The following is a 138,359-nucleotide window of genomic DNA, read 5'->3' as shown; positions in this document are numbered from 1 at the left end:
ACACCATCCCCACAGACACAGCGGCCAGGGAAGCAGAAGAACAGCACATCAAGAAGGCCCTGAGTAAATGTGGTTATCCCAGCTGGACTTTTGTCAAAGCGGGAAAAACACCTAAAGAAAGCTCCAGCCGATCCAGGAGAGAAGGACAACCGCTGCCCGAGCGAAAACCTGCAGTGATCCCGTACGTGTCAGGAGTATCGGAGCAGTTGAGACACATTTTTTCTAAACACTGGGTCTCTGTGGCTTTTAAACCCCAAAACACGCTGCGCCAAAAACTGGTCCACCCCAAGGATCGGGTCCCCCGACACAAACAGAGTAACATAGTGTACGCTGTTAAGTGCCAGGCGGATTGCCAGGATTTATACATCGGGGAAACCAAACAACCTCTGGCGAAGCGAATAGCACAACACAGAAGAGCTACCTCGTCAGGCCAGGACTCTGCAGTCTATTTACACCTACAGGCCAGTGGACACTCTTTCAATGATGAGGATGTACACATCCTGGACAGGGAGGCCATTTACGTGAAAAGGGAAAGACCAACTCTGAATCGAGGAGGGGGCCTAAGGGTACATCTTTCACCATCTTACAATGCTGTGATTGCAGCCATTCCCCAACTCTCTGTGTGTTAGAGATCAGTGGGTTTTGGTCAGTGGTTGTTGATCAGTGGTCATGAGAATTTGCATAATTATGATTAAGGAACTGACATTGTGCAAATGTACTGTTTATAAGACTGGGGAAACCTGCAGTCAGCTAAGACTGAAGAAGTCACTTGGATGAGTGACGAAACGTTTCTCCCACAAAACGCTACGTCCAGATGAACAGAATCAGCTTTTTGGCCATTTTAAATGAATTCTACCAATTTTGCTATGAAGAGTGATCAGATATCCAGCCAAAATAAGGCTAGTTCATGGCTACCAAAAGCATCTGGTCAAGGTGCAACTTGCTAAGGGACATTGAACCAAATATTAATTGGGGTGTATGTATATATTTGAACTGGTATACATTAAAGAAACTAGTTTCATACTTGTGCATTCAATTCTTGTTTTTTAAAATTAAAAATGTGTGCTGTTCAGTCATTCAACCCCAGAAAGAGAAAAGTTCAAATAAATCATTAAAAGCCCCAAATTACCATGACATATACGCACATGATGAGTGTATGCAAACTAAAGATTAATATAGCTACTTTAAAATAAATGGTCCTTAATTCAGTCTTTTAAATACCAAACCATAGTTTAACACAGGCAGGAGGCTTAACTTAAATGTTTTTGTAAAGAGGATGCTCTTATTCAAGTGTCACAACCTTGGGGGTGTTTGCAGACGAGCAGAAAAAGAGCTGAATTAGGTTATGTCAGGCAAATTTCATGCTAATAGCTCCGGTGACATTTTGCGTTATTATTGCTTATGAAAATGGAAAATTACAAATATGCTACTCAAGTTTCCATCTCAGTGCACCTTCTCATGCTTTAATATCAAAAGGTTAATAGACAATATGTAAATGACTCCAGAAGAAAAGGGGAACCCCTCATTTATATTCTTCAAAGTTCTCAGTGAAACTGAAATCCATATGTGGGTGATGGGTGTATTCATCACGGTGTTGGAGAATATGTGACTTGTGTAGCCAAACAAGTATAAGACAAAAACTTACTTGCGTTGTTAATAGTCTTATACAAGCCTCTCCTTGCAAACGAATGCAAATAAAATGGGGATTTTGCACTATGTGATAAAAGAGAGATAAAAAATGACCTTTTTAAGTTGAACTGCCATCTTTGTTGTTGTGGCAGTCTCTGCTCTCTGCCTCTTAACGAGGACTGAATAGAGTGTGGTGAGCTTGACCTCTGAGCAGGGCCATTTCAAGTTCAGCACAAATATCAGCTGAGAACAAGACATCTAACTCCCGCTAGTTCTTTAGGTCTTACACGACAGTTTACTTTCCCCTCTTACTTTTAACTTTGTGTGCCCTGAAAGCCTCGGTAAACAAAGAACACAGTCTGGAGTAATGTCAGTGAACCAAGCCCATCCTGAAAGGAAAATATTCAGATTTACAAATCAAAACTAAGAATGATCAAAAGGCACTTAATACGTAAAGTTAAACTCCTTATAGCATCATAAATAGAACGTCAACAATTCAAGCAGTTGAGATCTACATCTGTGAATGAATAGAATTCATCATTACCCCCACCACAGCCACAAGAGATGCTGGGTGTAGCTACTTGCTACCTAAATTCCTGTCTTTTGTGCCTTATATACACTATATGGACAAAGGTATTGGGCCACACCTCTTAATCTTTGAATCGAGGTGTTTGCAGTCCTATTGCACCGGTGTACAGAACCAAGCACCCAGACATCCAGTCTGCCTTTACAAACATTAGTGAAAGAATGGGTCATTCTGCAGAGACACTGTTGCCACAGCTCTGTTTGTGAAATTTCTTCCCTCCTAGATATCAGCTGTATGGTGGTATTATTACCACAGCCAAAGAGGTTATGTTCTTGGTAGTGCTTGCGTGCTTACATATGTGTCCTTCTGTCTGTAAGCACGACAGTTCAGAACAGAAATTCTGATAAATCTTTTTAGGGATGTAGACTTGACGTCCACTGACGTCGCCAACGTCAACTTAATTATTTATTGGTGAAAAAACTGTGATTTTTACAAGTGTGATGTGTATTACCAACATATAGAACGTACCATATAAATATTTTAAAGTATTATGTCACATTTGACCTCTCCTTTAAAGTCAATACTTTGCTATAAAGGTAAAAGTGATAATAATAAAGAGCTGTTTAAAACTATGTTGTTTTTTTGTTTTTGCTATTGTTTGGGCTGAGAATACAGGCATATAGGGAATGGTATATGAGGTTTCTAAATATCACATTACTTTTGACCTCTGATTTATTCTTCAAGGTCAGATAAGTTTTAAATTTTTTAATCTTTAAAATGTCTCTAAATTCTACTGCCTTTGTCTGCATAAGCAAAATTTGGGAAACGACACTGTGGGTTCTAAATATCAAGTAATAGTTTGCATCCAAATGTGTCACATTTTACCTCTGATCTCACTTTTATATTTCACATCTGTGTTTCTTTCAAAGTGAGCTCAAAATGCTGTATTGCCTTAAAGAATTAGAAAGAAAGATGAGCTGCCTTAGTGGAAATTTGTGTTCTCGATTCATGTTGTTCAAGTGGAAGTGTTTAGGAAAACCCAGTATTACGCAAAATGTTTAATACGCACACCGGTCCACTGTGTCCATTTCACGCTTTGCCGCTCCAAAACATGAAATGGGCATGCATGCACAAGCTGCATTACCAGCAGGGGGAGATAATTTATATAAAGCCAAGAAGTTGGTAGTGAGCAAAAAACATACAAAGTGCATTCCAGGGTCCTTAATTGTCTAAATAATTAAGCGAGGTGGCTAACACGAGTTAATGATGTCTGTTTAAACGCTTTCCAATGATTGTTTTCATGTTGGCTTCAAATAAAATATCTCCCTCTGCTGTTACTGCAGCGTACTGCACCTTTTCCATCCTCTTTTCACACTTGGGAGAGGCAAAGAGTACAATGGACACTGTGGACTGTAATGTCTATTACACAGTATCGGGTTTTTAAAGAACCATACCAAGTTGCATACTGCATAAAAGTCTGACTCAGTAATTGCAGAGCACAAAACTTCCTCTGCCGTTAACATCAGTACAGAAACTGTGACCCAGGAGCTTCATGGTATGGGTTTCCATGGCCAAGCATCTCCTGTAGCTCTAATGTGTAGGTGGCCCAGTGCTTTTGTCCACTGGGCCACCAATACATTACAGAAAATACAAAGGGTGTCAGCTCACCTGTTATCTTTACAGCTTCTCCCTGTTTTCCTCCAACAGAAGCAATGGTGGGTCATCAGAGACGTGCCTGAACCTGAGAGGTGGAAGGTATAAAGCCTGGTTCTTCAATTCCTTCTCTCTGGGATGCTTTGTCATGCTGCTTTGTTAGGTTATTTTGTCTCTTGTACCCTTGTTCAGCATCATCCATTCACAGCATATACCGCTGACACCCAACACTGTCATGTGAAACTACATGTTTAGTTATATAAACTGGTTGGCAAATTGGACTGTGCGGATTTGTTATTTGCCAGCCTGAGCCAAGCTGGTAACAATAAACAGAATATTTTCCACTGCAGAAAAATATGTTAATGCTGAAAATTTATACAGCTGATTTGTGTTTGAACATTTACGATGCTGCATGATACAAATAACCAAGAATCATCTCTGCAGAGTCAGAGCTCTGTAGCTTTTTTTATCAGCTTTTTTAGGAAATTGTAAAAGTTTAGAAGAGTTTAATGAAGTTTAAATTGTGCAGAAAGTTACCAGAACTTCTTTATTAAGGATTTAAACACACCCAATATTTTGAATTATGAGATTTTTCAAATGAGAATGAGAAAGTAAATATAGATCACGCTGTTACTAGGTGATAACGGAGCAGCCATTACCAGTGATGCACACACAGTGTAGATGGATGGTTCATAAAGCAACCAATCTTCAGCAGTATGTGAACTTGTTATGTCACTATCTGGCTAATTTGATGATGTATTGCTTGTCAGGTAAAAGCTTATATTAAGTGTGACAGATATGCTAAGCTCTGATAGTAGTCCTACAAGTGTAAACACAGTCACACCACCAGAATGATGACATTATTACAAATACACTACGCCCCAATCTCCTTAATGCAAAATACTGCAGGACCTTTAAATTAAGCCACTATGCTGTAACACAGGTAAACTGCTTGTAGCCACAGATATGCTACGAAGCACGGAGCAAACATGCATCAATGAAGACTGTGATTTGACACACGCACACACACGTGATAACCATAGGCAATAACATGGGGTGCATCAGCGACACCTTTATGCACGCATGAACTGAGATCTGTTTAATGTTTGTGGGCATTTAACTCGATATTTCGCTGTTATCTCCAGAAACTGATGTTGGAGTGCAGATTTATGGCCCTGTCAGGTGGTTTCATTCACAACTAATCTGACATGATGGATTTTAAACTACTGTGGCTGTGAAATTAGCATGAGTACAGCAGGTTAACCATACATGAATATTCCAGAAAGCATAAAACCAGAAAACATAATATGCAAAACGGCAGTGGACACGTTTCAAAAAGTACACATTCACAGGTAAACCACACTGATTTCCTGCAAACCTTTACGAGTACATGTTAACGACAAAGTGTCACATTTGTAACATCTCTGAGTGATTCAGAATCAGGATTGCTAAACATTAATATAAGAGCCCACGTCTAATTGTTATTCACCATCAATCTCCTTTCTTTTTCATGTCACCGCATAGATGGCTTGCACAGGTGACTCGTTTTCCTTCCTGCCAAGGTCAATCATTACCACCTTGGAGAGATAATTTATTAATAGCAGATTGCCCTTTGTGCCTCCATTTTTTCAGGTGATGAATGCTTCAAACCTCGTTCAACCTTTGTCAGAAAGAGTGAAACGATAAAGCTGCTAACCAAAACTAGATTCAGTCGAGGAATATTTTACAGGTTCATCATCCATGTGTTCGGCCTCACTAGCTGTTACATCACCGGTGTCCTTCTCTCTACAGGCATATATGTGGCAGATTAGTAATGGAAATAGAAAAAAAGGGTGTGTGTAATTAATGTATTTGCTTCCACAATGCAGTCGTAGCATGTTAATCACAGATGCGTGCTGCTCTGCAACTGGTTTAGCAACTGTACCTACGGTACATGTATCATGCAAAAAAGCTTTTTAAACATCAACAACCAATTGCAAGATAGATTTATGCGATGCATTATGAATCCACTCTACTCTGCATCATTCTGTCCCTCCATTCAGCACTACAGTATGTGGCTTTGTGCTACACTGCACAATGACACAGCAAAAATGTTTAAGGTAATGTGTATGTGAAAAATGCTGCAGGAATCCTGACTTTAGGGGGGAACCACTCATACACGCACATACATGATGGCATTGTAGGTACCAGACTTCTGTAACCTGCTGTTTATCTCTACTTGAGGCTAGCTGCATGGCAGTACATTTGAGCGTCCAATCTGCACTCAGAGGGCACCCAGAGGGCTTTGGGTTGTCAGTTCATCAGGTACATGAGGGCTTCTCACAAACATTATGAGCCCCTTATTCACATACACACACACAGATCAACTTTGTCTGAGGGAAACAGCCACAGGTCACAAAGTTATGGAGTCAAATACAGAGTTAGCAGAGCAAAGCAAAAATCATAAAAAATGGTAATTAAATAAGAATTAAATAGAATTAATTACCATAGTCTAATAGAGTTTAAATAGAAAAAGTAAACCAACTCCAACATTAGCCCATTACTGTATATCTTCTCCATTCTGAATGGCAGGTGGTCATTAAGTTCCTTGGCCAGTAAGAAAGTGTAAAAGTCTCAAACCTAAAACAGAACGAAAATGTTTTGGAATTGTCCTTTTGAAGTTACGCGACACGTCCCACAGCGCTGTGCCATTCCCACGAATCGCATTTTGAGCCTTTGCAGTCTCTTGCACTCAGCCGCTTTTCAGGTGAAGTCAGTTAAGTCTTTGGGGGTTTAGAGCTTAGGCCTTTGGATGGAGACTGGAATTGGGCCTAGTATAACACACTGAAATCTCCAACTTATCTGTCTGCTGTCAGTTCTCATTACGCTCGGTGCCAGTGCCAAGTTTTTGAAATCTTTGCTAGATATTTCTGGCTCCGCTGCATCAATTTTTATACTTTGCATGTATGCTTTGTTAAATTTTTTCACTGGTCTGACAATTGGAAGAATTGTTTCATGCAGACAAGAAAACCAAAAGCTCAACTTGTACTTTGTACTTGATTGCATAACCCCCATTGTGTGCAATTAAATTCCTCTGCACAGTACAAATATACTGTATGCCACAAAGAAAAGCTCATATATGATATATAGCATGCATAGTCGAGCATATCTTACCTTTTCTGCAAAGATCTTTTTCATTAAATGCAGATTGTCTATAATATAATACCTGTGTAAGGCATATATTTGTGTTTTGTCATGCATAATATCCACACTGCACTCAGTTTTGTTTAGAATGTTGCATAATTTGTGTTCAGATGGATGTTTGTCTGATGAAGATCTTGTAGGTTGAAACATTAAAAAACTCCCTTTGGGGACAACATTTTCCTCTGTCCTGCACCCGAACAAGCACGAAAATGTTTCTTATTTTTGTGGCAAAGCTCAACCCAAAGCTCAGCCCTGGTAAAGAGTGTTTCTCAGTTCATTTTATTCAATTTGTTCGTCGTCTTATCCTTAGCTGACCAAAATTTTGAGACTTTTTGTATTTATTATGTGTTTTATAGTCAAATAGTTTCAATAAAAGCATTTATTGTAGAACTGAATAAAGAATATTTATTATTACAACATTAGTTCGTGTTGCTGAAATCTCTGCATGGAGTTAAGACCTCTGATTCCCTTTAGGAAACATAAATAATGTGAAAGTCACAACCACAAGCAAAGTCTTTAAATATATAGATTACAGATATTACATTGTGTCAGTCTTGAACGCACCTGCGTCTGCCTTAGAAAATTGTATAAAATTCTCTGAATGACTTCCTGTTCAAGTGCAATCCTCTGTCAAGTGTTATGGGTCATGTTAAAATTCATATATGGAAAGCCAAAAGATGTCAGCGCGTGTGCTTCCATATGTCCTGACAACATGAGTGCCCCTTTCTGCATACGTGAAGTACACTAGAATAGCATCACTTGCGCTCGCTGTCATGACTTATTGAACTATGAAAGCAAAGACTTGTTCTCCTGCAGGAAGGCGGCAGAGGAAGGGCAGGGAGATGGTGAGGAGATCAAACAGCAGCGAGCTGCAGCGCAACCTTAAAACATGAGGAGGAAGTGATGCGAAACGACACCCTCTTGTCCACATTGATCCGCGCTGTTTAATGCTTTCCCACATCTCCGAGTGCCTCGAGAGGTTGTTGGATTTCAATTTTGATGTCATCATAATGTTTTCTGGCCGTGACTCTAATCTCTCATTAGATTTCAAGGTAACACCTCACAACAGGGAGAAAACTGCAAGTCATCTGCCACAATATAAACATGGCAAAACACAAATGAAAGGACCAGCATGGCTCATCTTTACTAAGAACTGCATTAAAGCTCTTACTCAAAGACAAATATTTGAAAGCCTTTATTACACAGCGCCTCTGAATGAGAACAAATACTAGAGCAACAAACTTTGTTTTCATTTTATGCTGGCAGATCTTCAGCATTTTTTATGTAGCTCTGCAAGCCAGATTCTACAATTCAGATCACTCTATGCGGCCATAAGATGGGGAAACCATGTGACACACGAACAGGACATACTGAAGAAACAGACTGAATGTGGCAGAAAACAGGCCCACCCATGCACAGTTAAACAAGATTAAGTTTGTTCAGCAGAATTGAATTTATTATGAGTGATCATCAGCTTTGCTGCATTAATATCAGCTGCAGATGAAGCTTTTCTTAAAGCCCCAGAAGGAAAGCAGACTTCTCACTCTTCCTTTCAACTGCATGGGTGTGCCTTTCTAAACAAAGATAACCACAGCATCGAGCGGCCCAAGACTATGATCAAAATATAAACCTATGGTTATTTTCAGCATACATAGACATATAACTGAACCGGCAACCTTGCTTTCAGGTATTCACATAATCCCAAAAAAAATTATCCAGGGTCATTTATCCAAAAGGTATTTATGAATTCAAAATCATGTCTGTTGCTCCTGATTTCTGCTGCTTATTCACATTAATGGGTCAGGCATCATGAGAGTAAGTGCTATGCACTGCATTAACATACTTTACCAGCCAAATAGGAATCCACACAGAATAATCCATCACTTAACTGATATGTGAAAGGTTAAAGTGAAGCAGTGTCAAAAAAATTAGAAGTTTCCCACCACCACCCTCAATGTGCAAAATGCCTATCTTCACAAATGATTTCTCTTTGTATTAAATACTAAATCAGGTCTTTTGTAAATAAAAACAAGCTTCTTTTTTTTTATTTTACTTTTTTCTAAATTGGCATTTCTCCTCATCATGGCTTCATTGAATTAGAATTTTTTTTAATGTATTTAGATAATGGAAATATTTTTTACAACTATGCCTTTTATGTAGAACAATTTCTCACCACTTTTTCTTTTTTTGTTCAATAAAACTGGCATTTTTTTTTCATCTCCATCCCGATTCAAATGAAAAAAGTCCCATTTTCACATCCTCATAATGCCTGTGAGTCACAGAGAGCTTATTATTTGAAGGATTCTTGTTTCAGAAGTTCATATAAGAAAATAGACACATAAACAAAAGTTGTCAGTAACCGGAGGTGCTGCAGCTCACAGCCTGCAACATCTGAAGCGCGTGAGTTTGTGAAAAGCTTTTTTGAAGTCCTCGTTTGACATGGTGTATATGATCGGGTTGATGAGGGAATTGAGATATCCCAGCCAGGTGAAAAAGTCAAATAACTCGGGGTTAAAACATGTGTCACATGTTGCCACCAGCAACGTGTAGATGAAAAACGGAAGCCAGCAAATAATATAAGCGCCGAGGATTATCCCCAGAGTCTTCGTCGCTTTTCGTTCTCTTGCTGCTGAAATTCTCTTTTTCTCCAAAACCGCATCGGACAACGTCACTTTCACCTGGTTCTCGCTCGTTGAAGACCCGGTGTCGCTGGACGGAGCGTCGTGTCTCCCGCACTGCAGAGAGCTAGTGGACGCCGCGGACCCAGGGGAGTTGGAGACCAGGTGAGCCGATGTTAGTCTCTTCCCAACCTTCTTCGGGGACTGCTTCAGGATCCTTTTCCGAGCCTCCACGTATATCCGTCCGTAGAGGACAATGAGGAGCAAGGTTGGGATGTAGAAAGCCCCAAAAGTGGAGTAAATGGTGTAGAAAATGTGATCTGTGTTGACGCTACAGCTTGTTAATTCATCCGCTTTCACCTGTCTCCAGAAGAGAGGCGGGAGGGAGATGGAGATGGCGATGACCCAGGCTGTGGCCACCATCCCTGCCGCTCTTCCCGTTGTGCGCTTTTTAGAGTACTCCACTGCGTCAGTGATGGCCCAGTACCTATCCAAAGCGATTACGCACAGATGGAGGATGGACGCAGTGCAACACGTTATGTCCGAGGAGAGCCAGATGTCGCAAACTATTTGTCCGAGCGTCCAAGTGTGGATCACGGTGTACAGGACGCAGATGGGCATCACTAGGATAGACACCAGCAGGTCAGTGACGGCCAGAGAGGCGATCAGAAAGTTTGCGGGAGTTTGCAGCTTCTTCGACTGGGAAATCGTTGCGATGACAAAGGCATTGGATAAAGTGGTGGCGAGTGTGATAATCGAGAGAATCACAGCCAAGCTGATCTGATAGGCGAGACTCTCTGCGCTCTCATCCACAATGGATGAATTTGTAGTAAAACTGTCGTTTGTGGTGTTGACCGGCTGAGTTGGCTCGACTTGACCCGAGAGCTCCATAACTTTTAGTCACTTTTATCATATTTTATTTGCACCCTCTGATGTCTGGCATTGAATGAGCTTTCTCTCGTCGTTAGCGTTGCCTCATCCGTGCCATGCGTTCAGAGTAGTGGCACAGTGGAAACAGAAAAACTCACTCTTTTCTTCTTCATTTTTTCATCTTACATCAGATTTTAATGCGCAGATGTCGAAATATGGAGGCAAGTATCCATTCATCGCAGAAATGAAAACTTCTCCGGGTTTTAGCCATGAAAAGAAAACTTCCTAACTGTGGAAGCACGCAACAAATAAAAAGTATTGTGCATAAATGTTGAGCAGTGCGCCCTGATAACCCAACATCTGGGAGGATGTCACAAATAATCCACATGTAGGGCAGAGGTTCTCGAGAGCTATGCCTTTGCAGGCCCCTTGTGGTTGAATGCTGAGCCAACCCCGAGTCTCGATTTTATACAGACTCTGACATCAAACAAGCGCCACCGATCACAGCTCTCTCTCTCTCTCTCTCTGAAGAGTAGACTGCCTTCTGGGTCATAGTGCCCAGTGTTTCCCATTTGCCACATACCCTTCCAGATATATATATATATATATATATATATATATATATATATATATATATATATATATATATATATATATATATATATATATATATATATAAAGAAACATCTTGGATTACAAAAGACAAAATGTGCTGTTGTCACCACACCAACTTTTAACATCCAACTTTGTAAAGCATACAACTATAGGTAATTAATGAACCATTAGAAGTATGAATAAATCTTAAGTCATTAGTATTGAATGTTAATAATTCAATGCGCCAAGTCAGTTAGTGTGCAAAATGCTCTCATTTAACCAACCATATTGGAGTTTTATGCACTGGTTACATTTGAAGTTGTCCATCTTTGTTTAGGGACACAACTTCTAAAACAACTTTGATCAAACATGATATTGATGTAGATGATCCAAAATCCAATTCAACAAAGATTTAAAGTAAGTCCGATTCTTACCCATGGCCTCGCCTTGGAGACCATATTGACCAAGCTGGTGCACCGCAGTATAAGAGGAAGTCTGATCTATTAAAGGAGCACTGCCAAGTCCCATTAAGTCCTTATAGACTGTAAGCATACCATCATTGGATTTGGTGCCAAATGCACTGGCTACATTTCAGTGACTTTTAAATATGGTTATTAATGAGCTGCAACGTTGTGCTGATTTTTTGGATGACGTGCTGGTATATAGTAGTGCCTAGAAAGATCATCTTTACCACATTTGTGTTTTGTGTTTTTACGAATAGCTAAATCTTGCAAAATAACATAACATGTCATCTCTTGGTAAGGTTGTGAGCCAAAGTCATGCGAGACCTGTTGATGCCAAGGTGTTAGCCATCAAGTAGTTCCCTGTTTCTACCACTATAAAGGAGCTTGTAGTTTGTTATTAGCATTATTTTTCCAACAAGGTTTTGACCATGGCATCATCTTTTGACTGATTTGCTAAAAGCCAGCAAAAAGAGCAAAATTGACTTTGTCTACTTTACAGCCAGCTTCTGTTAGCATCAAATCACTGTTGTGCTGTGCTTCTGTTTTGTTTGCACCCCACTTGGATGGACCATTTAAACTGCATGTGGATGAGGCACTCATCCAAGCTGACAAACAAGACCTTGAATGTCCAGTTACAGCTTTCCCCCCCCAAGAAGTTCCATTTTTACCAGCTGAATTATTCAACCACAGAACATTTTTTTAATTATTATTTTATTCAGCCTCTGAGCATCCTGATTTTGCTTCTCAATCAAATAGCTTCAAAAACCATGTTTTTAAAGTGCTGTATAAATAAAGGTATCTGCACACTGTTTTCTAGTATTTACGAGGACTTGTGACATCAAGTATTTACGCTGATTTTTCACATTGTGGCGATGCTAATTTTCAATTCATGGATGCAAGATGAAGGGTGAAGAGTTCACACACATTAAGCACTTCCTCTTTTGACACTTCTGATGTGTGAAAGTAGCTGTCATTGATATTGGCACAGAGTCACTGCTGCATGTGAGGCTGTGAACTTCATGCTCACATTTAGAGCATCATATCAGAGCTTTTCAGTCAGGTCTGGAAATACATAAACTGTACTTTAACACACACACACACACACACACACACACACACACACGCACGCACACACACACACACACACACACACACACACACACACACACACACACACACACACACACACACACACACACAAGAGCACTGTTAAGTTTCCAAACTGAGAAACTACAATAACTCAAAGCAATGACTCTGCTGTTATATATTCCTTTCTCATCTCAAACTGATGTCACATTCACCCTTCTACACTATTATACATTTTCCTCATCAGAAACTTTTAATTGAAATTGACTTAAGTTCTGCTGGCTGGGTTTCCGATTCACATTAGACCACCTTCGTCTGCAGTTCTCAGGTGGTTTTGTTAGGAGAAGTTCTGGGCCAATATTGTAGTGCAAATAAAGCTTGTGGCATTTTCTTTTTACTACTTTTCCCTAAAACTCATAGACGACGTAACACAACTGATCATGTCTCAGATATTAAAGTGGCATTTTTATGTGAATTAAGTTTAGCAATTAAACCTCTAAACAATATTTAAGTACTTATTTATTTAATATAATAAGGAGGTATTTCATGTGCTAAAATTTCCATTTCTGCTTACTAAGATTGTATGATTGCCTAGAAAGTGACTCATCAGTCACTTTATAAAATAAAAAGTTCAGCTGCAAGATAACACAAATATCTAACCAATCACGTGGCAGCATCTCAGTGCATTTAGGCATGGAGAAATGAGACGACCTGCTGAAGTTCAAGCTGAGCAATAGAATAGGAAAGGGCAGTGAGTTAACTGATTAAGCGACTAAATGATTAGGTGCGGCATGATTATTTGTGCCAGTCTAGCTGATCTACTGGGATTTTCCCACACAGTCTGCCCTAAGGTTTACAGAGAATGGTCCAAAAAAGAAAAAATGTCTAGTGGGCAGCAGTTCTCTGGAGGAAATGGTTTGTTAATGCCTGAGGTCAGAGGAGACTGGTCAGACTGCTTCAAGCTGATAGGAAGTTAACAGTGACTTAAATACCCACTCCATACAATAAGGTATGCTTAATGGCATCTCTGAACACTCGTCATGTCAGTCTCTGAAGTGGGTGGATTACAACAGCAGAAAACCAAAAGAGCAAAATCTCTTAGGAATGTTTCCAACACCTTGAAGAATGTATCTGATGAAGAATTAAAGCAGTTAGGAAGGAAAGAGCTGACCGTTTAAGACATGAGCAAAAACAAGTCTAAAGTCTTTGGCCAACGTCATAACATGCATGTAGTGCAAGCCTGGCTCTGCCTGGGGCTTGAATCAAAGATGTTCTTGCTGAGACACAACAGATCATGTATATGAGATGACTGTATAACATTCTAGTTTTGCCGTTGTGTGTGTATTTAAACTCACAAAATGTATTTTTGCACCAGCGCTCATAGGTCAGTAGGTTGTTCCACTGCACCACACGTGTAGCAAGCTGAGAGAACAAAACAAAAAGCATCTCCACTTAGTGGCTGCGTTACCTAGTTACAGCATTAAGCAGTAAATGCAAATGCTAATGCGGCGCAAGCAATAAATCACTAGCCATTAACCTTGTTAAATATGCAGATTTACCTCCCATCAGAATAAACTATTTCTACAGGGGTAAACACAAATTTTTTTAAGCTTGAGTAATCAATGCAAATACATCGAGTGTCCTGAAAAATACCAAAACAAGAAGTTTTCCACCATCCTTGAAGGTGTGCAAAAATGTAAATAAAAAATAATCTTTTCAATGTCATAAAAAAGGGTCAAGAACGAGCAAAAGCATTTGTGTCAGACACCTGAGCTACATTTAGAGTTTCATATACCGTGACGGTGTCATGAGGTGGAGATAAAGTGTGTATTTGTCTGAATTTACAGGAATTTTAACAACTGATGTATGACGGGGAAAAAAAATAATTATTTATTTTTTGTTGTTGTAATAAAATCTTAATGAGCTTGTAGCAATGTGAGTTTAGTTCTGGGGAGACTGAACATTACCTATCGCTGTTTTTTTTTACTCCTAAGGCATGCAAACACACCTCTGACACCTTTTCAAACCAAATTCGCAATTTGCATTATTGTGATCCTGATAATTGCTTTTAGTGTTCATTTTTTTTTTTATTCAGGGAGAGCTGACTGCATCTGTTAGAGAAAGCCTTTATTTAATTTGCAACAGCGTTGTGATTTCTGGTGTCTAACACTTGAATTCCCCTACAGTACAAGCACTGACAAGCAGCAGGCATTCCTCTGTGTTTGAGCTCTGTATAGAGTAATCTCAGGCAGCACTCAGTCCAAAACAGACCCTCCTGTGAGTTCATGATTGTACCCCTTCACTGACCATGACTGACTGGCACTGCTAATGCACAGGAACTGGACACAACCCAGCCAGTGTTGTCACTGTTTACACAAAACATGCAGTCTCGTTTTTGCTTTTTTGTGTTTTTCACATACTCACTTTTACCCAAAAATGTGGAGAACTATGTTACCACCAGCTGAGGTGAGGTTGGATCAACCCTCTGGTGAGACTGCAAGCTCTGACTGTGAGATTTATGTAAGGACACTTGGAAATGCTCTATTAAATAAGCAGGTGCACTCAAACCTTGTATTTGAACAATGTTACCAGAATCATAAAGCGGTGTATTGTTTGTTTCCTGGTTGATTTTTCTGTGTTAAAAGCCTCCCTGTGGCCCACTTTGACTGCAGCAGCAGTAGCAGCATGGGGGGATTTCTATGACTCTGTTTGTGTTATCTCCTCTCATCTCTAAACGCATGGTAGCACAGCACATCAGAAAGCCACCTATAAGCTCACAATGGAACTGAAAGTCCTATTTTTAGTCAGTTGATAAAGTATCCACTGTGCGTTAAAGCTGATCATTATAGAACATGCATGTGGTATACTGTAAGTTCTACTTTTCTTAAATATATATAGACAGAGATACTGAGAGGAGTGAGAGTTCAAAAAGGTAGAGTTTTCTGGGCAGGAAATCAATCAAAGCAGGGAAACAAACCTGATGGAATGAGCAGGAACCAGGAGAAATGGGCAGAATCAAAAATCATTAGGAGGCTTAGAGGTATAACCAAACCAGGGTGCACACTGTGCCATTGTAGGTTGGTCCAGACCAGTGTGGAGAACAAACACATCAAAGAACCAAGCCAATATCTTTGGTAATGGCTCCAAAATTGTGGATAGGCTTAAAGTTACCCAGTTTAACCTGGAACAAACTTCCAACTTTTTCAGAAATTCAGGAAATAACTGCTGCTGTGTCACACAGTGTGTCCCACAGCCAACAATAACAGGAATATAGCTTGAAATGTTGCCAGTTTATAATCATTGCTATCCATCTGATGGCCTTTAGATAGAATGCGGGTTCAGGGCTCCTCTTATCCACACACAACAACAAGACAACACAAGGGAATACAGTCGGAGATCGGCAGCGTTGGGAGAATAACACTGAAAAAATTACACAACACTGGGAAAAGTACAAGAGGAAAAAAAAGAGACCTCTTCACACGCTGGGCAACCTATGGGAGGACAGCATGAGAACAGGAAACAAAAAAAACTCCTCTGCACAGAGAGCACATTAATGTCCACATCACAACATCAGAGCACATGACAAGCCACAGGGGATGGATAGGGGGGTGGGGGGTGATTCGAAGGAACACAGCAGTCGTCCTGCACCATGCTACCATTTCAGCGCGGCACGCAGACCCGCTGCCTTCCCCCGCAGGAACAAGCATCGAAGGCGTTTGGAAGGGAGGGGGATGAGTGCGTGCTTATCAGTGTAAATGTGTGTGTGTGCGTGTCCATAGTTCAGCTGAGACAGTGTCCTTCGCTGTATCAGGCTAAGTAAACAGTCCTCCAGCCGATCCAGGTGTCCTTCATGGGATGGCAAGAATAGTCATCACACAGTCGTTATCAGGGAGTTGTTTTGGTGGGCTCCAGCCTTGGGCCTGAGCAGCTGGCGCCGTGGTGTCCAAATGTAGAATATTGTTGATTTCTCCTTTATGCGAGCAGCGAATTTAGCACTCTGACACTGGGGCCTCGATTTCCCGTTGGAGCGCTGCGAGCCTCCCCATGATGGTATCAAGCTTCTGTTCCGTGGTGTTGTCATTCTTTTGGTTCTGAGACCCCACAGCTGCAGTGAGCCGTTCTGCGATGTTATCCAACTTTCGCTCAAGGGTGTTATTGTGAGCAGGCCCCTCTCTGATGTATCCCATCATACGCTCAATGGTGTTAGTTTGAGTCTTCACGGCAGCTGTAAGCGTCTCCAAGGTGTTAACCATGCTGCGTTCGGTGTGGGAGGCCGCGCCTCGTCCCATCGCTTCAATTCCAGCGGTCAGCTTAGGGGGGGTTTGAACAGCCGGTTCCGCTCTCTTATTTCTCCGATAAGTCAGGGCCAAGCTCTGTTTCTGTTACATTGACTGACGTGCCTATTGTGGTATGAAGGAGGGGGAGTTTTATCAGATTTTTCAAGGATGTGTTGATTTTAAGCAGTTAGAGAGTGGGTACATTCTCTTAATATACCAACATTTGTTTCCCCACTGTTAACCTATTGCAATTTAATTCAATTTCACTTCAGTTTTATCTATATAGTGACAGATCCCATCATAGATCGTAGTTGCCTTAAGGTGTGTTATATTGTGAGGTAAACATCATACAATAATGCAGAAAAACCCTAACAATCAAATTATCACCTAAAAGTAGGCACTTGGCAAGAGCAGGAAGGAAAAACTCCCTTTTAACAGGAAGAAACCTCCAGCAGAACCAGACTCAGGAAGGGGCGGGGCCATCTGCCACAACCAATTGCAGGTGAGGGGAGGGAGACACAACAAAAGACTGAAATTGTCTTTTAAATGAGAAACATTTTCTTCCACTTATCCAATCCAGAGGGCTAGAGCTTATCCCAGCTGTTGTTGGGCAAAAGGTGAAGTACTCCCTGGACAGATAGCCAAATATTTACTTAATTGTTATTTCCTGGAGTGGGCCAGGATACTGACTACATCCTTTAGGTCATGGTGGTGAAGCCCACTGAGGCTGTGATGCCAGGAGCCCTGCTGGAGCGGGGCTGCAGAATTGTTTCCATGGCTGTTTATCTTTAAGATGGAGAAACCTAGTTATTTATTTAGTTATTTTTCTCCAGTTTAACTCTTTACCTTAGCTTGAGTTTGCCTTTAGTTTGACCAACTAATATTCACTGTAACTATGCTGAACAAAACTCCAGCTGTTAAGAAAAAGGGGAATAAAAGAGAGTTTGACTGTTGAACTGTTTAAAAGCTTTTTATTCCTCAGCCATCCTTAACAGACAAAAACCCAAATGAAATTAGCTGGTGGTTAAATGTGTGACACAAAATGTCTATACCAACAGAGATTTAAAAGAAAATCTAGTTGAGTTATTGCAGCAGGAGTGTAGTCTGTGTGATGTCCTTCATGACTGTGTCAAGGAGATGCAACATGGATACAAATAATGAAAGAATTACAGCTGTGCAGGGACTCGGTAGATTGTATCATCGTCTACATTCATCAAACCTGGTGTCATACCCAAGTTTATTATGTTCATTCAGTAAAGTGCTGCTTGCAATGAACTTGCAGTCACACAAACACCTTTACAGCTGAATGTTTCTCTTAGAAAGATGACCTTGCACAAAGAGAGACAGAGAAAGCCAGCAACACAGTTTTTGACTTTCGGCTGGTGACTGTGGCTCCATCCACACATACATGGGTATTTTTTAAGCCAGATTTTCTGCTTTAGCATTGCGTAAGTATTCTAAAGGCCTCACATAATAAATTTTTTGAAACAATATATGAGAGAAGTTTTTTTTTTTCATGGGTTTACCTCAGTTTAACTGATTGAACGGTGATACATCCTGACTAGCCAGTTTAAAAATCAACCTCCTGCTGACTAGTACATTTAAGAGAGAATAGCCTTTTTATTGTCATTGTACATGTACAATGAAATTATGGGAGTATGGAATCAGCTATTTTAAAAAAAAAAGTCATCTCAAGTCACCAACTTTATCAAACTAACATTTTCTAGTTGGTAGGTACTTTTTGGGTTTGTTTTGTTCTCACTGAAAACAGCTTCCTTCCTCATTTCCTTTCAGAAATGAGTGATCCAACACATACACCCAGAAATGCAAAACAATGGTGTGAAAGACTAAACTGCTCTGAATGGTTGGGGAGGAAAACACAGATTAGTGCAGATTACAGATTAGGAAAACACAGATTAGTGCTTTAATTGAAATGCTGCAAAAGTAATTGAGAGCAGGCTGTTCTGTCGACCTGCTAAAGACACTTAATTTCACTCTTACATAGTTGCACTTTCTCCATCAAGTCCATCAAGAGCACTTTTTGAGGCAACCGTTTAGTTATTGTGGTCAATTCTTTTTATTCGTGATTAATGACAGCTGTAGCAGCCGAGGCCAAATGGGGCAAACCCAAACCAGGGCAGATCCCTTGTTGTCGTGAGTGTCAACCCTCCCTCTCCACCTACCCAAAATTACTGCTGTGGGGAACTGCTCCTTCTTATCCAAGTGTTTATGACATGAGACACAAGAGAAGTGACCAAGCTGAGCAGCTAGGTCAGCCACGTTTGGAAACTGGAGCCTTAAATAATCCCCAACTGCTGAAGTAAATATACATAGCTCATACAAAGAAGAGCTATTGTATTAAGACCTGATATGCACCGAAGTGCTACATGAATAATACTGAAGTAACCTGAAATCTATTTCCATAAGATAGTTCATCATAAAATGCATATTTTTATACATTTGTACAAACAAAAAATACTTATTTTTCTTATTCTTAGAGATTATGTAACAGATTTATTTGTTATATTGGAATCACATTAGAGTTTCTACTACTCCAAAGCATCTATATATACAGCACAATATGATCTTATGGATTGAGTCTGCATCATAAATTAGAGAAAAAACAATTAAATATTGCAGAAATAATAATATAATAAAATGATGTGTGCAAGAGTGAAATCTGATGACTTCTTTCACTGCTTTGTATGATCTGAAGGCTGGACTGGAGTACAATGAGAAACTCAAATATAGGACACATGTTGAGCGGCAGAGTGCGTCCCACTGCAGCGTGCTCCAGTCGGGTCTGATGGGATATGGTGCCTTCTGCTCTGCCAATCGGCTCTCGAAGGTCTCCATCTAAAAATGTATTGGGAGAGGTACTATTTACAACTGGAGGTTCGCTAAGCTCAAACTTTCCAAATCCGATGATCATATGAAGGCGTGATCGCCACCATGTAGGGGATTGTGCCACTTTTTAGAGGGATGTGTCCCATTTTTTAGGAGACCCTCGCTGTGCAGATTCTGTAGGTCGCTGAAGTGAAGCATTTCAGCATGCGACTGAGGCAAAAGAGGAAAGAACGTCAGCTCTAAATACACTGTGTAAATCACTTTTTTTATTCCCTTGGAGGAAAATATGACAGGAAAAGAGCTAAGTGGTGATGATAACTGTTGACTGCTAAGGCTGGTGTTACTGTGGTCAGACTCATTTTAGCTGAAGTGGAAGCAGACAAATCCATTTAAAAACTGAATGTCTAGATAGGGAATTCACTTTGACCAGTAACTGGTTTTATCAGCCCTTTTAAAAGCTGGAACCAGTCCATACTTTTAGCAGGAAAGGTAAGATGCATTTAGAAGTGGTAAAGATTCTGCAGTAAGATGCAGAATAGTATGCACAATGCACATCGTTCTCTTTCATGCCACTACAGTGTCACAGATGGCCTCATTTTAAAATGAAAGGAGGGCTAGCTTGGGAGACAGACTGCAAACATTTTTAAGGGCATGCCGCTCAGAGATATGTGGAGAAGAATAAGACCTTATAATGTAAGTATGTGAGGTGAGATTTACTGGATTTACTGCCTCCTGGAGGTATAGGCTGTCTGATTTTGAGTGTGTATGTTTGCTTACACGCTCTATGTGTGAGGCTTGTGTGGTGAAAGAGACGTGGGGTGACAGCATGAAGAGGTGAGCAGCCTAATCCTCTGTGGGCAGACAAGTGCTAATAGCACACATCAGTGCTGGTGCGGGTGAAGCCTCGGGGAGTGTTAAAACGAGAGGTTATTGAGCAGGACAGACACAGGGTTCATGTTTGGAACAAGCATGGCTAAAATTGCATCAGCTTATCAGCAGTATCTAAAAATCAAGGCTTGGAGAAACGTGCTAGAAATGCAGGATATGTGAACTGGAGCTACACATTTCAGGAACAATGTGCATGAGACTGCATGAACAAAACACTTCTCTGCTCATTTCCAGTGAAGACTCACTTTCATCAAAGAGTATTTGCCCACTCTGAGCTCCAGATCCTGAAAGTTTGCTCGTCATTAAAAAATAAATGATAATTACAAAAAAATGTTATCAGCGATAGATAGATAGATAGATAGATAGATAGATAGATAGATAGATAGATAGATAGATAGATAGATAGATAGATAGATAGATAGATAGATAGATAGATAGATAGATAGATAGATAGATAGATAGATAGAGTCACGGTGCTCGTTCGTTCTAACTCATCACTTTTAAATGTTTTTGTCCTTATTTGTCCACTAAGGGGAGCTGGTGGGTGAAGGGCATGTAAGAAATCTGATTTCTTTCACTGCTTTGTATGATCTGAAGGCTGGACTGGAGTACAATGAGAAACTTAAATATAGGACACATGTTGAGCGACATTCAATGGTCAGAATATACAGTTTGCAGTTTGCATAATGTAAGAAGTCATTCACTGCTGGAAAACACTTTAAACAATAGAGTGTGGTTAGTTATGTCATGTTGTGTTATGTGATGTACAAAAGTACAGGATAAAAAACATACTGAAGTCAGTACTACAGAACACAAGAGTAATGTTGTACATGTACAACATTACTCTTGTGTGTACTGGAATGACAGCATGCAGCTTGTGTCTTTGCATAGATGCTGTATGTGACAGCCTGACCCAGTCAAGGATAATGTTAAAAAAACAAGATAATATAGATTTAAAAGTTGATAACTTGACATTGTTTCACCTGGACAGACACACACACACTGCAAACTTTCTAAGCTGTTGTGTTCTGCTAATCAGTACTCAAGTCTAATAAAACGACAAAAGACAAAACGACAGTTTATAAAACTTACAGAACGCTTTCTCTCACTAATTTTCTATGTCGGAATTTCCTGGACTTTTTCCTCCCTCTGTACTAAGCCGACGCCTCCTTCAATGTGCTATACATTCTTGGTCACAAATGCGGTTTTTACGCACGGAGACATCATGGGTTTGCGCGCTCTCTTGACCTCGCTCTGCCTCGTTTTAAACTGCTGGAGCGGAGCGTCGACCTTCGAGCTGACAATACTCCACACCAATGACAACCATGCACGAATCGAGGAGACCGGCAAGGACTCGGGAAAGTGTCGAGCAGAGCGTCCCTGCTTCGCTGGTGTGGCCAGGAGGTTCACGAAAGTGACCGAGATCAGAAAAAAAGAGACGAACGTGGTGTTTCTGGATGCTGGAGACCAATTCCAAGGGACTGTCTGGTTCAACTACTATAATGGCGCTGAAGCCGCACACTTTATGAACAAACTTGGTTATGATGTTATGGCAAGTATTCTTTTAATTTCTATGTTGTTTGGAAACTTTTTGTGTGTTAAAGTGGTTCAAGTTTGTATTTTTCGAAGATAAGTTTCTTTAAAAAGTCAATTATGTGTTCATTTTTAAATTTTAGTAAATCATTATATTTAATGAGTTAATAAAGTAGTTGAAGTTCTTTTTTTTTTCACATAGGCTTTTGGAAATCACGAGTTTGACAATGGAGTGGAGGGTCTCATTCAACCCTTTCTCCAGAATATAAATTTCTCTGTGGTCAGTGCAAATATTAAACCCGACCAAACCCTGGCAGAGCTTCATAAATACTACAGTCCCTACAAAGTTATCAGTGTGGGCTCAGAGAAAGTAGCTGTGGTTGGCTATACCTCAGCAGAGACGCCATTCTTATCCAGGCCAGGTAAATCTGTTCCAATGATGTCCCGCCCAATGCCCATGCTTTGTTTTTCCAGTTCGTGGATGAAGCTGGATCACAATCAGGATAATATCACTCAAATAAAACTCTCTTTCTTTATAAAGCGTCGCTGATTGTTGGTGTTTTCAGCTACATTACCAGATGTCTTGCCTTGTAATAACAACTTTCAAATTGTTATCCAGTATTTAGACGTTTTATTCACCAGTGTTTTGAAATGTGCACTGCTTGCTTGCACCCATCCGTCCCCTATTTCCTGTGCGTGTTAGGCAAACATCTCAAGTTCAAAGATGAGGTGGAGTCACTTCAAGCTCAAGTAAATAAGCTGGAAAGTCTGGGCTATAATAAAATCATTGCCCTGGGACACTCTGGTTTTGTTGTGGATCAAGACATAGCGAGACGCGTGAGAGGGGTGGATGTTGTTGTTGGAGGGCATACCAACACGTTCCTCTACACAGGTATCTCTATCCTGTTCTATTGTTATTTATTATAGTGTTTATCCAGCTGTCTCCAGACACAAAAACTGCATTTCACACATGCAACAAACCAATTTAAAGGAATGGCATGCTTCTAACCTCACTATAACAGAAAGAAAGAACCACTTAGGCTACAAACCACAACATTTTCTTTCTCTGCAGGAACGCCCCCATCTTCCGAAGTGCCAGCTGGCCCATATCCTTTTATAGTAAAATCCAACCATGGAAGAGACGTGCCAGTGGTCCAGGCTTACGCCTTTGGGAAATATCTTGGACACTTAAAAGTGACTTTTGATGATGCTGGCAATGTCATCAAAGCCGTTGGAAATCCCATCCTAATGGACAGCAGCATACCTCAAGGTAGACTAAAATATCAGATTACACTGTACACATGTTACTGTTTGAAAAGTCGAAACCATTCACTGAACCAAATAAGATTTTATCATGTTAAAATTTCTCAGTGTTCCTGGAAGTGTATTAAGGATTTGGGAAATGAGGCAAAAGTTTTATCTCTGTGAACACAAAAGAAATTGGATATAATCAGAAGCGGCAATGAGACTAAATTACTCTGAAAGAGAGAGAAAACTTTTTTAAAAGCTGGGTAAGCTCTTTAGTAAGCATTCCTGCTCCTGACGCAGAACATGAACTTTAGTGATCATTTCTTATCTCATATTTGTTTACATTACCAGGTAACTTGTTATTACTGGATTTTGATGCACACACCCATCCTTGAGTGGTGGAAAATGTTTGCACATACTTACAGCAAAGTGGGGCAAAATTGCATTGTCCAAGACTCATCACAATATCAACAAATCTTCAGTGTTAAATTCCTTTGCTGACAGTTGAACATCCAGTGGTACATAGAGGTAAAAACTGCTTTAGCTCATTTGTCTCAGTATGAAAAGAATAACAAAAACACAACACAGGACTCAGGCTCTCCCATCACATCCATTTTCTAGTAAAAGTTTACATGTGCTCACACAAATAAGAACTTTAACATTACTTACCTTTTTGAAAGATACTTCTTGTTGTTTAATGAAGTGTATTATACTCATTAAATTAAACTAGTTAGCACCTTATATCTTATATAATCTATGAATATATGTTGCAGCCACTTTCTTGGGTACAACTGCTCACTAACACAAATATCTAATCATCCAATGACTTGTTTTGCTTTTGTTTTGTTTTTTTGTCTGTCCTGTTTGGTTCTTCAGCCGTCAGAATTGATGTCTGAAGGCCAACAAAGATACCCAATGGATTTACTTTACCAAGTGGATCATGACTTGCCGTATTGGTCCATTTGATCGACTTTTGTTGTTATTATTTATTTTATTTTATTTTCAGCTGTTACAAACAGGACAGACATACCTAGGGGATAGGAAAGGGAGAAAGAAAGATGAAGGAGAAGAAAAACAGGGGAAGAGAGACAGTGAGAAAGGTCACTTAAAAAGAAATGCAAATCTGTGCATTTTGACATGTAGACATGGTTAAGATGACCTGCTGAAGTTCTAAGTGAGCACCAGAGTGAAAAAGAAATGTGATTTAAGTGACGTTGAATGTGGGTTGGTTGGCACATGGACTCGGCTGACTATTATAGAAAATGCTGATGTATTGGGATTTTCCCACCTAAGCTTCCTTTCCCGTACAGCAAGGCTTACAGAGACAGAAACAGTAACAATCACCACTTGTTACAACCAAGATCTGCAGGACATGTTGAACCTTGAAGCAGATGGCTACAGCAGCAATATGTCATTCAATATGACATTGTAACTATGATTTGCAATCTCATATTGAAAAAGTGGAGTTGTTCCTTGCTTTACAAATGCAATGTTACCATATTTGTGTAAATTCTTCATTAGAGCTCCAGGATTATCTATTTGCTCTCAGGGATTTACTCAAAATCCAATAATCTAGATTTTTTTTCTCCAACAGTCACGATCTGTGTTTTTTTTCTTCTTCTTTGTTTTGTTTTGTTTCAGATGCGGAGATCCTTGCTGATGTTAATAAGTGGAAAACAGACTTGGCTCAATACTCGACTAAGTATGTGGGCCAAACCTTAGTCTACCTCAACGGGTCATTTGAAGAGTGCCGATTTCGGGAGTGTAACCTGGGAAACCTAATCTGTGATGCCATGGTAAAAGTTACAGGCATTTTTCACTTAGTTAACATGAGTTAAGTGTGAATTAGTGGTTATAAAAGGACTGCGTGATTTTTAAGGAAGGTGATTGATCATAACAGATATTTATGATGATAAAAGGTGACGACAAACAGCCAGAAGCAAAGAGAATTTCTCTGTCATATAATACGTCTCTTTTGCATTTACAGGTGTATCACAATATGAGGCATTCAACTGGGGAGCAGTGGAATCATGTAAGCTTGTGTATGCTGAATAGTGGGGGCATACGGACAGCGATAGACGAACGCTACAGAAATGGTAGATTTTTTTTTTCCTTTGTGCAGAATTGCCGAGTTCTTAATTCACCTTGAAGTGTTTTGTAATCTGCTCTTATTTACCTTTATATGTTGTTCTTTTAGGCTCCATAACAATGGAGGAGATCCTCACCGTGTTACCATTTGGAGGAACCTGTGACTTGGTCCAAATAAAAGGCTCAACAATAAAAAAGGCATTTGAACACTCTGTTCACAGATATGGAAGAAAGACTGGAGAATTTCTTCAGGTCTCAGGTCTGTGCTCCTCTGCTAACATAGAATAGTTTAATAATCTTTTATAACAAAGGGTTAGAAATACATATCTAACATGTGCTTACAAAAGTTGCACTGAAAGCATTGCTCAGCTGCAGGTGTGCCTAGTTTTGTAACAGGACATTAAATAGCATGTTATATGAATCAGTTCCTAAAGTAACCGTAATGCACATGTGTATTTAGTGCAGTGTGAAAACAATAATCAGTGGCTTTATGAGGTAGTTGAGGTAGTGTTTGTTGTCTCATCTTAGTAGACAACCCACTGTCTCCAGCCTTACACTAAACATAAAATGCTGTTGATGTTCTCCCAAAAGTATTTTAATTTGTGTTTTACTAATTCTAAGTAAACAGGACTGTGGTGGGGCGTGGTTCGTGGTGCGGCTGCGGGGTGAGGCTGAGCTCAGTCAGCTCATCACGCCTCCCCTGCATGAAAGAAGAATGAACTGGGTCCTGACGTTGTTGTTGTTGTTGTTGTTGTTGTTGTTGTTGTTGTTTTGTACGTGTGGCTGGAAAGCTGCAGCCGAGAGTTGTAGAGAACAACAAGTGGTAAAAAAGAGAGTGAAACGTGTGAAGAATGTGGTCGAGTTTGTCATTGCATCGCATGCCACAAGGACACACTAGTCTCTTTATATAAATGTAAACACTATGCCATTTTTCCCTTAAATTTCCAGGCATTCATGTGAAGTACGACCTCTCCAAGCCAGTGAACCAGCGTGTAGCATCGCTGTCATTGCTCTGCACAGAGTGCCGCGTGCCCAAGTATGAACCATTAGACCCACAGAAGACATACACCGTGGTCATGCCTTCATACATGGTGGGTGGAGGCGATAACTTTACAATGATTAAGAGGGAGTTACTGAAACATAATTCAGGTGGGTGGCAGACTCTTGTTCTAAATTTATAAGCAGTTTACCTCAGGCACTTAAAAGGACCTTTACTGCATCCAGCACCAGCATCCTCTTAGTCAAAAATCACACTGACCTCATTAAAAAATGACATTTTCAATTCAAAAGGTCAAAGGTCAACCTCACACTAACATCCCTAACATCATAATCAACTCGTAGCAAAGTACCTGGCAGCTGTGAGATCCCTCTACAGTTCCCCTTTCCTTGTTTTGCATAAAGCACAAGTTTTTCTATTTTGGAAAATGAATTACATCTTTTTGTCACGAAACCTTCGTTACTCATCTTGGTTACCGGATACACGTCTTTGGCAAATCGAATGCAAACGTGTTAAGTTTCAGTGCACCTTTGTGAGCTGGATGGATACGCTTACACGCCCTATGGGCTCGCTTTAATGTTCGATGTTGGAAAAGTCACGTTAGCAACTGTTCTGTTGTTTTTCCCTCGCCTTTGTGCATCCATCAAACTGCAGATAATGGTATTTCCACGCAATTGACATAACCGCACTCTGCATTGGAGGAGCGTGCATTTTAAATATCACTTTTGTGTAACTGTGGGAAGCAAAGATTGCAATTGAGTTTAAAACTGATGCACGAATAATGATTATTTGTGCATATTTGTGCATCACATTTGTTTTGAGACTATCACTTGTGATACTAAATTTGGGTACTGATTTTTTATATCCTCTTCGCTGCCAGACTGAATACTTGTGTGTTTGAAGCATCCAAGTTTAGACTTCTTCTTTGAAGGTGTTTCTGCTGCTGTGGTCCACTCCATACTCACACTCCCTTTAGAAATACATATAATCTAAATATATAAATAGAACAAAACAGAGGTGTGGACTCGAGTCACATGACTTGGACTCGAGTCATTAATTTTATGACTTTAGACTTGACTTGAAAAAATGTTCTAAGACTTGTGACTTGACTTGGACTTTTACACCAATGACTTGGGACTTGAATTGGACTTGAACCGGTTTACTTGAAAAGACTTGATATTTTACCCCAAATATAAAATTTAACATGCATATTATATAGAGATTGAAAATGTGACGTCATTCACGGGTAGAACCGCAAAGGATTCTGGGAACTCGTGGCAAGCGGTACTAGCGCACGCAGGCTTTCAATTAAAATCAGTTATACAGCGATAAAAAGAAACACAAAAATGTCAAGAAGCCGTTGTATTATTAACTGCAATAGCCGGTCGCATGACAGCCACGGGAAGCCGACGGGTAAAGAGATCGGTTGTTATCGGATTATGTCGTTGAAGAGAAATTGTTCAAGCCATGTTTCCGAAGTAACAAAGACGCGACGGATGGCCTGGATCGCAGCCATTCAAAGATCAAATATAACGTCCCAGAACACTCCAGCTCACAGGTTAGTCTGCTCCAAGCATTTACACGAAGGTCAGTCTGCTGTTGTAGTTAATACGTCATTTTCATAACATAATTAGTGATATAGGTTACAAGCAAGTCTGGCGCTGAACAGAAATTGTCGCGCTATGCTCCTTTATTTATTGTGCATAAATAGTGAATTGTCCTGACACAATATTGTGTTTCGCTTCTGTTATTATGGTACATTGACAAAAACATATACTTTTATTCACAGGATAAAACAGGTTTTTTGTATCACTAATTGCCCAGTACGATTACAGCATACAATATTATTGTCACTGCTACATTTCTGTGATGCTACCAGAAATTATTTCCACTACTAATTAATTACCGTTGAGCTCAAAGGTCCTATTAATAAACGGTTAAGGAATGTGTATTTATGACGACAATTTGTGAGACTGGTAAACTTATGATACATACGATGGTCTTTCGTTCTACACGGTGCATTTCAAGGTCCTGTATCCATCCGGCGGTAAGCTGTACCTGGGCTTGTTGCAGTGACCTGAAGTTACTAAACTTCATGAGTGTATGCACTCACTCCAAGAACCGTATGATTATAAATATGCATATAAATATGCTACGATGAGATAGCTGACTTCATCTAACTAGCAAATGTTGTCCAGGCTACGTTGGTGATGCAGTTTTTTTTAATGTGTATGATATTTTTGTCATGCGATTTTAAAGCTGGTCCTACAACCGCATCCAAGAATAACATGCAGCTTATCTCAGAACTGTCGGTGAAAATTATTCTTGGAGCTAGGTTTAATTGAGCTGCATTTTAAAGAGGTGCAATTTCACAATTTGTGTATATTTTCTAAGTTCACTATTTTGTCATGTGTTGAGAAAAACACAGATTTTAAAATTACATGGTCTAATATTTACATTTAGCATATAACTTGAAGGAAAAAATGTCCATCCCGGTTTTCCCTCCAAGGCACGAGCGATAAGCAGAGTTCTGTCCTTTCCTTATAAGATTCCTAATTATTCAAAGTAACACTCAGATATGCCATTCAGCGTGTTAGTACGAGCTCAGGAGCAGCTTGGGAGAACAGGAAAACAGAGACTGCTTTAGGTTGCCTTCCCAATCGACTCAAAGGTTTATTTAGTACATAACAGCTTATATAGAGGAAAAAAAGGTTCGTGTGTCAGCAAGTTCTCAGTTCAAACCGGTACAGACCAAATAAGGAAACGTCTTCCTGCCTTGTGAGCAAAGAAGTATCCTGTGTGTAGTTTATCAGTTCAGCTACAATTTATGATCATCCCAGCAAAATACACTCCTAGACATAGAATACAGAGTTCTTTCATTAGTGAATTCTGAAACAAACCACCTGGCCTTTAACGAGCCTTTTCCAGGAGATAAAGAAAAAGGGAGGATGGGAGTAAGGAAGTGGTCTCGTCTCTGTGGTGTTTTCGACCTTGGGGTACCAGCCTGTGAGTCTTACACATTAATTCTTGGGTCACAGAGAAAGAGAAAAACAACTATTAAATGGGCCTTATTGAGTAACTCTTTTCTGTATAATATCACAATAAAACAATATCCTGTAAATGCTACCATGGTATCAAAATATCACAACAGTTCTCTCCTTTTATCATGAAATGATAACATAGTATAAAGACAGAATGTAATAACATAATATAAAGACAAATCATAACTGTAACTGGTCCTTCGAGCAAGCTTAATATCAAAAATTCCGAGCGCGTATACATGGTATCACACAACAGACAATAATCATCAAAAACATGCTGCAACGGTTACAAAGGCTACAATTAGTTCCCTCCATTTTCCAAACGTGTCCTGTAGCCACTTATCTAGCCACTGACCGTGGCCTGTATTGGCAATTAGTTCTATCTTCAATGCTTCAAGTCTATTCATAGCTTGTGTGAATGAACCGTTAGGAGCGGTATTATTGGGAATGAAAGTACAGCATACATCAACGGTTACTAGACCACAGGTACCGGTCCAATTAACAGGTAAAGCTAATCTAAGGGTATTATTGCACATCCAATAAGCATGTGGGATTGGTGTAGTTAGGCGCGTGACCATGTGTGATTTAACTAACTCCCCCCAGTCAGTATCATTTAAGACACCCTCTGGGGGAACAATGATCGAGTCTCTGCTCGAACTTGAACTGTGTGTGTGTTCCTCCAGATATGATAAAACTTCAGCCACAGAGACAGCTAGCCATGTCTCATTACAGCGTGCACCTGGGGAGTCAGAGAAAAATGTATAGTTATCCTTTGTATAATCTATGTGTGTGTCTGGGCCAGTTAACTTTAGTCTGCGCAGACATATCATACTAGTATTAAAATGGAGAGGGATCTGTCCTAAGGGCAGTGAGGGTTTTAACCTATTCTTAGGGCGTTTCATTGGGGCACAGGTCCCTGCGGTGTCATTAGATAACTTCAATAATTCGCCTAATGGAGTCTCAGGGTTAGTTGGTGTGTGTGTGTGTCTAAGTAGGCAGTCGAGAGGGCTCAGAGTCAACTGTAAAGTGTCTTTAAGGAGAGCATTATCTCCGCCGATTTCCTCTAGTCCCTCAGTGAGGGGGAAACCGGATATGGGGTATCCTACTATTACCTGTTCTGGATTAGCCTTTGAACAGACATAACAGTTACTGTTTCCTAAATCACGAGCGGCTGTTCTGGCATTTTCATACCAGGAGTTGACTCCTGTTCTAGAGGGCGCATAAGATGGTTTATTAGTGGCGTCTATGTTGCTATTTACTGATTTTAGGGAACGTGAGGAGTGCATTAAGTAGGTGTCTTGCAAAATAGAGCATGAGGTATAGTCAGCAAAATATGACCTGCAGAAATGTGAACATGGTTGCAGTCTACAATACAAAATAGCAAAGAGAAATCCTAAGGTTAATGCGATAGATATGATAAATAACCTAAATATATAAGAAAAACAGTTCTTCAGTCGTCTCCTGGCCTGGTCCCAGGTTCGAGAGACACAGAATAAGCGTCGTGTGATGACAATGGGCATTTCATTTTCTCCATTATCAGGATGGAATGAGTCTAGCTTTATCAGGTTAGACATCATGTGGTACTTCCGGCTTTCTGTTCCTGCTGGATGTTTGAGTACCTTGTTGTTGTTCTTTCAGACGTTGTGTGTTAATCAGTGATTGCGTGTGTGTATGTACATTGGATCCGGGCGCTGGCTCGCCGGAGATGTCGTCTACCCGTGTGTTTATTTGCTCTGGTTCCGGGCGTTGGCCCGCCGGAGATGTCATCTGCTTGATCCGACGCCTGAGATGGTCCGATTGGGCTGGTCTTAACCCTGCTGGCATGAATCCACTGAGGTTGTCCGTCTGTGAGGATGCTGGTTCTTCGTCACTGCCAGTACAGTCTGGGGCTGGAACACGCGCGGCCTCCCAGAGTGTCCTTGGTTTTAGTGGCTTCACCAACACGCATCTCCTGGTCTCCACTTGTGGGTTGGATCTGTGGAGGGGAGAGGCTGGGAGAGACAAACTTTCTGATAGTTATTATTCAGTTTTTCTACCAGGTTGTGAACATCAGTGGACAATGCAATATACATCACCTTCTACTAGCGGTGCCCCTCTGGAAGCTGACCATGGTGTTGGAAATAATCTTATTTCAAATGGAGATAATTTGGTTACTGCAGATGGAGTCATTCTAATCTCACAGAGGACTTGAGGAAGTAATTTGACCCAGGTCATTAAAGTTTTAGCACACTTTTGAATTACTTCTAATGTGAATGAAGATCCTCTATCACTGTTAATCTGGTGAGGTATTCCGAATCTGGGTATTATTTCATTGCTCAACTTTTGATAGACTACTTCTGCAGTTTCTTTTGAGGTTGGATAAGCTTCTACTCATTTACTAAATTGATCCACTATTACCAGTAAGTACTTGATGCTTCCTTGCGCTGGCATATGTGTAAAATCAATTTGTAATGTATGAAATGGAAAATCTGGTTGTGGTAAATGCTGATGTTTTGCTTTTGATTTTCCTACATTAGTTCGTGCACATGTTAGACAGGTTGCTAATATGCTTTTTACTGCATGTGATGTTTTCTCAATTACAAATCTTGATTTTATTGCCCCTATTACCCCTCTTTGTCCGACATGACTCACACAGTGAAAATGTCGGGCAAGGACTGGCATCAGGGAATATGGGAGGGCAATCAAACCCTTAAGATTTTGTATAAGCCATCTCTGTCATCTAAGGTACAGTCATTATTCTCCCAATAGGTGTAATCACATGCAGAGGCTTGCTCTTGTATAAATTTTAAATCAACATTTGTTTCTAAATAGTCTGGGAGTGTAACAAGTGGCAGCTGTAGGGGCACAGATAATACTTCCTGCGGCGGTGGGAGCTGTGATGCAGCTGCAGCCTTGGCTGTCACGTCTGCTAAGGCATTACCTGTTGCTTCGTCTGTGTCAGCTGTACTGTGTCCTTTCGTTTTTACAACTGCAACGGCCGATGGTAGCTGTATAGCCTGAAAAAGTCTTTGAACAAAATCAGAATTTAGCAATTTATCTTCCATCAGCAGATCTAAATCCTCTCTGTCTCCACAATGTGCCAAAGTCATGCACAACGCCAAATGCATAGCGGCTGTCTGCGTAAATTGTCACATGCTTATCCAAATGGAGCTCACAGGCGCGTATTAAAGCCATGAGCTCTGCTTTTTGTGCTGAGTGAAATGGTAATGAGTGAGCCTCTAGTATGATGTCAGGCAATGTCACCACTGAATAGCCACAAAGAAATGAGTTGTCATTCGGCCTTGAACAGGACCCGTCCACATAAACCGTGGCTGAGTCTGGGATAGGTGTTTGCTCTAAATCTGGACGTGGTGCTGTGGATTCCTGTATACGTGTCATGCAGTCATGATCGTCAAGCCTGTCTGAGCCATCCTGTCGGTCAGAAGAACACAGCATAGGATCAATAAATGTGCTGGCGAATTGGGTGTGCTGCTCGCTTTTATAGTGAGGTTTGCATATGTTGTGTAGTTATGTTTGCTAGAATGGTCGTGACCTGGTGATTGGTGTGTAGAATAGTGTCATGTGAGAGTGTAAGCTTCTCGCAGTCCCTTATCATGATAGAGCAAGCTGCTACTGCCCTCAGGCAGGCCGGCATTCCCTGAACAATTCAGGCAGCACCTTTGAGTGGCGGAGGTCAGCACTCCCTGTAATGCATTGAAAGAGGCAGTCATTTCTGTGGACCACAGTATTCGAGGAGGCTTGTCTTTTTTACAACAGTCACGCAGAATGTGGTCATGAAAAGAACAGTCTGGTATCCACTGTCTGCAATAGTTCACCATGCCCAGGAAGGACAACATTTCCTTCTGTGTAGTGGGACGAGGGACGGAGGTCACAGCTTTGACCCTGTCTGCAGTCATGGAACGTTTTCCGTGAGACAGTGTGAATCCCAAATATTGAACAGAAGTCTGACGGTACTGCATTTTCTTTGCTGATGCTTTGTGGCCAGTCTTTTGGAGGTGCTGGAGAAGCATGTGTGTAGCAGTTTGACATAGTTTTTCACTTTCAGCACAGAGGAGGAGGTCATCCAGTACAGCCCTGGAGGAGTGAAGCACCATTGAGAAAGCAGCAGAGCTGTCTATCATGCCTTGGGGCAAACGAGTCCAAGTGTACTGCTTATTTCTGTGTGTGAATGCAAATAACGGCTGTGTGTCTTCATGCACAGGTACTGAGAAAAAGGAGCGGAGCATAAATCCACCACGGTAAAATGTGTATGCAATGCATGTCAATATGCTGTGAACATCTGAAACGAGAGGTGGCAGAGGAATGTTGACTGCATTAATTTGCCTTAAGTCTTGTATGAAACGCCATACGCCAGGTTTGTTAGGCTTTGGCACAGGATTGACAGGAGTATTATATGGAGATACTGTAGGCTTTATTACTCCTGTAGTCTCTAAATCTCCTATGATGACATCTAGAGCTGCGGCTTTTTCCGTGGAAATGGGACATTGCTTGACATATACTGGCTTGTTGTATTTAAGGTATAAAGTCAATATAAGGTAGGTTACATCTATGTGTCGACATATTTCGTAACCTATGTCTGAGTTATGTGACAAAATCACTGTTTGACCTTAGAGAAACAAAAGTGTGGCTCCCAGTCATGGGATTACCTGGTAGTGGCGTCTGTACACGTTTTTTTGGCACAGTGTGTGACATAGAGTACCGGACAAAAAGGATGTTGAGTTCATTCTCTGCTGAGGGTCCAGCTGACACAGAGGATGTTCCTTCTCCATCATGTCGGTACATAGGGCAGAGAAAACATAAGCTGTTATCAGTGTCAGCAAACATTTCACCCTTTATGTTAAATGAAATACACAAATTCATTTTTGCTCTGGGTGTCTGCGGCTGCTGGAAAACTGAGCTAAATTTGCACCTCTAGCTTGTCCAACAGTGCATAAAGCGTTTTATGAATACTAGGATAGATTCATCAGGCTTCTGTTTACACATAGTTACTGCATTTAAGTCAATTTTGTCTCTGGACATTGTGAGCAGGAATTTCTTTAGATTCTTAAAGAAATCGGTGATTTTGTCATTATTTACCCACAAAAACTCTGCAGTTGTGGATGCTTTATCATGCTTTGGGTCTAATTCACCTATCTCTCTTATGAGTTGTGACTCGGTTACTCCAGGAATGCATTGACACAATATGTACCTGTAATCCGGACCACCCAAATGGTGATATCTGGTACTTCTCTGTAGTGCAGAGACAAAGGCTGTAGGATTTTTAAGAGGATCGGGAAGCTCTTTAATAGTTGTCACTAATTCTGAGATTTTAGGGGGCTGAATACAACACTGATCTCCTATTATCATAAAGGGGTAAGTGTCATTGACGTCACTAGATTTTGGGTCTGTTTGTTTACTACCGCGAGTGTTGGCGTAAGGACCTTTGTCATCCTGGCTTTGTTTTTCCTTTTTTCCTTTTAGATAAGACTTTATTAAAGTTCGGGTAACAGGTATTTCTTTAGCTACCTCTAAACCTCTAGCTACGATATCGTGGCGTTTCATGTGGGTGTCTATCGTGGACACTGCCTGATGCAAAAGTTTTTCTTCATAGTCGTCTAAATTGTTTTTCACAAGTTCCTCACATTCTTCTTTCAAAAGTTTTTCTCTCTTTTTTATGTTCTGCTAATTCTTCCTTGCGGCGTATATATTGTTTTTCCTGATCCTGTTTAAAGAGATGGCTAAGATCCGTTGCATATGATTCAGGTTTTTCGTCGCTTTCTTTTGAGCTGGTTGGATCAGAATGCTGACATTGTTTGCGTGCAGCTGCTACAGCGACTATTAATTCGGTCTCATCGTAAGGGTGTGGGGCTGTAGGCTGAACGGCTGAACATGCAAGACTAGCTTTTCCTGCGGTAGGTTTATGTTCTTTGCTAGAGCCTGCACTAGTTTTATTTGATGTTAAAGCATCTACACCTGGTTCCGGTCCCTTTTTCCATAGTGGTAACATTTGATGTATCACGTCGCGGCATTCTGTCATATATTTTCTACAGGACTTTTTAAGCAGACTACTTTTCTTATCACAAATGATATTCAACATTTCTACTGACCTGTTTTCTGGCGATAATCGTTCGGGATAGGGCTCCGAAAAGAAATTAGAATGCATTGTACTTACAGTCCGTAAGTTGTAAACAAAGTCAGTCACATAAGCACTTCCGCATGTTCTGGATACGTAATCATGGAAGTCTTCGCCGATTCGTGGACGTGGGTTACACGTAACCGGAAATGGGAGTTGTACTGAGCCGTTATTTGAGACTTTATTTTGTATTTTATTAATTTTTTGGTTTTACAGGTACTTTAGATTTTTTATCGGACCTGTCTGTGGTCTTTGAATAATTCTGACCCATGTTCAGTGACTTCCAGAGGGGTTTACACGCTAGGAGGATTTAGGTTAGTATTTTCGCTGCGGCACAGCTGAGGTCACTTTAAATTTATTGCTAGCAATTTTTTGTTTGGGTGAGCAACTCTCACTTAGCGAGCAACTTCTCGCTTAACAACAGGCAACTTCCTGTGTCACTTTTTGGTGAGCAACTTCTCACTTAACGAGCAACTTCTCGCAAAACAACAGGCAACTTCCTGTGTCTTTCTGAGCGGGTCCACCAACACCACACAAGGGTTAATTTACTTTATTCGGGGACTGAGGAAGTCGTCAGTGTATCTCTCTGGATCACTAAGTGAAACTTCGTCAGCATATCCCGTTTTTTTATGGATCGATCACTGAGAGAGGTATAATACGGTCTTTATATAAATATGAAAGACGCATATTTACCTTCTGTCAGTCCATCCCACTTCTGACACCAAATTGAAGGAAAAAATGTCCATCCCGGTTTTCCCTCCAAGGCACGAGCGATAAGCAGAGTTCTGTCCTTTCCTTATAAGATTCCTAATTATTCAAAGTAACACTCAGATATGCCATTCAGCGTGTTAGTACGAGCTCGGGAGCAGCTTGGGAGAACAGGAAAACAGAGACTGCTTTAGGTTGCCTTCCCAATCGACTCAAAGGTTTATTTAGTACATAACAGCTTATATAGAGGAAAAAAAGGTTCGTGTGTCAGCAAGTTCTCAGTTCAAACCGGTACAGACCAAATAAGGAAACGTCTTCCTGCCTTGTGAGCAAAGAAGTATCCTGTGTGTAGTTTATCAGTTCAGCTACAATTTATGATCATCCCAGCAAAATACACTCCTAGACATAGAATACAGAGTTCTTTCATTAGTGAATTCTGAAACAAACCACCTGGCCTTTAACGAGCCTTTTCCAGGAGATAAAGAAAAAGGGAGGATGGGAGTAAGGAAGTGGTCTCGTCTCTGTGGTGTTTTCGACCTTGGGGTACCAGCCTGTGAGTCTTACACATTAATTCTTGGGTCACAGAGAAAGAGAAAAACAACTATTAAATGGGCCTTATTGAGTAACTCTTTTCTGTATAATATCACAATAAAACAATATCCTGTAAATGCTACCATGGTATCAAAATATCACAACATAACTGCAACATTATTTTTTCATTATTTTTTTTTAAAGACTTGAAAGGACTTGAAATTCAAAGTTTCAGACTTGTGACTTGACTCGGACTTTTACACCAGTGACTTGAGACTCGACTCTGACTTGCCTGACATTACTTGAGACTTGACTTGAGACTTGAGGATAAAGACTTGAGACTTACTTGAGACTTGCAAAACAATGACTTGGTCCCACCTCTGGAACAAAAGAGCTCATTTAGCAATCACTCCAAGACTTGGCAGACTGTTATAAAGGTTTGCAAACTTTAATGTTTCATAGTCATTTGTCCCTTGCTTTTTTTCTCCCTGGTGGAATGCAACCTGAGTCATGACCATTAATGTTTTTTTAAATAAAACATCACAGGAAGGAGCTAGACAGTGCTTTTCATGAATTAACTGGATTGTCTAAAGTGAAATTCTAACATCCTGTCCATGTTAAAATGGATGAATTCATCTGATAATGCCTAAAGTGAGAAACATTTTACGAGCGGACACTGAGAATTAACTGTGGCGCACTTGTCTGTGAAACGCATGGAAATGGGGAAAAACAACATATGGACCACACATGGAAACGCAGCCATATAACATCTGCTCTCAAGAGTTTATTCTGTGACTCAAAGTCCTGCAGTTGTTTTTAAACTTGACAACACACGTTGCAGTAAAATATCTCTGTAGTGGTATAGTGGAAAAGTTTTTGTTATCCTCAAGGCCGCACTAAAGAAGAAAAGAATAGCAGGATGTGGCTTGTGACATTTTCATTTCCAGCATTGCTTTAAGGGTTTTTGGCACTCTGGCACAGTTTATCGAAATGCTGAAACAACCATTGGACAGTTTTGCCGTAGCGCTTTGTATTAACACTTATGATTCTAAGCCTGAAAAGCTGATGATCTGCTGAGGGACATAGAAATCCATTGTTTTTGAGGATGGTTGAAGAACTCATATTAACTGTGGCAAACTTTCACACAGAGGTTGGATTTTTTTTGTTTTGTTTTTTAACTTTTTTTCCCACCCATTATTCAGAGACAGAAATGAACAACAAATCAAAGCCTGCTGTACCTGTAAACTCTTTAGTTCTCGATCTTTACTCTTGGGATTCTCTCCAGCAGGGATGTTTAAATCGTTTAAATATGTTTCTGCAGTTTTCTTTAAATTTTACAAAAATCACTCTTGAAATCGAGAATCGAGCATCATGAAGATGTTATTTATGTATTTTAATGATGTAATATTGATTCATTTAATGCCACTTTGAGATTTTTAAAAAAAAAAAATTTGCCTTTTCTTGCAGGTGACTTGGACATTACCGTTTTTTCCAAGTACATCTCTGACATGAAGCGCGTGTTCCCTGCAGTAGAAGGCCGCATCACTTTCAGGAACTCTGCTGTCATTGCTTCATACAGTATTGGCTTGTTGCTGCTGAGTCTGTGTCTGTCTGTGACACTTTGATTGGCTTTTTACACTCTGGTAAACTGTGATAAATTGAAAAGCTCCAGGACTTGGTTAACTGTCTTTTCAGCTCGCTGCCCTCAAAGCTAACTAGAAGACAACAGGATTACAGGTTCAGCCTCGGGGTAGCCAGCATCCAGGTTGAAACTTATTATAACCCACAACGATTCAGCAACCCCCCAAAAAAGCATGAGCGACAGTCTTGTTTACTCAAACCGACACACAAATGTACCAAAAGAAACAACCTAAATATAAAAAGCAAAGTTATATTGAATGATAGAGCTTACTGATTGAAAGACGAGGGAGTGTATGAAGCTTGGTCAATTTTCTGAATGAGATTATTTTACAAAATAACAGTGGATAGTAAAAAGCACACAAAGCAACAACTATTCCAAATGATTTTCTTTAATTACCATTATTCAAATGCCTGAAAAACTGTGGTCAGGCAGAATGCACGTCATCTTTAAAAAGAATGATGTTTTCATCGGGTTACAAACATGAATGCATTACTGTGTAGAAACTGTGAGGACTTGTAAACAAGCCAGTGATTTGTTGTCATGAGGACCTGTTTGATCTGCATATATGCAAATCTGAAAGATTCATCTGCACTGAGTTCATGAATTTGTCAGTACATCTAAAATTCATATTTACAAAAGTGCTTTTAAAATTCTAAGGATTTTTTTCCTACTTTTATTTTTACACATTGAAAATACCAAAAGAAAATCTATTATTCATTGTGCATTCTGTTCATCTTGTAGTCATTCCAACATAAACTTAACTTTAGTGGGCAAATGATTGTGCTCTTTAATGAAATATTAGTATAGTGATATGTATTTGCTTGCTATGATAACTCCTTTATTAGCAGTCAGCTATTAAGCTTGTAATATTTTACATTTCTCTCAATCAAATGCCATCTTCAAACTGACTGATTAGACATAAACCCAGCCTCAGGTTAGTGCATTCCTAGTGTTCTTCTTAAGCCCAGATAAATGAGTTGGGTTACATCATGATGGGTATCCCATCTAAAAACTGTGCCAATTTAAATCCACTGTTTGGACCACTTGGAAAATGCAGCTGACAGTGCCTTTGCCTTCCCTCCTTATATTCCTTTCCACAAGTCTTGTCTCCCTATTCCTCCTGTCTGTCCTTTGTGATTATCTACCCACCCCGGTGCCTGCTTATCCCCTATCTGTTGGTCTGCTGCTCATTATTCATACTTCTGGTTTCCCTCAAGTGTAGGTTTTGGATTTTGTGTACTATGGATTTTTCCTTAGCCCAATAAAGGCTTTCCTTTTGCTGTTTATTTCCCTGCCTTGGTCATTTGTGTCCTCTCCACCTCCACCACACCTGACAAAACTGTTAAATCACTGTCTTTTACTGTTAGCTTCTACTGCTAATAATAATACAAAGAAGAAATTGTCAGTTAAATTCTGACTTTTTATTTAGTATATACTTCATGTATGTATTTATTTTACAAATTAATGACAGATGCACCAGGGGAAACCATCTGCCTTTCCTCCTGTTGTGGGAGCAGGTATCCAGATACAGTTACTGTACATGTCAGTTATGAAGGTCTATGCGTTGGATTTAGTCTAGTGTCAGATGAGCTCGGGCATGCCAAGCATGTTGGCTCATGTTTATTTTACATCCATGGAGCCATCACAGACGTCTCCTTCTGCACCTGCTGAGAACACAAGAATGCAGGGTTAACTCAGAAGCAGATGTGTGTTGCTGTGGTTTGGTGTTTGATTTAAAGAAAATGTGAAAAAGCTTTGATTGTGTACAATCACATTTCCATAAAGTTGGGACACTGGGAAGAATAAAAATGGAATGCAGTCACATAAAGCACACCTAATTAAATATAGAAGAACAATTTAAAAAACATAAAGTGTTTATTATGGCTTCTTCTTTGCCTGATAACATGTGATTTCTGGAAGTGTTCCTGAGCACATGCTGTGATTTGCATGACAGATTCTTTCCTGTTTTTAAAGCATTGCCACCTGAGGGTCCAAAGATACTATATTGATTTTCAGCATTGTCCCTTGCACACAGAGATTTTTCCCAATTCCCTGATCTGTTGATGATATTATGTACTGTAGATGATGAGATATTTAAACCCTTCAAAGTTTTATATTGAGGAACATGATTCTGATATTATTCAACAATTTGTAGGGGCAATGTTTTGCAGACTGGTGAAATTCCGTCTTCTAAATGCTCTTTTTATGCCCAATGGTCTTGCCAAATAACCTCATTAGTTGCTAAATTTTCCTCCAGCTGTTCCTTTCTAGTACCTCTTACGTTTCAAGCCTTTTGTTGCCCTCTAACCTCTGCTCTAACCTAAATGCATCCAATTAAACCATTTGATATATATATATATTCAAAAGCAGAAGAACAGAAATAAATCCAGATATGGGGATAGGGGTAAAACAAATTCAACATCAGAATTATGCTCATAATTTTTGAGATTTTGGTGCGAATCTTCACTCCAATTGCAGAAGCATTACTGTACGACTATCCAGGTAAAGGACTTTGGCATACTTATTAACGAGTGATATGTGTGTATTTCTCCACTAAAAATGCAGTTATTTAATCTTGTATTCATTTAACATTGAACATCATCATGCAGTCTCATTCATTCACTTATGCAACGATTAACAATGATATTGCTGATAGTTATTGACTGCATGTTTTTTCATTTTTCTGTTCATTTTTTGGTATTTGGGGTTTTTTGGGTGTCAGGATATATTCACTCTCCATTCTGCGGAGGATAAGAGCCTATAGATGGGTGGGTGAACAAAAATTAATATGTGTTTACCTTGTTTAGCTCTGGAAAAAGTTCCTGAATGACGATGTCCAGCAGCACATATGTCAGCTGAGGAAGGCAAAGCAAAAAAGGTAGGAACAAGATGAGAAGCATTAAGGTCAGTCGTGTTTAAATAAAGATGGAAACACAACCAATATGCAGAACGGCAGAGGAAACTGTGTTTCAGCAAACTGCATGTTACATTGCGTACCTATTATAAGGTGCGAATGTTACATTCAGAGGTACCCCAAGTCAATTTCATTCATATACCCATCTGTCATATACTAGCACAGCTTTTTTTTCATGTCCTATCACGTTTCCTATCAGCGAAGTGCAAACATTCTGAGAAAGCACCGAGTGTGTCCTCGCTGTTTGCGCGTGTCTGTCCTTGTACCTGTTTGTTGAGCACTGGCTGCTGTAGTCCATCAAAGAGGAGACGCACTCCTTCATACTTGGCCTCTTCTCCGATACATTTCCCCAGAAAGTCTGAAGATAAATCAAGGACAAGCCCCCAGGCGGCAATTTAAAACTCACCACTTGTCTTGTAGGTTTAGATGCCGACTACAAGTGGTCCATAAATTACAAAAGGCGACTTGGAAGAACTAAATAAATACCTGGAATATAGCTCATCATCTCCTCGAACGTCTTCTTTGCTCTCCTCTGCTTGTCTTGGGCGGGGCGAGGCGGGCTGCTTTCACAGAAAACTGAGTCTATGAGGGCAAAGATTCACTGCATGATTTCACCTCTGTTAGATTGTATTGTTTATTGTCATTTATGCTTAGAAATATTTAACCATATATGCTTAGAGGTGTATAATCGATTGTGTAGTGATAGGATGTGTGATCCTTAATAGTCTGCAAAGGCTTTTTGTGCATTCCAGAGTGTTCTGGCATTCACACCCACATTCTGGGAGCATGGGAGAGGGCATACCTGCTCTTATTGTTTTATGGCAGGATAAACGTATCTATATCTGTTTTAGTCTACGTGCCTTTTGTTTAGATGAACTGCTGGACTTCCAGACCAGCCGGTTTAGGGAAGTCATTTATGGGGTCACACTCTGACCCCCCCCCCCCCCCCCACACACACACACACACACACACACACACACAACGCACAGGCAAGGTACTCTTTGTATGTAGACGTCATATGTTAATGAACCTATGTATATTCATGTAACCTCAATAAAAGAGCAGTGTTACGGGAGAGCGGACGAGAGCAACTGGGGTCAAGCGAAGGAACGGCGTTTGTCCGGTTCTCTCCCGTGCACGAGAAACATGAAGAACTTTGCCTACTCGTGTCTTGCTTTGCTGTGTAATTACATTGTCTTCAATGTTCCAGCGAATAGGTTTAAGCTACAAACCTATCAACCTCACTTAGTTTGTTTGTTTAAAGTTCGAGATTCTCACAAACACGCAGACTCTCTTCGGTTCCTTGGCCGTGTACCTCTAAGCAGGGTGATGAGCGAGACTAGCCGGTGCTCCTGGACCACTTGGTTGAGTTTGTACTGAAGATAATAATCTGTGTAGGCCTCCAGTGTGTTCTTGAACAGGATCCTGCCACCCATTAGCAGGTGGTGCAACCAATCAGGGACACGAAAGACGACTCTGCCTAAAAGTCAAGAAGAAGAGAGAGAGCACTGATCACCTACATGACCTATCTTTTTAATATACACCAGTCAGGTACAGCATTATGACCATCTGTCTGATATTGTGTTGCTCGCAGCACTTAAACAATCAAAGCATAGACGCTCGTACCAACAAGTCCTATAAGCTGCGAGGTGAAGCCTCCATGGACTGGAGCACATCCCACAGATGCTCAACTGGACTTACATCTGGGGAATTTAGAGGCCAATTCATCACCTCAAACTTCTATACTATACATTTTTCACAGCCGTCAGGGAATACAGTTTCCACACATGTCAAAGTAATATCCACAGCAATGGCAGGACCCAAGGTCTCTCAGCAGAACACTGCCCAAAGCACCACACTGCTTCTGCGAGTTTATACTTGCCTTCTTGCCATAGTGCATCCTGGTGTCCGGTGTTCCCCAGAGAAGCTTCACACATACACGTGATGTGACAGAAAATGTAATTCGTCAGACCACGCCGTCTTCTTCTTACTCCATGGTCCAGTTCTGATCCTCACATGCCCATTGTTGGCACTTTCAGCACTGTACAGGGGTCAGCATGGGCTCCCTGACTGGTCTGCAGCTATGCAGATGCATACACAACAAACTGCAATACTCTGCGTGTTCTTACACATTTCTATCACAACCAGCAGTAACTGTTTCTGCAATTCCAGCTACAGTAGTTCATCTTTGCTCCCCATCAATGAGCCATGACCCTGTTGCTGACTCACTACTGTTCCTTCCTTCACTGCTTTTGATAAGTATTGAGCGATTCAGACCAGGAACACACCACGAGCTGCAGTTTTGGAGATGCTCCGACCCAGCTGTCTAGCCATCACATTCTGGCCCTTGTCAAACTTTCTCAAATCCTTACGCTTGCCCATTTTTCCTGCTTCTAACACATCGACTTCCAGGACAAAATGTTCACTCACTGTAATTGACGTCACCTGTCAGTGGTCATCGTTATGCCCTATCAGTGTAAACTGTGTGTTTTACAATCTCTCTTTCCTCATCCCCTATTTGCCGACCTTATGGTTTCTCATTTGGTGTAAACTTAACACTGTGGACATTTTTCAATTATTTGACCTAATATTTCTTTTTTAGCAGCATGCACTTTCAGCCATATGTTTCATGGTTCTAGCGTCTGTCAGCTACACAGACCAAGATGGATGAAAGAATAAGACAAGCGGTGGAAATGGGCTTCCTCTGAAGGAAGCGAGGAGAGATAAGAAGAGGAGCTCAGTCATTCAAGAGGGAGTCAGAGTAGAGACGCTGCTTCTCTGCATCAAATGGAAGTAGTTGAGGTGGATATTGTGTCTCTCAGCTGGTTTGGAAATGTCCCTGTGCCTTCAGGGAGACGCCGAGAGAGGGTATCTCTGCTGTGGCACAACCCAGAAGTGGTTTCACAGCAGATCCACAAATGGCACATGTGGAGTATTTCACTTTAGTATTTTACCTCGCAAAACAAGTCCTTTCTGAAACACTTTCCAATAACATTTCAACCCGGTACAAATCTATCCACATCCTATGTTTAAGCATGGAAAGGAAACATCATAAATTGTGTCTGCAGAACAGACTGCAAAAAAACCCCCAAACCTCTACTTACCAACATACATCAAGTAGTCATAGACCCCTTCAATGGTGATCATTTCCATGAAGTAGTTCTGATTGTGTCTCTTCTCTGTCATCTCTGATCGGTTGGCATTGTTTTTGAAGAGGTCATTGAAGAGCTGGGGGTGAGACACTTGCGTCAGATTTTAAGACTGAAGCTCTTTCAAACACCCACTGTCTCTATCTGAGAGCATTTCCAGTTATGAGTGACTCACAAAACTCTGGCAAAGTAAATATGTAACGTCCCTATTCTTTTAGGAATATATTCAGATTTTATGTTAAGTTAAGTGGACGTGTTTGTTTAAGCACCACTTGCAAAAAGCTGTTATGATCTCATCAGTTCAGCCACTGGCAAGTTCTCAGATTAAATGCCCGAGGCCTTTCTTGGCAATGTCAGACCTCATTTAAATTTTGTGAAGTGCTACTTCACAAAATTTGTTGCAAAAATAGCACATGTGCTGATGTTTTATTCTATTGTGTCTGTAATACTAGAATCACCATTGGCTGATTTTAATCCCATTAAACTTCCTTTTAATTCAAGACAGAGGAATCTAATAAACACTAGAGGAAACAAAATATCAGCATAAACAGTTCCATCAATAGTCGATAAAAATCACTGTCTTTGCTTTAAAAACTTTATTTAGGGGATTATTTAATCCCCTGCTCAATTTGTAAGTTTGCTACAGGGGTAAGAAGTTGCTTGTAGTTGGCACCAGGTTTGCACACATCTCAGGAGGGACTTTGGCCCACTCATCTTTACAGAAATTCTAAATCCTTCACTTTTATTGGCTGCTGCTTGGCAACTCAAAGCTTCAGCTCCCTCTATGGATTTTCTATAAGACTAAAGTCTACAGACCAGCTAAGCCACTCCATGACCCTAATGTGCTTCTTTCTTTAGCTGCTCTTTTGGCGCCTTGCTGGTATGTCTTGGGTCACTGTGTTGCTAGAAGATGACGACGACCCATCTTCAGTGTTCAGGTTGCGGGAAGCAGGTTCTTGTCCAAGCGTGGCCATGTTCATTGGACTCTCAGTGCGGTGAAGACATCCTGTACCCTTAGCAGGAAAACAGCCCCAAAGTATAATGTTTACACTCCATGCTTGACTGTGGGAAATATGGTGGAGGCTTTAGGTCATACTCAGCATTTCTCTTCCTCCAAACACAGTTGATGCCAAAGAGCTTGATTTTGGTTTTATCTTCCAACAGCACTTTCTCCCAACACTCTTCTGAATCATTTTAATGTTCACTGGAAACTTAAGACAGGCTTGTAACTTCTTGAGTGGGGGGACCTTGCAAGAACTACAAGATTTCAATCCATTACGGCGTAGTGTGCTACCAATGTTGTTTTTGTTGACTGTGGTCCCTACTGCCTTCATTAACAAGCTCCTCCCATGTAGGTTGGGACTGATCTACCACCACTCTCATGATCCTCACATCATGAGGCAAGATCTTTCATGGAGCTCCAGACCGAGGGTGATTGATGGTCTTTTTATTTTTATTCTGAACAATCGCACCGGCAGTTGCCACTTCCTTCCACCAAGCTTCCTGCTGATGGTCTTGTAGCTCATTTCAGCCTTATGCAAGTTGACAATCTTGTCCTTGACATCCTTTGACAGCCTTTTTATGTCTTGCCCATTGTGATGGAAATCCATTCGGTTGGCATTTGTGCTTTATATACATAAGTTGAGATCAGAAGTCTCGACAATTGATTTTAATCTGTGTGCCACAAGAGCAGGCAGCCAATCTCTGGGAGGCAAAATTCTGTTTAGGTTGTAGGGGATCAAATACTTTCTCCACTCAACGACATGCAAATCAGTTCATAACTGTTATGCACTATGTTTTTTTCTGGATTTTTGATCAATTTTCTGTCTCGCTCCATTAAAAAGAAATTACCGTAATAATTAGAGACTGATTTGTTTCTTTGTAAGTGAGCAAACTCACCAATTCAGCAGAGGCTCTAATAATCTAATTATTTCCCCACTGTATATCTGTAAAGCTCAGCTGCCTTGTGGACTTTTGATCAGACAGTTGTAACAGGAACAATTAATTGCAACTGAGCCTTAGGGAGGACTCTACCAGTACTCAGGATTCTCCTCAGGCTACTCTTTTAAACAATGCAGACAGTCAAAAAGCTATAAAGCCTCACTTGCCAACCTTTTTGTCATTCTCTGAGGTGGGACTCAGGATAGTGAGCTCAGGTCGGCTGGGTTTGGGTTTGGGAGATTCACAGGAATTGAAGAAGGACTGGATGAAAGGTTCCAGGTGCTGCCCTTTCTGCCATAAAAAAAGCACACGTGCAAAATGTATATTGGGTAGTTATGGTTTCAAAAACACAAAGCTGACATTTAAAAACATCTGTATTGTGAAAGATGAGACACAAAGCACATCCTACATATTGTGTCCCAGAATAAATGCATTTCTCACCTCTTTTATCAGTTTGCTGGGGACCGACTTAATGATTTTACCTGTGAAAAATAAAAAACCTTATCTCAGTGATGTATGCTTCTGTCACGTTGTGCCTCTTTTCCAGACACATCTCTTCTCATCCAACCCAAGGTCAGCCTGATCAAACATTTCCACAGGCTGTTTAAACATCATCTATTTTGCACATTTGTTTAAACAAAGCGTCTGTCACATTCTCTGCAGCCAGGTCAGAGAGAATGTGCCTCATACTGTACCGAGGTTCACGTCAGGTAACATCTTGTCCAGGAACTGAGACTCCATGCTATGAGGAGACAGGAAGTCGGCCAGTAGCTGGCTGTTGCTCAGCTCTGGGTGCTGCAGGAGTTTCTGCAAAGTAAACAGATAATGAAAACACAGATTTGTTCTGTAGCTGAAAATCAATCACAGGACTGCAGATTTATTGTGTATGATCAAATGTAAGCAGATACAAGTGCTTTACTCGTTTTTAGAACAAAGCAGACTGTGGATTTTCAAGGGCTTTATGTGGGTTTTTCTTCTTATAAAGCCTCCCAACCAAGTTTGGATTAGTGCTTACTACTTTCCACAGAACATTGCAACTTTTTAAATTAATTCCCAAGCTTTCAAAGCAGCCTCTTGGTGTGCCTTGAAAAAACTTATTTCAAGGTAAGTAATCCATCACAGTGAACACTTTTACTGCTTTTTGTGTTGTCTCTTGTGATTCTGTACTGATGGTCCTCCAGGTGGGGACCATTTAAAAATCTTTCCTTGCCGAGTTTTGTCATTTTTCTCTATAAATGTTCAACAGTTAAGACTCAAATTTTATTCCTTGAAGTGTTTAAGGACCTTGGCAGCAACTGCAGAGACTGAATTGTGTTTTATTCAGTTTTTTCCTCTGTGTTTTTGAAAAGCTGCTCTTAGAATCACCAAATGAAGCAACGACAAAGATATTTTTCTCTCTTTACAAGAAGTGACTCAACCACTGACTAAGACTGATTAAGATGACTTTAAATGTTTCTTTTTTTCTGAAACCTAATTTGAAGTATTCTTGATAAACGCATACGCACAGAAAACTACACCCAAAAACCTTTCAACAATGTGTGTGTGTGTGCGTACGTATTTCAAGCTAATTTGTTCGTAACCTTCTCACCAACCGCCTCCCCTCAAAGTCATTTTCTTAGTTTTTATTATTTAGTTATTTGAAGACGTTTTCACAGTACAAACCATGATTCAGCAACTTTTAGAATCACCTCTAGCAGCAATAAGTTGAAGCAAACATTTTCTGTATTTTTTTTTTATTTATTTGAGGTTCGTTTTAAAATTACACTTGATGCCCCCAGGTTATATTCATCAATTTTACTATATTTACTCCAAACATCTTATATTAGGAGAATATTCTTTTAATTAATACTAGAAAGTCATCAGGTTCCAATATATATTTTGCAGAAAATGCATAAACTAAATGCATAGTGCTAAATGTCAGGTTTTGCTATTAAAATTAACAATAGGATGCACATTTTTGTATATTATGTTTATGATTATTAGGGTTGGGTACATGTAGACATAAATATATACATACACTACAATCATCATAGTACGATTATATAAAGAAATTATATAGCAAAATGTTAAAAGTGTAGCTACACAGTAATTACTTAAAGCATGAAACTTTTAAAAGTGATTATTGTAGCTGATCAAAACCTGTTATATTGCCTAGGTACAGTATATATTACACCTATCTAAATGCTACCTCATTAAAAAAGCATTTGCATTTCAACATCAGAGATGGTCACACTTGCATGATCCTTTCATCAAGTGCATTTGATTGGACTATTATTAGCATCATAATTTCTATAGAAGCAGTAAGGCTGTACTCAATGTTTCACAGCACTTCATGGAGTCCTTTGAAAACTTTCTTTTTCACATGACTGAGTATCGTGCCTAGTGCAATTCAGAAGAAAAGGCCAAGAGAAGCGCAGATATCTACCTGAAGATATTCCTGAAATTCCTCCCTCTTCGATGTCAGAAATTCGTAATTCTTGGGACCAATTATTCTCTTTGAGGGCAGCTGCGCATCTGGAAATGAGCCTGCAAATGGTGTAAGATTTCACAAAGACAAGTGTTAAAAATGTGTCTCTCTTTAACTGGAACATAACAGCCGTGTAGTTTCCAAGTCCCCAAATAAGGCAACAGGCCCATTCAATGTTCTTCGCTTCTAAAATGTAAGTTTACTTGGAAGTAATAATCTGGGATTTTTCTGTGGAGTCGACGACGTCATTTTCATGGGAAAATTCCTTCCTGATGGCCTTGAATGAAAAACAGAGCAGTGCACAGGTGCTCTAAATTAGCATTATGTAGAAAACCTACCATGAAACTCGGTGAGCTTTGACTCTAGGACATAGAACTCCAAATATCTCCTGTACACAGACCAGTGCTCAGTCTCATGTCCGACTGCAGAGAGTAAAACAACAAGGTTTAATTAATGACCCCAAACCAAAACAGCTCGTCACACTAGTTAATGGTTACCTAATAGTATTACAGATTATTTACAAGTACGCTTTAATGAAGGTCCGCACAGCCTCACCTGCCTTCCGGTCATTGCGCTCTACATCAATACAAAACACTGGAATGCGCTCCCTCTTTATGTCGTCATCGTAGAAATCAATGTACGGGATTGTGATGTTCCAGGCTGAGAGGTTTCGCGGGGTGCTCGGGGTGGAGGCCGCCTCCATAGGGGGGTCATCTTCCAGCACCATCATGGCTTCCTCCACCTTGAATAGAAGGAAGTGAGAGTGGTTGAGGTCAAGGCTTTGCAGAGTACACGATAGATGAACAACACGACCACTTTTATGCTGCAAAACACACAAAGGTAGAGGCCTGACTTTGTGTATGTTTTTTTTTTTTACCTTAACCATATAATCTACTCCTATCAAAATTACTATTAAATTGAACAGCAAATGCGAAGATCAGGGACAACTAAACAAAAAAAAGGTGACTGAGACCTGACCACAAGTAAGGGAAGTGCAACGTATACACAGGATATCCCTTTACAATAAATGCCGAACAAGGAATTAACAGAGTGAAGACAGTAAAGTGCTGTAACAGACTGTGTTTGAAGTCACATCAATATAAATTTACAAAAGCTCTTAAACTAGCGGATTTTCATTCATCTGACACTCTTTTTTTTAAATTTCTTTCATTTAAGGTGGATATTTAGTCATTTTCGCAGGTCATCTTTGTGGTTTCACAGGGAAACTCTTGCTCTTTAAAATCAACACTATCTACTGTAAAACAGGCAAATTCATGGACTCCACCTCAGAAAACGCCAGAACCCAAACGTTGGATTTAAATATTGGAAAAATAGACAGATATTTTATTATGCCTGAAGAGATCAGCAAAAAACAAGCCTTGTCAAACTCGGCAGAGTCTGCAAATTGCACTGAAAACCTTGAAGATTTGCCCATAAGGTAGAATTAATAGACTCTGTGGCTTTGTTTTCTTTACTCACCAGCACCCCCATGTGGGAATCACTTCAGGAGACCCTCAATATGACTTGAAGACTCTGTTTGCAGTTACTTCTAATAAATTTGACACGCTGCTTTAAATTTGACATGCAGTTTAACCCTAAAAAGCAACTATCACCACGTGAGCATTATTTTATACACTATCATCATCTTATAATGAATGTTTAGGACACTTTTAGATGTGCCTTACCATATCATCCTCCCCCTCTACCAGCCCATAGGATGGCAGCATGGCTCCTTCCATCGTTGTGCTCTTGAACACTCCTTTGATCTTACTGCCAATGCGGCTAATCCCAAAGGACTCGCCCCTCTTAGACGTACTCCTGCAGTTCAAACAAGGAGGCTATTAAACACGGAGCAAAGGAGGAGATGCGCTTGGCTTCAGCAAAGCGCATGCAGCTTCAGAGAGGTGACAGAGCAGGGACTGTAGGGAAGAAGAAGCAGCTTACTGTATCTGTATCATGGGAGGTAAAAGCTAATCTAGCCAAACCAATGAGAACGTTTAACTTCACAGTCAACAATAATCAACACAATAAAATGCCTGCGTTATTGGTAAAGCGCTGCAGAGCCACAAAAAACACACACACACACACACACACACACAACAAAGCACTGAGCAGTGATGAACAGATGTGAAGCTTGGAGGGGATATTTTCAGGGTGTAAAAAATGCTGATGATGATCAGTTACCTGACAACCGATAAAAAGCACACAACATCACAGTTGCTCTGTGTGAGTGCCGGTTTGCTCACGTAAAATAAAAATCACCACATGACGCACAGAGATACGCCTACTACACAAGAAGCCGAGCACAGAAAAAGTGGCTGCGGTGTCAAAAACAAGACTGGAGGAAACAAAACGACAAATTAAAACAGGATCCCGTGCATAGACCCCACCATGCAGGCGTCCGGCTGGGACTGGGGTCACATGGGTGTGAAACTGGATAGCATGACATCACACTGAGCGACCTGTGACAGACAGATGGACCCTGACTTACTTGGGTGATGAGTGGCGGTGGGATAGCGAGCCATATGGGAAGTTTGTGAACGTGGACTGGGCATGGAGGGAGTTACAAGATGCAGGTGAAGAGCTGCCAGAGGCGGTGAACAGTGAGGACGGGGACTCGGGGCTCCAGTCCCAGGAGCTATAAGCAGAACAGGGTCACATCCCCACGGGCAAGAGGAGGGAGCGGATCGTGGATCATACCAGGGCAGGCAGTATGGTGGTCACAGAATCAGAGTGGACATACGGTCACAGACACAGGCACGATGGTGGAAATACACAGATGGGCGTAATGGGCAGACAAACGGGCAGAGGTGGAGAAGGTTTCTTAATCGCAGGTATGGAGGAAGGTTAGCCTCGAAACTGGTCACATGTGATTGTGGGCTGCGAAAGCAATTATATGCTATCCCAGCTATCATTTTGAGTGGCGTAATTTATGCTGCTTTGGAAACTGCCTTTATAACAAGTTTGCTTTCAGGTGTTGGAAATGAAACAGAAAATGAGTTTTCCTTCATTTTAATTCTCTCATTTTGGATATAATGCTTTTATTAGCTTTATCTGCTCATAGGCTTACTGGTGACACATGCTATGATTAGCTCATAAAGGTCAGTTTACTCAGTGTTCTCTCTTTTTGCAGCTACAGCACACTCACCAAATAAAACATGTATTTAGGGGTGAAATGAGATGAGTGCTAAAAGATTATATATCATTATCGCAGTATCAGCTAGTGCTTATGAAACTGAAGCCCTCCTTGACGGCTCGGGCCCAGGCAGGGCACAGTGATTCTGTTAAAAAAAAAAAAGGCAGCACATCTTTAATCTTAAGTATGAAGTGTCTTTTGGAATCTTGCGTGCAGCACTACTCAGCCAGCCACTGTTCTGATCAGCACACTGACGACTTGTACTCACCGAATGTCATCCAAACTGACGCTATTTCTGGAACAATATGCACAAGGAGTTAGTGGCTGGGCCGCGTGGCCACGTACACACCACACCCCGTGATAGAAAACATGACAGTCGATCCATGGCTTCAGCTCAGTTACAGCTATACTGCAGTGGTCTAATATAACTTGCATTACAAGAAAATGGGTTGCTTCTATACAGCTTGGTTACAGTTATGTTTATGTGTGACGCAGCTGGCTCATAGCATATCCAGGGACAGGGATTTATGTACGTTTAATAGGGAAACCAGGAAAACTGGACGTGGAAGAAAACACAGAAATTTACTGTGTGTCTAAAATCTTAGTTAACAGTGAATTTGTGTTTGCGCTGTTTTCTGTTTCTATATTTTCTGAAAGTCCACCTGTGCATCATTATGCTAAACTTTTATGCTGTTACACACAAACATAAAGTGAAACCTACCTGCTCATTTTGGAATTTCTGGCAGGGGACTCGGCCCCTCTGAGAAGCTGCCGAAAGTACTGTGGAAAAAAGGTCACGGGAATCAAACAACACATATGGAAAATCTGGTACAGTATGCAAGCTAAACTCAAGGAACATGCCATATCTATTGACCTCTTAATGCCTAAACAATAATAACCACTGATGCCCAGTTTATTTGGGAGCAAGAACAGGGGTGGCAACTAAGTAGAAAATAACCTCGCATTGTTATCCAGACACTATTCACACAGGGCTATGGCCTGCTCTGAACAATGGCTGAGCTCTGGTCCACCCAGCTGAATTCAATGAAATTGCTTCTGAGGGGTGAAATTCAGCTTGGCAGTTTGGCATAATGCCAGCGCCGGCTCATTGGCCGGTTGCGCGTCTGATATTGATGACAGGGCCGATAGCGGTTGGTAGCTGGGGGGATGGAAAAATGGGTCTGAGTCAACAAATTCCAGTTGAGTTTGAGTTTAAGCATTTTACAGATATAGTTTTGGTACATCTGAGACAATAAAAATACTAAATTTAAGGAATGATCATTCAGTCTCAACTTAAAGACCCATAATTTAGACAGGAAAATGCTTAAATCTGGAAATCAAGCTGGGTGACAATAGGCTTAGTGGTTTCTATTGAGGTGTGGGCGCTAACCTCATCGCTGTGGCAGAACATGGGGGTGAAAACATTCTCCAGAAGAGAGAGGACGTGCTCGTAGGCTTCAAACAAGCACCTCATGGTCTGCAGTTTCACCACCTCCCCATAAGGACCCTCAGCAACTAGGACGTTCAACAAAAACACACAAGCGAGTTAGAATACTACACAGCATGCATACTCATTAAGGCACACCTAGGATGTTTAAGACACTTTAACTTCGATAATGACTCCTGTCACATACTGTTGCGTATTTCTTCCACTATAAAGGGGTCAAAGCGGATTTTGTCAACACTCTCGTCCAAGCAATAGGTCTCGTAGATCTTCTTCACTTCCTTATGGAGCATCATCTTCTCTGAATCCAACAGCTCAGGGCACAGAATCCTGTCGTTGAACTCCTCTGAGAAGTTAAGAGAGTCAGACATCAATACGTCACAGTGATAGGTTAACTCTGCCACCCATGAGTGGTAATTTTTCCTGATAATTTCAGATGGGGTGATGAAAAGCTGTTGACTGACAGAACTGAGTAATTAAGGTAACAACAACGATTAAGAACTACTAACAATTTAGAGAAAAAACTGAATACTTGCCAACTGCGAGACAGAATTGGAGGACATGGACAGCGCCTTCTTGCTTTAGGAAGTTCATAAAGCGAAAGAGAAGGTCTTGCTGTTCTCGAATTTCCTTCAACTCCAGCTTTAGCACCTGATACAAAGGCAGGAAAAAATGGATTAATATACTCTATAAAGCATTGCCTGCTATATTCCTCCTGCTTCTATTAGGCTTACGCTGTCCCATATACCAGCTACACATTGTCACTAGGTTTTTGCTTAATGCCAGATGGCTTTTGTTTCAAAGACGGCTTGCAGTTGAATTTTTGTAGGTTTTTAATGAATTACTTCACTCTCCTAGATGAAAGCAAACACTTACTGAGGGCTTTTTGCTGCGAGTATCAGAGTACTTTTGTAGGAAAGGAACCAGTGTTGAAGTGGGCTCTGTGGCTTCTTCAGGCTGGAGTGAACAAGTCGGGAAAAATTAAATACACGTTTAAAATTCACAGAAGATACACTCACCCTTCATTCTGTTAGGCATGCCTATGCCAGTTCGGAAGAAGAATCAGAACGGAGAAGAAAGGAGATTTAAGTGGATTTCTATGTGGCATGGTTGCTAGTGCTAATACAGGCTGGGCTGAGTATTTCAGAAACTGCTGATCTACTGGGATTTACTCCACACATCCATCTCAAGAAAATGGTCTGAAAAAGAGAAAATATCCCATGAGCAGCAGTTCTCTACATGAAAATGCCTTGTGGACGTCACAGGTCAGAAGACAGTGGCCAGACTTCTGGCTGCTTTGAGCAGACAGGATAGGAGGGCGACAGTAACTCAAATAACCACTCATTATAACCAGGGTATCCAAAACAGCATCTCTGAATGCACAACATGTTGAACACTGAATCAGATGGGCTACAGCAACAGAGGACCACACAAAGATTCACCAAAATTGGACAACAGGAGATTCAAAAGACATTATCTGGTCTGAGTCTGAATTTCTGCTGCGACACTTAAAGGGAAGGGTCAGAATTTAATGTAAAGAGCATGAAAGCATGGATGCATCCTGCCTTATACCAATAACTCAGACAGGTGGTGCTGGTGTAATGGTGTGGGGATATTTTCTTGACACACACTGAGTACTGCTGCTGACCATGTCCATCTTTAATAACCCAGCCAACAAACCTGCTTTATGCCACAAAAATTTGAGTTCAGAAAGCAAAAGATCGACCTGACTTGTTACTAGAAAGGTGAACCAAACAGAGTGACTGGTGAGTGTAAATGACAGCCAGTTACAGTCCAGTATATACTTACAGGTGAGTTGTCAATGAATATCAAAATTAAATGATTCGCTGTGTCCTGAATTTAAAAAAAAACCACACAAAAAAGCAGTCAGTAAGTTTCAAACTCAAGTGTAGCGCTGTAAGTAATGTTTTGATTTGTCTTTTATTTGCATTCTCATAATACTGCACATTAGCACTGGTTAAAGGACTATAAAAGAAATATCCTGTTAGACTGGCAAAGACAAAGACACGTTCAAGGGAAAAAACAGCTTTGGATTTCTATTCTACACTCACAGGATCAGCCAAGTAGTCCATCGAAGGAAGGAAGACAGAACCAGCCAAAACCTCTCTTATCAGGAGTGTAAGAAATCTGAGAGAATGACGAGATACAGAAGCAGGAAGTAAGAGAATGAAGCAATAAAGAATCATGCTGTGCATTCCTGTTGTGACTTAATTGGGTAAATTTATGGTTGCAGTGCATGGGCTTTACTTCCAGAGCAGTCAGTTACCTGCAGTCTGTGGCCTTGGGCGGCAGGATGTAAGGGAACAGTATCTCAGTCAGCTTCCTGAGGTAGAGAAGTTCATCTCTGCGACTGCGAAGAGCCACGTGGAGATCAGGACCATATTCCTCCAGGGCAGCTTGTTGAAGATACTCTATGTTTTTTACTGAAAAGAAACCAAAAAACATTTTTATGATAAAAGAAATAAAAAACAAACTGCTCTGTGTGATTATATCTGCCATACCCTTCTGCCTTGCTTTGCTAATAATTTCAATGTGCTTCATGGAAACTTTAAGGAGCTTTTTTGTGATGAGAGATGCCACATCCACCTAAGAGAGAGAGACAAGTTTATTTAAAAATGATGAAGACCAGTTTAAAAAGTTTTTTGTCTTTATAGAGTCTAAGTTTCACCTTCTGAGTCCGACGAACCAGCACGGCTGCAAAGAAACGCAAGGTCACTCTCAGCTCGTCGACAAACGCCTCGTCGTCTGTGATGTCTCTGAAAGGAAAAAGAAATCTGTCCCCTCACTTCACAGGACACAACACAGTTTGAACTTCGGAGGAAGGATACAAGAAACTCTTACCTATACCAAGGATATACAAAATTTTCCAGAACAAGCTCTAGAATCTAAAATAAAAACAATAGATTTTATTGTGCCATAATTTGATAGATTAATTTAATGTTTATTTAAGAATAATGACGTGTGTAACAAATATGTCTATTACCTCTGAGAGTGAGGCATCCACTTTAGAAGGAATTTTCAGGTCAAGCCATGGCTGATAGTTTTCCAGTAACAGAGTCGGTCTATAAATATGAACGAAATTTTTTTTTAAAAAGGAATGAAATAGAAAAAATTCAGTATCATCAGCAGAGGAAGACAGAAGAATCCAGTCTGGCCACTAGATGGCATTGCTAAATCTCCCATGACCTAATAAGTAGGTAACTTATTGTTGTCAACCCAGTAATGAGGTTTTATATATATATATATGTATAGCATACGTAGTAACACAGTGATATGGACTTGGTCACAGATACTCTGTAAACTACATCAGGCATTAAGCATTTATTATGCTAAATATATAACTGCTGCTGAAATAGTTATAAGGTTTCAATAAAACACAAGTCAGCTTCTGTCCAGTCTACGACCGTTGCACAACAGCATAACCACGTCACTCACCTGTGCCTTTTGCACTTGATTTTTCCACAAACAGCACAGCTGTGGCCCAGCGGAAACAGCTCCTGCTGGTACGACTACAAGATAAAGTCAACAGCAAAGATTATGAACTGCTGCTGCTTTTGTGCCTTTTTATTCATCATCATCAATGTATAAGTAAGCAATGGCATGCTTCCAACAAGTGATAGACATTACATATATTTCTATCAGTTGTGGCACTCAGAGTGTGGAGGCTGTATCCTCCTAATTTGTTCAGTTAAATTCTAACAGACCTTGATTCTTGGTTTAATGGAGACTAAGATGTTAGGCAGCAGAGACTCAGGCCCCAGGGAGCAGTAGAAAGTGACGACTCCAGCCAGGAACGACCAAAACACCATTATAATGTGAATATATCTGTAGTAAAAAGGAGGTGTGAGGTATAAATGAATAAAAACATGGTAAGCTATGAAGTGAAATTGAGTGGGCTGCAGGTTTGCCTATGTAGAGTGAACTAGTTACCTGTTCAAAAGCACAGTGGAGAGAAGCAGGACCAGCAGAAGGAAGCAGAACACTGGATATTGTCGACCAAGCTCTCTGAGCCGGTCCACCTTTACCCTGCGTCTTAATTTCTGCAGATAAGCCCGGATGCATCCCATCTTTGTCTGTCAGCATCCAGCCTACTGCATATTACTGTAAATAAATAAAGGTCGCATTACGAAGTGGCTGCAGGCTACAAATAAATAAGGGCGTGTAGCAGGAAGCAAGAGCTCCTTACTCAAAGTCACAGTATTTTATTTTATTTTTTTTAAATCTATCTATTCCGCTTAACATACGTATCAGGTTGCACTGATTTTAACATATCGACTCAAGCACTTACTGTAAGTGTACGGCGGACGATATGGGCCATTTTTCACTGTAGTTCAGGCGCGACACCATAATGAATTTGCAAAAACAAAATAAATACATAAGCAGGTTGCCTGTGTGCAGGATGAGCGCAGAGAGCAGAGCCGCGCACAGCTGTGAGCCACAGCAGGATTAGTGGCAGTTACACAGCATCATTCGTGCGTGGACCGTCCTAAAACTCTGATAGGTTGCCGTTTTGGTTAATGGCCGCGGTCCTGTCACGGGCATAGCTGTCCATTGAGGAGCAGCAGCAGCGGCGGTGGTTGGTGCCTCGGTTGTCAGCGCTGGAGACGTGTGATGTCACCTCCGCTGCGCTCCCAGCAGCAGTAGCTGCTACTGGCTCCTGTAGTTTAGCTCTGAGGTAACGGACGTGTCCCCCACATATTCCCCTTGAAATGAAACCCACGCCAAGGTGCCCGGATCAAGGAGACGAGTCCCGGAGCGGAGTAGTGCTCACTGGAGCGGCCATTATTTATATTATTGTCACATTTAACGGACTCGAAGCGAAGCACCATTGATTTGTGTGCGTGGTAAACAGCTTACAGTCGTACTTTGATCGAAGAAACTGCACAAGGGAACATGGGAAATTGCGTTTTTTAACGTGGACTTAAATTGGGTTAACCGGCAAATAGCCCTCCTACAGTAGCTCCATCACTCGCGATGACCTACTTTCAGTTAACTGACACAAAGGCGTTTAGAGCTTTTAACATCAGGCTGTAGATTACTGTAATAGTAACTATACTAACGCAGTATTGTTACATTTGACGACTCAATGCAATAAATACTGTTTAATTTATTCAAAGGCACCAATACTGTGCATGTATGCCTGTCCTATGAATCTAATAATATAAGCCTTATAAATCATATACACTATTATACACACACAAAACATACATATATATATAAAGATGAAAAAAGATACATAAACTGTAGCATATTAGATCTTGTCTATTACACACCCCCACTGCGCTCGTCAACCCGTTTAGGAAAATATTTATTCGAAATCTTGCATTTTAACATGAAACTTTAATGCAAATCTTTTTACATGAAATTTAAAATACCAAAATCCAAAATGATCGACTGCCTCCAGTTAATAAAGTCCTTGCACCTCATGAAGGCTTTTGTTTTAATCAAAAGAGTAAGACACAGATAAAAATCAAAAACTTTATTACAAAAATAAGTTACACTCACCTCCATTTTACAGTATAAAACAATTTATTTGCAGGAATGCAAAAAACGTTGTTGGCCACCAACAATAGTTTAAAACTGCTAACATTTTTTTTTCTCAAAAGGTGGTTGTTATGATTTTACTGAGGGAGTTAACTGTATAGAAAACTGGGATTGAAGAGCAGTTTCCTTTATGCTATACCTGGAAGTAGAAATCGTTCACTGCAGTATCCCTTCTACCACTGTGAGACCATGATCCCTCACCAAATCATAGCAGCTAATGTTAGGCACACATGCTCACTGGCTGGGCAATATGGCAAGTCAGTCATCCAATAAGATTAACTCCAGAGATCTTCTACATAGTTGCTGTACTGGGGAGGGATCATTCGAGATTAACACGATCTTATAAGAGGAAGGATTGGATTAGGCTCTTACATTATTCCGATGCTGTCTGAAAATGTGTTGTATTGATATAAAAACAAACCCACTGGAAGAATACAGTGGCACAAAAGGGACACTGCAGGGCTTTATTTTTGTTTTGTTTTTTTTATTGTTTTTTTTTTAATCAAAGGCAGTTGGATGCCCGTGATCTTGAAGCCTTTACAAAAGTAACATTTTCCGAAAAACTATACAACCAGTAACTACATACTCTGAATAAGCAAGGCAGCTAATTCAGTTCAAAATAAGATAAAAGCAGGGCTTGTTCAGACTCATCATATGAGATTGTTTTGCATGCCCGGTGTGACTGTTTGCAGTCTGCAGAGCTGCAGCTAAAATGACTATATTACATTAAGTACATCGTTTTTGCGCTGCAGCTCTTGTGCATATTTTGTATGAAAACAAGCCCTGCTTTCATCGATATAGTTTCCCTATTTACAGTACAGGCCGGGTAGTTTAGTCCTCTGTACTGAGGTAGTCAACCAACCCTTTAAAGACAAGTTCTGAAAAGAACCACTTTCCTGGAATGCCTGACTTATCCATGCCAGGTGGGTACACCCTAAAACCCTGCAAATGTTCTCTTTCAAACATCCAGATCAAACAATTAAGATTAACATGGATATTCCGACAATAAAAATTCCGATTAGCACAAAAATATACAATAGCATCAAGCTCCTTTGAGCCACTTCAAACCTAAGAACTTAAAAAGTGCAATTTCGTCATTAATTTAAAAAAAAAAATTAAAATGGCATGTTCAGGGACAGGGAAGGGGTAGATTGTAAGGGCAATTCATAGGTCCCCGTCTAGGAACAGGGACTCAGCAAAGAGGCTGTGGCAAGTATTCAGACTCCTCCAGTCATTTTATAAGGTGGCAGCTTCAAAACAAAAACAAAAAATGAGCCCTTTTCAGACATGCACTACTCTCCAATAATCTGAACATGGTGGCTTCATTTGCATGAGCACCCAGGTCACTTTTCCATGAAAGTTGCATTGGTAAGCTTACTAGGTTGGACCTAGTAACAAGTCTTTAAACACAGCATAAGGTTGAACTGTACACAGTAACATTAACGGATGGGCACACCCAAGATAGACAGTTCATGTTGACGCTCTAAACCAGGGCTGCCCAATCCCAGTCCTCGAGAGCTACTATCCTGCAGCTTTTAGATGCATCCCTACTCCAACACAGCTGAATCAAATAGTTTGATTACCTCTTCAGCATGCCATCGTGTTTGGCAAAGTCCTGATAACAAGCCATTCATTTGATTCGGGTGTGTGGGAACAAGGATGCATCTAAAAGCTGCATGACGGTAGCTCTCGAGGACCGGGATTGGGCACCCCTGCTCTAAACTGCTCGGCTCACAAAAGAAAGTGTTCAAGAGCAAAACTTGCCCTATGCCCTCTTATCTGTTTGGTTTCCAAATATTAAGACATTTCTTCACGATCCATAAGAGATGCATCTCCTACTCTGCATGGAAAACCTTAACAGCGCAGAGAGCGCAAGCGTTCAAAAACGTGGTTACATTTTGAGTTGATGCTGACAGAATTTGTTGCCATAAAGTAACAATTCTTTTGCATGCATTATCGTAGGCATATCTGAATGATGCCATGATGAATATTAATGTAAAAGTGACCCATGTCTGATTGGCAGAATGACACCACTAAAGAGATTATAGTTATGCATTAACCCATGTCTGAAAAGGGCTAAAGTGAGTTAAAATATAGAGGAGGGGAGATGCTTCTTCTGTAAGGCTGGAATATCATTGGACCTTTTTCTCATGCTTGTTGTTTCGACATCCATTGCAGCTTACGGTGTAACCCCACATATCAAGTCAGTATCCACTGTGACAGGTCAGGACCGCCCTCGGCCCCGTTTCCCTGCTGGACCAATAAGAAAGAAAGATGAAATTAGCACAGGAAACCAATGTTGCACACATTTGCCATAAATCAGACAATTAGAGCAGACATCCGACATTCACACCAGTGGTCTTGCCACTTATGTGGGCATCAGCTGGCCTTAAAAATGCTATGAATGACCCTCTCTGCTGGCAAACAAGCTGACTCAAAGATCCCACCAGAAAACTGGAGCCTTAGAATATGGCCAAGTTCATTTGAAGATAATCGCCCTTAACTTTTCACAACTATAGCTGCTTTCATTTTCTATCCATCAGTCGTTTCATTCACGCCACTGCTCTTAACTTTGTGCTTTAATTTCTGACCCAATGTCAGAATACTTGCTTACAGCAAACCGAGCTTAAATGTATTTTTAAATTTGAAAATAAAAAGCACAAAGTAAAAATGTGGAGGTGGGGTGGGTGGTCACACAGGAAAAAGTCATTAACCTCTGATTGTTCCAAGGCCTCCTCGTTGGGAGAAGCCCACTCGACCCCTTGGGGTGATAGCACCACGGCCCCTGGTCTGATTGGCACCACCACGGACTCCTCTTGCTCCTCTTCCTCTCCCAGATGCTTGGAAGTCCTCATAGCCATAGTACGGGTCATCGTAGCCGCCCCGGTAGTTGTGGTAATTATATCCATAGTAATCGTAATAGTCTTCATATCCATAATAATCAGGCGGATAAGAATAACCTCCTCTACCGCCTCGTCCTCTGCCTCTTGTTGGTGGTGGCATGTGGGGGGGACCGTAATAATAGTAATCATCATACCTGAGAGGGGATACAGAGTTCTCATCAGGAAGCCATCATGCCATATAACATAATTTTAAATTTGACAGTTTTGGCTAAAAAGGTTGTTGGATTAATTACACACAACACAAACCTAGTTGCAATTACAAAGTTCTTGCTTACATTTGTGTTTTAGCGGCTTGTCTCTGGGCTTTACGCTCTTTCCTCTTCTGGTCAGGTGGCTTGGCAAAGACAATTTCAATGTGCTCTCCTTCGAGGTCTTTGCCATTAAGATCAGTCAAAGCCTATGACGTGAAATCGAGACAATAGTGAAATACCATTCATACACAAAAATCCCAACGGGTTAAGTACAAACAGTCTGATTCTGAGACAGTTTCCCCTCATACCTTCACAGCACTTTCTCGTTCCTCAAAGTGTATGAAGGCGTAGTCTTTCAACTTCTTCACTCGCTCCAGCTTGCCGTGTTGGCTAAAGGTCTTTTCAAGTATCTCCTCTGTAACAGTGCTCGCCAAGTTTCTCACAAACAGCACCTTGACCTGGGTAGAGAAGCATGTTTTGTTTATTCCCCATGCAGAAATGCAGTGCAAATCCAAACAAATGCACAAGTCGAAAGAGGTTGTGCGTGCAAATACACTCAAGGTTACATTGCTGAGGACTTTTCGTCCTGTGCCTTACCTTGGCCATGACCTCTGGGTCTGGGTCCTCAATGGGATCAGCCCACTCCACTGTGACCAAATTTCCCCAAACTTTGACCTTGCCACTCATTAGTCGGCGCCGGGCCTGAGCTGCCGTCTTGTGATCTTCATACTCAAGGAAGCAAAAACCTCGATTCTTTTTCTTGTCATCTGGCTGGTGGTACAATATGACATCATTTAGACCCTCTGTAGAGAGAAGAAACAGGAGAGAGAAGTGTAGACAAAGAAGCAGTTAAGTCAAATGTTCTATGGAAAGCATAAACCTAAAGCCATAAATGCTTGATTCAAAACATGAAATGATCAAAATTAGAGAAATAAAATTTGAAAAACGACGTTTTCTGCAGTTTGTGTCCAGTCAGATCTTAGCGGTAAACCATCAGAGTAATGTGAATCACTCAAGTACAGTCATAAGATCATCATTTGGACCAAAAAAAAAAGTTTTAAAAATACCTACTGGACAAGCTACACCTGCAAATGTGCAAGGTGTATCCAATCAAATATACAAGCAAAGCGAAACCCATTCCAAGATGGTTAATGGATGGGAAAGGTTAAAAAACAGTTTGACTCACCTGTTACTTTCGCAAATTCTTCAACAATCTGCTCTTTCGTTTTACTCTTGGGGATGGAGCCAACAAACAGTCTATTATTGGCCACAGAGATGCACACTCCAATGTGTTTTCCTGGTCGAATTTCATTGTTGTTGCACTGCAAAAAGACGCAGGAGTATAAGAGGAAAAAATATATAAATAAAATGAGACAGTCAAGTCTAGTTAGGAGAGCTTATTGCAACTGGTGGTGATGCTTTAAGATAATTAGTCGCCATTGACAAACATGAGGCACATGCATGCTGCATAAATATATTCCTTTATTCTTCATTTGAAAAGTCCCCTTTGTTAAAACAAAGCCATAGAATAACTCATTTTCTGGTCATAATTAGAGTATTACAGTAGACCTACCAATTTGACAGCCTGCTGTGCAGCTTCTTTAGTGCAGAAAGTGACAAAGGCATAGCCTCTGTTCAGGCCACTTAGGGGATCCATCATCAGGCGCAAGTCCCATATGGGCCCAGCTTTCTCAAACAGTGGAACCAGTTCATCCTCAAAAAGATCTCTGGGGATTTTTCCTACAAAAATCTGCCAGGTTGACAGGAAAAGGAGGTGTAGCGCGTGAGATCAAAGTACTCATTTAAGATGCGTGGTACAAAGGGTACTAACATTGTGGTAAATGGTATCCAGTCAGGTCTTAGCGGTAAACTATCAGTGTAACCAAAGTTACTACAGCAGTGAATAGTTTCATCATTTGGACACCATAAAATAAATTACTGCACCTCATACAATTAATCTCAGAACACACTAATATATAAAGGTGCAGCATATTAAATGGCTAAATAAAGGGATAAGTGATTGTTTCATACCTCGGTACCAATGGTGGGTTGTGCCCCTGAATGGGCAGACTCTGGTGGGGGACCACCGTACTTCCTCTGTCCTGTTGTCACATCAAGTGTGTAGCCAGTCCTCTCCAGCAAAGCCTAACAATTAAAAAAAAATAAGGGAAAAAAGAAAAAGAGGTGGAGCAGAGACAGAATTATTGCATTTTTTGGGCCCAAAAAACATTCATTATTCAATAGTGTCGAACGAAGCATGAAATCAGTTTTAGAGTGATTTTTAAATGAACCATCAGTTCTCACTTTGATTTTGGCTTCATCTGGTCCTTTGTTGGTGTCTGACACTTTGGTCCCTTGTTTCTCTCTCTGTCTGTACGTCTTCATCACGCCACAAAGAAAGGCACTTTTGTTCTGAAAGACAAACAATTTAAATGGGATCAAACAGTAACTAAAAAAATTATCAATTTCACTGTCAAATATTAATATATGAAATTTACCCTTCAATATATATGAGCAGGCAGAAGGAACAGGAAGCTTAATGACAATTAAGACCTATAGTGTAGTTGCACATTTCAACATAATACTGTTATTTCATTACACTAGCACTCTGATTGTGGCTTTGCATTGAGGTATTCAAAATTATGTAAATAGCACCAGCAGCAGCACCGCATGCATACCTGAACATGTGAGAGGTCGCTGTCCTTGAATTGCAAAAGGACTTGGAGAGCACCTTCCTCGTTGAATTCTTTCAGAGCCTCAATCGCTCGATCATCTAAATCACTGTGTGACACCAAACCTGCAGGTTGAACGACACACACACACACACACAAATAGTGAGCTACTAATAAGGGGGGAAAAAAATTACAAAAATGATACATAATTGACAAAAGTGCAAGGACCTAAATGAAGTATTTAAACGGGGATTATTTTGTGAAACCAATATAATGAATGAATAATGACTTGTACAATTTGGAGTGAGGAGTGGGACGAGCATAATCTAATAGAGCCGTATTCAGTAGTCGGGCTGTACTTTACTCCTCAACCAGCAAATTTTTGCAGAACTAATCACAACAGATGTGACAGTGCAACTCGATATGCTCATGCCCCTCTATACTGTGGCTGGGAGTTTCTAATGAGCCAGTCTACATTCTCCTTTATGGAGAGGCCGTCACCTGTCCCAGGCAGCCATATACCAGACAGCTGCTGCCATTGTTTCTGCCTCAGTTCCATCTGGCTGAAAAGGCCAGACCAGTACTTTTTCTAGATGTGGCCAACCAAACAAGTCCTAAAATGACCCCCCCCCCAAAAAAAATTTGTCATTACAGTTCATCCCCATTTGATCTTCTACTAAAAATCAACAGTTATTTAAGCTGTAGCTAGTGTCCCATTTAGTCACTGCTCTGCTATAATTTTATGGGATGCAGAGAAACCTCACAGAAATTAATAGCAATACTGAATAGGCTCATCAAAAGACTCCCAGAGAGAGAGAGGGAGAGAATTCATTCGCCCTGACACCAGTGTTCATGCAACCATGTTGGGAATGCAAATGCTGCAATCATTTACACACTCTGGTAATGTGTAATTTAAAATTCTGTAGCACTGCAGTACCCATTTTGGTAGGAAACCACAAAAAGTTGCTTCGGGATCCCAATTCCCCCATTCAAAAATGTGATAAAATGACAATACATGCAAGAAATTGCTAAACATAAAAATTTGCATACTGAATATGCAAGAGTATTCATGGTGCCTTACCTGCTAGGTAAATTTCATCTAGTTTTTCAGCAACTTTCTGTGGTAAACCAGCTTCTAATAAAGTCTGGAAGTGCTCAGAATGGGTAACTGCAGAGGTGTCCATTGGTTCTTCTGGACCATTTCCATTAATATGTTCTGTGGCCATGTCTCCAGAAATCTGTGTAAATGCAATGAGCCAAATTAATCCTGGGTCAAGGGCAACAATTGTGATGTGCTCAAAAGAGTGTGAAGTCTCAGACTTGTCAGGAAAATCATTTGGGGGAAAAATCACTTCACCAATTGTAATGTTTGCTGGAGTGCAACTTTCATACTAATAAAACCCAATTTTAACAAAGGAGATGCTGACATGTGCCGAACCAATTATCATGGTCATGTGCTCCTTCCCAGTCTGGAGACTTTTCACTATCTTGACTTAGCACTCAGCTTGAACTAGAAGCTCAAAAGCCTGATCTAGGCAGTGTGACACTGTGTGCAATACATTGGGTTCAGGACAAGAACATACCAAAGACTTCACCAAAGAATTCACCTCAGCTGCATATTACATATGTATAATAAAAAAAAGAAGGGGGAAAAGGTTTAACTACGAGGTTCGTGGCCATGTGGCAGTATTTTCATTCTGGTTTGTTCTGAGCTAAAAAAAAAAAAAAAAGTTGAGCAAACGGAGCCAAGTTTACGCGCTAACGCCCGAATCTCAGTCTTCTCCTGCCTGCTACGGTCTCTAAATTACATGTTAGCTTACCTTCTCACTACTGACTTCAGCACAGGACAGATAGCTGATACACGTGTTCCATCAGAGAGAGTGAACCCCGGTTTCCGGTGACTGACCAATGAACAACTATGCATACTTTAGCATTTTGTTTATACCTTCAACTATTGTTACACTGAACACAAACACTCCAATAATCGTGTTAATGACCAACCCAAACACTGCCTCTCATTCCTTTGTGTGGATAGATTTTGGGGTACTAACAGCAGCAATCTACCTGCTCACTGGTCACAATGTCTATCCGGCAACGGCAGACTTAGCGAAAACGTGGACGGCAATCTTATGTTTTGGCCTAACATTAACAGAAGCTCATATTGTCCAGTCGATGTGCTATACTGACTGCTAATCAATCTCGTATCGGTAGGCACGTGCTTTCTCCGTGGCAAAAACCTTTCTACTACGCCAAATGCACGAGTGAAACCCATTTACAAATGGATCTTAAATTTTTAACCTATTCACGTTATCGGTTTTATGGAAATGAATTACCCCCGCAGTCTCCCCTCAAACTTCTACCATAATGTTAGGTTTGGGTTAGGTTTAGCGGGGAGGGACCGACTCGCACACGTTGAAGCTAACTAGCGAGCGGGCTAGTTTGCATGGCTAATGTTTCAGCAATCAAGCTAGGGGCATTAATCGGGACAATAACATGAGGCGCTTGTGTGCATTTACTATGAACACAGCTATAGTTATTCTTTAAGTATGCAATACACACATGTGTTAGTAAAGTACTAAGGGATGATCGCCACTTCTTACCAATATAACCGGCCTTTGCCAGCTAAGTGCTGTTAGCATACAATGACAATGAGCATGTCATTTTCGTGATCTGTCAAAATGGGTTAGCCTATGCTAGCATGCTAATTCGAACGGAATTTCAGTGAGGCCATTGTTACAACGTCATTTGTCGATGAGGACTTAGCCAATTGACAAAGCATAGCTTTTTAAATACAATTAGATCCAACGTGGCCTTGGAAGCTAGAGGATTAGCCTGCTAAATGCGTGGTCTGTCAACGTGCCGCCACATAGGAAGAGTCCATTTTCAAAAAGCCGGTCTGGAGAACTCGTTCCCAACCACCACCAGTTTCCACATTGTTTGAAACAGCACCGCACGATTCACACTTTTTTAGCACTCAATTAAGCAACAATAACGTTATCAATTACAAGCATTCGCCCTACCTGCCGCTGGCACACCAACGTGTATGGTGCTGATTATTTAGGAAGATAAATGTGATACTGAAAAAGAGAGAAAAGTGTAAAACTCCCGGCACTGGTCCGGCTTCAGTCATTCACTCTTGATGATGTAAAATGGCTGCCACGTTCACGCCTCGAGTTTTGTCTCGTCGATGGGGTTTCTTGGACATCCCTGCACGGGCTTGCCTTGTATGCATTTTACAGTAGAGCAGCAGGTCATCTGCAGCATCCGTCATAACTCCAAAAGAGCAGTCGTTTCACCGCGTCGGAATCGTTTATTGATGGTGCAAGTGAACAAAAAAACAAAAGGGTGGCACAAACAGACATCAAATTTAAACACGAAAGTAAATCACGAAACAAGGAATTACACAAATTAAACATATGTGTTGTTTTTAGACTACTTAACTAATAATGTACTGTCAACCCAGTGATAATAGCATTAATAATGAGTGTAAAATGACGGTGAAATCTGGTAAGTATGTCCCACTTTTCACCACACTGTGTCAGTCTTCTCGTAGATATAGCACTTGCCCATTTCGTAAACACAATAAAGAGACTGTGTAGGCTAGTTGAGATCCAATGTATATATACCGAAACAATATGACTATATGTTGCAAAAAAACAAAACAAAACTGTGAGTTATGAGGCTGCACTCTTCTTTATCCATGCAAAGTTGCATCGTAATATTTACTGAGCAGTAATGCGCATAAAAGTGACAAACGACATATGTAAAAAGAGGAAAAGTCACAGATCAAAGTTGATAGCCTATATAAACTCGTACTAAAGCCTTTACTAATAAAGCACTACTCTTGCGTGCATTGGTGCTGCAGAAAAATCAAGTTCGGCACTGTTTTACTTATAAATTTGGGATTCTGCTAACAATTTACCATTATGATCCGAAAGGCATTTATTTCAGTGTTGAGCTTTAATATAACTTAAGTAATTGCTGACGCACAGAGCGTTTATGAGGCTGGAACACTTCAAGGTTGAAGAAATAAAAGTTTGTGGCTGCACAAAAAAAAAGCATTTTCTGTCATGGGTTGTGAAGTGAAGGACCCAAATACAGAAATTAAGCCCAAAAATGTGTTTATTGGATTGTAAGTCAAGGCAAAGTCCACATTGGAAAAAAGCGCAGAACTCAAAATCCATGAGAACTTACACGGATAATATAACAAAGTCTTGGACTATCTGTTCAGTACACCTTGGGGAAACACCTCAGGGAATCAGACACAGTTGTAGGCAATTAAGACAAAGCAAGACACACAAAAAAAAAAAACATACCGCCGATAATTACTAAGCACATCTCTGTTCAGAAAAGCGCAGTCTCAGGAACGGCAAAGATACTGCGCAAGACCCTCAAGCTCCCAGGCCTCCGGTAGGACCCGAGGTTGAAGGATACAGACCGCCCGCAGGGACGAGAGAGGGGATACAGTCCTAAAAACCTATAGATAGGCTACCTTAGCATTTTTGCAATATGCGCAGTTTTTATTTCGCATACTGCAATCGATGTACCCCAGAGAAGTCAACAGGTTAGGTTTATGTCCACTTTGAATTTGTGGAATAGTAAAAAGCTCACTACTAATGCCCAAAACAGGTCACAAATGTATGTGACCAAGTGGTCGGCGGGGTTATGAACAAAATAAATAAACTTGACAACGCCACCTAGGGGAATTACACCCCCAGGAAATATATTTAAGAAAAATAAATAAAAGGAATAAAAGAAGACCGCACAGATTCAAGGATGCACACTGAGGCAGGTTGGCTTCCAATATTAAAACAGTTTTATTTATAGAAATAAATAAAATATTATAAATAATATTTTATAAATAAAATATTAAAAGTCAAGATGTAGCGTCATTATTGACAGTGTCCTACAGTAAAAATAAACAATCGTGGAACTTGGACTTACCAGCAGCCGTGGAACCAAAAGAAAATCACACCAAAAGAATCACTGCAGACCACCCAGTGCTGTACAAAAGAAAGTGTGAAAACGACCCACCACCTGAGGTCCCAGGGCCACTGGCTCGTCCTCCTTCACTGAAATAAAACACAGAAAAGTATGTTAAAAGAATAAAAGGACACTGAGCGTCAGGCTCGCTACAAATCATAAAAAGACTAAAACACACTTTAATAACTTTAATAAAAGAAATCACACACACACACACACACACACACACACACACACACACACACACACACACACACACGGGAAAGGCTTATTCCCCACGGGTCAAACTACCACTCGTGCTGGTAATAATTATTCTCAGGCGTAGGCCGGTCTGGCTCCCCACCGGCTGAGACCGGCCACCCAGGCGATTTAGAGTCCCAGCACGACACTCGGGCAGAGAATCACTTCAGCCCGATCACAGAAGTGTGGGTACGAGCAACAGTCCAGGGTAAAATAGAACACCAGGCGAACCCAAAAAAAAGGTAAGCCTACTTAATAAAAACAAGATAAGACAAAACAAGACAAGACAGCAGACTCCACCAAGGAGGAGTTCACAACAGCAACTGAGAAGGCAGTCCACTCTTCCAATTTAGGTTGGACAATTTACCATGGAGAGGTGAGTACAGCAGTGAACCCTGAAACAGATAAGTGTAACCTTAAACTCTTATAGCTATGAATGCTAATAAAAGTAGTTCTAACAGCTTACCCCAGGACCGGAGGCACTATACTCTCATTGGTGGAGATACCACGAACACCTCTCTCCGCAATGGCAGAATTAAACAGACTGCTGCGCTACAACAGGCCGGAAAAGGATATTAACACCAATTCCAGTATTCGGAGGGAATCCAAGGTTAAGCGAGAGCATACCTGTAGCTGTCGTATAATCGGCTCTTGCTGATCAGTCCGTCGCAGTACGCCAGCATTTACTGCTGTATCGTACCAGAAGCTCGGGAGGAATTAATCCAACAAGACATCGGCTTAGCTTTATACAGGCTAGCGCCACCCTGCAATCAATGTGCAGGTGGGTTCCCAATTAACCCGATCACCTGATACAAGGAGCGAGTGCAGTGGAAAGAGAGCGAGGGTGGTAGAGCGAGCGAGAGAGAGAGAGAATGAGAGAAGAAAAACAACGGAAGGCGAGTAGCCCATCTGGCTACATCTACCCCCCTTTTTTTGTATTGGCGCCCCGACAATAACTCAAGGAACCTAACACCATGGCCTGAATATGGCAAGCTGAGCATTAGCAACTGACGCAGATTCAACAGGACGTGGCAAGTGATAAACATTTGAGTGATGACCAGCTGTTGAACGTGCTGTTCTCCGCAAATGTGGCCCACTCACCTCAGACTGTTCAACAGAGCCTGAGGAAGAACCTGGGGGAGCAGAGGTCGAGGGTGCTACAATCACACTGGGAGTAGACCTGAGCTCCACCGATGGAACTCTAGAGGCATCGGGAAGTGACACCACAGGTGCGACAGGGTGTGAGGGTACCTCAGGGACAAGGAGCCACAACTCGTCGTCACTCAGAGAGGTCTGCTCTGAGTCAGCGGGTACAGGTGGGGGTGGAACCGGTGGACCAGGTGTAGGTGGCCCTAGGCTGACCTGTGCCTTTAACATGTCACGATGGACATGTCGAACCTTCTCCAAGTCTCCCACGGGGGCAATGGTATAAACAGCCCCGTTCTCTTGGGGTGCCCTCAACACCTGATAGACCACAGAGCTCCAAAGGTCCTGGATCTTGTGCCGGCCCCGGGTGCTATGATCTCGAAGATACACCAGCTTACCGACCTTTAAAGGAACAGGGTGGACTCTCTGGTCATGCCGTTCCTTACGGCGGTCAGCGGCCAGCGACAACCGTGCCCGAGCTCCCTCAAAAGCCACCATTAACCTGGCTTGGTGCTCGGCCACCCAGTCCTGTACCTCTCCAGGCACTGGGTCCTGAACGCGGCCTAGAAGGAAATCAATAGGCAGCCTAGGATCCCTGCCAAACATCAAGAGAAACGGTGACTCTCCGGTGCCCTGATGTGGCGTGCTATTATAGCAAAAGAGCACATGCGGTAAGCATGCAGCCCAGTCGCGTTTCTGAGATGATGGCAGAGTCCGGAGGAGGTTATGGAGGGTTCGGTTAAACCGTTCGCACTGCCCATTACCCGCTGGGTGGTAAGGGGTTGTACGGGACTTGGCTACCCGATACAATTCGCATAACTGTTGCATCACCAAACTCTCAAAATTTCTACCCTGGTCAGAGTGGAGGCGGCTTGGAACGCCAAACTTAAAAAACCACTCTGTTAACAGGGCCTGGGCCACAGTAGAGGCCCGCTGGTCCCGGGTAGGGACTGCAACAGTGTATTTGCTAAAAACGTCAGTCATAACCAAGACGTTTTCAACTCCACTACGGGAAGGTTCCAACACCGTGAAGTCTATGGCCAGGATTTCATTTGGCCTAGACGCCAACAGGTGACCCATATAACTATGAGGCCCCAACCCTGAGTCCTTTGCGACCTGACAGCGTTCACAACGCTGAACCCATTGCTTGATGTCAGAGGACATCCCGGGCCAATAGCAACGCTGCCTGACCAGTTCAGTGGTGCGCTCAATACCTTGGTGCCCATGGTCCTGGTGCAGCTGCCTCAAGGTCTCAGGCTTCAGAGCCTCTGGGAGAACAAGTTGGAGGGCTTCCTCACCTCCACCTGGACGCAAAATACGGCGATAAAGGATGCCATCCTTCTCCACCAGACGATCCCACTGACGCAGCAGAACCATGACTGGTTTGGGGAGCTGATTCCTTTCCTCCGAAGAGGGCAGGGTGTGCCTCCTCCAGTGTACCAAGAAATCCTTGAGGAGGGGGTCAGCCTCCTGCAAAGCACGAATATCCTCCAGGGAGTGAGATGGAAAGGCCCCAATCTCCAACTGAGTAACGGAGGGCAAAACGGCTGGACACTGAGCCTGCCGAAGTGAAGTCGGGACACAAGTCCCAGGCAACACACCCTCGGCCAAGCTGGAGCTCGTCTCATACTGTCGAGAGAGAGCATCAGCATTCCTATTACTGCGGCCTGAGCGATACTTGATCTCAAAATCGAATGCCGCCAGCTGGGAGGCCCACCTCTGCTCGGTGGCACCCAGCTTAGCTGAAGAGAGGTAACTGAGTGGATTGTTATCGGTGTAAACCACACACTTCTGCCCCAGCAGGTACTCCCGGAACTTCTCGGCCATGGCCCACTTGAGTGCAAGAAACTCCAGCTTCATGGAGCTGTAATTGTCCATATTGCGCTCATGTGGCCGAAGACCTCGACTAGCATAAGCCACTGGCCTAACGACACCTTCTACATCTTGGGAGAGAACTGCACCTAAACCACTGTGGCTGGCGTCAATCTCCAAGATAAATGGGCGCGTAAAGTCAGCATATGCTAGCACAGGTGCAGACACAAGCTTTGCTTTCAGGGCCTCAAAGCTCTCCTCACACTGAGGGGTCCAAATAGCACTCAAACTCTGTCCCGAGCCCTTCTTTGTCTTTGTGCCAGCCGATTTAGCCACCACTTGATGCAGGGGAGCCGCCAATGCGGCAAACCCCTCCACAAAGCGCCGGTAATAGCTGGCGAAACCCAAAAAGGATCGCAACTCTGACACGGAACGAGGACACTGCCATTTGGCTACTGCGTCAACCTTGGCTGGATCGGTCGAGACACCCTCACAGGAGATTACATGGCCCAAGTAGTTAACCTTCTGCTGGAAAAAGGCACACTTTTCTAACTTAGCCTTGAGCCCCTGTTGCTGCAGCCTTGCCATCACCATCTCTAGCCGTTGCAGGTGCTGAGAGACAGACGAGGAGAACACAATGATGTCGTCTAGGTACAGCAGTAATGACTGGCACTGCTGATCCCCGAACATCCTCTGCATTAGGCGCTGAAAGGTACCAGGAGCATTGCACAGCCCGAATGGCATACGATTCCACTCGAACAGGCCAAACGGCGTGCAAAAAGCGGTCTTGGGCTTATCCTGCTCAGAAACTGGCACCTGGTTGTACCCGCTGGCCAGGTCGATGGTAGAAAACCAGCGTGCGCCAGCTAGGGCATCCAGACTTTCCTCGATGCGAGGTAAGGGGAAGGCGTCCTTCCTTGTTTTGCTATTCAGCAAACGATAGTCAACGCACAGCCGGAGGCTTCCATCCTTCTTGCGGACCAACACGATGGGAGAGGCATAAGGGCTGCTACTTTCCCTAATTACCTGGGCCTCCAGTAGCTGGTTGATATGAGCCCTGACAGCCTCATAATCAGAAGGAGGAATTCGCCTGTACCTCTGCCGGACAGGTGCGTCATCGAGTAGCGGTATGTCGTGCGAAATGAGGTTTGTGCAGCCCAAGTCTCCCTCATAAGTGGAGAAAACAGAGCGGTACTTCCGCAAAAGTAACCGTACCTCGTGTTGCTCTGACTCAGCGAGAGCAGACAGGTCAATCGTATCCACCATCTCTTGAGCAGGGCTGCTGGTTGTATGGGAGGAAACGGTAACGGGAAAAGAGTGTTCCTCGCTAACACCGGCAGGGAGGCTAACAACAGTAGCTTTGCTTATCACTCCCAAACGGGTCCGCGGGTGGAGAACAGCTTCCGCTGTCCCTACATTGGTGACTGGGATGTAGGCAACGCCCTTATCCACCTGAACCAAACATGGAGAGGCCAGCAACCCAACTGGCAACCCGGACTCAGAAGGTTCAAAAAGCACCCCATACGGTAAAAAAATACATTTTTCCTGGCCAAAATATATTTCAAATATATGGTAAATATATTTTGTATTTGTGATGCTCCAAAAAAATATATTTTTGAAATTGAAAATATATTTCTTTCAAACCAAAATACATTTCAAAACATATTTTAGGGTGAAGAAAATACATTTCCAACCTTACAGTAGAATGTATATCAAAGTATCCTTTATTTAAAATATATTTAGTGCAATAATGATGATAATGATAACAATACTAAAAGTAACATGTTTTATGCACATCTGCAAAAAACAGTTGGATTCAAACAAAACAGAGTCAAAGGTCTATCACGAATTAGGTTGTTTATTCATTTGCTTACAGTATTTCACATTACACAATATCTCACTATAATGTAGCGTTCATTGACTTTGAAATTATCTGTCAGTGATACAGTAAACAAGATACAACAACTGCTATGTACACTTTAGTTTTTGACAATATATACAATTTAGTACTTAAAGGAACACACTCCACTGTTTTGGAAATAGGCTCATTCTCCATCTCCCTCAGAGTTAAAAATGCAGCGTCTTCTTTCTAGATCCGTACGTTAATAGGGCTCTGGAGCGTGATCTTACGGGATGGGGCGTAGCCAGGATTTTTGGTCAAGGCGCCATATTAGCAGGCCAAACAAATGCTTGCTGTGTGGTCGGTTGTAATGTTAGATTGCACTACCGACAAAGGAATAAGCTTGAAAACAGGCTCTCTTTTCATTGTTTCCTCACCTGGAAACATCATGAGGGAGCTTATGTGTTGGATGTTACCAAAAGAAGGCGTCTAGCCTGGATAGCAGCTGCGAGACGAGCTGATATTCAGTTCTCTACCAGCCACAGATATCTGTTGGTGTGCTCCAGTATTTTCATTCAGGTAAGTTCTAAATAAGTTCATATTATTATTTATAGCCTGTTAATTTTATTTTCAATAGCACAAACTTAGAACAAACATGCAGAACTACCTTCTATTTATAGAGTTGCTAATTATTTGGCATTATTGCAACAAACCAGCCTATGAAATGAATGAAACAAATCCTGACTGGGTTCCAACACTACACATGGGGCACTACGAAATCCCTGCTTCAAACTACATGCTACATACCACCATGCCAATCAGATTACTTCTTCCATGTGAGGGTAAAAAGGTGACCTTCCTGGATAAGATGGCAAAGGTTTGCTGCGTTTTGGTGAACATGTGCCCCAGTGTGGTAGTAAAACCAGGGAAAAATGCTCTTGTTAAATACTTTTAAGTCTTGTGCTGTTTATGTAGTGATAAGTTTTCAAAAGAGACAGTAAATTACAGAATGCTAGTAGTGGGTGATATTATACAAATGCTGTCATGATTTTATGTGAACATTTTGTCATTTGTAAACTATACATAACATTTTTTCTACATTGTAACTGATGTGATGTTCGACAAAGTGCTTTTAATTAAAAATAGGCAAACATTTCTTTGTTTCTTTATTCAACTTTTGAACAGTGGTATTTAGTAAGTACATATTCAGTAAATGCAAAGTATTTACATGGCCCCCTAAATTAAAACATTATGGGTTATTCAGAACAGAACTATGCTTGGAAAAATATTGTCCCATCAGTTGATCCAACTCCTCCACAGTAGCAGGTGGAACTTTTCTTTTTTGAGGATGGCTTCTTTTACCTGTCACAACGAATGGTCTGTTTATGTTTTGATCAAGAACCTTTTTTTTGGGCAGCTGAAGAGGAGAAGTCTATCTTATGGCCAACCTCTGGCTGTATCTTGGTCATATTACCCAGCAAAACCCAGTATGCAGGTTCATCTGTAACAGTCCTTGTGCCACAGATCCTCACTGTTGCTTCTACATTAAACAGAAGAGCAGTGACATGGCTGCAAGTCTCCACGACTCTAGCCATACAGCTGCAGTGGGCGGCTTCAACCTTCCCTGTGATGCTCACAATGACCTGTGGCTGCAATGCTGCAATTCAGTCTTTAAGAGTGCAGGACCTAAAACACACACAGACAAAGTTCATTTAAAGACAAGAACTTTAATAAGCCAAGTCCGACACAAATGTGTTTTATTTACTTTCAAATCCATTTATCATAAATGTAACAAATAAAGTGTTTTTATGTATCCATCTATAGAACGCTGCATGTTATATTCTAAATCTGCATGTTTCTTTTTAGAAACCTATCAGCAAAAAATGAACCTAAAGTATGTAATGCAAGGATGTAATCACTTTCAAGAGGGAGAAAACATAAAGTTCGACTTTAAGTGACAACTATGGACACCTAATATGACAAGCAGATTCTGCAGGTCATTAATCAATGTATAAAACTAAAACAGAATGTATTTTTAGTGACACAGGACACAAACAAGGAAGCAAGATGTGTAATTAGGATTATTTATAATAAATATGAATTAATTAGGGCAATTTCTTTAACCATAAAGAATAACTAAATCCTTCAGGACAATGTCACATCAATGCACTGAACTCACTATGTTATCCCTCTAACAGAGCCTCTACATGTTCTCACTGTAATTTCCCCCTCACGAATGAATTTTTGCTAGCACTAATTTGAATGCTGGGGGGAATCAAACGCATTTTACTCGCAGTACTCAAGCTGACTTACCTTTGCTTGAATGACGGCGTACTCACAACGTGGAGGCTTAAAAATAGCCAAATCTTGTACCCAGTCCTTGGTGAATTGGATGTGCGCCTCCAGAGATTTATAATTGCGAAATTGGTGCGCCGTGTATGCTCTGACTCCACAGACAAGGTATGAGAGTAGATCATGCTAAGTCAATAGCGGTTTGGTCTTCAGGGTTTCTACTCCACGGCTATATTTCATACGGGTCCACATTTCAACAATCAAGTACCGTCTCTTTGCATCTGGACAGAATCTGTCTCTATACCGTCATTTTCTTTTGAGCTACGTTTCAGAATGGTTCGTAGCAATCTTGTTTTGATTCGTGACCTGCCAAGATGGTGCTGCGCTCCCACAATGCATTGCGACATTACGTCAACTCCAAAGCCCTTTGCGTGCAGGAGTGTATGCGCATGCGCATTGCCACGGTGGTTTAAAAAATAAAGATACAATGAAAAGTAATTAATAAAAATTAAATATTTAAACATTCCCACAAATGTGCAATGAACGTGCAAAAACTCTCTTTAGTAGTTGTTACTGTTTTTTTCTTTCTTCTTTTTTTTTTTTTTTGAAAAATAACGACGTCTCTGAGGCGCGAAATCTGACAGCGAGAGGAACGGCCGGATACAGGAGACGGGAAGAAACAAGCCGATTATGTTCGCGTTAATTAAGTGGTTGGAAGATGTAAAATTCTCAATTCTGCCAACTGAACATATACGAGATTTTAATGAGGATAAATAATTAGCCGGCATGGAGGAAACGGACCTTTATTTCGTGGAGTGGCGACAAGAAGCCAAGGCGGGTGGCCAGTCTAAGAAGCCTCCATCATCAAGCTAGCAGGTGCCTTTTCCCATATAATATTACTTTATTCTCGTGTATTTGGAACGGAAGCGTAGAGCTGCCACCCAGGCAAAAGAGAAATATAAGTATATCACGTTATAACGTGAAAAGTTTATCGTTCTAACAATATACTATCATGTTTGAACAACATGTTTGAACAACATTGTACGAAAAATGTACATAATTATCACGTCCGTACAATATTGTGCGAACGTGACAATTATGTATATTATAATAACGTGATATTATATTATACAAACATGAAAAGCATAATGTTAGAACAATAAACATTTCACGTCATAACGTGATACAGCTCTATTTTTCTTTTGCCTGGGTGGCAGCTCCACGCTTCCATAATTTGGTAATCAAAATATGTAACTTAATTAATTATATTGTGACGTACTTTTGCCTTTTCTTATTATTCTGCCTTCTCAATAACTATCAAAGCCTATTCACATTTAATTTGGCTTTCACAGAAATCCTACCTCTCCTTCTGGCTACAGAGTACTTACCAAGGTTAGAAACAAAGAACAGTTATGCTTTATTAATGTTCGCTAATTACAATGTTCCACATTTCCTTGCTTTTTAAGTCATTTTTAGGCTTTTTAGAGTTTTTGTTTTTTATTTTTTTAGCAGTAATGTTTCTGCCTATTTATTTCAGCCCATGAAATCGAATGCAGATCTTCCTAATGTGAGATTTACATAAATGTAAGTAATTTTGTTTGTCATTGTCATTAATGTTGTTGCTGTTGTTGTTTTTGTGCAGTTTGCAATCATATAAACCTAGCAAGCATCAGTCAGCACAGTGACTAACCTAAACAGATTCTTGCTTTATTCACATATATTATATGTAATTATATATACCTGCACATTGTACCTAGGGTTGCAGCCACTTGGCCCCACCCCATTGTTGTGACAGCCCTGATTGTACTTATACACTGCATCTGAACAGGGAACAGTCTGCCACATTAATGTATTTTTAAGTGACTTGTTTGTAATACATGAATTTGTTTTTTACAGATGTCAAAGTCTCAACCTCATGCTGCCCTCCCCCATCCTCCTAAAGTAAGTATTTGTTGTTGTAGTTTTTTATGCGGTGTCTGTGTCACATGCTAATCATAATTATTGAAATAACTGTTTTCTAACAGATTTTCCAAAACACTAGTTATGTTTGTTGTCATTCAGACCAATACTACTGCTTAGACATTGTTTAGTGGTCATGCATGTTTGACAAGCTCGTTATGATACCAAAACAGTAGGCCTATCACAATAATCGATATATCGACTTAACACACAATACATGTACATGACCTCAATAATTGTTGATGATGTAATTTATCCGCCATTATATTTACAAAAATAAAATATAATGATAACAAAACAATAACATTAAATAACATTGTTTTCTATTTGTTAGAAAATTTACTATTTATTCAAGTTTTTAAGGTATCTAATATTTTGATTCCTAATTTCAATGATCTAAATACTTTAAGAATTAGATGTTGGTTTGTCAATTGAAAGTGTGTAGATCTTGCATTATTATGGTATTATATTATGATTATACATTCAAAGACATAAAATGGTCTTAAAATGACAATGACATAACTTGTCGCAATTGTTTATGGGGCAATATACCGACCAACAAAAAGTCGCTATCGTAACAGGCCTTCAAAACAGACGGTTTTATGATTGATAAATTCAAAAAATAAATACATTTAATTTCTCTGAGATTCTCTAATATTCAGTTACAGTTCACAACACAGTTACCCGTACATGCAGTATTATACTGTAAATATAAATCTCTGCATTTAGCATCCCACTAGAAGCGTCACAGTTACTGCCTCTTTTTTTTTTTTTTTTTTACAAATACCTGTACTATCACTAACACATTTACTGTTTTACTTTTAGCCTGTGGATACAAATGCAGATTTTCTTAATGTAAGTTGTGCATTTTAATTACATCATGTTATTTTTATTATTATTTATTTATTTATTTTATTTTACATTCAAATATTTCAAGCTTCTTGGTTAAAGAAGCTTGATTGCTAGTAGGTAAAGAATAGTTCACCTATAATTCATATTCCCAATTAATTTCTCACCTCTGATTGAATGCCTTTGTTTGTTTTCCTTTTGACTATAACAAAACATTTTTGCTGGATATATATGGTGAATTTATATGCATAGATACAGTCGTAGTGCTTGACACATGCAAACAGCAGTAGATGTACTAAAAAGGAAATAATTACAATCATGATGTTGATTGCTGATGTCAGTATATATATTTTAGAGGAATGTTTTGTTTTTCACCCAAAATGAACTATATTGCTTCAGAAGAGATTTATTACCCTACCGGACTCTTATATATTGTTCTGTTTTTTGTTTGTTTTTGTTATTTTCAGGTTCAATGGTGCGTGTTCTTCTAATGGCCGCCTTCCCACTGGAGGTTTTGATCCACAGCAATTTAAAAGGTAATCAGCTTTGAAAGTCAGTTCAAATGGTTAGCTAATAGTACTTTAAAAAGCCTACAACTCTGTCACCAGTTTCTTTACCAAAAATTACCCATAAAAGTATCGCTCAATAGCATATATTGTAGTTCAAATGTTTAGTTGTACAAATATCAAATTTTTGGAAATCTAAAACTAGTCAAACACTCAAATGTTCATGCTTTTTATAGGAGGACAGAGCAAAACGGACATCGGCGCAGAGTGAAGAACTGCCCTTGATAAGGACACTATGACAGCCATATATAGTAAGTGAAGACTTTCTGTGTATCTAAAATTGCATACAGCACAAGTAACTTACTTTGCAACCATTAAAATAGGTTGTAAAGTAAGTTACCAATACAAATAGGTGATAATGCATTGTAGTGGTTGGTCTCAGACAAAGAAGGTCAACAGATTTATGAATGCTGGAAGGTAAGGAGAGACGACCAAAAGGGGTGTTAGCATTACTGTAATGTGAACTGGATAGACTTCCCATCTAGGAAAAAAAAGAGGTAAAATTATGCGTAAAATATATCTGTATTAATATTTGTATCTATATAAACAGAAATATCTGTTTGCTAAATGAAGCCAGCTAACATAAATCACATTTTTATTTTAACTCTGATAAAAGTAATAGAACTGTGACTTTTGTTTGTTACAGTGGCGGTAAGGAAGGGGTTTCCCAGCGTGTCCAGAAGGGCTTTGAGGATTGCCGTGAAAGCTGGGGGAACTGAGACTGCTGGAAAAGGAAAAGAAATTACATTTTAAGTATGCTGACTTATGTTCATACAATCACACACACATATACACATACACACACATATGTGTGTGTGTGTATATATATATATATATATATATATATATATATATATATATATATATATATATATATATATATATATATATATACACACACACACATATATGTATATGTGTGTGTGTTTCTTTTAGAATGTTTGAGTATGTAATGAGAATAAACTTATAAAATGAATATTCCTTGCTTGATTGATATGCTATATGTATGTTTTAAACATCAAATAAAGATTTCTTTCAGATGTTACATGTGAATGTGTTTTCTTAGAAATATATGAAGGGTTAAATTTATATTTTTTTGAATGATTTTAAATAAATTTAAATTGTATTTTGAAATATATTTTATTAATACATTTCAAAATATACAAAAAATGGCCAAAAAATATATGTGCTAAAATACATTTTAAATATATAAATATATTTTAAAATGTATTTTAGCACATATATTTTTTGGCCATTTTTTGTATATTTTGAAATATATTTCAAAATGTATTTTAAAATATATTTTTTTACCGTATGGGACAGCCTGACCTGACAACTGCTGAGAACAAGTAGTGGCCACCAGCTGCATAACACCACCAGGTATCCGCACGGCCCACGGGCCCTGTACCTTAACGGTACCGACAGGGTCCTCTGGGGCTTGGGCTGCAGACTGGTGACACTGATGTAAGGCCTCCAAAACTGGTCTCGGTGCCTGTGACACAGAAGGAGAATTAAACAAGGAGCCACCGAAAGCCCCAAACAGTTCTTGATAACAGCGGCGAATTACGTTCATTCCTAAGATGCCAGGGACAGAGGGCGTAGCCCCAGGAGGGTCCTTCACTATAAGGATTCCACAAGAGGGCATTTCCTTGCCACACAGGAGTACACTGAGCTCCAAATAGCCAATGTAAGGGATGGCAAGCCCATTGGCAGCCCGAAGCTGTAGCCAATGACATGACTGAAGGCGTTCTTGTCCCCAAGGGGCAAAATGTGCCAAAAAGAAACTTTCTGTGATGGTGGAAACCATGGACCCAGTATCCACCAAACAAGGGACAGTTACCCCACTAATAAGCACATCCATCTTTGGACACGATGAAATTAGCCTGCCAATCCTATCTTTCTGTGAGCCAGTGAACTCCCCACCTGAACTGTGACTCTGCAGCACAGATGGCGTTAGTTTTCCGACTGGGTAGCGGGAAGATGATTGCCAACTGCGGCATAAGGAGGGCCTGAATCAGAACCTGCTCTAGGGCGGCGTGAAGCCCGCTCCCCAGTGCACTCCCTAGCAAAGTGTCCTGGCTGCTGACACCGGCGACAAATCACCGAGCCAGCCCGTGAAGGCCGAACACTTCTTCGGGGGTTCTGTAAAGAAGCCACTGTCTCAGTGAGCCGATTTAACTGCTCTTGTTGGCGCTTTAGGAGTTCCTTTAGCTCACGCCACTCGGACTCGGGTGTACCAACAGGAGCGAACCTAGGGCTAGTGTGCACTCCACACTGAAAACCATATGCCGATGGTTGAGAATAGCCACGGTCGCGAACACCGCCTGAAAACCCTTCTCTTTCCCATCTAATTGCTTCCCCGCGCACCTCTAACAAGGTGGCAGTGGGCACACGGCGAACGTATTGTTTAAGCTCTCTGCGGAGACCACTATCAACAACATGTTCTACAAATTGGTCTCGGAGCAGCACCTCTGCGTTACGCATACCATCAGGTGCACTTTGTTTTACTTGCTCCATCAGAGCCATTAGCGCTAAGGAAAACTCCTGCAAAGTCTCTTCCTCCCGTTGTCTCCTCGAAAAGAAAGCCTGCTGCAGAGTGACATAGGACTGCGCATTGCCATACAGTTCCTTTAAAATGGTCAACACCCGAGCAGGATCCCCTCGCTCTAAATTAGGGCGAAATTTGATCTCCTCCCTTGCTTCTCCCTCTAAATGGTCAAAAATAAAGAAAGCTTGATCAGCAACAGACAGGTGCCGGGCACGCATGCATGCTTGAACCTCTTCGACCCATTCAGCTATATTGATGCCTGTTCTACCATTGAACATGGGACATTTACGGTCCCTAGGCACCACCACCAGACGCTCTGTAACGGCGGCCTGGCTACCAACATTTGGTATGCAACCAGCTGGTACGAAAGAGGACGACGCGGCCCCGCCACCAGACTCGAGCACAGCGCCCCCATCCCGGCGCAATTGCTCATTATCTGCCCTTAACTGCGCTACCAAGTCTCTAAGTTGCTGCAATTCTTCCTCCATAATAAATTTTGACCCAAAAAAAAGAGAAAATTAAATCAGCAAGGTGCTAAAATCCTATTACTCTTCCTTCTACCTGGATACTGCTGTCTTGTCTATAATCACACTCTAAAACAAATAGAGCCTTCAAACAGGTGAACTAGACTCGTTGCAAAAAAATAAAACAATTTACAAAACCAAACATCTACCTCAAACGTGCATCCTGTCGACAACGCCAAGTATGTGACCAAGTGGTCGGCGGGGTTATGAACAAAATAAATAAACTTGACAACGCCACCTAGGGGAATTACACCCCCAGGAAATATATTTAAGAAAAATAAATAAAAGGAATAAAAGAAGACCGCACAGATTCAAGGATGCACACTGAGGCAGGTTGGCTTCCAATATTAAAACAGTTTTATTTATAGAAATAAATAAAATATTATAAATAATATTTTATAAATAAAATATTAAAAGTCAAGATGTAGCGTCATTATTGACAGTGTCCTACAGTAAAATAAACAATCGTGGAACTTGGACTTACCAGCAGCCGTGGAACCAAAAGAAAATCACACCAAAAGAATCACTGCAGACCACCCAGTGCTGTACAAAAGAAAGTGTGAAAACGACCCACCACCTGAGGACGAGCCAGTGGCCCTGGGACCTCAGGTGGTGGGTCGTTTTCACGCCACCTAGGTGTAATTCCCCTAGGTGGCGTTGTCAAGTTTATTTATTTTGTTCATAACCCCGCCGACCACTTGGTCACATGTAGTTTAAAGCATAATTCAAAAACTGTTGTTTCAAGAGCTACACACACAAAGAGCTCATTAATAAGTCAGACAAACAAAACTTTTTCTCTTGAATTTCTCCTTGAGCTATAAAAATTTTTTATTTTGGCATTAAAAAAATGTGTAGATGTCTAAAGCCAGCACCACAGAGCTGTAACATCCACCCAAAAACCAGTCATGGGAGAACTGGAGACTATTGCCTATGACAAAAGTTTAAAGGTGGAGTACAACCAGAATAGGTCACAGATCCACAGGCCGAACTATAACAGCAACATAACATTTCTCTATAAAGATAAATATCTTAATGACTCCAAGCACTCTGATCAGTAGTAATTAATATGTAATTGATGTAGTGATAGTTTTTATGTTATTGTTGTGGTTTATATTTGTTAATATTTTTTTAGTAATACACATGCTCAGGCATATTCAAATAGACACAGGCACTAGGGATATTTCTCATGCTGCCATGTGTCTCTTTTAATCTCCCTTCTGAGGAACTCAGCAAAATTTCTGTTCCTTGCAGTTTTGTGAATCTCCTGTTCTAACACATCCCTAACCGACTGACTTGAGTAGATGCACAGTAGCATCAAAAGGGATCTTTGTACCTAAAAGTGTAACCGAAAGTCCCCTACGAACATCAATTAACAGCACACAGAAAGAGGAATGTAATTTTTTGGCCCCCCATCATTCTCACTCACAGGGGATCAGAAACACATTTCTGTGTTGGATGCTATTGATGGATGCTCAATCATCCAGGTAAGGAAATCCCAGAAAGTTGATTCTGGAGTCCGAGGAATGAGAAATAATATTTGATCTGATATTTCTTGCATGCTGGAGCTCATTTTCATGTTCTCATATATAAAATAAAGGAAAAACTTGAACTATTGAGTGGATCTAGTGGCTCTGTTATGCTGTGGTGGAAATTTTTGCTGTAATGGTTTGTATCCACTTGTCCCCACAGTGGAAAGGTTCCCTAGAAATGATTCCAAACTTGATTTGAGTGATCACTTCTATCCTGTTACAAAGCATTTCAATTCTAATCAGAGTAATCTTTTCCAGGATGTCAATATCCCCGTTCGAAAAAGCTAAATGACGTAAATAGTCTTAACCCAATGAATTGAAAATGTAAGATTGTGCTACGACCACTGTGTCCAATCAGCTTTACTTCATGTTATACAACACATTTTCCAGTCTGCTTGGTTAGTTCAAGATTTAATAGAAATTTGTTATCGCTAAATATTGCAGTTACCTTGGTAACTAAGAATACATCGTATCTCTTCTACATCCTTATCAACAGTTGTTCTTTTGCCTCTCTTCACTACCACAGCAGATTTTAAATCAAACAACAATGTTATAGCAGACTTCTGAACAAGGGGTTTTTGTTTGTTAAATTTAGCATTAAATATATAGAAATGGCAGCCATTTTTATCCATCTTCTTCAATTTTTTTTAAAATTAACTGACAAGTTGTTTCATAGGCAAATCGATTCCCCTATTATTTCATGACAAACAAAGCAGACATAATAACTGTAGTTTATTCAAAGTGTTGAATTTGTACTTTATAGCTTACATGTGAGATAAAAAAAAAAGAAGAAGAAAAAATGATTTACATAGAAGAAATGCACTGGCCAGTTTCACAACAACAAAGTCCTGAAAAACCATATGTCCTGAAAAACACAAGTGATGATGACAGTTATTTCAATGGTTGAGAAAAGCCGCTTCTTCTACATCATCAACATCTAACCAACTAAAGAGTATTCTCATGGCACGTAACTATGTATACTACAACTTTTGATCCTTGTCCTCATTTTGACAGTGGAATGAGATGATTGTGGACAAGGTAGTAGTTTGAGGCTTTCAAGTGAATCTGCAGAAATGTAACATAATACTTGAGTATAAAAAGCAGAAGACTGTGAAACAGATTAGTGAGAAAGATGAGTGTTTCTATCACTGACTGTTGTTTTCAGTGAACTTTCAGTTAAATCCCTTTAATATGCAGCACCCCTCCTCTGAACTGTCAGTTACTGTAAACATCTCATAACATCTCCACTTCCTTTGACATACTTATTCAGCTCGGCTTCATTACACGAACTCACTCATCAGTGATGATTTGAAGCAGTTATTTTAGACACTGCTGCAAATAGCCAAATATGGTGTTACGTAAGTAACCCAGAAAAAAGCATGAAAGGGTAAAAAATAAATAAATAAATGAATAAAAGCAGTCAAAGAAATGTAGTATTATTCTTTTTTTATGGTTAAAATTAACAGTTTCAATGAAAGGCCTTCTCAGATAGCAGCGCTAATGTGGCCATTATATTTTGATTTGATTGAAATTGGATTTGCCTTCCAGCTATGCAAAGCAACAGCATACAGTCAAATACTTTTTAGCATAATTACTTTATTATGAATGTTAGATTTATAACGCAGTTACATTTCATGCTACAACGACTGATCTGGCATATGGCAAAAAAAATAATCTCTTAACATTTCGGGCCACTGAACATCTTGTCTTCTACACTTAAGCCAAGGATTTATCACCAGCACAACCAAGGACACGAGGGATGGGTTCTTATGTAAACACACAACCAAAATCCAAAATACATTCATATTCATCCTTGACATTTTAGATGTTAGAGGTGGAGACATGGATCCCCCCTAACAACCATCAAACACCAGCTCATTAATTCATAGCTTCTTTTATCTAAATTAATTCTAATCCTTTCTTTTAAAAAAAATGTTTCTCTACTGAGAAACAGATGAAATCTTTTTAGGTTTATTTCTGTAATGCCTGTTTAAAAGTTCACAATAGGAAGTGAGTGAGTTTTACAGAGGAAGACATGCATTATTTTTAGAAGTGCTGAAAATGTACATGAAAATTGATGTCTGCCCGTGAAATAAGATGTATTGGAGTTAGTTTAACACAGCATAAGGTGAAAAGAGGAAGACAAAAATGCTCGACTGAACTATTTCACATCTTACATCTCAGTTTTTACAGAAAGCCACAGTGTTAAAATGAGTCAAAGTGCTGTGAAAAAAGTATTTCCTGCTTTCTTTTTTTTTCTTTGTATATTTCTCACGCTTACATGTTTCTGAACATCGGATACATTTACAAATCTGAATATTAGTCAAAGATAACCTAAATACAAAATGCAGTCTTTAAAACATAATATCGTGTATTAGGGTAAATGAATGGTCTTTGTCTAATGTCAACATTTCTTTGATGATCTTGTGAGTGTGAGGGGACAACGAGTTTTTAACAGCTCTATACATGCTCTAAAAAAAGGTATATACAGTATTGATGTAATGTTATAAGCTAACCAGATGCTTTCTTGTCAGTAATACAGAATCCAGTATGAATTTTTCATGTGAGATCATACTTGAAGAGATGGAATAAGTTCTAACTAGTGCCAAAGTATTAAATTAATGGCATAAAATAGGACTGATTTCTGCTAATAACACCCACTGTATGGACTGATAACATCTGACGCGGGTCTTAGTGATGACTGTTTGTGCAACCATTTTTGACTTAGTATTTTGGAGTTACATTTAGTGAGTCAAATGACTTTAAACTCTAGCAGTAAACAAGTACCCATAATGAGAGCACTTGATGCAAAATGAAAAACATCCTGTTTTACAGTTAAACATCCACACATGTGGATTTTTTTTATCACCGCAAACAAAACCATTGACTCGTTCAATGTAAAAGCAAAATCGTGGCTCAAAGAAAGGTAAATCAGAGACCACCGGAGCAGGTCTTTTGTTGTTCTCAGCTGCTGTTCTTAGACGTTTGCATCTATTCGTGTTAGTCCCCGTGGAACCGAGAGCGGTTAAGAAAAGGCAGCAACATTTAGTTTGATGACATCACTTTAATAAATTGTGTATTTCAGCATCGGCCCTTTTTACACACCTCAGAATTCTAAAAAGTCACGAAAACAGTTTTATGCACATTAGCCTTAAAAATGACCTTTGTCCACTAAACCGAAATGCCTAAGATAAATCTCTAATTAATTCCCCCCTTTTTGCTCACCCCTCAGTTACCTAGTAACAAAAATCCGGGGATTAAATGTAACCACCGTCGTCAGAATGGAAGGATGATAATGAAGTATGTTTTGAGTTTCCACTGGGTCACAGAGATCATTGATAAGGTTGGTAAGCTTCACTTAATCCAGGAAATTGCTAGGAAAATGTGTGGGCTATATAATGGGATGGATTAGACTAGAAGTTCTCACTACAAGTAAGTTCTGTACAGAGGCACAGTGAAGGGGACACTTTCTCTCAACATGGTAATACTCTGTCTCTATACTTATGCTTTAACTTTATAGTTCTTTATTTGCATTTACCACTTTCTCTGTATTTGTTTCTATATTTTTAGATAATTGCTACAACCGCCATGGGCTCACTGAAGTCACCTGGACTGTCCCTTCTGCTGTTGTCTTTTCTTCTTTACATAGCTGATTCCTATCCCAACATTGACTTATCAAACAGTAAGAATTGTTTATGATGTAAATACTATTTTAAGTTCATCCAGTGTTTTATAATTGGACTTGAAATTAAATGTAAATGATCTGAGTCTTATGAAAGTCACAATGTTCTGTTCTAAATTTCTTATCACAGAGATTGTGTTTTTAATCTCAGTGTTCAAATGCTGGCACAATATTGCAAACCGTGCAGTTTGGGTTTTTTAGCAATGGTTCCCTTTTCTAAACCACCCTCTCTAGTGGGCTGTGAAGAATGCACGTTGAGAAAGAACAATCTTTTCTCAAGGGAACGTCCGGTTTACCAGTGCATGGGCTGCTGCTTCTCCAGAGCGTACCCGACACCTCTCAGAGCCATGAAGACAATGAATATCCCAAAAAACATCACCTCAGAGGCGACGTGCTGCGTCGCAAGGCACAGCCACGAGGTAGAGGCACAAACACATGACAATGTCAGGCAGCTATTTAACTTTTCTATGAATTTGTGACTTTTTAGCCTAATTTATGTTGGTGTCAGTAAGATTTTAGCAAAACAAATCTTGGAGTTGGATGCTATCGAATAGTTAGGATGTGTATTACATGTAAGCACTTTTTCTGAGTGAATGATTGTGTTATTCATTTCTTTTTATTTTAGGGGATCTTATATAACTTTTAAAGGGTTATTATTATTATTATTATTATTATTATTATTGGAAAAAAATGCACATAAGCTTCTCATATGGTTTTTATTTCAGTTTAAAACACTACTACAGACTATAGAGCAAAATACCATGACAGAACGGTTTAGTGTTATGCCATTTTTGTGTTAATGTTCACCCTTTTCCCCCCTCCTTAATCATCTGTTCCTTTTGCAGATCCTGATAGCTGGCATTTCGGTGAGAAACCACACAGACTGCCATTGCAGCACCTGTTACTTTCATAAGATATGACAGATGGGGACTGGGGACCACTCTGCATCCTTCGGCTTGGCAAACATGTTGTGTTTCTTTTAATATGCACACGCTTTACTCTGTTTTAAAATGCATGTGTTTGTGTTTCCAGAATATATTTCACAGTAATTCTGTGGCTGTGATGTTTCTTTAACCTACTTTTTTTTTTTTTTTTGCCTTATTTGTATTTGAAAAATTGTGGATTTGAAAAACGATTAAAATGTGCAACAAGAGCTTGGATTAAGGAATGAGTCTTATTTTTAAATCCATGCAGAATGATTTGTTACAAGGAGGTTTTCATGAGTGTTTCTTTGGAGAAAGGTGCATTCTTACACAAACTGCACCTCACTAAAAAGTGAGAACTGACTTTCTGGCTGAGACACTCTAATGTCAGTAAGGCGACAGAATAGAACATTTTCAGGAACTAACAGCCAAAATGTGCTTTAATGGCAAATAAATTATAGAAATATAGCTGAATTTTAAGTCAGCGTAGGAAAGATAGAAGTCATTAGAGTGATGATTTAACCACTTCAGTTTGATGACACTTGGATGAGCTCAGACACCTAATAAAGATGTCATTTTTAATACTAAACGTTCATTTAAAGAGAGCTATTAGGATGGGTGGTGATGTACCGTAACTTCGACTTTAACGTTTGTGTTAGGATGCCTGGGTCGTCGACCCAGGGTTTTTGAGTTTTTGATATTATTTATACTTCCTAGTTTTTGGTTTCTTTGAGTTCTGTCTTATGTCTCTGTCTTCTTTAGTTGCTCTGTCTCCCCTATCACCTGCATCCCCTTGTCTAGTTCGCGTCTATGTGTATCCTAAGTTCCTATATCCCCGTGTTCAGTCAGTGTTTGTGTCTGCCCTGTTCCCACGTCTCTGTTCCCTTTGTAGTGCCTGCATATGAGTCTGTGTCTTTGTTCAGTCTGTGTTATATGTTTCCTGTTTTACTTTAACATCAGACATGGACTTTCAATGTGTCTGGTTTTGCTTCCTCTTGTCTCGTTAGGCCTGATTTGCCCCAGCTGTGTTTCCCTCCTGTTACCCATTCCCTGATTGCTCCCTCTGTGTATTTAAGCCCAGTGTTTCTCTGTGTCTGTGTCGCGATCTACCGTTTTCTTAGCTGTGTGTTCTGTCATTTCTCTAGTTTAAGTTTGTGTTGAGTTTTTTTTAGTTTTGTTATATTTTGAGTATTAAATTAAAGCCTTTTTTGAGTTCACGTCTGTCTCCGGAGTCTGCACCTTGGGTCCTATTCCTGCCTGCACACAGCCACACCTAACAGTTTGTTGAGAGAAATGAAAAACCTTTAATGTGAAGGGTTTTCTAACATATCAACCTATCTGATATATTTTTTCAAATGTTTTATGGCATTATGATAAAACACAAACATAATAAAAACACTTCATTCTTTGCTTAGGGTAACATGTTACAGTTACATCAGTGGTTTTTGTATTTTTCTTTTCTGGCTTGCCCCCCATTCAAAGCCCCTCATCCCACACCCAACACCTTTTCACCAATAAAAAAAGAATTCATGCTGAATTTCCCAGAAATAAAGGTGTGTATCATCTGCTCAGTAGCATCAGAAATCTCATTCTTCTTTATTTATTATAAAAGAAAAAAAAACATACGCATCCACTTTAGCTTCTCTTCATCTTGCTCTCCTAGTTGGCTGAACTGGCTCCAGCTTGATAACCACTGAGTAACATGTTTCCTGCTGGTCCAGGTAACAAACTAGAGCACCGAGTCTGTTCGTTAATGTTAGAAAGGTTTATTCTGATGTGCTGCTCTGAGCACGGGTGCAGGTAGAAGAGTTCAATTTGAATTCAAATGCTCATTTGGTGTAGCATGAATTGTAGATTTATGAAATATACCCTGGTATCCTTTTTTCCCTCGGGCTGCACAGATGTACCTCGAGTATTAATCTGATTTACCTCTAACATCTGGCCTGCTGGAGTGACTCTTAGCATGCGACACTGAATCAGGCCTTTTTCTGCAGCAGACCCAGGGGCACATTCTCAGGATTCATACCTGGAAGATACATAAGGTTTGCGTGGGGACACTGGGAGTAGACTAAAATCATTTTGCACGCAGATTTGTGTTATTTTAGGAGATGGCTGGTTCACGCCTCGATGTCACAGCCTGCCTGCGGTATCTTTTTATGTCTTGTACCCTACTATGCAGTGTTGATGGTAACCCACATCAATCACTCTGAGGTTACCGCGTCAGCATATATGTGACCCACAGCTCGTGTGCACAGTGTGATTTTATGCGTAAGGTTGTGGATGCTTTGTTGACATCGGGGTTATGTTGAGCTTATAACAGTACACGCTCCCCTCCCCCTGCGTGCGCGTGCGTGTGCAAGTCTGTCAGCGTAACATCTGTGCGTACGCGGTCGTGATTGTTGTGAAGATGGCGGAGGGGGAGACAGAGAAGGAATATGATACACGGAAAGCTATCGAGGAGCTCCGAGAGCGGTTCCAAGCGTTGACCACAGCTTTGAAAGAAAGTTCTCAGCCCCCGTTGGAAGCCTCCTTGCATTTCTGCCAGGAGTTTTGCCAGGTTAGCTCGTTATCCTGCTGCTCATCCCGGGCTGCCTGCAGCCCCTCTGGTTTCTTGGCCGAGGATGCGCGTCTACGTTTGCTATAACAATGTAGCTAAGGGGTTAGCAGCCTAGCTAGCTCCCTGGCATTTCAAGATGGGGAAAAAACCTCCTCAGTGTTTTCCCCCAGGTTTACCAGTGATGTTCGTATGCGGCATGCACTTATTTGCAAAGTCTGACCATCCACGCGGCGAGAAGCCACGCCATCGCGTGCCCGCGCTGCATTAATTACACGTATTTTCCAGGCCAGATAGCTAATAGCAAATGAATGTTGCTAGCTGGTATGCAGGGTCCCCCTGTCTGTGCAGTGGTCATGCTGTGCAAAAACGGATAGCTGTGTTAGCGAGATTTTCCTGAGCGGTTGCATTCATGTGCACCGCTATTTATACTTGTTAAAGGTAATAAAAAAACACAGTGTAAGCGCTGCAAGACTGCACCCATGCTTGTGGGGATTTTAGCTTGGTGTGTATTTAGGTTACTTTTTGTGAAGCTGTTTTTTTTTTTTTTTTTGTACGGAAAGGGCAGTGATTTTTCCCCCAGTGTGCTAGCCCGGGCCTTTTGCACTAATTAATCCAGCTAACCACATCAGCGCATATGTTTATTACAACGCTTTTATCTATGCCAGCACGAGATGTTCAACTGATGTCATTGTAAAAGCAACCGATTAGCCTGCAGCTGGCTGAGCAGTGATTTGAAGGAGAAAGTGTTCTAGTGGTCACCGACTCCAGTATCCGTCTCATTAATTAGCCATGACCACATAGATGCACATTATGCGATTTCTCCATTTTCCTGCGACACAACGTAGATTATTTTCATGGCACCAAATTGGTGTGAGATTTTAAATTTGACCCAGTGCATCTCTAACCGGCTCTGAAGAATTCATTCAACTTAAAAGTTATGTGAGAGGGAAAAAAAGGGAGAGTCTGGGACTGAATGCACTTTTAGTCGGGGCAGGAATGTATTTAAAAGCGTGTAGCTGCAGGGATAATACACTCACTGAGCATGATAAGCGTTTTTATGCGAGCAGTGTGTTAAAGAAATAAAGTTTTATGGATTAAATTTAGGTTTTAGATTTGCTGAATTTGTATAAAAAAGGATAAAAAAAAATACTTTTTTTTTGCACACACTAGATTATTTTTAATGGCTTAGGATACTACTCCTTAACTTAAATGTGTAATAAGTATGTCATGGTATTAAACATAACATTTAATATTGATTGTCCTGATGGCATGGCTTTTTGGCTTATTAAAGGTAGCTGTCTCTTAAATGTAAGCGATAATCAGAAATCTGTAGCTTAATTTACACTGATAGCAGCAAGTTTTACATCATTGAAAGCAGTTCCCGTAAAGAGGAATGAGCAAATTTTGTCTCAACGTTCTTACTGGGTTCCCAACATATTTCTTTACCAGTAAAGCCACATTTCTCTGGCTTTTTCATCTTTATTAGATAGTCTTTCAGTGAAGAGGAGTCACAAAAGCAGGAAGTTAAAAATTGTTACTGTGGTTATTATATCCATCACCCCGAGAGTTTCAGATTGACATAAAAATGTAGAAAAGCAGAAAATCTTGAAAGTCGAGAAGCCTAAAACAGATAATATTCCGCACAACTTTTTGACTATTTGTGCACAGAAGCTTGTAAGTTGTCATTCAGTGCCCTATTTTAACTGAAGTCTTTGTTTTCTTTTCTAAGGTCTTGGTGGAACATGCCAGTCGTTGGAAAACGGATGAAGATCCACTGCCCTTGCTGGAGGTTTACACCGTGGCCATCCTCTGCTTTGCTAAGGCTGCCTCCTGTCTCTCCTCCGAATGTGAAAATGTGCCACTCCTACTTGAAAAGTTGTCACTGTGAGTAGAAAATGAATTCAGTGTCAGTGCAAATGTGTGATAGATATTAATAACATAAACACAAGAGTGCATTAAGTCCAAAGATTAAAGTGGTGATGAGTAGTTCTAGTTCTACTGGCTTGTTTTAAGAGAGAATTTAATCCCTTTGGGCATTTGGAAAGAGGAATAATATGTGACAGTAAAAATAAACAAAACACACCCAAATCTCAGAGGAAACTTACATGAAAAGTTTTCAAATACTCTATAAACAGTCTACAGGAGCCACTTAGCTATTTGCAGGGTGTGCTCTTATGAAAACAAAGTCCTTGAGGCTGTAATGCAGAGTGGAAGTGGAGGGGATCTCTCAGGGAGCCACAGATTTGGGATGATTTACAGAGGAGGATGCAACGTGTACGCAAAATGAAGTCAGAGACAATAGTTATCAACACCAAGAATGTACATTAGTTCTTAGTCATAAGATGTATTTGAATAATCCAGAACACATCATTATGCCTCTGGAGTGAACAGACGTACCGATGTGTCGAAATCACGCTACCGATTTACGATGATCAAGCAGCAAGACAAAGCCTCCCTTTCAACTTGTGTCTAAAGTTTGGATTTCAAACTATACACCAGTTTTTAATCCTAACAGTACAGCTTTACAGGATTTTATTGACAGTCTGATGCATATAAGTCCCACACCATAAAAATAGATTGAAGCCAGCAAAATAACCATGCCTATGTCGTCTATGTTGTGAACACATCTTACTATGAGTAGCACAGAAGCTTTTTAGATATTCTATGATGTGGTAATGATACCATTAAAGTACGTAAAATAATAAATATAAAAGAAAAGATATTCTGAATCACATTTAGTGTTATATTTTCATCATCTCAATAGCTATTTGGGATATAGGCCTGCAATGGCTGTTGCAGGCAAGCAGCAAAGGGTTGAGGTTAGGACATATCGTGACTTAGACCTCGATTTTGCTCACAGCTAAACTCAACTGCACTGATGAATTTGCACAGGGATCAGGACATTCAGCAGTATACTATAAAGGCCTATTACCACCTTTATTGTAATTGTAAATGCTTTTTGACCACAAAGTGGGCGGCCACTAACTCACTTGACAGTGACCCGATTAGTCATGTTTCTCAAGTAATGATCAGTGCCTAATTATTGGTAATAGGCAGTTGTGGGATATGCATTTTACCTGTGTGGAAAGGTGCAGAAAAAGTATTCCATTCACAGGATGGTTGGATATACTGATGTTTTATCATGCATTCACTGAATCTGTCTTGGTCCTACCTTATTTTAAGTGAATTAGTATATAATTCACCCTAAAGTGATCTCCAACTACTCTCACAATAAGAGATAATACATTTTGGTTTCTCTAAACAACAATGATTTCACAATTACCCTTCCAACAAACCCAAAAGTGACTAGACACCAGTGTTTACAAGTGGCATCTCAAATAAGATGGGATAATACTGTATGACAGCAGGAAACATCTAGATAACTGAAATGTTAGCAAATAAAAACAAACACTGGTATCAGAATGGAAATATATCAAAATTGGACCATATATTATGCCCATAAAGGACATTACAAAAATGCAATTCACTACTGTCTCTAATAATGAAAGAAATAGTTTGAGTTGATGATATGGAGCTAAACAAAAAAATGAACTGCAGCAAATGTTTTAAAACTCAATATATACACCCGTGAGTCAAATGAGTTTATATAAATTGTACCGCAATTTAACTCTTTAAGACCTACCATAGAACCAAGTCTGCCAGAGCTTATCTTTACACGTTTACATGTTGTAGTGCCATTTTTGGGAGCATTTCAAGTTGCTATACATCAATACAACCATTATAGCCCAAATTGTAATAATATGTATGCATTAAGTGCATAGTAACTACATAAATTTCAAAAAAGTGCAATAAACTACAACAAAAATGTTTGGTTTTTTTACATATATTTCTAGTTAGAGAAATTTCAGAGGTTTATCCCTCAAAACTGTAAATACAAAAAAGTTCCAGAAAATAGTTTCCAACAACAGGAAATTTATTTTGAGTGTCTTCATAGTTTTATTTTTGAGATACACCAATTTCTATATACTGCAGCAAAAATAAATATTATAATCCAAATTTGCAAAAACAAACCAGCATGTGCATCAAAAAAAACCTATTTCCAGCAGTGCAATTTGAGTTCTAAGCATCTCAGAAACTATTCAGAAAAGCATAAAGTCAAACATAACTTTTAAAAACACCAGTATAGGCTTATACAGCCCCGAAGGTAAAAAAAACAAAAAACAAAAAAACCCCTACATTTTCCATGAAAATGACGTCACTTACAGTTTCGGGCAAGTAATGGTGGACATGCGATAGTTCGTGCTGAGAGTCTATTCCAATGTAGGAAGTGTTTTGAACAGGTAATCGGATCGGCAAAGCGTGTTTCTGGAATATTATGTTTTTGATGCTGCAAGTGCTTTTTATGCAATTTTTGCAAAGCTATATGTGGAAGGAAACCATGACCTAGGGCAAGCTGGTGGCATAAGATGTAAGTACAACGCCTCCGGTTTGATATGCAAAAAAAATTATCGTGCTAGCTTACGTGGTTCCAGTTCTACAGGGATTTAAAAATAGTTACGCAAAACGGAGCGTGCCTACTCCGACCAGTTTTAAAAGGTTAAGAGAGAGGAGAAATCAGCCAGATTAATTTGCATTCTGTCGCTGATTTTGTATCATGCATGATGCAGTAGGGAAGTAAAATAACAAAAATAACACCACGCGTGCACACACAGATATATATATTCTAGATGTTAAGCAGAGCAATGCACTCTCTACCCATCTTATATGCTCTTTCCAGAGCTACTTCTCATCTGGTCACCGTCTTTGCACTCCAAGGTTTAAATACAACTACCACAGGAACTCCTTTGTTCCTTTAGTTGCAACATTTTGTTAATATGAACAACATGAGTGTATGAATGGTATTAATATGTTTCTTTGGACAAGCAGCTGCGCAGTAAAATTAAAAATGTTCCTCAGCTTTATATTTGCAAAATGCCAAACTGACTTTACACTCACACCCTGCAAAAAGCTATTCTTGTATGGTTATCCCCATTTTACGGATTGTGTGCACATCCTTGACCTACATCTGGCTTTAACAAATTGCTGTGTTGGATTCACAGGAGCTGTGCAGAGCTGCTGCTCTTATTGCCCCAGCATGTCCCTGGTGCCTTATGGGAGGAGTTCCAGTCCTCCATGAAGGTCAGTATCTGCAGAGCTACTTGTAGATACTTTTCTTATCATTTTTTCTTATCATTTCAGTGATAAGCAATGAGAAGTTACTTAGTTATTAGAAAACATTTGGTTTAGCTTACTTAAAGGATATGTAAAATGATATGTGGTAAAATACTGCACTGAGGATTTATTATGTGTAAAGAATACATATATCACTTCAATAATTGACTATCGTAACATCGCCATAGCAAATATTTCAGGCATGAGTGAAATGAAAAATGAAATTTCAAAGCACGACTGACTGAAGTTTTAGCAATGTAATCATTACATAGTTGTGCGTCTTCTGTTACAGTTGGCACACGGCCTTTTGCAAGAAAGTGGGAGCACACAGCTCTGCCTGCTCTCAGTACTGGCACAGCAGGACGGCGTCTGGGCCAACACCACATTAAGCAGCATCCTGTCCAATCAAATTCCTCAAACTGAGCAAGGTTAGTCTTCTTTTTTTATACGACTAGGCTTGCCAACGCACCGCACTGACTTTTACAGCTGTAATTCTAGGAAATAACTCTCGCTGTGTATAATAGTAAACTTTCTGACTGAATTCTCTCTCATGACCAGTTTCTCAACTTTCTTCTTTCTCCTCCTCAGTCCATGAATTTCTTGAGCTCGAAGGTCCCACGCTTCTCAACATGCGGATAAAACATCTTATCAAAGTGGACAGTATTAATAAAGCAGCTGTCCTTGCAAAGATGTGCTCAGAGTATCCGGGATATGAAGGAAAAGGGAACTTCAAACAGACCTATTTGCTTTGCATTTGTATGACAAAAAGTCAGGAACAGCTAATGGAAGAGGTATGAAAACATTATTTTAAACATTATTTTAAAATAAACTATTTTACTTGATTAAAAATAATATTTCAGCAGGGTTTGTGGCCACTTAAATGTTTTAGAGCCCTCGTAATATGGTATTGTTATTAAAACCACATTTGTTGTTAGATGCTTTTTTGAAACGGACAAACGGACTGTGCCTTTCTTAAACTGTACTGAAGTTGAATCAATCAAATTGACCCTTTGTTTGTTTAGAAGTTTCCTGATATCTGAAATTGACTGATACTGCAACTGGATTTCATTTGAACTGATTTTTTATTTGATCTGTTTTCTCTAATAGATTGCATCAATAGACTGTAAGGATGCCCTTGAAATGATCTGCAACCTGGAGTCTGAGGGAGATGAGAAAGGCGCTCTCTGCATGTGTACTTCCTTTCTCAAAAGACAGCTTCTCCAAGGAGATGTTTACTGTGCCTGGTAAGAGTTGCTATATGTTTCAGACATTTGCAAAGAACAAAAGAGTTGCACAGTCATGGAACAGCAGTAGGCTAAACATGCATGCTTTATATCGTAAGTGCAATTCTTTTTATCGTTAATCATTATTATAGATGCAGCTTATAGATTGGCCAAATGTGAATAAATGAAGGATGCTACAAAGTATAAATTCAACATATTGGTTCCATCAGTGCAGACACAGCCTAATTTGTGTAAAAGTTTACGCACTCTTTCAGTTCAAAACCTTGAACAGTTCCGTTTGTGAACTTTTTCAGGGAACTGACTTTGTTCTGGAGTAAACTGCTCATGCGATTAGAGTCGTCTGCTGATTCCTTTCTGAGCCGCAGCAAAGAGATGGCTCTTCTCTGCAGAAGTGTCTGTCACATTCTGTTTCTCATCAAAGTAATCCAAAACGAGGTAAGGAAAATAGTCTTATGCGTTTACCGTTAATGCAAGAACAGACATAGACATATAAGGCTTTAAAATAAAATCGTTGGCCTTTATGTTTTTCTATTTTCATAGGTTGGGGAGGTGGGGCTTCCAGTGTGCGTAGAAATGTGCATTCAAGCTCTGAAAATGACCTCCAGTGACCATAAAGATAGCAAGTCTACCATCTGCAAGACTATTTCCTGCCTCTTGCCAACTGATCTAGAAGTTAAGCGTGCATGCCAGCTCACAGAGTTCCTACTCCAGCCTACGGTTGACTCATATTATGCTGTGGAATCACTGTACAATGAACCTGACCAAAAACCTGAGGAGGATGGGAGTCTACCAGTGCCCAATTCTTTACGCTGCGAGTTACTGCTGGCCTTGAAGACACAGTGGCCTTTTGATCCGGAGTTCTGGGACTGGAAAACATTGAAACGCAACTGCTTGGCACTGATGGGCGAGGAGGCAGCTATTGTCTCTTCTATTGACACACTCAATGACACAGATGAACAAGAGGTGGAAAGTGCACTTGGCAAACTCCCTGAATACAAAGACCTGGAGGATTTCCTGCTAACCACTACAAATGAACTCAATGAAATCACAGATGAAAGAGAAAAAAATAGAGAGGCTAAAAAACTGCGGGAGCAGGGTTTTGTGTCTGCCCGATTCAGAAATTGGCGAGCTTACATGCAGTATTGTGTTTTGTGTGACAAGGAGTTCTTAGGTCACAGAATTGTTCGTCACGCTCAGAAGCATTTCAAAGACGGAATGTATCTTTGTCCAATATGCGCTGACAGTTTTGAAACTAGGGAGATTTTAGAACCACACGTAGCAACACATGTAAAGCAGTCTTGCAAAGAGAGATTAGCTGCAATGAAAGCTGCAAGAAAAGTAACCAAACCACCTCAGTCCCCTAAAAGTCCATCAAAAATTTCAAAAGTTGCTGCCAAGACAAACACTAGTCCTGTTAAAATTGAATCTCAAATTGGACAACAGCTGGGACCCCCTGTTAAGATAGAACAAACTACATCTGACACACAGATAAGCCAAGACTGTTTCTGCCCTGTGAAAAACTGCACTAAAGCTTTCAAGTTTTTCCGTAACCTCATGGCTCATGTCAGATCTCACAAGAACGACGAAGAGGCCATGAGGTTTTTAGAAATACAAAAGCAGAAAGTGGTTTGCCAGTACTGCAGGAGGCAGTTTGTTAATGTCAGACACCTCAATGATCACCTGCAGATGCACTGTGGCACCCGACCATATATATGCATACAGCTGAATTGCAAGGCCAGCTTTAATTCGAATTCGGAGCTCCTCATGCATAGAAAAATACACCCAGAATTTAAGGCCCAGTGCATGTTTCCTAACTGTGGCGAAGTTTTCAGCGAGGCCTACCTGCTGTATGATCATGAGGCTCAGCATTACCTTACCTACACCTGCCAAACGGACAACTGTGGAAAAATCTTCTACTCACAGTCTCAGTTCTTGTCCCACCAAGAGAATCACAACAATGATGCAGCGAACAGTTTTAACATCGCAAATCAGCTCCCCCCATCCGATGCAAAAGTGCAGCCACCACCACCACAAGAGAGCACCCCAACCCAACAAGACACATGTTCTGCTGCTGTATGCTTTGAAGGGATTAATACAGATATACATATGAAGGAAGCATCAGATGCCAGTGCATCACCATGCACATCGCCAGCCCCCGGTCCCCTGAAAGTGAAACACTCAGTCGAAAATATGCTGAATTCAATTGGACATCCTGAGATAAAAGAACCAGAGAAATGCTACACTCCACTGACCAATCCCACTCCAGCACCAGTTGATGCCACTCAACCACCACAAGCTCCACATGCCCACCAAAATGTGGCTGTGCAAGGTACTGTTCCTCCAGTGTATCCTGTCCCAAGTAATACAGATCCTTTGCCAGGTCAACAGGAAGTAACTGTCAGTGGGACTAATAATGTACCAGGCAATGAGTTTCAGAAAGCAACTCCACAAATAATTTCTCCTGCTCAAATCAAGACAGAAATTCCTTCTTCGCTTCAAGGATATCCTACTAGCACACCTGCAGCTACTGCTGGAAGTGAAGAGAACCTGCATTGCTGCCCATTTAATGATTGCACAAGGGCATACAGTACAAACAAAAGTTTGTCTAGGCATGTGAAGAAGCAACACCCTGAGATATTCGAAGATTGGAAATTGGCGAAAAAATATAACAAAGTGGCCAAAATTACTGCAAAAAAGACACCCAGTGGACCAGCGTCACAAAGTCAACCTCAGAACCCAGGTGCCAAGCCTCCAAACCAGCCAGGAATACTATGCAACAAACCTGGGATGCAGCAGATGGATTACCTAATGGGATGCTCAAGCTCTCCCGCCCAGTGTTACCCTGGATCGATGGAGCCTGTGCCTATCACTCCAATGATAAACCCCACGGTGTACTCATCCTGGGGAAGCCCAAACAATTCCAGCGGAATGATGCAGTCAGACATGTCTCAGTCTTGGTCTTCACCTCCTATGAATAACTGCTATCCAGATGCCTTTAACATGAACGAGTACCCACCCCGCAACTATCCTCACTGGCAGGCAGACCCCTATCAAGCCACATCGTCTCTCCCATCTGATAGAGATCACTCAGTAGCAGCTATGCACGCTCCCACTATGTCAAACGCTCCTTCAGATTCAAGTTTAATGTCTCAGTATGTGTCCAGTTCTCTGATGCTTGACAATGGAGGCCAAATGCATAACGGAGGACATCAGTATGGACTCATGCATCCTGAGGGTGCAGGAGACAATGTAGATGTGAGAAAAAGCAGTGCAAGTATGACAGGACAGCTGGATAATGGAAACAGTATCTCAACTATTGACAGCCTCCCTGACGGAAGCTACCACACACCATATGCTCAGAGTGAAAACTCTTGTCTCACTCAATGCTCATCAGTTGATATTCCAATGAAATGTTTAACCCCAGAGGCTCCAGCGCCAATAAAATCTACAAGTGAAATAACTGAACCGGAGAGTATGGCACCTCACGGTTATGATCAGATAGACAACTCTGTGGATGGCATGCTCAGCCCACACAACGTGATTCACACTGATTTCCCTTACGATGAGGACTGTGCCAATGCCGACTGTGAGACAAACCCCTCAGATGAAAAGGCAAGTGACCCAGATGTGCAGAAAGGAAAACGCAGCAGGCTGAGCAAGCGTACCAAATGGCCCGCAATCATCAAGGATGGCAAGGTCATCTGCAGGAGATGTTTTAGAGAGTTTACAAGCACCAAATCTCTTGGTGGTCACCTGTCTAAACGCTCACAGTGCAGACCTTTAGATGAAATCGACCTGACAGCTGATCTCCCAACATCATTTCTTGATTTCCTCAATGATCCTCATGTCCCTGACACTAATGGAGCAATATATAACATGCCAAATGGTGACTTCTCACAGGAATCTTGTAGCTTGACCACTTTGACCTCGTCCGTGGTGTTGAAACAGGAGCCCCAGAATACAAATATCATGGACTATCCAAACTCCTTCTCAGTTTCCACTGAAATCCAGCAAGAGAAGGCAGTAGATTTGGCTAATCCAGCTCTTGATGTACCTTATCAGGAGGATCACCTGATGGAAATGTCACATGCCTTTCAAAGGTTGGATTTGATCGAGGCTGCTCAACAGAAGATGTGGAGTGCAATGTCCACAGAGCAAAGTGTTAGTCATTGTGATCCAGCCCCTGTTATTGAAAAGAACAAAACACTGAGTAAAAGTGACGACAAGCCCACTGAAAAGATACCTAAACCTTTCAAATGTGACCAGGAGGATTGTGAGTACTCGTTCATGACAAAGGAAGCATTATTCAAACACTTGAGTAAAATGCACGATTATACTAATGAGATGATAGATGAACTAAAAAGAACGCCATCCAAACTGTCACCATATCCTTGTCAGATCTGTCCAAAAACATTTACAAGAACGACAGGGTTGAGAATTCACTATGAAAAAGTCCATCGCTTGTCAAAGGCAGAAATGCAGAAGCTTAGAATTAGTGCTAGAAATAGACGTGCATTTAGACTTAACAAAGCTGATGCAGTTATTAAACGTCCAAACACCGATTTCAGTAGCGGCCAGATAGCAAAGTCTGCACCTGTAACTCCTGCTATAAAACAGGAACCACTTGATGTTGCAATTGCACCTCAACAAGACGCTGACAACAATCTAGACGTTCCTCAGGTCACTCCAGAAGACGTGTCAAAGCAAAGCGTGACCTCTGAGGTATTGACTGTTACACGACTACCATCACCTCAAAACTACTTGACTGACAGGCCATTTGAGGAAGTGGCACAACCTGCTCCTGAAAAAGCTCCAGAGGAACCTAAAGTGGCTGTTATTAACAACAGTCCAGAAATGACACTGAAATCCAGTTTGAAAGAGAAGCTCAGTCCCGTTGGCAAAGCAAAAATGCCACAAGGAAAATTAGCCGTGAGCCCGAGCAAAGTGAAACAGCTAAAGTCTCCGCCTTCATCTCCTTCATCGTCTCCAGAAAAACCCAGCAGCTCCAAAAGCACACCAACAAAGGAGGAGAAAAAGGAGAAACTTCAGAAGAGGTTAAGCCTCAAAATGTTTGACGCAGACAATGCCTACAGTCCGTACAGACCTTATCGCTGTGTTCATGAGGGATGCACTGCAGCATTCACCATCCAGCACAATTTGATACTCCATTACAAGGCCATGCATCAGGCATCCCTGCCCCCTAACAAAACTGAAGGTGAAACTGAAGCTGAAAAGACTAGTGTTAACACCGGACAGGAGAGCGATCAGACCATAGAAAAAGATAATGAAGTCAGGTGTCAAGTGAAAAATTGCTCAAGGGTGTTCATGGGAATCACACGGCTGGTGCAACATTACCTCTTACTACACAAGTTCACCCGTGACAAAGCCACCGCCATGATGGCCAGTATGAGCATAGGAACTTTTAACTGTGACCGGCCAGAGTGTGCTCTCCCCTTCAGCTCTGTGGAAAAGTACATTGAGCACATTAAGAATTACCACAAGGAAATTGCCATTTCTGAGAGCGGCTCGGTTGATCCAACTTTCCGGTGCGAGTACGATGGATGTGACCGAGTGTACACTACAAAGTCAAACCTGCTCCGTCACCTCATCAAAAAGCACGACTATGTTTATGACCCCAAAATAAGTGATGGAAGAAGGACTAAATCGGTAGGGCTCTTCCCAGGGGTTAGCAATGGGAAAGAGAACGTAGAAAGTAAATTCAGAGTGAAAAAGAAAAACACTAAAAAGAAAGATGGAAAGTCCATTGAACACTGGACTAGTTTTGGAAAGCCTACACTAAAATCTCATGAAGAAGCATCTGCCATGTGCACCAAGAAGTCCTCGCTGCAGTACCCATGCATGATCATAGGTTGCGATGCAGTGGAGTCTGCTGAAAGAAATATATTTAAGCATTACACCACACATGGCCTCACAGAGAGATACATTGAAGATCAGAGGAGCCAGTTCATTTTCTGCAAAAAATACTCACGCGCCAGATGCAAAGATGCAAACAAAGCAGAGGGCATGTCAGCTTCATCTTCTGAGGACATGGAGCCAGAAGAAGTTGAAAAGCCCAGTGACCAGAAAATAGATGAATCGGTAGAAAAAATAGTCCAAGAGGACAGCAAGCTGTCCAACGACGATAGTGCAGAATCTCAAGCTTCCACTGGGACAGAAGGAGGAATTAAAAGAGGCCGTCCCAGAAAACCTGCACATCCCACACCAGCTTGTCCGGAGAGGATACAAACCCTTAGGAACCGCACAACTGTTAACAGTTCAAGAGAGAACTCAAATCCTGGTACCCCTGCAGCCCAAGAACAACGTGATGATGGGGTTATGTCAGCGTCTTTCAAGCCGTTAGGACTTGAGGACTCCTTTCTTAAGTTCTTGGAAACCTCAGAGTCGACCAACTCTTCCAAACGCAAATTAAATGATAAATCTAGTGCTGAACTGCCTTCCAAAAGACAACACACTAACAAACAGAAATCTGCAACCAAAAGTAAAGCAGCTGATGAATTGAAAGGTTGTGAGAGTCTTGTAGACTTCAGAAACCCCCTCAATCTCCAATCAGTGAGTAATGTTAAGATAGTCATGGATAAAACATTATCAGATGGCGCTGATCTTTTGCTAAAGCAGCTACAAGACATGCGGCCCATAGTCATAATAAAAAAATGGATTTATAGCGGATCATAACCCGATATTTTTTGTTTTCAGCTCAGTCTTACTCAGGATTTGAGAAGTTATGCTGCAGAATGGTTTGTTAATGCATCAAATTTCCAACTGTTAACAGTCATGGTCACACTTAATGAAAAAAAGGCCTATTTTGTACCTAATGAAATAACGTCTCGGATGATTTTAAGTATGTATGTTAGTTATAATAACCAGGTAATCTATAGGGCATAGATTTTAGAAACATGTTTGTATTTATGCTTAGTACTGAAGATGTTTTTTTTTTCTTTTGCTAAATGGAGACTTTTAAAGAAAACTGTTTTTATATATCCCTATGGGATTTCAAGTTCTGTTTGTATTTATTTCATCCTTTTACAACACTAGTAGACCTATCTGTAATATTTACATGTCTTCCACAAAGTGTTCAATAAAATGTTACTGGTTCTTTTTATAACATACTGACTGCACACTTTCTATTGTTCTAACTTATATAGTTTACAGTAGCTTCGTTTACGCGCAATCCCAGCTGTGAAATGATGCACATGATTTGGTTTTAAATGAGCTATGGAAACTTGGAATATGGTGGGACAAGGTTGTTGTTAGCAACTGAATAGATGTGGAAACTTTTCATATTTGTGGACGGAAAGCTTCCCAAAGGAGCCTGGAAAATGTACAGTTTTTAAAACTTTTTCCATGAAGGGAATGCCAGCAATCTAATGTCAGTTTAAAACACCTTAAATTGGGCATACTGACATGAAAAATACCAATAGTATAAATAAATCAGTGCATTAAAACACATTTACATATTAAACATATTATGGAAGCTTGTTTCTTTCTCTCAGTGTTTCCCCCATTCGGACTTCAAAATTCCAACTTGCTCAGAAACTCCAAATTTTGAAACGATACGATGAAAATTAACTTAGCCTGCTTTTTTTCTCCTTTTTTAATTGCAGAAATAAGCCTCCATAGTTCATGGAAAAGTACTTTTAACATCAACAAAAATATATATTGAGCTTATTTCTACAATTAAACATACTGTTCACTTTTTTTTGTGCATACATTTTTGGCTTGTTTTTACATATTTTATCTTAAGGTTATGTAAAACTTTAATTTATTGCAACATATTTCCTCCACACAATACACAATGGGAATTAACTCGGCTAAAGAAAAACTATATATATATATATATATATATATATATATATATATATATATATATATATATATATATATATATATATATATATATATATATATATATATGTATATGTATATGTATATGTATATATATGTATGTATATGTATATGTATATATATGTATGTATATGTATATGTATATATATGTATATATATATATATGTATATATGTATATATATGTATATGTATATATATGTATATATATGTATATATATATATATATATGTATATATATATATATATGTATATGTGTATGTATATATATATGTATATATATATATGTATATATATATATATATATATATATATGTATATGTATATATATATGTATATATATATATGAAGAAGTAGGTGTATATATGCACTGATTTGAGACTTTAATGGCTTTTATAGAGCTTTATGATGGTTATTGCGTCATTATTTTAAGAGTTGCCAGCTGTAACGCAAAATGGACCTGAAGGACTAACGGGACACCGGAGATGCTGTTGGGGAACGTTCAAGATCAGCAATGTTAGAAAGCGTTCACAGCAGTGATCTAACGGGAAAAAAAACTTTCGTTCCTTCTTTTAAATTATTTATCTGGTGTATTTTATGTTAGTTTAGAAAAATGGGTTGTGGTTGGATAACTTAAAACAACTTGACAAAAGTATGAACGCACTCACGCTTGAAGCTGTTTATCAGCTGAACACAACCTTTTCCGTATACGTAACTTTGGCGGGAAGTAGATACCCAGCAAGGCTACAGGCATCCGTCATTTTAAATGCACATAGAACCTCCAGCTCAGGGTACAGGCCGGGCTGTTCACTGCGGACCCGTGTAGCGAAAGATGGCTACTTCATCCGTGTCAAAGGTAAAGTCTTATATATGTTGCGCTTCATGCATATTTGATTAAAACTTATTAATTTACTGGCAGTCGTCATACAATGTGAAATGAGACTATTTGTCAACGTTTTTAGGGCTGCTTTGTTTTCAAGCCCAGCGCTAAGAAAAAGAAGAAGACGCTCAGTCTGGGTGAGATACGCGAGTGTTTATACAACATTTGTCTTCCCGAGCTGTCGGTGGATTTAGTGGTATTAAGTTGCTGATGTCATTTTTCGCCACAGAGAGTTACTTCGTTCAGGGCTGCGAGGATGCTGAGAGCAGTGAAACACGATTCAGGTTATGTCAGGAACTGTGGGACAAAATCAAAACAGACACAGAGGTGAGGACAGATGTTCAGCAGGAAGACCAGACAGTAGACTGTAGAAAATATGTGCTCATAGTTGATTGAACTGAGAAAACAGTTAATTGCCTCTAATTTGTAATGTATGCAAGCATATACATGCATACATTAAAAATATACCATACATGGCTTTATTGTTGTATATGCAAGCATGCTTTTATTGTGTTTTAAATTTGAATATATAGTGACAAAAACAGGAGATGCTTCAGGAGTACTGTATTAATGTGATTTTTTTTTTTAAGTCGTTAATTTAGCCATGTTAGTTTGATTTTTACTGAGCAGACCCCTTTTTTTTTCTTCTACATAATACAATACAATAATACAAATACATTTTACATACATATGTACTTTTTGCTTCTTAGGTTTTACAAGATGAACTCAACAGGAAAATCTTGGACAGTTTGCTGGACTTTACGAGGAAATGCTCCTCCACACGTCAAAACAGCGACTGGGCATCACAGATGAGGGCCAGTGAAATCCCCACAGCAGCTCTAATGCTCGGTATGTTGGTTATAAGGCAGTAATATCTGATGTTTGAGTTAAAAAAAACATATGTGGCTCTCACAGCTATGTATAATCTAGTAGAAATAATCAATTTACATTACATACTGTCATCTCTACCTAATCTCAACTTCCTTTGATGTCCACTCTAGGTGTGAACATCCCAGATCACGACATGACCTTTCAGAGTCTGTCTGACATGCTAAAGCAGTCTGTCAGCCCTCACGTGGCCTCTGTGCAGGCCAAAGAGTGTGGAGGTAAGGGGTTAAGACATCAGTCAGAAATCCTTTTGTGTTCCCCTCATAGGCTTTGCTTTAAATGGTATGTGTTTCGTTTATGATTTCAGCACTGAAGCATTTGATGAAGAAGGTGCTCGAGCGGTTGATGGATACAGTTGTGGTTGTGGATGATGAAGATGAGGAGGAGAATGTGGAGACGAGCCCTCGGGTCCACAGGAGCATGCACTGCTCTCTCGGGATACTTTGTGATTGGTACGCTGCAAGAACAAAGGTGGGTGCACAAACCACTGTTGGCGTGCATACAGAGACTTGGATTGTAAGTGATATGTATCATATATGTTTTTATTTTGTTTTTGTGTTTTTCAGAAATCTGCCACTGGTACTCCAGGGAAAAAACGTAGCTCCCAAGTCAGAGATGAGCAGCAGCAGCCTCCTGTTGTAATCATTTTCAAAGATTTGGAGGCTTTTAACCCAAGAGTCCTTCAGGACTTCATCCTCATCTGCAGGTAAATGAAGACTCTTGAGTTGAATCGCTTTCTTATTTTTACGGCTGCACATAATACACAAATAATTGCTAATGCATTTTGGATTTGCAAGCTGGGCAAGTCTCTGCTAAACAAACTCTGCTCCACAGTCAGTACATTGACCGCCTTCCACTGACATTCATCTTTGGGATCGCTACATCACCCAGTACCATCCAGCACATGCTTCCCCACTCTGTGTCCTCCCTGCTCTGTATCGAGCTCTTCCAGTCGCTGTCATGCACGCAACACCTGGCTACAGTCATTGACAAGGTAAGTTCAACCTGACCAAAGAATAAAAAAAACATAAAAACACTGATCTGTGCAAGCCTCCAGATGGGAAAACCTTCCTGATATCTATGAGTCCATGTGTACATTTAGCTTTCCAATCTGAAGACTGTTGCATGCTTAAACATATCTAACATCTTCTTTTTGAAAGCGATTTCCTGAGTGTAAGTTACATTTTAAACCTCCTGACACCACCAGGTTGCAGACGAGCAGGCTCTGGTTAGAGGCATGTTTTCCAGGAATTAGATGGTACATTTATTATAAATTGTCCTATATTTATAACATTAGTTTCTGTTTTCCATTTCAGTGCCTCAAAAAGGATGCATTTGTTTTTGAGCGAGCCATAGCTGTCACACTAACCCTAACTGCAGATGATCAGTGGCCTGGAGGATGTAAAGAAATTAAATAAAAGTAGTTAAATGTTCTTTCTTTTATTATTTCAGTTGATCCTGACATCACACATTGCTTTTAAACTCAACGGGAAAGTGATGCAGGTCCTCATCGGCGTCTTCCTCTACCATGATTTCTCAGTGAGAAACTTCATTAAGGGACTGCAGGTATGGAGCATCCTCTAACAGTCTCCTCAAGTCTGTCATCCTCCTCTTTTCTGTGTAATTCAAATACAGAAATATGTGAGTTTAAAGTTTCTGTTTGGTCTTTGTGCAGCTGGCTCTGCTCGAGCACTTTCACTCTCAGCCTCTCAGTGTTCTGTGTTGCAAGAAAAAGAAGGCTCTGTTCAACGTCACACAGCTCAGCAAACCCAACTTGGACAGGATAAGACAGCTGCCGTCGTTCAAAAGGTACTCAAACTTGTTTCTTTCTCCAATCATCCCACCCGTGTGAGTCAAAAATGCAAATGCAGCACTTATTTAGCTGCAAAAAGTGATGGTAGGTGACTTGGCATGTTATTAATTTGTGTATTTGTGTTTACCTTTTTTCAAATGTGAAAGCAAGACTTTGAATTGTTTTAATGTGTGTGTTTCGCTAGATATGTAGAGAAGCAGGAAGCACAGGAACAGGTCAATCTGATGACCGATGACTCTCACTTAAAGGTACATTCTCATCATCTGAAATGCTGAACGCGCACGTTTTCAGATCCTGTAATGTCTGAGGTTTTTGAACAAGACCTGCTTGGTCGGTTTTTAGGAGGTGTGTCAACAACTGATAAAGGATCTCCACAGATACCACAAGAACTATTATCCCATCCTGAGGTGTCTCCACACTCTGACCTCATCGTTACCTCGATATCCTCTCGGAAAACAGGCAAGAGTTCACAGTTTTAATGCCTAAGCATCCCACTATTTCTGACCTCCTGTAGGTCTAAGCTATATCTTCTTTATTACCAAAGTACTGCTGTTTAATCTGCCATGACATAACAGTGGATTAATTTGAATTACAGATCAGGGAGCTCCATTTAATATGTCTGGCGAACAATGTATGGGAGAATGAGGACTACCAGTCAGCCATGAAGCTTGTAAAGTAAGCGTGATTTGCTGGCACATAGTAAAAAGTTGGTAACATGAACAGTCTGCTAAAAACTGACTTAAATTTTAGGCACACCTAGTATTTTAAGATGGATTATTTGTACTAATCGACAGTAAATAATTAAAAAAACTACTTGAGCAGATGAGATTGGAATATTTCACCACCAGATGGCAGCATATTCATGGTTGATCAGAAGGTTATTGTGCCTCCTGGTGGCCAAATTACTATTCATAGACAACAAACGAATGCTGTGCCTTTGTTGGATGTCTTTTTTTTTTGTTTTGTTTTTTTTCTCTTTGACCCTAAAATAACCACTTGAGGTGCTAACGTGTTTTCCTTTTAGGATGCTGGCAAAAGGCGAGGTGGTTTCTTTGCTACAGAAGTGTGTGGAGATACTGCAGCTCAGCAAGTCAAAGAAGATGAAGAATGCTCTCGTCCAGCTGGAGGAACTACTTGCCAGATTCAAGCAGCTGGACAGTAAGTTGAAGATATGATTTTGTGTGATCTCGATTCAAGAAGAGATCGCTAGCAGATGGTATAACAGAGAAGGCGGTGGAGTTTTAAACCAGACTGTTTAACATAATCTCGGCAATTGAGAGGAAGCCTCAGGAATGGAGGAGAAATGTACTGGTAGCAACTTTCAATAACAAGGGTGATGAGCAGAGGGATAAACTTGATGAGTCATTCCGTGAAGCTAGAGGAAAGAGTTTTTGAAACTAGGCTAGGGTTAGAGGTGATGATCAGCAGAGCAGCAGTGTGGCTGGATGCCAAGAAAGAGCACTACAGATGGAATTGAGTGTTGATGGAAAAGTATTGAGAAAAGGAGGTTCGTGAATGCAGTGAAGGCGGACAAGCAGAGGGCTGGTGTGACAGAGGAGGATGCTAGGCTCATGATCCACTGTGGTGACCCCATAAAAGGAGCAAGAAAATGAGTCCAGTCCCTTCTTTCCAAATGTACAAGTTTTTATCTTGTATTTCAGCTGCTACTGAAATGACTACAACTGTGGAAGCCTCTATCGCCTCTCCAATAAAAAATCTTCGGAAGAAAACAGATCTGTTCCAGCTGCAGAAGGTAACTGACCACTTAAATTGTAGTTTTTGTCTTTTGTTTCTCCAGAGGGGTTCTCCGCCTCTTTAAAACTGCTGTTTTGCTGTTGCTTAAACTCTATCGTTTTCACAGACGCTGCTGGAGATGAACGAGTCTCGGAGAGCCAAGCGACTGAGTCCATTTGAAAACCTCAGGAACGAAGCGCTCGAGTTTATCGACAATTTAGTAAAGTAAGACAAATGAGACTCTGGTTCCCCCAAATACAACTCGCATCACTGCAAACACTCTGCAGCTAATGATTTTATTCCACCCAGGAGCCATCTGTCCCCCCCAGAGTCACAGCCTCTTTATGAGGTCTGCTACTACAGTTCATCTGCCACAGTGAGACGCCACCTCAATGCCACACCTCGTACCTCCATTCAGGCTGCGCTCAGCAATCCTTACCACTATCTTCAGGTACACCTGCTTCAGCTTGTTACGTGAAAGTGAAGAAAGTTCTTCTTTTGGTGTACAACCACTAATGTGCAGCGACGTTCTAAAAACACGTGACAACTTCGACTTTCTTTTAGAACGACAGCCTGAAGAGCGAGGATGGGACGGTGTCCAACGCTGCTCCCGACATCTGTATTGCTTACAAGCTCCACTTGGAGTGCGGAAGGCTGATCAACCTCTACGACTGGCTGGAAGTGAGTTTATAAACTAAGACATTTAATAGTGAACTCATTACCTGTAATGGACCAAGGTTAAACTTCCACAGCTTCCCACTTTGCTTCATAAACTTTCTTTAGCTGGAAGCTTTTGTTTTTCTCAGTGTAAGAGAGGCTTTATTGATCCCCGAGGGGCCCACGTGTCACATTATCAGTCTGAGGATTAATTATTGGCCCAGAATGACTCGGACGGTGACATGAATGAAAACATTTATTTTCAGGCGTACTCCACCGTGGTTTTGGCTGCTGAGGGTAACGATCCGGATTCTGAACATTTTGGGAAAGTGGATGAAGTCAAACAGTATCCTTCCAGGAAAAAAAAGTATTTCTCACAGATCATTTTGTGCTGCTGCTGTTTGTGTTTTGCTCAGTGAGTGAAAATGAGTAATGAGACAACAGTAAAGCAGCTACTCCTCAGTTATGTCTTTGTTTGAGTGTCATGATTGGATAAGACAGTTGAGGTAATTCTAGTTTTGTAAGCAACCCAAATACTTGGGGAGTTATAATGAAAGTTAAGAGCTGAAGAACACAAACACGACTGCTGAAATATGCCATTTACTTTTAACTTGAGTAAAGACTTTTTGTTCCTTAACTCGTCCTTTAGCGCTCGTTTCATCCGCGCTGTATCAGAGCTCGAATTTCTGGGCTTCATCAAGTCTACCAAGCAGAAGACCGACCATGTGGCTCGACTCACCTGGGGAGGCTGCTAACCACAATTGTGATGAGAAACATTTTTTTTTTAACATCTGTAGAAATTAATTTCAGATTTGTATTTTTCACTCTAATAAAAGACGTGCAAATTACACCTGCTTCTTTAAATAATAGACCGATGTCAGGTGCTGTAGGTCTTTTCTGCAATGACTGGTACACCTGGGCCAATATGCTGTTACACTGAAGCACAACTCAAACTAATTAAGACATTATAATATACTGAGGTTTCTCACACATTACTTGAAATTTGACCATGATGTCAGGCATGATACAACAGCTTGTTGCTAGGGAAAAATATGCATTGTCCATTTAGTTGGCAGTGGTTCATGGAGGCTGCTGACTCTCGCTGAGAGAAATGTCTTGTAAAGTTGTACCAAAAACCTCCAAGTGATTTTTTTTTTTCTTTTCAAACAGTTACGGTTGCCTGTGGAGGTTTTGTTTGTCTGCAAACACCTGCTAACGAGCAGCGGTAAAAAAAAAAACTCACGGTGGAGAAGGCAGGCTAGCCCTGAAAATCATCCTTTATCTTCATGTTTAACTCTGATCTGGACCATTTTCATTCAAATGAAAATGATGTACTAAATAAAGTCTTGAAAGCAGCATTATAGTTTTACAGATAGAGTGAGCTGAGGGATGCTATTCCTATGCAGTTCTATATAATCCAACTTACTACTGTAATCAAAGCAGTCACCCCTTACTGGACGTGAGAAAGATTGCAGGTTTAAGGCACTTCCATATTCCATCTTTCACTTACAGTTTGAGAGTAATTTAAGCACTAAATTGACAGCAGTCCCAATGCTGTTTATCACAGCACTCGATCACATAAGTTTACTTGTATTTATTAAGCTATTCCTGATATAGTTTGACGCATCAAACCAGTTTTCAACTCTTAAAAGATGTTTATTGTTTTTAATAAGTACATTGGTTTCAAAGTGATACCAGCAGAACAAAACTCAATAAATAAAACACTGGTGGTGGGAGGGGGTGGGAGCAAATTAGCCCACTTTATGCTCAGTTTAAAAAGCAGTGAACAAACAGCAAACATACTCTTTCTGTTTAAACTTGCGTTTCTTCCACATTCTTTCAGACCGACCTGCCAACCTTGTGTAAAACTCAATGCCTGCTTTATTGTATTTACATGTAACAAAACAGAAACAAGTGACAAAGCCTGGAATGCTGGGAATCAATACAAAAGTGAGATAACTGTAGATGCACGTACAGCTGGAGGAACGTAGGCCACTGGTAGAAATAGGGTCCATTTACATGAGGAAGCACCTAGTTGCTTACAACAGAGTGGTAACAACTGACAACAGCTTCATATAAACCTTTGCCCAAAGACGGATATATGGCACAGTAAGAAAAGTTTCCTTTAAACTAGCTAAACTTAATCTCTTACAATGATGAGTTTTTTTTCGCTTCTCTTCCTCGAGATATCACGTGATAGCTTGCAGCGTGGGAAGGCCGTCTTGCAAAAATTCTGTGCCACACTCAGGAAACATCTGGAGAGAAGGGAGGTGAAATATAAATAAAGTAACCAGAAGTGCCAGTTTAAATTTAAAATCGTAGAGTTCGAAGTGAAAGCCGAGGCTTTGTCCTTTACATCGAATGTGGAAATAAGGTGGGATTAAAAATAAAAAGGAACTCACAGCTTGCAGGTTGCTCCCCAAATCGTCGCATTAACTGATCATGTGTGAACTTCACAAAGGTGTCATATTGTTCTGAAATCAAAGTCAACCAGTTAAAACATTTTACTTCACAACTATTGTTTGCTAGTTGGGGAAAATATGTGGCTAACATTTGCTGGTTCAGTTTTTTTAAACACATTAGCATTGGGTACCAACCGGCCAACTTCGAAGTCATGGTCTCCTCGTATTCCTCCCGAACCTTCTCTTCCCTTTCTTTCAGCAGGCGTTCGCAGATCATTCCAACTTGTCTGAGGGTGAATAATGGCTGTTCTTTTCTAGATGGAGAGACGCCTCCAGAGGATGTTCCTGTATAAATAAATAACAATCAAACCTTAAAACCGCACTGTAGAATGGGCTTTATGATTATTTGAGCTTAACCTTGCGCCTTTGCCCACCTGCCATGCTGGAAGCATTCATAGTAGACGACTGGGATGGGGATTCTGGCGAATAGCAGCACTCTGACTGTTGGTAGCCTCCATCTAGATGCTTTCTCTTTTGAATGCGTTTGTACTCCTGTTTGATGCTGTTGAGGATTTGTTCTAGTGGGGTAAACAGACAAGCAGGGCGTCCATTAGTAACAGCTGTCATGTTTTCACCTTTGGGGCGACCGTGGCTCAGGGGGTTGGGAAGCGGGCTCTCTGTCCTGGTCGTTGTGTCCTTGGGCAAGACACTTTACCCTACTTGCCTACTGGTGTTGGCCAGAGGGGCCGATGGCGCGATATGGCAGCCTCGCTTCTGTCAGTCTGCCCCAGGGCAGCTGTGGCTACAACCGTAGCTTGCCTCCACCAGTGTGTGAATGTGAGAGTGAATGAATAGTAGCATTGTAAAGCGCTTTGGGTGCCTTGAAAAGCGCTATATAAATCCAATCCATTATTTGACACAGAGTGACTCAACATGTTGTTGTTGCCCCCCTCCAGATAGTAAACAAGCAGGCCAACTTAGCCAGCATTACCTGCACTAAGTCTTGATGAAGACTCCCCGAATGGCGAAGGCTCCATGCTGAGATATTTCCTAGGGGATGAGGATGACGGGGACACGGGGATGCATCTTCGTCTTTTGGGGGATGTAGGACTCATGAGCGGATCGAAATCCATGGTCCTCTTCAAAGTGGCTCCACACGCCATGACTTCAGTTTGTTAAAAGGGAGAGATTGCACGTAAAAACACCGAACCAAGGCAATAACGAGGAGATGACATCAACTATTTTGGACAGCTGCTAACCGAGCCTAATTTTTTACACAACTAGCTAATTGTTAGGTTCAAATCCGTTTCCTTTGTCGATGGATAAAACTACGAGCATACTGCGCAGCTCCGGCTTTAAATGTCTGCTAGCGAACTAGCGTTAGCTACTCCTGCTAGCCAATAATAAAAAAAAAAAAAACAAAGCTAACGTTAGCTGTGGCTGCCGCTGGCGTGAGCGTGTGTCCTGGTTAACGTTTGTATAAAGCTGTTTTTATGTTACCTTCTGGGGAGGGGGGAAGTTGGCCTGCAGCACCGCGCTCACCAGCTCGTGTTGTTAAAGTTGTTTCTCAAAAGTTGAAGTGACGATCAGCCAGCTGCAGGCCAACTGTCTGCTGTTAGATAGGGGGGCTAGCTAGCACAACTTAGCTGCCTGTTTTTGATGCGATGTTGTCGCTGTCGGCTTCTCTGGTTAGTGACGTCACGTCTAAAAAAAAAAAAAAAACCCCAACAATCTCAAAACGCGTTGAATTCTGGATTATGTAGTGAACCATGACGCGTAAACCAATGACAAAACATGACAGCGCATCAAAAGTCAAAAAGTATGGGTCATAAACCCCGTTTAATTTAATTGATAATTGGTTTAATTTTAGCTTTGAGGAATAAACTTCACATTTGACAGTTTGTTGTGATTCTTTTCTCTCCGCATCCTGTATTTCTACTCTTAATACACTCGTTTGTTTTAATATTGGAGTAAATATTGGAGTAACTGATGAAAACAATGCAGAGGCTCAGCTATTATAGCCTATTATGAAACCTGCAGCTGTTTTAGTGACAACGCTGAAGGCAAAATGTCAAACCATTACATACAGAGCCTCTGTGCTTTGCCCGAGGATGATGGACATTCCTTCTAACATCATATTACTAATTTCCGTGTGGAGTTTTTCATGTTCTCCTCGTGTCTGCGTGCGTTCTCACCGGCTTTCTCCCACAGTCCGAAGACTTGCTGTTAGTGGGGTTAGGTTAGCTGGTGATTATAAATTGGCCATCAGTGTGAATGTGAATACGAATGAGTCTCTCTGTGTCTGTCTGATTCTCTCTGTGTTAGCCCTGCGACAGACTGGTGATCTGTTCAGCATGCACCCTGTCTCTTGCCCGGAGGTAGGTGGGACAGGCTTCAGCCCCCCGCAAGCAGAAGAGAATGGATGGAACATTTTTTTTAGCTTAAAAAAGGAATAAAATACAGCAGGTATTATTACAAAGCAATAAAAGGCCCTTTTTAAAAAAATGGGATAAAAACATGAAGGATATTACAGGGGGACATGAGTGCCTAAATGAATTAAAGAAATACATAATTAAATAATTAATTACATTTGTCATTAATAAATTAAAATGAGAAAGAATTAATAATCAAACATATAAATAATTAATTACACAAGTTCATTTCATTAAATTATTTAATCAATTATTTATTTGAAATTTCAATTAAAATCACATCTAAACGATTATTTAATGATCTTATTATTGAATTTTTTTCAATTCATTTTGGCCCTTGTGGCGCTCCGCATAAAGCTTTCTTCTTCAGCGTGTAGAGATGGCTTCACTCAGCTGATGTGTACAGCTCTAAGCATGCCTCTAAAGGCAACAGATATTAGTAATTCCATTCTTAAAATGCTGATACAGATATCTATAATTGGATTTCAGCATGTTGACTTGGGATTATCAGTAGTGGAAATGTCATTTCCCAATTCAGCTATCAACTAATGCATTTCACACTTCTCAGCAAATCATTTTGGGACATGTTTGCCTAATTAGCTAATTTTTAGATTACGTGATTACGTGTATATGTGTTGCTTAAATGATTGACAATGTCTGACTAATGTGCATTTGTTTTTTATTGCCATATGTAATTGCGACAGATACCATTATCCGATGATCTAAAAATCTGATATTCCATAGCTTATTTTTTTACTCTTTCAAACACACACAAAATCAGAATTACCAACCATGTGTTTGTGAGGTTCCAAACACTTGTTCCCAACAGGGAAGTTGCAGAGTACCATCTGGTGGACAAACTATGCAACGTCAGCACTTAAGAATTTGTTGGTTGCTGTTTCTCAACTTTTTAAAATTTACAAATTGCATCTGTAATATGGGATTGCCACTAGTGAGAATTTAACTGTTGATGTCAGCAAATTCTGATGAACTGAGCTGTAAATATCATTATTTACAACTGGAACTTGTCAGCATTGCATCACGAATGTGGCGACTTGGAATTAGAAAAAGTCTAAGTTGAACTGACATTTTTCTATCAGTATTTTTTGTTTGACTAGGTGTCAAACAGCAAAAGTTGAAAAAGTAGTAATTTAAGTTACTGACATCAATGGACATTTCAACTAGTGATAAATAAATACGAATGTTAAAAGGAAGAACAGTCAAAAAGCATCAAATATAGTTCAAATGTGAAGATAATTATCACCACATGAGGGCAGTGTTACACATAAAGACACATAGGAGTTTATTCTTCTACTAACTCCTAAAAAGTACCAAGGGGTCACAAGGCGAAAGGTTAAAGAAAGGAAAGATGACACTTTCATGACTCTGAAATATTTACATTAATAGCTTTTGTCTTGTTTCTGAAAAAGTAAAATATCTTACTTTAAGGCCAATCACACTCAAAACTCACCTTTACTTGTAGAACATGTGACACTCCAATACCCCAGATAGTGACATACATTTTTGACTTTGAAAAGGAAAGAAAAAAAACCGTATTGTGCGTGTGTGCGCAGTAAGTTTAGGTACCGATAAGCTGATTTTCACCATTTTATTGAAAAAGATACCAGGCATGTTGACAAAGTTATGATAAAAATAGACAAATTTCACATTTTCGAGCACATTCTTCCATTTACACACAGGAATGAGACACAGTGGCACAAAGTATGCTTCACAGGAATATGACAGTGTAGATTTGTACAAAAGATGCTCTTTTTTTTGTAAGCCGGTGTGAAAAAAAGCAGCTAAGCAACACTCCCAAAACACCACAGGCTATAGTTTTGATCTGATCAAAAGGCCATTCATAGTTCAACACTTTGCTTTTCAAAATAAATAAATAAGGTACTGACAAACTTCACAATATCATGGACTTACAAAATCATCAATAGTCACTTGAAAATTATTAATGAAATGCTTTTACTTACAGCAATGTTCTGTTATTCCAAACTGCTATTTTGTATGAGGATGGACACATTTTCACCTTGCATGACTGCCACAATGTTGCCGTATAATGTAATGTGAAAATCTTCAAATGCAGTTTGTCTTTACTGCTAAATCTGTAAAAAAAAAATCAGACAACAGCAAAGATAACAAAGCATAGCATTTGCTTTGTAACAATGGAGAGAAATGCCCTTTTTTCTTACACCTATAATATTTATTGAATTATTCTTCATAAAATTGCCATTGTCAGTCAGACAACTCATTTTTCGCAAAAATGAGAACATAATGAAATAAGTACAGCCCTCATTAGACTAATCACACTCCACTCTACAGGGATCCAGTTTTATAACATTACAGATTAAAAAACAACAACAAAAACTTGCTTTCAGTTCTGTTTGTCAGTCATTTTGGCACATTTCACAGTCACAGAAGAGTGCACTAGGAGGATGGGGGCTATTCTACACTATCCTGACTTCACAGTTGTCTTGAGCAGATTGGACCGTCTTTTATTAGACCGGCTCTGCAGCAGAAGTGTCAGTCCCTCCAGAAACTGTAACCTGGGCTACTTTAATTCGAGTCTTTGCACAGTTTCCTCCATCTATCCCCGCCCTGCCTGCTGTGGCTCTCACGCTCTTGATGTTCCAGTCACTCTCAGCGCTGCTGTCCAGAGTCTGCGTTGCTCCCCGGCACATATGGCAAATGTTGAGGAAGGCCCTGCGCAGGTCCTTGCTCCTCATGGCGTAGATCACAGGGTTCACGGTGGAGTTGAGCAGGCAGAGCATGCTGCAAAAGGCAAAAATGGTCTTGATGAAGTCGTTCACCTTCCCAAAGAGGTCGTAAACCATGATGGCTAGGAGTGGACCCCAGCAGATGATGAGGGCCACCAGGATCAAGACCAGGGTTTTAGCCAGACGGAGGTCCATACGGGCTTGGTCAGGCCTTACCGTCTGCACTTTAGCCCCCTCTGCGGTGTAGACAATCACGCTTCTCTGAGAGGTGCGGCTTAGCATGCGGACTGCGTGGTGATGAGACTTCCAGAGGATGAATATATAGGCGTAGATGATGAATAAGAGCAAAATGCTCGTCATCCCAATCCAAAACATCAGGTACTTTTGGTCAATTAGAGGGAAAATGTCAGAGCAGACTGACCCGAGACGCTTGCAGTTCCAGCCCAGCAGCGGCAGCAGTGAGATGATGATGGAGATGGTCCACATCATGCTGAATGCAATGACAGCTTTAGTCTTTGTGATGATTCGCTTGTACGCCATAGGCCTGTGGATGGAGACGTAGCGGTCTATTGCAGTGAGAAACAAGCTGCCCACAGAGGCAGTGAAGGAGGCAATAACCCCAGCCAGCTTGAAGAGGAAAATATTAGGGCTGTCCTTTCGGTGGAGGACATGGAAGTCCAAGAAGCTGTAAACAAAGATGATGCTTCCTATTAGATCAGCCACAGCCAAGCTGCCAATGAAGTGGTATGAAGGGCGGGATCGAAGGGTCTGGGAGTGCAGGATCACGCACAGCACCACGAGGTTCTCCAGCACAGTAAATGTACCCAGAGTGAGTGCCAAGATGGCAACCGCGAGCTGCTGGCCGGGAGTGAGGATCATAAAACACTCCATATTGTCTGCTAAGTTCTCAGCGCACTGTGGCGCTCCTCCACTCTCCACAGCGGTAGCATTACCCAGCAGCAAGTCTGAGACATTGGTGGGAAAAATGGGAGAGAGGGCGCTGAAAATGACCTCCTTGCTTCCAGAGACAATCCCGGGAAAGGAGCTGCTGATGGGAGCAGAGTGAGTTTTCTCATAGTGGAATCCATTCTTGATCAGCCTCAAGTCTGCTGAGGGGTCGTCGTAGATGGCATCATTGGAGCCGAAATACTGGACACCTGTTGTTAAGGTGCTCACCGTGGTGCCTGCTATCCTGTGCAAAGCCAGCTTCATGGTTTTTGAGGCTGTAGAGATGCTCAGTGGAGAGGTATGTGAGGTATTAGGAGTGTAGAAGAGCACATCTATGAAGAAAAATGCAATTATTTATTAGAACACAAGAAAGTACCTCTTGTTACATCACATTAAAACATATTCAATACAGGAGATAGTGCCAGCTCTTATTTAAAGATTAACATAGTGGAAGATGAATTTGTTACTAGGAGTTATTCTGTGTATCGACCAGCTGACTCCACAACAGATGCATCCCAGACAATAGTGGGAAACTGAACAGTTGATGACAAACCTGTGCAGCCTCGGGGGAAATCACTGCATTAAGAATGTAGGACATAGAGGGATTTCTTATTAATTAAAGAAGGTCATTAAGCATTACGATATTTTGCAGCAATCACTGGACTAATTAGACATCAAGGGAGGGACACGATGAAGAGCGACTGTATCTGTCCGATGGATCATTTACATTGTAATGTCGGTAATGATGGTATTAATTATTAACAGTTTTTCAAAAGGCGAGAGCGCGATAGTAGTATGGAAGCTACCAGCAGCACTCACAAGAACAAATAAAGAAAAACAAAACTGCGAAAAACGCTTACCTTGATTTTCTCGCTACAAATACCCAGCACGGATCCATTACGCGACAAAAATAAATAAATAAAAAATAGAAATAAAAACAATTCAGTTACACTGGGAGTAAACCGGTCTGCTGTTTCTGCCTTCACTCCTGACCAACTTCACTCCTAACCCTAACCCTAACCCAAAAACTGGAAGCGAGAATAAAAATCTGTTGGTTGTTGTTCTTGCTTTGGTGGTTTAATAATCACGAGCTGACTCCTCGGATACTGCTAGTGTCAAACATACAGTAAAGCCAAGCAGGCAGCCGGTGGGGTGTGTGGGTTTGCCGGAGCAGGCGGTTATAAAGGCTGCGCTTTGTGCGCCTGCTAGTCACGTGATCTGAGGTGTTGGAGCGCAGTGGGAAGCGCATCATCCACGACCAGCATCATCCAATACCTTGGTTATTTACACAGCGATGGAACCCAGCTGTGTTACTGTTGAGTTATTTCATCACATAGCAAGGAATTTCAACTACACACCAAAAACAACTAAAAAAATGCGCAGTTTTAGCTCTTTTATTGTCACTTTTTCATGTTTCAGATCAAATTTTAGTATTAGATAAAATATTACAAACAAAAAGACGCAGTTCTTAAATGATGATGTCATTTATTAAGAGAAAAGGGTTCGCCGAACCTAAAAAACTTTTTCTCATCTCTGGAGAAATTTTTGCCCACTGTTCTTTTAAGGATTGTTTTAAATCAGTCACATTGGAGGGATTTTGAGCATGAATGGCAAAATCAAAGTCCAGACTTGAGGAGGGCAGACTCTTTTTCTTTTCCATTCATTGATAGACTTGTTGGTTTGTTTTGGATCATTGTCCTGCTGCATAACCCCAAGTGTTCTTGAGTTTCGGGGCAGGACATGATGGGTGGATATTCTCCTTCAGGATTTTCTGGTAGAGAGCAGAATTCATTGCTCAGTCGATACAGCAAGTCGTCCAGGTCCCGACGCAGCAAAGCAGCCCGAAGCCATCACAAGCTGTTACCTTGTACCCCAGTGTAGAACAAACAGATACTTCATACCATCATTACTTTGGCTGTATTCACTTTGTTTTCTTCCTTGAACTTATTTCTTGTTATTCTGTGCCTTGACATGCAACACTGATTGTGATTCTTGTTTAAAAGCTGTAGGTTGTGTCAGTTTGTGAGTAGCATGTGTGGTTAAGCAGCAAACAGTTTGCCATTTTGGGGGATTAATAAAGTAACCTGAACCAGAATCTAAAATGTGAGATGGGCCTCTGTGTTCTTTTAGGTCAGCAGTGATTTTTCCTCATGGATGCCTCTTTAATCATGAGACAAGTGAGGACTGCAGTTCTTTAGATGTTGTTCTGGGTTCTTTTGTGACCCCCTGGATGAGCCATTCATGCGCTTTTGGAGTATTTTTGATAGACTGCTCCTGGGAAGGTTCACCGCTGCTTTCCCAGTATGTGTCCCAAAAGCTCATAAAATAAATTTTTTGCAACCCTTTTCAGAGGATCTCTCGGCTGTTTCTTTAGATCATGACGCAATATGTTGCTTTCTGACGTCTCTTAGCCAAGCAAATGTGTCAAATACATCAAGAGAGAAGTCCGGAGGACATTCTAGGAAGTTCTCTTCTCCATGAGCATGAGCATTTCCCCTCTCCTTTTCTTATGAAAAGGAAAGCTGTGAAGACAACACTTCTTCTCATCTTACAATTGGAAATCAATTACAGTGTTGCATGTGATTTTAATGGTGTGTAAGTGAGGGCATTTATGGGATTTATGGCCTGCAGTAGAAGTATTTGTGGTTCTTTTTAAACTTTAATGCTTTTCTTTATGTACTTGTTGCTGATATGTGTGAAATGTAGTTTCACGACCCTCTCTTTGTTGTGTTTTAGCTGAAGTTTTTATGCTGACGTTCACTTTCATGTGAACATTTTTTTCTTTGTGGTGGCTTGTGATTACAATCATCTCAAGCTAATTTAAAAAAATGGACCATGATGTGTATTTTTAGTGCAGTGTTCAAGCTACTAAATCTATTCTGAACACTATTCATCTATTTATTTACTGTAGACGGGAGTCACATTCACACCATTAGGAGTCCTTTTCCTGTCCTGCACAGCTGCGCAATTATTTCCACTATGCACTCCCAGTAGAGCCATCTCCCAAATTACATGTATCTTGTTGTGGAAAATACATGACATTTGGCGATTCAACATTATGGGAGAACAATAAAAGACACTGCGCGCGATGCCAGTGCCTCCAGATTTGGCAGAACAAAAGAGGCTGAGGAGTCATCCAAGTAATTGCTCAACGCTTGCTAAGCTGAGATTGATTCAGATTCTAGCAGCCGCTGATCACTCGCGGCGGGACAGTATATCCAAGACAGACAGTGTAAGCGAAACATCAACGAGTAATAAATGGCGTTTGTGGAATTCATCTGTAGTTGTGACTTCCATTCAGACTGCTTGTTCGTTCATGTTTGGAACAAAGTTTTAACGTGGCGTCAATCCACTCCCAAAGCAGTGGGCAGACACTTGCGACACACATCAATCATAATAATTATCATGGTTATTTCAGTCACCGAGGGCGGGATTTTAAAGACAGACTTGTCTGTGAAGACAAAAGGCCTCTTTATGACTCTATCATCAACTTGTAGAAGCTCATTTTTTTCTAAATCCTCTGCACTGGAAGGCTGCTGCCATTGTCACATCCATCTGGCTTCGTGGATGAACATTGCAAAGTGATTTAGAGCGATTGATTTTATAAGGAGTCCGCGTTAAAGCATCATAATGCACCCCCCCCTCAGCCAATATTGATCCTTCTCCAGTTACAGCCAATTGTCATCTGAGCAGTTGCCTACATTTTGGAGTCATTGTTTTCAGTCCACGCCGAGCAAAAGTCTCTCAAAACAGACGCAGAATAACATGCGAAGTAAGATTTGTTTCATTTATTGCACATCAAGAGACTCGTTCCCATTTTTGTGAAATCAGAGAGAGCAAGACGGATTTGGAGACTGAAAATATAGTGATTACACACACAGCATGTTAGCAGACGAGTCTCCAAAGCAGGCTGTCTGTCTCTGATGTGTTTGTTTCGATGGGAGCGTGCGAGGAGGCACGAGAAAGCAGGGAGGAAGGGCGGGGGAGCAGGAAAAGATGCATAAATAGAGACCCGCTCAGCACTAACGGTTCTTAACTGTTTCCTAATCTGCCATTTCTATACTCTGTTCCTCCCCAGCTGGAGACACTTCATGCCATAGTCGACGCAGCGCTGCAAAATAAATTGAATTTACATCAAATTAGTTCAACTGGCAGAAGAAGTAAAAAAAAAATCCCAAATTTAATGTTTACTAAATCGACTCGAGGAGTTCTTTACTTGTTTTTCCAGCTCAGCGTCAGGCGCATCCTCATTATTCACTTCATCAAGCAATTACACGTAGCAACCTGACTTCATTAGGCAAATCAAAGGTGCTTGTTGATCAGTTTCCCAAAGACTTGTGATTGAACAGCCAGCTCCACACTCTGAAAGTAATATCAGAGAAATAAACAGGCAGGATCAAAGTCTGCGAGCTCACTCTCGCAGGGAACAACACAGCACAACAGAAAGTCTCCAAAAGTTGTGAGTTTATGCCTTCTGTGAGTCAGTTTCCTCTTCTTGGATAGAGACCAGGACACAAAAATAAGAGGACGTGTGATGCATGTGTTTAATAAAGAATAAATACATAAAATTAGAGATATTATTTTCTTTCATTTATCTGAAGAAGTTTAAGTCAGTCACTGTTAACACTGCATCACATACCACTGCAGAGATGGGAGGGTTTTTTTTGGTGCAGTGGAGAGGCAAGCAGCGTATGGTCAGTGGGTAGAATCTCCTTCATGCACCATTTAGTCATGTAAAGACCTTTTTTTTCTAATCTCTGCAGAGCAGAGTGGTAATCAGAAGACTTAGCAGGTGGTTCAGTGAATGCTCACTTGCGCAAACACTATGCAAATGAATGCTACAGGCACAGATGAATTACACAGTCAGCAGTGCGAAGCTCCAACTCACAGCCCAGTCAAGCTCTTGGTGTTATCCTTCATGGATTTGAAAAACAACAGCGATACAAGATTGTCCTTCTTCTGCAACAAAAGAGGTTTTTGGAGCGAGACTCGCTCACCCAACAATCTTTTGAACTCTATAACAGAACCTAATCTGGAGCATCCTCATAGTGCAACTGGGTGATTCGCAGCCAGATAATCATTTATTTTCCATGGGCCCAGCTGCAGAGCTTCACCCAAAGACGAAAAACACCCCCACACAAATGGGCCTGACTGCCATGACACCAGCAGTCAGTTTACCTACAATCACACGACCCTTTTCTGTCAAGAAGAAGAGGAGTTGTGAAATTGGATTTTTATTTTTAACTCGTCACCAGTCCCCATTTCTGATCCAGATTTTTGAGTCATTTTGTGCAGGGAGAAAAAAAAAGATATTTAAAGCTCATTTTGTGGATGTGTGGGGGCTTCGAACACAAGTCACAAATACAAGTTAAGTTTAGGAAGCAGTTGCGTTTTTGTCACTGAGCAGATAAAGAGCAGCTTTAGAAATCATCATGCTTGTGGGATGGAGTCCAATTTTCACTTTATTTTTAGATCTAATTTATGGTTCCTTAAGCTGCTAAATAAAATAACATGTTTATGTTATTTTAAATTTATACCACGTTAACTACCTGAATTCTGTATAGCTGATTTAAGCACTTCGTGTATTGCCAATGCTGGAAAAATGCAATATTATGATAAGGCGTATAGACATAAACAATAAATTAGCACTAAGTGCAGCACTTCAGGGAATATATGTTGTCCTTAAAGGAATCGCACTGCGAGCTCGATTCCAGCTGTTCCATGAAAACATTTCTAACCCACCGCACTACTTATCTATTCTCATTCTGCTCACTCCATCTCGTTTATTCACCCATTACTGGCAAACGCATCCAGCGAGCAATTTCAGAGTGCTCTCACATCCCGGAAGAGCTCTTTCATCACACACAGACTTTGTGTAATGGCTTTTAGCGTCATCACAAAAGACAAGACAACAGCACAAGTGAATAAGCTGACATTAAAGAACAAGCAGTTTAAATTTGGTTCAGGATCTGTTTTTATTTGGTTCCTGGACAGCGCTGTGGGAGAGGCAGGACTTCTGGAACAAGTCCATATAAGAGATTATTTAACTTTTTTGAAATTCCACACTGCAGTCTTGACATCAAGGCTGGTTTACAGCACAAAGGGTTAAAATGTGGATTAAAACATGCTCGTGCATCTGCTTGAATATGTATGGAAAAATGGAAACCTTCAAGTCTAAACCACACCATCAATACAAATGCATTTGCAGTAAGCAGTAAAAAGTCATGTGACATCAGTTGTACATGAAGCATTAGTACTGACAGTTGGTGAAAAGTAATTTTCACGTGAAATCAAAACAAAATGTTCAACGAAAGGAGAATTCAAGCCTCAGCTTCACACTGACTTTCTATTACTTTGTTTCCATTTGTATCCTTGAACCTGAGTCTGGAAAGCAATTTGAGATTCTTACGTACAATCATTTGTGAGACAATAAATATATTTCACTCGAGCACAGTCCTATAGGCAGTATAGCAAGCCACAGGAGAGTTTGTGGCACTGCTGTGATGTTATTGAAGCTCAGAGTTTTTTTTATTGTGACCTTAGTCACAGTTTGTCTGTATTCTTCAGTGGAGTGTTTCTTACTCCATAGATTAGACCAGGAGAGTGGGCTGACCAGTCAAGCACAATAATAACATGGTCAGCAAACCATTTGATAGCAATTCTGGCAATATGAGCTTGTCAGCAGATGGAAGAATGAAGTGCTCTAAAATCTCCTCTAGACGACTGTGTTGACTTTGGACTTGATAAAAACACAGTGGCTCAACTGCCACCAACACCCGCAGATGACATGGCACCCCAAATCATCACAGACTGAGGAAAATTCAGACTGGATTTCAAACACCTTGGATTTACTGCCTCTCCGCCCTTCCTCCAGAGTCCAGGACCCTGATTTTCAAATAAAATGCAAAACTTACTTTCATTTAAAAAGACTACGTTGGACCACTACTTCTTCTCCTTATCCTAGGTAAGATGCTCCTGATGATTTCTCAGGTTCAGGAGGGCTTGATAGTAAGAACGCAACAGCTGTAGCCTCAATGTCATGAAAACGTATGTCTGCGGCTGCTGATCCGCTGATACCAGACTTAAAGTGGACATGAAACACTACCTCACTACCCTGCTCTTAGAAACAGACATAGATTTAACACTCTCTGTGACGCTAAATATAAGAAATAAGCTCTTAAAGCTAAAGTTAGAACATGTTCAGCGCCATCTTGTGCCAGTACAGAATGTGATGTCACCAGGTTGGTTGGTTGGCTGATAAGGCTAACAGACTAGCAACACTGATAACTCACTGGAAAACAGGGGGACTAAAACTATACACAAGTCTAAGGGGGTCACTTTTGTACAGCCCCTGCCTGCAATAATGAGAAACCAAGGATATGCTGTCCACTTCCACTCTGTGTCTCTTAAGCAGTAAGTGGTTCTTCATTGTTTGGCTAGCTGCACTGAAATGAGAAAACCCACCTGTTAGCTGTGATGTTCAGGTTTGTTAAGCACTTTATAAATGATGACTGTGTGGACTTGAAAATGCAGTCATCCCCGGCTGGGTTGCTGTTTATTATAACTGTTTTATTTATTATAACACTAAAAGGAAATGTATTAAATCTGACAGATTATATTGACCAAATAATGCATGAGCAAAATGTAAGTGGAGGAGCACGTTATGAAAAACGATGGCGCATAAAGACAGATTTCATTGTAATCCTTGTCAGGTAGCTTATATGTCTCTCTCCTAAAGCAATCACAGCCATCTGGGCTGTAAAATAGATCGACCGCTACAGAGAATAAACAACCGTGCTGGCAGACAGCCACCAGCCAAACACAGATGATTCCTTCACATCACCCGAGCCCCCCCACCCATCCACCCCCGACTACTTTTATAACACTTCACAGCTTGTGGCCTAATTGACTTCAGGCTTACACGTATGTGGACCAAACTTTGAATCATCTGTGAGTTATCACACTGCGACAGCAGTGTATTATAGAGTCAGTAGCAGTACATGAAGGAAAGGAAATGATCACTGATGAGTTTTCCTATTTTAGCACCTTTTGGCTTTTTCATGTTTATAGTTCTGATAATGAATATTCAGCTCGGTTTGCTCTCCGTTTATACCTGTTTTTCCTCATTCATTGCCGCAGCTATTCATTTCTTATTAAATTCAGGAGTAATACCAGCCGAGGACCACAGGAAATTTGTTTTGTGTTTAGTCAAAGACAATTATCTGACAGAAAAGATTTTAAAAGCTGCACTGTACCTTTGTGAGATTTTCAGGTGCATCACCATGGAGACTCTGCTTCACCACAACCGCTCAAGGTCACCTGGCCTGCAGCAATGTTGTATTGTGTGTGTGTGTGTTTTTGTGCTGTCTGTGCAAGGGCGATTCTTTGGTATGAACGTTTGTATCTCTGCAGTGATGCAACCAGAGCGATTCATTTAAAAAAAAAAAAACTGCAGATAACCAAGTTTTGCTCCATTATTACTTGGGGACTTTAATCAGATCCAGATTTTGGGATTTGTTTTCAAGTGATTTGTTGTATTCCTTTTGTAATGCACTGTCACATGCTTACCAGTTAGCTACGTAAACCTTAGGATACACTCTCACACACTGAAACATGTCCCTAACCTGATGAAGACACAAATACATCTTTCTTTTGGTATTTAAGTATGAAAACTCAACCAAAGGAGAATTCAAAGAAGTCACATGTACAGGTAGAAATGCAAGCCGCAGTGCTGCAAGCCTGGCTGCCCATCGCTGCCTTTGTTACATGCTGAAGGTCAGGCTGTGGCTGCTGTGCAGGGGTTGGGATACACACAGCTTTAGCATCGCTATTGTTAAAGCTGTGTGTATTAGCACAAGGTCTGTGCAGATGCTTGCAAAGAGGAGATGTTAGCAGTGTAGTGCAATAATTCCTGTCCTGTCCTGGACACAGTTTGTGCTATATAAAGTAATGTTCATATCTCCACCCAACACTGATTTGCAGCATTACTAATGAAATTACCTTACATGCCTGGCTTTACATTTTTCTGTGAATTTTGACAAGCTCACACTTTTCATTGTATCACTCGTGTGTAATATGTTGTAGTATTTCAGTCAGCGGCTCATCTTTGGAGCTCGTGTGGCTTTAAACCATCTCCAGGAGATTCTGAAAGATACATAAAAGTGGCATATTCATGCTTGTCATTTCATGAGACACTATGGGTTCTTCAAAAGGTCTTTACCCAAGGTCACAGCGACTTGTTGCTTTAATAATTCACAAAAAAATGTTCAAATACTGCAAATTCTTTGTTTCTGTGAGTGTTATGCACTGAGAGCTGGAAAAAAAAGCAAATTAATTGCCCACATGCTGTGATTATTGCATTTGTTGGCTTGGATGTGCAAACTCATCCCCAAGCTTTTATTTTTTGCCAACAATCTTAATATTAGACATAAATACGCACTGCTTACACCACACGTTCACCATGTAAAGCTTGCACACATATAACGATGATATGCCAGTGTTTTTTATTTGTATCTTATTTCTTTGGACTCAGCACGCCGATAAATCTGTCAATGTAGGTTTGAAGAAGGATAAATAATTTTCTAAAAATAAGCCCTGTAGCTTCTGGTGACAGATGCTGGAGTAAACAGTCCAATTAGCCGGGCTGGAGATTTAAGGAAGCTGACTGGTGTATCTGGGACTGAATATGAAATAACAGAGCCATGTTCATTATGACAAAGGAATAAATCAATGAGGGAGCAGAATATGGATCAGACTGTGGATGAACAGACACTAGTTAGTTGGATTTATTGTTTTCATGCTGGTTTTAACTGAATTTGTCGCATAAATATAATAAAAAACATGTAAAGCGTCGCCCATTTGCTTGCCCTTTCGTCATTTGAGCAATGTGTCTCATTGGAGAAACATCATATCAGTTTTGGCTCATTGGTTTAACCCATTTTTGGCTAAACGCAGGTTCGACCCTCATAAATCATTCTAAAAATACAGGTTCGTGGCTGAGGTCAAAGGTCATGACCAGCAGTGCTGGGAGATCATTGTTAAGTTCTGATTGATTGATGATGTGTCACGCAGCGGCACCTGTTTCGACAATGAAATCAACATATTATCTGCTCCGTTCCCTGATCATTTTCATTTCAGATACGCTGAGTACGAGGTGTCACCATTACCCCTGACTACACCACGAAAATCTCAGTTTGCTTTGCCAAGAGTGAGAGTGTTTGTTAATGTGTTAATGCGTAAGAGAGTCAGCGTGTGAAGGTCTCTGGCATCAGAGAAGGTGTCGAAATTATTTCTTTGATGTATGAGCTCTGGGAGCTTGAGGCAGACAGCCTGATATTACATTATCAAAGCCAGTTCTTGACCACAGCCATTAGAAAATGGAATTTATGTGAAATCGTACATGTGCTTTAAACATATTAGCAACGATTTGTTTTCCATTTCATCTTCTGAGCCATCTGCTTCTTTTATTTGCGTAAAATATCAAAGGCATGATCCTTTAATCTGTAAAATAGGCTTCATTTTCAGCTGGAGCCAATGGAAATAATTTTTTATTGTTTTTTTAAGGATACTGCCACTGAGGTATACATCTGCTTTCTGGTGCGTGGGGTTGGACTGAGATAGGACTGTGCAGTCAGCCACACGATCACAGCCGTGATCAAACAAGAATGATATATTTCTTTGTAATAAATAAATGTGTATGTGCTGAAACCACACACGCACGCACACAGATACAACCCAATCAGGCACAGTGTTGAAAAAAGATAAATATGCGGGAGTATGGGCTGGATGAAAGGCAGAATTTGAAAGCTTCACATTTTTCTTTTTCTTGTCTCTTTTATTTTTTTTAATTTGTGTGGCGTGGGTGTGGTCCTTGGCCAGCTGCAGAGGAGGCGTGACGCAGTGAGCTCCCGGGGCGGCGCAGGGGCGGGGTGAACAGGTGTGCTGGGATCTGACAGTGATTGTGTCTCTTTATGTGTTGGCAGTGACAGACGGAGAAGGAACGTGACAGCAGAGAAAGAGAGCGCGGAGTACATGTGTCCACTACAACCCGAGCTTAATAAAAAGTTCTGCACTGTCAAAAGTCGCTCCGGCTGGTATTTCTTGGGTCCACCGTTACAATTATTTTACCTTGAGGTTGAAGAAATAAAGGAGGACTGCAGGCTGTAACAAATGAGGCTAGACTGTTGCATCATCTAGCCATTCATTTTTTTAACTGCTTATCTAACTTGGCAGCTGACATAAATACAGGGTGCACTCTGGACAGGTTGCATGTCCATCACAGGGCTAACACAGAGAGACAGACAGTCACACACTCTCACAGTGACACCTACAGCCTATTTTGAATCACCAATTAACCTAACAAGCATGTCTTTGCACTGTGGGAGGAAACTACACCACCCGGAGGAAACACATGCAGGGCGAGGGAGAAGATGTGAGGCAACGGTGCTTATCACTGCATCATTAAGATCAAAAGAATTACTCTCCTCCTTTGTGAGGTTGAGGTTAATGTAAAGCAAATAGCACATGTAATAATTAAAAAAGAAATGTTGATTCAGTGGAAGGTGTTTGATAAATGGGAATCTTCTTATTCTACACTTACCATTCACTTTGTTAAGAATGCCTGAATTCTTCACAGATTCATCAACGTGCTCATGTTCTTGTTTTTAGGATGAGTGGCACTCTGTGTGGTCTTCTGCTGCTGTGGCCAATCTGTTTTCAAGGTTCTTAGTACTAGGCATTCAGAGATGCTCTTCTGCATATCTTGGTCGCGATCAACAGCTTCTGAAATACTCAGACCCATACCATTTAAATCAGCTTTCTTCCTCATTCTGATTGAGTTTCTGCCATGTACCTGGCTGATTAGATTTTTTTTTTTTTGCATTAACAAGCAGCTGGAAAGGATATACCAAATAAAGTGTGTATGTGGTATGTCCTTTGTGGTAAAAATGGAAACATTTTCCCTGATGACTGCACTAGAATAGAAGTTTTATAACCAAAATTATGACTCAAAGTTACATTTTGAAGCCTCAACTATATTTGCCGAGGACCTGGGGGAGTAGTCAGCTAATGCTAGTCCTAGCGAGCTAGCTCATTTAGCAATGCACATCTATATTTTAACATTCACTAGCAAAAACCCAAACCTACAACAACATGTACTAGAAAATTTAAGACCCAACTGCTTAGGGGGAGATTACTAGGTTGTGGATGCAGATACAGGATGAGTATAAGGTTTATCTCTGATTTAAAGCTGAGGCTTTTTAACATGAGCTCCTATAGCAGCGGTCCCCAACCTTTTTTGCAACATGGACCGCTTTATGTCCGACAATATTTTCACAGACCTACCTTTGATAATTACAACAAAAGGAAAACAGTACTGGCACAAAAAAAAAGAAGATGTATTCATAACAAACGGGAAAAGACAAGGGGAAACTGAGTTAATGATAAAAACGATTAAAAAAAACCCAATAAAAAACCTGAAAACCACAAATTTCACACCCAAGTCTCAACTCAAACGACTCACAGTCCGTGGCCCGGGGGCTGGGGGCCGCTGGCCTATAGTGACTGGTTTTATTTTGAAGCCAGCCTTGGATAACCACTGAATAAATTCAGTACATTTTTTCAGCAAGTGGCCTGTTGATCTGTATGCAACCTGTCTGCATTAGACAACCATTTGGAAGGAAACTCAATACTGTCTAGATTACATTTTAATGTTGTTGATAACATAATGGATTTGACAATGTGCATACAATTCTTGTGGGAAATGTAAGCCTAACCAAAAATGTTTAGAGATGCAAGCAACAGCAAACCACCTTTGTTTAAGGAGAAATCTGACATGTAAGTTTGAGAAATTAGTCAAATATCTTGTTTGATTTTCTTTGAACGCTACACATCATGTTCACATGATGTCAAATTCACATGAATCATGTTGTCTAATTCACATGACTCAAACATGATTCATGTGAACATGAGCTGTTGAAAACACTACCAAATGTAACAGTGCATCTTTGCAATACATAGAATGAAATGCACTTCGATTGCAAATAGAAAACGATTATTTTTAAACAAAAAATGATGATGGTTTATATACCAATTTTTTACACACACACACACGCAAACACATGCATCATATAAAAAGGTGTATATTTATTTATTGCCAATGTTACACACTTTCATCCTTACCAGAGTAAAAATACTCACTGTAATAACAACAAAGTAGCTATAAATGCAGATGGAAAGGAGGTAAAATTTAAATACTGTTTTGTGAAAAAGAGATGGCCACACATCTGTTGGTGAAAAACAGAAACAAAGCAGAAACATTTTGGCCCATTTTGTATACTGGCGTTTCTTCCACTTCTTCTCTTTGCACCGAGCTATTATTTAGCTTTTTTTTTTTCCAGAGGGCTAATCAATGATTACCCAAAAGGCAGGAAACATGTTTTACAATTGGCTCCACAACTGCTGCTTCCCATTTGAATAAGGCTGTAAACAACGTCCTGTGGTGTATAATCATCTCTTCACATCCTGTAGGATGACTGTCTGGCTCTTTAGACTCAAATGATTGAGTGAGCCTCTGGGAAACTGTAAACTTGTAGTTATTTAGTTATTTGATTCCTCTTTATTATTTATCTCTTATTAATTGACTGAATTAAACATATCTAACAACCTATACTTACACAATCATGCTGTCCCAGTAGCTACAGGATTTTAAATCATTATATTTTGTTAACCTTTTGTATTCTTCCGGCAGGCATTTAAGCTGACATCCATCAGTCTAATAAACATGTTTGACTCATATCATCTAAATAGTCTGAATAACAAGCTCCCAGAAATAATTATTCAATTAATTTCTCAGCTGAAAAACCATGACACACTAGGGTGTGTATAATCTCCCCCAAACATGATAATATCTCTCATTAACTCACTTCAGCTATGTTATTTATGCATGCAGAGATTTCATATTTCACTTTCAAAATAAGAAGCCTGTAGGCAACACTGTAGAAGCAGGGAAGGTTACACTGTGTTATGAGTTCAGCTAAAACCTTTGCTGGGTGAAATGTGCCAAATTTTTCAGCCTTTATTAGCATTAGATGAAAGTCTGCTGCTACAATGGGTTCATTCTCATCAATCCCGACCTTTACATTGTCATTATTAAGACGATCACCGTGATGAGCTAATTTGGAGCTGTAGTTTGACATTTTGGGAAATACCCAGATTGGCTTTCTTGTCAAGAGCTACATGAAGAGACTGCCTCTCTGCTTAATTTACCAGACTTAGAGAGACAAAGAGGGCTATCAGCTAGCCAGCATGTCTCAAAGTGTTAGGCTAGGCTAGCTAGCCTCATAAATTATCCCTGAGGATTTCCTGACATCATTAACACTCTGCAAGTGTCAGAGGAATTTATTACAAAGGCGGTTTCATGTCCCGCAACACAGCAACAATTACAAAAAAACATACCACCGTATCTTTTATAGTACAATAAATCCAGCTGTGTCAGCTGGGGTTTCTTTTTTGAAGTCTTAAGTGTTATTTATGCACAACAGATCACACGCCTCTGAAAGGAATATTAAGCATCTTCATTAATCGCGAGTAGCTATGAATCTGGGAGAACCGTGGCAATCACATTAGTTCATAAACACTGAAGACAAGAAAGACGCCTACAAGTTCCCGTGGGAGAGCTCCCAATTAACACGCGAGCTTTCTCCCCGACGTGTCGGCTGGTTCAAGTATGTGAAGCGATGGAAAGACGGGGAAAGAGAGAGAGAGTGTACTCAAATGTATCCAAGAAGGATGTGCATTATTTTCTAATAGGGAAATTAATGCAGCAAGGACACTGAATGGAGGCTTTTCTTTAGAATAACAATAACTTTGTTGGGCACCGTAGACTGTAACAGTACTGCAAAAGTCTTCAGTCAGCTTCCATTTTAATATTTTACTTCTAAGGAGCCAGGCTTAATTAAGTAATTATTTAAAAAAAATAGTCATGAGCAAACTTTTTCTTGGGACATTGGCTGCTTTTTCACTAATTTATGTGCTGTGTATAAATTGAAATACAGTATATAAGGCACAAAGTTTATACAATTCTAAAGAGTTTGAAAGCCAGTATTTCATATGACCATCTTTATTCTTCAATACAGCCTGGACTCTCTTAGGCAAGCTTTGTTGGGATTTCTTATAGTCTTCAGGAATAGTTCTCCAGGCTTCTTGAAGGACATTTGAAGCTCTACTTTGGATTTTTGCTGCTTTTTCTTTTGTTCCCTTTTAAGATGTTCACATGCTGCTTCAGTAATGTGGAGGTCTGTCCACTGTGCAATTTTCTATCCAGGTATCGATGAAGACATGCACGGTCCCCAGATGACTCAGCGATCATCTCTTTTGTGCCACCAGTGAAATCTCTCATCAACAACTCAGTGAGTGTCAGCATAACTAGAATGCTAAACGCAATAGTTGTACCTACCAATCAAATATCAACATTGTAGCAATGCTGGACCTACATGCGGGTTTGTTATAGTGTGGCTAATGTATGCTGAAGACATCCAGAAGCAGGTTTTTCATACTGAACATGAGTAAATCTAATTAGTTGTAGCTTGTGAGTGTTAAAGCAACGAGCCAGAAGTGGAGGAGGTGATACATCACTATCTGTTACTCTGTCACAACTGCAAATGCACGCAATTACTGCAACATTATTTTAGATTAGAGTATTCTATTCAAGTCTATTCAAAAGCTAAAAATCTTTATTTTACTAGTAATGCTGATTATTTGGTATGCAACATCGACTGATGTGTTTGATAAGGAAAAAAGAGGGGCTGATCAAAGTGTTTAGTCTTGTTTGTCTAGTGAAAAGCAGCCCATTGTCTTTTCTTCATTTGCCTGTATCTCGTCAACAGCAGCTCTGCTTCTGTTTTGCTTCACAAAGACTGTCAAACCTAACTATAGGCAGATCCAGTCTGATGCAGCAGTTTCCCTCCAGCCTCCTTGAAATGTTCAGGAGGCTGGCATTTCTTTTGTGTTATCTCAGGCGGGGTTTTTTCTCCTTTTATTATAACAGAGGAAAACTGATCCCAGCTTGATCTCTCTGTTGTCCCCGCAGACATTTAGACTTCCTTAGCATGTCTGTGGTCTATATTTTATTTAAGCAGCGAAGGCTCCTCTAAAGGGGAAGAGGTGTTTGTTCCCTCCTTGGAGCAGAAAACTGAAATTAATCCTGCCCCTCAGGAGCTTACTTACTGAATTAGGAGGACTGCAAATTAAGCTTGCTGTGTACCGAGGAGAGTATCAGTCTTTCAAATGTAATAGACATGGGCTGCATGAAACTCTGCGACGTGGTCTATTTTATACAGCTTTTTTTATTCACTAAAGAAACCCTGTTTATTAAACAATCAGATTAAATATGAGAATTAAAGAACTGGTTCATTACTGTTCCAAAGCATTTCTACGATCACACACAAGATTATTTGCTGTTGCTAGAAAAGATCCCCCAGCACAACAACTGAGTAAGATTTTGCACTTGAGCTCCACTTGTCACTCACCTTGGTGATTGTGGCTCCTCAGTGGTTTGAGGGACTACTTGTACTCCCACTGTTCAACACTCTGCTCACAATGGGTGACGTTATTGGAGCAGACAGCAGCCTTTTCAGCGCTGTCAAACAAAGAAAGGGCACCGCTACTGTGGGGTTGCCTCTGAAGCAGCGAGGGCAGCTGCGTGGACTTCTGGGGAAAAGCAGACTACAAAATAAAACTGCACCCCAAGACAAAGACAAGCAACAGATAAAAGACTTGCTCACATAGCAGTGTAGCTTTCCTTTGCTTGCAGTTGTTTGCAATATATATACACTGCTCCAGGTAGATAAATTTTCCAGTCTTTCTGAAGATTTGCACATCAAAAACTGCTTATAATAATTAGTCTGTTGCCTACAAACAAATTATTTGTCTGCTGAAATTTGAGATGACATAAATGTGGAACTCTACTGATTAGTTTTCCCAGCGCGTTATATGTTAAAGCGTTTATCGACTAGAAATGAGCTGAGACGGTAAATAACTGTGTAATTTCAATCAGTGATCCAGAATAACAGAGCAAACATTCATTTATATGAAAATGTGGATTACGCCTTTGAAGAAGTCGCTGTTTAATAGAATTTACACGCATGGATCCAAAACGGAGTGAAAAATAGTCATAGTTAATTGTTTTTGTTGCTTTGCATGCCTTGGAGACCAGGATGAAGTTGTCGCTCAGTCGTA

At 40.5% G+C, this 138,359-nt stretch overlaps 9 protein-coding genes and 2 long non-coding RNA genes across 22 annotated transcripts; 6 read left to right on the top strand and 5 right to left on the bottom strand.

Moving 5' to 3' along the window:
* Window positions 1–8,810: 8,810 nt before the first annotated feature.
* htr1b (5-hydroxytryptamine (serotonin) receptor 1B) lies at window positions 8,811–10,500 on the bottom strand (the record flags this gene model as incomplete). The annotated part of the gene is made up of 1 exon (XM_080870762.1): window positions 8,811–10,500. The coding sequence occupies one exon, from the start codon at window positions 10,498–10,500 to the stop codon at window positions 9,367–9,369; it is 1,134 nt and encodes a 377-aa protein (XP_080726888.1). The 3' UTR covers window positions 8,811–9,366.
* Window positions 10,501–21,569: 11,069 nt separating this feature from the next.
* On the top strand, window positions 21,570–38,533 carry LOC308389370 (snake venom 5'-nucleotidase-like). 2 transcript variants are annotated; one of them, XM_080870761.1, is made up of 9 exons: window positions 21,570–22,187; window positions 22,371–22,590; window positions 22,872–23,060; window positions 23,241–23,438; window positions 25,058–25,212; window positions 25,404–25,512; window positions 25,614–25,763; window positions 26,453–26,595; window positions 38,361–38,533. In XM_080870761.1, the coding sequence occupies exons 1-9, from the start codon at window positions 21,810–21,812 to the stop codon at window positions 38,403–38,405; spliced, it is 1,587 nt and encodes a 528-aa protein (XP_080726887.1). In that variant the 5' UTR covers window positions 21,570–21,809; the 3' UTR covers window positions 38,406–38,533. The 2 variants fall into 2 exon arrangements, with proteins under 2 accessions (XP_080726887.1, XP_080726886.1); XM_080870760.1 differs by having other exon boundaries at window positions 21,593–22,187; window positions 26,453–26,653.
* A 52-nt stretch (window positions 38,534–38,585) lies between these two features.
* On the bottom strand, window positions 38,586–58,429 carry LOC308389368 (sorting nexin-14-like). Of its 7 annotated transcripts, none has more exons than XM_080870758.1 (30): window positions 57,896–58,425; window positions 57,538–57,708; window positions 57,312–57,432; window positions 57,043–57,116; window positions 56,591–56,669; window positions 56,449–56,492; window positions 56,276–56,363; window positions 56,109–56,193; window positions 55,874–56,030; window positions 55,659–55,734; window positions 55,396–55,440; window positions 54,463–54,543; window positions 54,123–54,237; window positions 53,777–53,932; window positions 53,533–53,657; window positions 52,864–52,922; window positions 51,498–51,644; window positions 50,692–50,824; window positions 49,562–49,748; window positions 49,345–49,428; window positions 48,965–49,065; window positions 47,235–47,346; window positions 46,981–47,021; window positions 46,711–46,830; window positions 44,554–44,677; window positions 42,765–42,929; window positions 41,936–42,031; window positions 41,716–41,807; window positions 41,334–41,390; window positions 38,590–40,199 (listed from the first exon to the last, which is right to left on the bottom strand). In XM_080870758.1, exons 2-30 carry the CDS (start codon window positions 57,672–57,674, stop codon window positions 40,161–40,163), a joined length of 2,940 nt encoding a protein of 979 aa, XP_080726884.1. In that variant the 5' UTR covers window positions 57,675–57,708; window positions 57,896–58,425; the 3' UTR covers window positions 38,590–40,160. The 7 variants fall into 7 exon arrangements, 6 of the variants coding, with proteins under 6 accessions (XP_080726880.1, XP_080726879.1, XP_080726884.1 ...); XM_080870757.1 differs by having other exon boundaries at window positions 38,593–40,202; window positions 57,896–58,423; XM_080870754.1 differs by having other exon boundaries at window positions 38,586–40,199; window positions 55,874–56,193; window positions 57,896–58,427.
* A 564-nt stretch (window positions 58,430–58,993) lies between these two features.
* On the bottom strand, window positions 58,994–68,094 carry LOC308389287 (heterogeneous nuclear ribonucleoprotein Q). Of its 4 annotated transcripts, none has more exons than XM_080870587.1 (12): window positions 67,938–68,094; window positions 65,999–66,155; window positions 64,924–65,042; window positions 64,550–64,657; window positions 64,277–64,390; window positions 63,819–63,995; window positions 63,432–63,567; window positions 62,843–63,048; window positions 62,554–62,703; window positions 62,330–62,451; window positions 61,866–62,188; window positions 58,994–61,401 (listed from the first exon to the last, which is right to left on the bottom strand). In XM_080870587.1, the coding sequence occupies exons 2-12, from the start codon at window positions 66,141–66,143 to the stop codon at window positions 61,376–61,378; spliced, it is 1,626 nt and encodes a 541-aa protein (XP_080726713.1). In that variant the 5' UTR covers window positions 66,144–66,155; window positions 67,938–68,094; the 3' UTR covers window positions 58,994–61,375. The 4 variants fall into 4 exon arrangements, with proteins under 4 accessions (XP_080726713.1, XP_080726714.1, XP_080726715.1 ...); XM_080870586.1 differs by having other exon boundaries at window positions 58,995–61,404; XM_080870588.1 differs by lacking the exon at window positions 65,999–66,155 and having other exon boundaries at window positions 58,994–61,404; window positions 67,938–68,079.
* A 9,763-nt stretch (window positions 68,095–77,857) lies between these two features.
* Window positions 77,858–80,036, top strand: LOC308389506. 2 transcript variants are annotated; one of them, XR_013970287.1, is made up of 5 exons: window positions 77,858–78,106; window positions 78,583–78,622; window positions 78,768–78,814; window positions 79,127–79,171; window positions 80,015–80,036. It is a non-coding gene; the product is annotated as an uncharacterized lncRNA (long non-coding RNA). The 2 variants fall into 2 exon arrangements; XR_013970288.1 differs by lacking the exon at window positions 80,015–80,036 and having other exon boundaries at window positions 77,859–78,106; window positions 79,127–79,950.
* Window positions 80,037–80,062: 26 nt separating this feature from the next.
* Window positions 80,063–81,403, top strand: LOC308389505. The gene is made up of 3 exons (XR_013970286.1): window positions 80,063–80,574; window positions 80,781–80,855; window positions 81,251–81,403. It is a non-coding gene; the product is annotated as an uncharacterized lncRNA (long non-coding RNA).
* Window positions 81,404–88,781: 7,378 nt separating this feature from the next.
* On the top strand, window positions 88,782–89,820 carry cga (glycoprotein hormones, alpha polypeptide). Its single transcript, XM_080870935.1, has 3 exons — window positions 88,782–88,887; window positions 89,122–89,306; window positions 89,733–89,820. Exons 1-3 carry the CDS (start codon window positions 88,794–88,796, stop codon window positions 89,805–89,807), a joined length of 354 nt encoding a protein of 117 aa, XP_080727061.1. The 5' UTR covers window positions 88,782–88,793; the 3' UTR covers window positions 89,808–89,820.
* Window positions 89,821–92,121: 2,301 nt separating this feature from the next.
* Window positions 92,122–106,498, top strand: znf292a (zinc finger protein 292a). The gene is made up of 8 exons (XM_080871440.1): window positions 92,122–92,367; window positions 94,097–94,251; window positions 97,428–97,506; window positions 97,832–97,967; window positions 98,128–98,330; window positions 98,647–98,783; window positions 99,077–99,218; window positions 99,324–106,498. The coding sequence occupies exons 1-8, from the start codon at window positions 92,218–92,220 to the stop codon at window positions 105,474–105,476; spliced, it is 7,155 nt and encodes a 2,384-aa protein (XP_080727566.1). The 5' UTR covers window positions 92,122–92,217; the 3' UTR covers window positions 105,477–106,498.
* A 609-nt stretch (window positions 106,499–107,107) lies between these two features.
* Window positions 107,108–114,490, top strand: orc3 (origin recognition complex, subunit 3). The gene is made up of 20 exons (XM_080871240.1): window positions 107,108–107,500; window positions 107,607–107,661; window positions 107,754–107,851; window positions 108,235–108,373; window positions 108,526–108,630; window positions 108,720–108,883; window positions 108,979–109,118; window positions 109,247–109,406; window positions 109,865–109,978; window positions 110,088–110,221; window positions 110,410–110,473; window positions 110,568–110,684; window positions 110,821–110,900; window positions 111,250–111,383; window positions 111,887–111,978; window positions 112,087–112,184; window positions 112,269–112,410; window positions 112,524–112,640; window positions 112,883–112,962; window positions 113,266–114,490. The coding sequence occupies exons 1-20, from the start codon at window positions 107,477–107,479 to the stop codon at window positions 113,369–113,371; spliced, it is 2,163 nt and encodes a 720-aa protein (XP_080727366.1). The 5' UTR covers window positions 107,108–107,476; the 3' UTR covers window positions 113,372–114,490.
* LOC308389728 (akirin-2-like) lies at window positions 114,252–116,707 on the bottom strand. The gene is made up of 6 exons (XM_080871241.1): window positions 116,519–116,707; window positions 116,010–116,183; window positions 115,453–115,596; window positions 115,214–115,363; window positions 115,019–115,090; window positions 114,252–114,871 (listed from the first exon to the last, which is right to left on the bottom strand). Exons 2-6 carry the CDS (start codon window positions 116,179–116,181, stop codon window positions 114,861–114,863), a joined length of 549 nt encoding a protein of 182 aa, XP_080727367.1. The 5' UTR covers window positions 116,182–116,183; window positions 116,519–116,707; the 3' UTR covers window positions 114,252–114,860.
* Window positions 116,708–119,007: 2,300 nt separating this feature from the next.
* Window positions 119,008–122,115, bottom strand: LOC308389118 (cannabinoid receptor type 1B-like). The gene is made up of 2 exons (XM_080870270.1): window positions 121,985–122,115; window positions 119,008–121,456 (listed from the first exon to the last, which is right to left on the bottom strand). Exon 2 carries the CDS (start codon window positions 121,386–121,388, stop codon window positions 119,958–119,960), a length of 1,431 nt encoding a protein of 476 aa, XP_080726396.1. The 5' UTR covers window positions 121,389–121,456; window positions 121,985–122,115; the 3' UTR covers window positions 119,008–119,957.
* Between the last annotated feature and the right edge of the window lie 16,244 nt (window positions 122,116–138,359).

The sequence above is a fragment of the Rhamphochromis sp. 'chilingali' genome, assembly GCF_963969265.1.
Source record: "Rhamphochromis sp. 'chilingali' genome assembly, chromosome: 21".
Taxonomy (NCBI): Eukaryota; Metazoa; Chordata; class Actinopteri; order Cichliformes; family Cichlidae; genus Rhamphochromis; species Rhamphochromis sp. 'chilingali'.
The sequence above is the reverse complement of the archived record's forward strand: the minus strand, read 5'-3'. Positions and strand labels throughout refer to the sequence as shown.

Bases quoted from the DNA above. Each gene is read 5' to 3' on its own strand.
- LOC308389368 (XM_080870753.1), bottom strand. From the start codon at position 57,674: ATGGGATGCATCCGGGCTTATCTGCAGAAATTAAGACGCAGGGTAAAG. The intron at 55,441-55,658 runs GTGAGTGTAGAA...TTTTAAATTCAG, and splicing joins TGGACTACTTGGCTGATCCT to GACACAGCGAATCATTTAAT. The intron at 47,022-47,234 runs GTACAGTATGAG...TATTTTTCACAG, and splicing joins GTTACCTGACGTGAACCTCG to GTAAAATCATTAAGTCGGTC.
- LOC308389728 (XM_080871241.1), bottom strand. From the start codon at position 116,181: ATGGCGTGTGGAGCCACTTTGAAGAGGACCATGGATTTCGATCCGCTC. The intron at 115,597-116,009 runs GTAATGCTGGCT...TTACCCCACTAG, and splicing joins TTCATCAAGACTTAGTGCAG to AACAAATCCTCAACAGCATC. The intron at 115,364-115,452 runs GTGGGCAAAGGC...TTATTTATACAG, and splicing joins GAATGCTTCCAGCATGGCAG to GAACATCCTCTGGAGGCGTC.
- cga (XM_080870935.1), top strand. From the start codon at position 88,794: ATGGGCTCACTGAAGTCACCTGGACTGTCCCTTCTGCTGTTGTCTTTT. The intron at 88,888-89,121 runs GTAAGAATTGTT...CACCCTCTCTAG, and splicing joins CAACATTGACTTATCAAACA to TGGGCTGTGAAGAATGCACG. The intron at 89,307-89,732 runs GTAGAGGCACAA...TTCCTTTTGCAG, and splicing joins TCGCAAGGCACAGCCACGAG to ATCCTGATAGCTGGCATTTC.
- znf292a (XM_080871440.1), top strand. From the start codon at position 92,218: ATGGCGGAGGGGGAGACAGAGAAGGAATATGATACACGGAAAGCTATC. The intron at 92,368-94,096 runs GTTAGCTCGTTA...TTCTTTTCTAAG, and splicing joins TCTGCCAGGAGTTTTGCCAG to GTCTTGGTGGAACATGCCAG. The intron at 98,784-99,076 runs GTAAGAGTTGCT...GAACTTTTTCAG, and splicing joins GGAGATGTTTACTGTGCCTG to GGAACTGACTTTGTTCTGGA.
- orc3 (XM_080871240.1), top strand. From the start codon at position 107,477: ATGGCTACTTCATCCGTGTCAAAG. The intron at 107,662-107,753 runs GTGAGATACGCG...TTTTCGCCACAG, and splicing joins GAAGAAGACGCTCAGTCTGG to AGAGTTACTTCGTTCAGGGC. The intron at 108,884-108,978 runs GTGGGTGCACAA...TGTGTTTTTCAG, and splicing joins GGTACGCTGCAAGAACAAAG to AAATCTGCCACTGGTACTCC.
- LOC308389118 (XM_080870270.1), bottom strand. From the start codon at position 121,388: ATGAAGCTGGCTTTGCACAGGATAGCAGGCACCACGGTGAGCACCTTA.
- LOC308389287 (XM_080870586.1), bottom strand. From the start codon at position 66,143: ATGGCCACAGAACATATTAATGGAAATGGTCCAGAAGAACCAATGGAC. The intron at 63,996-64,276 runs GTATGAAACAAT...TCAACCTGGCAG, and splicing joins AACCCACCATTGGTACCGAG to ATTTTTGTAGGAAAAATCCC. The intron at 62,452-62,553 runs GTATGAGGGGAA...TTCACGTCATAG, and splicing joins AACGAGAAAGTGCTGTGAAG to GCTTTGACTGATCTTAATGG.
- LOC308389370 (XM_080870760.1), top strand. From the start codon at position 21,810: ATGTGCTATACATTCTTGGTCACAAATGCGGTTTTTACGCACGGAGAC. The intron at 22,591-22,871 runs GTAAATCTGTTC...TGTGCGTGTTAG, and splicing joins GCCATTCTTATCCAGGCCAG to GCAAACATCTCAAGTTCAAA. The intron at 25,764-26,452 runs GTCTGTGCTCCT...TTAAATTTCCAG, and splicing joins AGAATTTCTTCAGGTCTCAG to GCATTCATGTGAAGTACGAC.